Source organism: Corvus moneduloides, chromosome 17 (assembly GCF_009650955.1).
Source record: "Corvus moneduloides isolate bCorMon1 chromosome 17, bCorMon1.pri, whole genome shotgun sequence".
Classification (NCBI taxonomy): domain Eukaryota; kingdom Metazoa; phylum Chordata; class Aves; order Passeriformes; family Corvidae; genus Corvus; species Corvus moneduloides.
In genome coordinates, this window is record NC_045492.1 from 1,745,812 (window position 1) to 1,888,863 (window position 143,052).

The following is a 143,052-nucleotide window of genomic DNA, read 5'->3' on the forward strand; positions in this document are numbered from 1 at the left end:
GCAGGAGAGCTGAAGACCCCCCGGACGGCAAACACAGACCTCACACCCTTGTTCTATCAATAAAAAGTTTACTCCTAAGGCCTTGCATGTGCTTCCTCCAATCCAGGCCAAACCGCACCTGTGCATTTTCCCTGCTGTAACCTGTCCCGTGCTCTGCCCTTCTACAGCCTCAGCCACACTGCGACCCAATTTTACAGGGAATATCAGCTAGGGAGATAAGGAGTAACCAGCATTTTTTGTCTTGTACAGCAAGCTCTGCTGTCAGGGACAGCATTCGAGGCAGCCTGGCTTTCACCTTGTGTGAAGGACAATGATGTCTTTGCCTTGTGATCCTTTTTGCAGGGCCCTTTCTCCTCAGACCGAGCTGCCCCAGAAGCTCTGCACAAGCTCTGCATGAGCACTCGCTGTCGCTGTGCTGGGGGTGGACAGCGGCATCTCCATCTGGGCACTGCTCTGCCACGTGGCCTTTGGGTCTTGCCTGCCCAGAGGAGGGAGGCAGGGAAAAGGTGGAGGCCCAAGCAGGACAACCCACATCCCCGTGGGGCAGGGTAATGCAGCTGCTCAGCAGTGGTGGTCTGTGAGCGAGGGCCGGTCTGGCACGGTGGGTGGAACGGTGCCACTGCAGGGGGGTTAAACGGGCTGGAAGCTGGGATGCCAGAGCACAGCTGCCATCAAGGGCCTGTCCTTTCCCCAGGTGATGAGATAAGGAACAGCTGGGGACCTAAGGAAGGCAGCGGCTCCCGCTGTTTCCCCCATCACTCGGGCTGGGCCCGGCAGGGCTCGTTCCATCTTCTGCTGTGGGCGGCAGCCCTGGGGGGAGTCGCAGCAGCCCCAGCCCTGCCACAGCCCCAGAGCAGAGGGGCCAAGGTGCCTCTGCGGGCGCTGCTCCCCACTGGGGCTGGGCAGGGCCTCACACAGGTCCTGCTCCTGCTGAGGCTGCCTCGCCTCGTCTGTGGCTGCAGCCCAGGGTCCCTCTGGGCATGCGTGTCCTGCATTTACCTCATCGGCGTGTGTGAATATCTAAAGAGGGGGTGCCAAGAGGCTGCAGCCCAGCCCTGCTCGGTGGTGCCCAGCAATGGGACAAGCGGCAATGGGCAAAAGCCCTTAAGCCCGAAGTCCTGCCTGAACATGAGGAAGAAATTCTTTCCTGTGTGGAGACCACCTATGGGGGTGGCAGTCAGAGGTTTTGGAGTGTACAGGCCACCTGTGTCCGTTGGAGGTTGGCACCTTTGGCTAGTGCAGGGACTCCCACTAACGACAGGCTCAAAATATTTACAGGGAAAAGGACAAAAGGTCAAAAGGATGAGAGGAAAGCTAATGTCTTTGTAAACAATTTGATAGGTGAAATTATGGGTGTTACTATCTTTGAAATGGGTCTTAATGTCTTTACTAACTTTGGGCAGCAGGTTTGTTACAGAGCCCAGACAGCTTGGCTCCTGAAACGGACAAGGGTCTGCACAAGCCTGAACTTCTGAACTTTGAGATAACATAATAGGTTCAAGGGGGAAATATGTAGTAGGTGGATTGGGAATGCTGTACCTTCCTACTACCTCAGCCAATGGGGAAAGTTAGAGGGCAACATGCGGTCTGGAGTTAGGATTAAAGGAGGCTGCACCCTCCTAAGAGAGAGAGAGAAAACCTTGTGGGCGTGTGCCCTGGTGGACCCTCTCCCTTTATTTGAATAAAGCTGAAGGCCTCCTCTGTCTCTTTTTTGGACATAAACTGTTACAGATGGTTGGCTTTGTGGGCTGGTTACCTATATATCGATAATTAGTTGATGAATTGTTAAATAAAGTGCCTAATTAATGTACAATGAATTTAAATAGTTATAAGCTAATGAGTTAAGCGCACGGGTGTACAGGAAGCAATGCATGGGTATAACCATTAGAGGCAGGTACAACAGGAACCTGATGGACTTTATAGAAGGAACCTTCTAGAACCATTACCCCATGAGACGATATGAGTACCCAAGACCCTGACTGGAAAACGAGCCGACCAATGGAATGGATCCAATTAGAAATGATTGCTCAAGGATGCACCATGTTAAAAGGCAATCAGAACACCGGAAAGTGGCCAATCAGTGAGATTGAAAGCGCACCAGTCCTGGAGGTGACAGAGACTATAAAAACTGACCAAGTGCTCGGTACCAGGTTCTCTGGTGGAAACTTGTGGTCCAAGGGAGTACCCGATGTGTCACATTGTTCATTTTTCTGGCTTGTAATGTAGGGCCTGAGCTTATCTTGGGTCCTCGTTCTCAGTTGCTAATTAATAAACGAGTTAACCTGCCAAAAGGTTGCCCGCCTCGTTTATAACATAAACCTCTGGCGTTTGTGGTTTTCCTGACAACTGCAGCCTTGTCCAGGATCCTTCCACAGTCTGGGTCTGGCACATGGCAAGAGGAGCTGGAGGCGTGCCTCAACCAGTTTTTAGGTGACCAGCTCCCTTCAGCGCTGGCCAGCACCAGGCAATTGATTGGGTACCTGAGACTGTCCAGGAGGCAGATGAGAGGTGGACCAGAGGGATCCGTGAAGAGTCCACAGGATATTGACACCCAGAAGGGGCAGTAAAGTTGAGAAAGGGTGTCAGCAAATCTCACTGCTGAGTACAATTTCGGGGAGTAAAACATGGCAGGATGCCCAGGTTGGGCAACAAAGAAAAGTCTAAAAAGGGTAGTGACTATAGGGATGAGGATCCCAAAATACCTCGGAAGAGTCCTTTCAGAGAATATTGAGATGGTTTGCACATTCTCCCAGAGGTACTTAAGGACATGGACACCCAGAGGGAGCAGTAAGAGGCACCGAGAAAGGGTCTCGGCAACCCATACCCAGAGCGGGCAATATGGTGTTAGTTTGGGAAAGGATTGGTTGAAGGGGAGTGTGGAGAAATACAGTTATGATGCCCGACAGGCATCATAAACCTGATAGGCTGGAAATAAATCCCCATAGACTGGTGTTTATAGAACAGATATTTGTTTATTGCAGCGTTGGTGGTAAGGGGGATTTTTCCTCCTAACTCACCTGCCTTTGTCAAGTGCTGTGGTATATTTATACAGTAAATTTTGCTTTGATGTTGCTATGTCATTACAGCATCATGGCATACATGCCAGAACTAATTTACATAGCATGATCTCATGGTTATTAGATAATTCTTTGCACTGCGCATGCACTTCAGGGTTCTTCTGGGGTCTTTGTTGAAGGCTTCTAAAGTGTTTTTCACACTTGAACTTTTCAACTTTGTCTTCGGGGCATGCATAGTTACGGTGCTCCTTGGTCTATTCGGTCTTAACCAGCCTAAATTCTTTGTTTTGTGGCTAATTGGCTTTGACTTGCCAATTTCTCATTAGTACTACACTTATCTACTTCTAAAACTGTACACCTGGTAAGTTTGTTGGTTTTGGGTTTTTTGGGGTTTTTTTCTCTCTTTTTGTCTATTCTGGATTTAAGCAACTAGTTAACTATATACCAGGCATTACATTGTATAAAAAGTTATTCGTATCAGGTCATATGGGTATCAAAAGTTATGATTCAGGTTATATAAGCATCAGGTTATATAGGTATAGAAGTTATGATTCAGGCTACATAAGTAAAAGCTACGATTCAGGCTATATAAGTATAGAAGGCTAAGCTTCAGGTTATATTGATATTCTTCAGGTTATATTGATAAAAAATCATGATTTAAGTTATATTGATATTAGGTTACATAGATATCTTATAACCCAAGCTATATAAGCACTTTGTTACTTTGACCTAAGTTATACAGACATCAGTTAGGGCAAATAGCAGCGAGAGGCTATGTGATAAGGAAAGAACAGTGTGGACTCTGAAGTTCTCTGCCTTATCTTCAAAATCTGCAGTCTAATACAGGGCCAGCTGCAAGTCTTTTGTATTCCCGGCTTCCAGGCGAGAGACAACAGGGAGGTATTGTTCCTACACCCCCACCCCTCCCCAAGCCATTACTGAGCCAGGCTGGAGGATTTGGGTTTGTCTGCTTAAAGGTAGTGAAAAGTACTCGGGACTGAAGGGGGTTCCTCTATGGTGAGGAGTGCCAAGGCCAGGTGCCAGAGTGCAGGACCAGCAGCACGGGCTGGGGACGTGTGGGGAGGTGCGGGGCCGAGCCGTGGCTGTGGGGCAGCCGGGGCTCAGCGCCAGGCAGAGCCCAGTGCCGCCACCCCTGCGGGCAGGGGCTGCAGTGGCCCCCCGGCCCCAGGAGTTGCAGGACACCCCGGCCACCTGCCCGTCCTTGTGGCACCGTCAGCTGTGCCCGCCTGCCGAGCTGCGCCGGCACCTGGTGCTTTACAGAGCTTGTGGTGCTGGGAGAGCAGCCCAGGGGTCTGGACAGGTGTGCTAGGGGGTGTCTGGACACTGCGGCAGGACAGGGGGGGAGCGGCTCAGGTGTGCAGTGTAAGGTACAGCAACCGGCTTTGGTGTACAGTGTAAGAGACAATCCGTCACCAAAGCTCGGCCTGAAAAAAGAAGGGATTTTGTTTGGGTTGCTGGGGAGGCGGGTGATTTTGCAGATTCGGTGGCTGTGGGAGGGTGAGAGCCCACCACTGGAGAGGTGGCCAAGTAGGCCCTTGCAGGAATTGGTTAGAAAGGCACCTCAGGTATGTGGTTGTTAAGGGTGTCAGGATCTGCTATTGTACCGGGGGCTCACCACACTGGAGCCCTTGCGTTTCTGTCAGGAAAATTAATCCACAAACACCAGAGGTTTATGTCCAAAAAGGAGACAGAGGAGTCCTGTTACTTTATGCAAATAAAGGGAGAGGTCATGGGCATTTCCCATGGGGTCTCTCAAATTGTTAGAGGATGCAGCCTCCTTTTTATCCTAATTTCCCAGCCACATTTCCCTTTCTCTTTCCCCTTTGCTGAGGTACTTGAGAGGTACAGACTTCCCACATCACCTAACAGAGACCTCCTTCCAATGTATACCCCCCACCCTTTTTCTTTTCCTATGGAATTTATGGTTCTTCCCATTGCTTCTTTGATTTCTCAGTATCTAGCTTTATCTATTAGCAGACCCACAGTTTGTTTGTAAAGACAAATCTCTCTTATTCCTTTCAAGTTTCCTAGTAGATATGGGAACCTCTCTAATTTGAATTTTATGCCAAAGGGGGAGCAATTGTTCAAATGTTCTCTTCATAAGTGGGAAAGATGAGCAGGTGAATTTTATTCAACCACTATTGGTAAATGTGTGTGTATATGTGAATTGCCTGTGTTAATTTGAGTTTTGCCAGCAAATAAAAGTAACACGGGGATGCCCATGAGTCTACTGAATGTGTGAGATGGGTTTGAAAAGCACGAGTTTCTGATTATTCCTAGTTGTGATTGTGGTTTGCTAGGAGGGGATTTGATGACCAGAGTTGGGAATGTGAGTTAGTGTTGTAAGGAGTGATGGGGAGGCTCGCGCTGTTGGAATGTGGAAAACTGGATATGGAGCCACTCCACATTACTGTGAGGTGACCTGGACAACTGGTGTCTAAAAAGCGATACCCTCTTTCAGGGGAAGGAAAGAAGGGGTTGCAGCCTATTGCTGAGCTAAAGGCAGATCTTTTGATGTGGTGTATGTCTCCCTGTAACACTCTTATCCTGCCAGTTATGGTGCAGGACCTAAGAATAGGCTATTAAACCCAGGCACTCCACGGTCCCAGATCCTTGTACCATCTTGAGCTGGGTTCCCTCCTCATACTGCTAAGGGATGCCTTCTGGGGTACCCACTTACAGAACATAGTAAACAGTATTTTGCCTTTGAGTGAGAACAAGAGGGATAAGATAAACAGAATAGCCCAATCAAAATTTATAAAGAAATAACATTTATTATGCAACCGAAATACCAGTTTCAAAAGCCATGATCAAGAAAAGCAGCTCCGAGCCCAGGATCGGAGCTGGGTGAACACGCACAGATCTGACCTCTATCACACCAGACCTCCCAGGTTCACGAGTGCTGCTTCGGCTGGTTCCTTCTTATACAGTTTTTGGGCAGAGTCCGAATTAATTCTATTCTTCTCGCAATTTAGCATATTCATGATGTTTTCTTGTCCTGAAGTTGGGCCTGGGTCTGATGAATTGTCCATCCTGGGTGATGAATGGGCCATCTCTGATGATGAATGGGCCATCTCTGGTTCCTGGAACAGTTATTTTTAGTTCCCGGAATGTCCAATTCCTTATCAGCTGAGATGTAGATATCAGAAGATAGTGATCAAGCCATCGTAGTGTTAATGTCCCGGTGATAAGATCCAACCCCACCTGGGGTGGAATCCTCACCTCTTGATTACATTTGTGCTGAAAAAACTTCCTTGTTCAACTGCTCTAGTGTTGTGAAATTTTCCTCTCAGCCAGGGGGGTTTTAAACTCTGTCTCTGCATGGTTTTATTACATTTCAGTTTTATGCATAATAGCACGAATTACATACTTTATTTATAACAGGGAGAAGGGATTATTTGGGCAAGACATTAACCAAATTTACTCCATCCCAAGGAATGAGGTTATTGCAGTATGTGAAGGACTTGCTCCTATTGGAAGAATGGGAGGAGGTGGTAGGGGAAGCCACTGTGAAATTGTTCAGTTTTCTGGCTGGAGAGGAGGCTTGGAGTGTCAGAAGGGAAGGCATGGGTGATGGAGAGAAAGGTTGAATGTTTAGGGCATATTTTAACTGAAGGCTTGGGGTGTGTTAGTCCAGAGGGGGTCCAGGGAATCTTGGACGTGCCATTGCCCAGGACTGAAGGAGAGCTGTGACAATATTTAGGATTAATAGGGTATTTCAGGACCTGGATTAAGGACTTTTTATTCTGTGACTTTTTAAATCCAGATAGCCCCAATGTTGTAGTATGGACACCAGAAAGACAGCAAAACTTTAGCCAGACTCAGAAAAGGAATTAGAATTCTATGTAGATGTTAAACAGGGTTGTGCCAAAGGAGTTCTAGTACTAAAATGTTTTCAAAGCAAGGGGGTGGCCCCATTGTTTGCTCTAACGGTACCTGAGGCTCTGATGTCTGCAGAGTTGTGCGATGGTAACTGATGACAAGATTGTTAAAGTCTGGCATCAAGTTCTAAATGGATGACCAGCACTAGATTATTACAGTATGAATCCTTTAATGGAACAGGAGGATTTAGAGTTGAGAAACAGGAAAGGTTTCCTCTTGAAGCGGATCTTCAAGATGCTATAGTAAAAGGAAAGGAATTGCAAGAGGAGGGAAAGCTACAATACACATGGTCAGCACAAGCCACAGAATTGCATGCCTTAATAAAAGCCTACAACGTATATCAAGGAAGATTAGTGAATATATTTACAGATGCAAAGTATGCATATGGGGTGGTACATGCATTTGGAAAACTGGGAGATGTTTGTTAACCTGCAGGGAAAAACGGTTGCTCACAAGAGTTCAATTACTCACCTTTTGGAGGTGGTGAGCTTACCAAAAGAGGTAGAAATAATACATGTGAGGGGACATCAGGCAGGGTACTCAGAAGAGACAATAGGTAATCAACTGGCCAATGGAAATTTTCAGAAAGCAGCACTTTTGCCAGGGTCTCCTCCCTTTGCTCCCTGTGACTCAGCCATTGCCAGGGGGAGTGGCGCTGTCTTTTCCACCAGAGGAGTTGGAGATAATTAAAGGTGGTGGGGTAGAAGAAAGACGGGAGTAATTGATTTACAAAGGACAGTAAACAGAGCCAGGAGCTTTGAGCCTGCAAATGTAAAACAGCTCCATAGGGGGAGTCATTGTGCCTCTCTGATTGGCAGAGACCTTCCTCAAGATGTACTGCCTCAAGTCTTTTGTTTTAGCAGAACGAGCTATTGACGGCTGCCTGGCTGAAGTTAATAGCCAGACTACAAAGGAGATTGCAAGGCAGGGAAGTGACATTGGGCTATACATCCTTCCCGAGGATGTCGGGTGTATTTTGCTGAGATGCCCTGGGCAAGAGGGCTTGGGTATCTTCTGATATCCTCTGGTATGCCGGCTGGCAGGGTGACCAGAGGAGTTTCTAGTCACTTCAGCAACTATTTATCAGTTAACAAATGATTTCTGAATATAGGATTGTGAAGGCAGTGGATTTGGACAGGGAAACTCATTTTACAGGGGGGTCCTTCAAGTGATTATGGCTGTTTTGAGAATTCAGTGGGACCTCCATACCCCCTGGCACCCTGAGAATTCAGGTCAAGTAGAAAGGATGAATGGAGAAATAAAGAAACACCCTTTGAAGCTAGTGACAGAAACTAAAATGCCATGGGTACGACTTTTGCCATTAGCTTTGGCAAGAAGAAGAGCCCAAACTGCAAGGGGACATTCAGTTATTCCCCTTTGAATTGTCTGAGATTCTTACCCTGTTAATTTTCAATGTGGGGGGGAGGTGAAGATGTAAAACCTGTATGTGTTTTAAACCTGTATGTAGCTGGGATACTGTGTCTCGTGAAATCTCTTTGACAGGAAGCTCAGTTCTGCCTTTGGACTTTGCTGTTCATAACATCCAACCAGGACCGCAGGAACAGCAGTCAGGACAGCTGAACACAGGTGGACCCATCATACTCAGGTCAAGGTAACTAAGACAAAGTTCAAGCTGCTCTAGCCCAGCTCAAGCAGAGCATCCTGCTACATCCACCCTGTGAGTGTAGACAGTCTTTGCCTCCTGGAATGGTCATGCAGGTACCTTTTCCATCTCTGCTGTGGAAGTGTCCATGGTGTATGTAAAGAGTATGGGCAAATGTGTTCAGAAACATCAGTCTCTTATGTTTTGTCATTTACCTTAACTCACATGACTTAAAAGGTGTTAGTTCTTATATCAAAATGTTAAAACTTAGCAATATCTATGAAATAAAACACAGCATCTGGTGTAACAATGCAAAATTACACACATCCCCCAGGCAGGTGCAAAAGGGAATTGGCTCATTGCAAAAAAACCAGGCCTTTTTAAGCAATTAGGCCCTTATCAATTACATTCTTGTGAAGCACAGCAAACATAATTTTACCAACCACCATAAACCACTATGTGAACACGCAATGGTTATATAACTTGTTTTTCTATGGTTATGTAACTGTTTTCTACCTCTAATTCAGCAGAGTCATTCCCAGAGTCCTTTTCTACTTAGCCAAAGTAACAGGAGTAAGCCATGATTTTACAAGGGAACCAAGGCCCTCATTTTGTAAAGTTTTACTTATTCGCAACATCTCCCACTTTTTTGTGAAAGGGTTCGTGTACCCTAATGCCAAAACAGTCTGCACCTGTAAAGCCATTATCTTATTAAGACTATTACTGGTCATCTGCTGGACACAGGATAAGATACATGGAATACAGATCACAATCAATAAAAACGGTACTCCTGCCAGCTACTATTGCTAGGTAGGCCAAGAAGGTGTTCTCTGGGGCTGCTGCCGCTCCTACACCCTGCATCGGGATTTCAGTTCTTTGCTGTAGCTGCTTCAACATCCTTCATGTTATCTCTGGGTTCACCCACATGCTGATGGCTGGTGTCCTGTGGTGCCTCTTTGTCACTATTGAGAGTTTCTTTGGCTGGGGTATCAGGTTGTTGGGCTGGTCTTTCTGACTCGTGGTATGGTTTCACCAGACAAGCACGTAACCTCTGTGGCATGCTGACAATAGAATACATGTATACCCTCTCCCCTAGGTTAGTAAATCACCTGGGCCTTGCCACTTCACACCCAACTGTGGATCCCCACACAAAACCTGTGCATGCAAACCTTCAGAGCAGTATCGCTCTGCTGGGGGTCAAAATGGATGATCTGCTTTCAAAAATTTTAGTGTATATATTGCATTATCTAAATGTTATTGAGGGGCTATATTCCCCCTTTTTTGTTGTTAATAACATGCGCTTCTCTAAGTATGAACATGAAAGCAACACAAAAGTAAAACAATACACGGCATAAAACAATAAGCTCACACTGAGCAAAAATAGGCTCAAAATATGTAATCGTTAGCACACGAGAGAAAGGATAGTGATTTATAAAGATACATCATCAACTGCCTAAATACTTTAGCATCACACAGAGTCTGCAATTTGGAGGGAAGGAGGTCATACTTTCCATCCCAGGAAGGTTCCTGCCTTCCTTGGCAGACACCTGTCTTTTAAACCAAGACACTGTTTCAGGTCACCTCCTTGTCTGTCATGTGCCTTAATACTGCTTCCATGAGGATCTGCTCGATGATCTTCCAAGGCACAGAGAGTGAGGCTCTCTGGTCTGTAGTTCCCTGGGTCTTCCTTTCTCACCTTTTTAGAAACAGGAAAAGCCCCCAGGGACTTTGTGTGGGTTTTAAAATAGTGTTGGGAGGGGCTTGGCAATGCCATCAGCCTGTTCCCTCAGGATCCTGGGGGACCTCTCATCAGGACCCACAGACTTGTGCCCAGTCACTTCCCTCAGATGATCCTGAACTCTGGCAGTGGGAGGGACTCTGCTCTCCCAACCTCCACCTAGAAGTTCAGGGACTTGAGAGATGCCTTTATATTTTGTTTTGTTCTTATCTCAGCATGTAAAGTTTACTTTTATTTTTCCCAATCTTCTCTTCCCCAGGGGAGAAAGGAGGAAGAGGCAGGGGATGAGCAAGTGGCTGTGTGGTGTTTAGTTGCCAGCTGGCGTTAAACCACAATGGTGGAGACCCAGAATTGTGCACACAAACTGTTTGAGCAGCCCATGCCGGGGTCTCTTGGTTTGAAAGACAGGTGTCTGCCAAGGAAGGTGGGAACCTCCTTTGGAATGGAGAGTATGAAGGGGCTTTCAGGCAGAGCTACGGGAGAAGGAGCAGCAGCTCTTTGCTGGTGTGTGTGTGGGTGCCAAGGCACACAAACAGCAGCGCCGGCAGCACCAACGAGCAGCAGCAGAGCCCAGGGCCGGCCTCTCCCGGCCGCAGGCCCTTTCCCCTCGGTGCAGCTCCGCTCGCGGCCGCCAGGGGCGCTGGTGGCTCCCGGCCGGGCAGGGCGGCTGCGGGGATTCCCCCGCGCCTGCAGGGGGCGCTGTGGCGCCAGCTCAGAGACCACACAGCAATGGTGGCCGGGCTGAAGGGCAAAGATGGGCTGAGCAGGAACCTCTGAGCAGCGGCTGGAACGGCAGGGCGGGCTCACCCTGGGTAGGAAGCAAGAGGTAGCAGAAACTCCACAGCTGTAGCAGGGGGCACGGGGTGTACCGGCAGGCAGGGGGTGTGGTTTAGAGTGCAGCAAAAAAGCCCAGAGCAGCGGCAGAAAGCAGCGGAGCTGGGCAGACGCAGCCGGGCTCCTCCTCCGCAGCTGCCGCATGCAGCCAGGGAAATGCAGCCTCTGGGAAGGGTGGAGTGTCAGGGTCTTTTCCCCTGAGGCACCTGAACAGTTGGCGAGGGTCCTTTCCAGTGAGGCAGGGTGCCAATAATGGCTGCTCTCACAAGCAAAGGCTCACCCATGGCAGGAGAAACAGGGCAGGGCTGGGCTCCAGCAGCGGCAGCAGTGAATTCCCCCCCAAGCCGCAGCTCGACCGTCCTCCGAAGCCGAGGGACCAAGAGAGCGAGGAGCTGCACCCAGCTCCCTTTTCCCAGCTCAATTCTTGCGGTATCTCTGCCCCTCCAAGAGAAACCCTCAGGTAAGAGAGTAGCCAGCTGCACCCTTCCCATGGAAACTTCTTTTATCTCTCCTAAGTATTGGTCATTACTGTTTCTTAGCGAGAGATGGGACAAAATTCCATGAGAGGAAGAAACAAAAGGAAAAATCCCAAATGCCAGCACAGGGCTTACCCAAAGGGGGGTAGTGGGAGCAACCCCTTTTCCTACAGGAACTCACTGCCCTGCTTTGCTGCAGGCTCGGTCTTTGGTGGCTCCTCATCCTGGAACTTCCCACTAACAGCCACAGCCATCCCAGATGCCTTCCTTAGGGCCACAGGAGCAATGTACCCTGGTAGTGAGGATGGTGGCAACTGACCACACGGCATGGCCAGTGGATGGAGGGCAGTGTTGGTTCCTGCTCAGCTCTTGCCCACCACATTTCCAACTGTGTCTGCACTTGTAGCTCCCTCATGACAAGAAATACGGTGCTAAACTGAAGCAAGTCCCAGGGACCCCCAAGGTGGAAAGGGTCTGGTGCACATGGCTTGTAAGATGGGGCTATGGGAGCTTGGCTTGCCCATCCTGGAGACAAGGGGACTCAGGTGGCTCTGGCAGCAGCATTGTGTGTGGGTGGTTGTCAAGAGGGGACCACACTGGCCTGCATCAGTCACAGCCTGTGTGCAGTCAGCAGGTGACGTGATCTCATGGCTCTGGTTGCTGATGCATGCAGTGTAACATGTAGAGGCTTTGCTGAGGTGAGTGAGTGATGCTGTGAGGCATAGCCCCAGTGCAGTGCAGATTCACCCCAGGCTCTTGCACAGCATCACTGTGGGTAGCTTAAAGATGAACAGACCAGCATCGGGATCAGCAGCTCTGTGCTGAGGCAGATGGGGGACTGAAAGTGCCCTCCGAAACTGTCATGCTCATCCCTCAGGCCTTCACCTTCTCCTCTGTCATGAGGAAAATGATCAGCATTGCATTTGTATCTTTGCTTACTAGTGCTCTGCCTTACCTACCATTGTCCCAGGCTCATCTGTGTTCCACTGTACCCAGAGAAACCTCAGCTTCCCCCTACCCTGGTGGTTCCATCATTTGGCATCAGTCATACAGCTGTGCCACAAAAGCTGCATGGCTCAGCTCTGGGTCAGGCTGGCTGGCTCCATCAGTTTCAGTCAGTCCTTGAAGCCAGTCTGGTTCATGTAACATCATCCACTAGTCAAGCAATGCCTAAAGCAAAGCCCAGAGGCATCAGCCCACAGACAGCCCAAGCAGGCCGGGGTGCCCAAGCAGTTGGTTGTGTCAAAACACACAGCACTTCTGAAGGTCGGAAGTGAAAGGACAGCAGAATGGGGGGGACAAAGCAAAGACCCAGTTTCATCTCCCATGTGAAGAGGAGGGAACAAGACAGCAGCATTTCCCTTCAGAGACCTTTGAGAAGCTGCAGGTATTAGAAAGCAGGCCATGCAGATCCCAGCCGAATGGATAAACACAACTCTAAGAATGAGCAGGGCTGCTGGGTGCCCCTGGGGAGAGACTCCAGTTGTTACTTACCTTTATATACAACTGGGAGCTAAGGGCAGAGTGGAGGAACAGAGAACAGCAAAGAACTGTCTAAAAAAGAGTAAGAGAGATGCTGGAAGTGGTCAAACCTTGAAGATAATATCACATGGGAAGCACAAAGTGCAGCCCGGTGAAGGACTTGGGGATGCTGGTGGATGAGAAGATGGACATGTCCTGGCCTTGTGTCCTGGGCTGATCCCCCAGCGTGGGCAGCAGGAGAGGGGGGAATTCTGCCCCTCTGCCCCACTCAGGGGAGACCCCACCTGCAGAGCTGCCTCCAGCCCTGGGGTCCCAGCACAGGACAGACGTGGAGCTGTTGGAGCACATCTGCTATTCCTTTACCACCTCCCACAGGGAGCAGCCTCAGCTGGGCTGACCTGTGGCCACTGATGCACAGCCCCATCACCTGCAGCACCCATCCCACAGGGAGGTGGATGGAAGAGGACCTTCCCTCAGGGACTGGAGTTTAAATAGCATGAGGCTGGTGCAAGGGGCAACATTCATGGCTGCTCCAGCTGCCAGGTCCAGCAGGGCAGCTGTTCTCACCTACACTCTGCTGGGAGCCGTGCTCCAGCTGGCTTCCAACATTTTCCTGCAGCGCTCTGTTGGATCTGTCCCTCACACCAGCTCCTTTCCTGGACAGAGGATTCCCTGCAGGTGTAGGACATAAACAGTCAGCTGCCACTCAGGCAAGCCCTGAGTTTTTTCAGTGCCTAAACCCTTCTCTGGTGGGCGATACAAAGGAAGTAAGAGTGAGCCAAGAAGCAGGGAGACACTGACCAGCCAAATGACCATCAGGCCCTGCCTTTGGGGGCAGAACAAGTCTGACACAGTGCCCAGGACGAGCCACGATTTCCTGCACTGCTCAAAGCTTCCCTTAAAAGCAAATGCCTCCACCTCAAGTTTTTGTTCCCATATGAGGAAGCTTAGTCAAAGGACAAGAGACTCTACACAGGTCGGGCAAGGACAACCATGTTTCCTGTGTCACTATCTAGTGCTCTGTTCTCTAAACCAATCTTTCCCCTTTGTCCCAGCCCCTCAATCCCAACCAGCTGCTTTTCCACAACTTGGACTAACCAGCTCAGAAGCCTGGGCAGGCACACACACACCAGTGAACATGGGGAACACACATCACACTTGATACAGCAGAGATACTAACACAGACAAATGAGATGGGAACAGAACATTCCTACAAGACACAACTTGAATTTATGTTTATTTTATATATATATTTATATATATATATATATATATATACCTTTGTATAGATTAAACTGGGGGGGATTTTATCATATACATTTTTTTGGTATAATACATGAGAAACAGGGACAGGAACATAGCAAATATAAATCAGTACATTCCTTCAGTGAACTCCTTGACACACTGAGACTGAAAAATTGCATGCAATGGGGAGACAGAGAGAAGGGAAATCAATTTTATTAGGAAAAAAAAAGAAACAAGATAACCTAGGTACAACTGTCAACAGAGGAGCAGCACTATAGATAGCAAACCTGTATAAATTAAAAGAAAATTCCACTCTGACATCTACTATGCTTTAAAGTGCAACGAAGCCTGATTTATTTACCTACAGAATACAGGAAAGTTTCCCCCCCCCTCCCCATTCCAATCTATCCCTAAAAAAAAGAAAACAAACAAACCCAAACAAACAAACCAATAAAATAAATCTAAAGGATATACATTATCCACAGTCCTACAGAGACGCCTACATCTACTCAGTAGCACCAAGAATCTGATATGGGTGTAATTAAAATCAATTAAAACTCGGGAGCAATGGTAACATCTGTTTGCTGCTTCTGCAGACCTCCTGCCCTTTATGAGTGCCCAGGGGAGAGGCAGCTCTCCCTGTGCTGGGGTGATGGTGGCCCAGCAGGTCTGGCAGCAGCACAGCACACACAGCACAGCGAGAGCAGCGCAGGGACACGGGGACAGGGGGCTGAGGCCCTGCGCGGGGGCTGCACGGCTGGGTGGGGGTGTCACACACCTGGGCGGGCGCCTGGGGGAGCAGGACTGACCTACACAGAGGGAAAGGGTTGTGTGAGTCCAACGCGCGCCACGAGCCTCTTTGGTGACAGGGTGATGGGAAGGGGAGGGAGGGAGGGAGGAAGAGGAACGGGGTCAGCACAGCCCCCCTCTTGTGAGCCTCTGGCTGTGTTGTCTTCTGAGGCCAGGGGCCTCTGTGCCACAGTTCATCTGTCTCCACGTGCCACCTCTCAGCAGCCCTCAGAAGCCAAAGGTCTCCTGGGAAGCATAGACCATGTAGAGGAAGCCATCCTCATCCTTCTCCTGCTCGTAGATCTCTGAGATCGGAGTAGACACGCTGACCATGCTGTGCTGGTTCACCAGCAGGAAGAACGCCTGGGTGGGATTCAGCTGTAAGCGGCGCCTGTGGGGGCAAGGGCAGGAGAGGCAGGGTCAGCCCACCTGGGGTGGGTGCCCTGAAAGCCAGTTCCACCTCCCCAGCAATGCTATTCCCTTGGGGCCAGGCCTGCACAGCCAGGACCTCCTCCCACAGCTCAGGACATGGTATCCGTGAGTCCAGCTGAGCTGCTTGAGGCTCCAAGGCCTCCTGAGTCAGGAGGGCAAAGCCCCCTTCTCCAAGTGCTGCTGGCAAGGGGAAAGCAGGGGGGCCTCTTCCCTCTGAGCTGAAGACTAAAAAGAGGGGACAGGACCCCTTCATTGCTCATGAGTGTCCCTTTGAGGGAGAGACCCCAGACCTTCACAAGGTGCTAAGAATCTGCCCTCCCTTGGCCCCCCACAACAGTCTGTACCACACACAAGGACGCTATGGCTGCCACATCCCCATCCCTGCCCTCAGCAGCTGCCTCTGCCTCACTCTCACCCCACCACCCTGCAGTGAGTGGCCTGTGGGTGAGGACAGGCTCACAACATGCCAGCTGAGGCCATCCCACTCACCGGATTATTTTGACCAATTCACTCATGTTGACGTGGTCTGGGACAAGGAACTTGGTCTTGTCCAGCACTGGCAGCTGTTTCTCCCCTTTGTAGCGTTCGATGATGACCTGGGGAGAAAGTCAAGGGTAGGATTAGTTGTGTTCATAGTGCCCCACAAGCTGGTCCCAAGGTCACATATAAATCCAACTAGCAATGGGTAGAAAAGCTGAGGTAAGGCCCCACCTTGTTTCACCCTCACAGGAAACAAAACAAACAAGGACATGAGCAGTGACTACCAGGCTGGCTGCAGGTGGCTCTTCATCAGTCACCTGTGCCCGAGCCAGGCAGTGAAGAGCGTCCAAAACAATGAACTAAAGCACCAAGTGCTCTGGCTGGCTGACAAACAGTAGGCACCACTGGACTGATGTAGATTCTTGTCCTCTGGCATGCAGGAGATCTGAAGAGGAGTGAAGTATTTTAACATCACGTTCAGACTGACCAAACCCACGGGTTTTGCTGGCTTGAGCTACAGACTGAGCTCATGGTGCAGTTTCCTTCCCCTTTCCTTCCTGCTGCCATTCAGCATCCCTCTGCCTGCTCAGGAACAGCTGTGGATATTTCCAGGCAAGCGGCTTTTAGAAGTCCCAGCGAAGCCACTCAGGCATTCCTTCAGAAAGGGGGCGTTTGGATTGCACCAGTCCTGCTCCTTATGTTAACAGTCAGACACACTGACTCCAAGAAGGATCAGAAACCCAGGGCCACTCCTCCCATGTGCCAGCCCAGCTGTGCACTGAGCTTCCCAGGCACTCATGCATGGTGTCACCACGGGGACAGCCCAGCCGGTTCTCCTCTGCCAGACATCTTGCTTGGAAAAGCTCTTACCATCCCTACATTCTGAAATGGCTGAATGATGATTTCTGATCCATTTTCCTGGTATTAGAATTAACAATTTTCTTCTATGAAACTGTTTGCCAACAGCTGCAATTGCTGTTCTAAACCAGCCTGGAAAGGTACCTTTTGTATTCTGAGAAACAGGGTAGCAGGCAGTTAAAATAGGGAATATACTTTTAAGTAAAATGAAAATAAGTGAAGAATATATAGCTTAATATGTTCCCATTACAATGATGCTCTCTCACATCTTTCCAGCACCTTGTTTTCTCCACAGAGAGACTCTTGGATACTCATCAGCCCATCATCCTCTCCCACCTGAGATTAAACATTATTTTTCACTGTAAGGCAAGGAATTGCCATAATTTATTTTCCCAGGTCCTTTCCAAAAATACTCAAGAGACTGTAAAATGGCTTTTGGCAGCAGAGGGATGGAGCAGCGTGCAGAGAGGAGGATCCCCAGGAGATGGCTCTGTGGAGCCAGAAGGACCAGGGAACCTCTGGGAACACGGATTTCCCTTTCCTTTGATCCCTTGTTGACACATCAGCCTCTGGAAGCAGCAGCGATGGAACTCCAGCCAGCCTCCCCCAAAGGCAGATCAGACACCCTGGCTGGGACACTTCGGAGTCACCAGTGAGCTGGGAATGTCTGAGGAGCCCCTGAGGCCGTGGGGCTGATGTGACAGGGCTGCAGGCAGTTCCCGGAGGAGGGAGGGGTGTGAAGTGCCTTGCTGGGAGCTCTGCACCAAAACGGCCTCTGCAGAGCCCACCCTGGACAAATCTCACCCAAGGGGAACCCAACGCCTGGGCAAGCAGCATGTGAACACCAGGTATTGTCCCTTCGGCCTCTTTTGCAAGATGAGGATCTGATTAAAGAACCGTTTTCTGCAACAGACTAAACTATGCATTGGGACATCCCCCACCAACCTGTTAATGGCCCTTCATCCCTCCAAGGAGGGCACAGGGAGGACAAGATGAGCAGAACCATCCTACTGCATTTAACTTGAGTCTTACATGGACAGGTGAGTTGTTAGGGACCGAGTCCGGAGAGCTGGCCAGATAAATGACACGTACACCGATACGATTAAGCATCGTTCTCCCTTTATTGTTCAACTATGCCAACTTATATCTACTTCTGCAAAGATTCACCCCTAGTCCCTCTAGACAGCCTCTAATCAGTGGGGGAGCCGACCAGTGGATACCTTGCCAAGGACTCTCAGGGCTGCCTGCAGCCAGGTGCTTTCCAGGCCTGCCTGCAGCCAGGGGTCTGTTCAGGGGCTTTTCCTCAGCAACCCTGGGTTGTCCAATCTTTCCAGGGGTATCATATGCCCTTGTTCCATAAGGAATCCCTCTACAGTGAGTATTTTGGCTGTGGGGAGAGGAATAGTCTTGAGGAGCTGAACACTCACAGCAGCCACATACAAGGATGCTGCTGTGGCCACTGGGAAACACACGGGCAACAGTGGGCTCTTCAGCTTTTTGGATTGCACGAAGGAGCAGCTACACAGCAGCTGTTTGTGCATCCACCTTTACCTGCAGAGAGGGCCCTGCACACCTGGGCAATGCCTCATTTCTCACAAGAGCAGGACCAGAGGCCTGTGTCTCTCACTACCAGCCAGTTCCATGCCCAAAAGAAAAACCTTTAGATTAATCCAAGAATGGGATGTGATGGCTGTCCTGGCTCTTAGAGCAGCAGCTGCCTTGTGCCCTGAGCAGACACAGAGCCTCTCATGTAGAACAAGTCCAAGAGTTTCTGTTCCCAGAACACGAGCTGCTATTTGGGTAACCCAGCTGTGAGAACAGGTGGCCAATGGACAAAACGTTCTTGTCTAGCTCTGGAGGGAAAAGCATGATCAAATGCTAAAGTTACATCCCTGTGGCCACAGGGCGGGTGTACATAGCCACCTCCCATCCCATATCCTCTTCCAAGCTGCTGCCTTGAGCCAGGGGGTTCCTCAGCATGGGACACCTGCTCTTGCAGAGGGAACCCACCACAGATCTCTGCAGAAATCACATGAGTAGGCACAGGTGGGGAGGGGAAATGCTTAGGGCAGAACCTGGAGTCCTGGTCCCGCTGCAAGGGGGGCTTGGACAGTGTTTATAAACACAACCTTTGTTCTGGGGCCAGTCTGGAGAGGTGGAAAGGGAGTTTGGTAGAGAATATGGCTGGATGTGGCGGTCAACAGAGGCAAGGTCCAACCAGGAGTGAGGCTAAGAATGTATTCCCAGTAGGCACAGAGGCTCAAATGTGTATATGTAACACCTCCCTGACATCCATGGCCAGGAACAGAGACTGACACAGACACACACAGGACTCACATGAGCACAGTCTGCACCAGCCTCTGGCAGAGCAGGGTGCAGAACAGACACTGTAGCCCTCAGTCAAAAAGGTGTTGATCCCTGCTCTGGTGTTGATCCATCCAGAGTGGTGTCAGCCCTGGACACTGGATCTGTAACTCCCCAGAACAGCCCTCCCAGGAACCCAGAGAAGGTTCTCCCTTCCTCTGAGTCCACAATTTGGGTTTCCATCCACCCCTGTGCCATCATGTGGGATCTCCCACCTGCCATTGCCTCTCCATGCTCCTCTGTGGGTTCTCAGATGAACCCAACAGAGCCCCCTCTGCATGGCCCAAATGCCCCCTCAGCCCTCCCTACCAGCACAAGGGGTGGCCCTGCCTTCACCTCCCTCTAAGCCCATGGCTCACCGTGCCTGCCTGAATTTAGCACTGCAGGGCTTTGGGAAATGGTTTGCTACTGTTGCTGCCCAGCACAAGCTGTTCCCCAGCAATTTCAGGCTCTCTCAGAGTTCAGTCACCTCCAGAAAGATTCCTGAGGCTGAGAGCAGGCAGGGGCAGTGCGGGGGGGCACAGACTCCCTGTCCTCTTACAGGACAGAAGATGATTTCTAAAACATCTATTGAGGCTGTGGATGGAGGTTCCAGTGAAAAGGCTGGAAGTTCTCTGCTTGTTCTGACTGCCCAAGGAGGCACCACCCTGCAAGGAGCAGCTGGAGGTTTCTTCCCAACAGAGGTGAGTGTGAGCAGCACCTACTGCCAACACAACCATCTCACCTTCTCAGCAAGAGCTGCATGTGCCTGTGGTCAGCACTTTCTACCAGGGAAGAGCAGGCTGCTCTGGGAAATGCAGAGACAGCAAAGGAGCCCCTGGCATGAGGTGGACAGGGAACCTGGCTCATGCCTATGTCCTTATTACATGCGCCAGTGTGGCATCCTGGGATGTGACTTCCCTTCAAACACAAGCAGAGAACTCCATGCCTGAGGCAGGGTTCAGGTTACCTCCTGTGTTGTCTCTGGTGAGCTCAGACAGCCATCATGGCCCTCTCTCCATGCAGACACACATGTACATGTGGCTCAGTCCCTTCCTCAGCCTTCCCTGCAAGCACACTCATGGAAACAGGAGAGACATGCCCTTCCCTGGGCACACAGCCAGGCCATGCCCTCTGCAAATCCTCCTGGCCCCCTCTCAAAGTAAAAGGGACTCGCCCAAGGACTCTGGCTGGAAACTGGAGATGCAGGAGGGCAGCAGGTGCCGTGCAGCTTTGCCGTGGTTTCTGCCAGCAGTAAGGGTGCAACCTTGGATCTCCCTAACTCCCCTGGGCTGGGGGCTCAAACCCCTCTGCTAATTCCAAGCGCCTCTCCAGGGAAGCCAGTCCCTTGGAAAACACAGCTCCTGCCTTTCACAGATGACCAAGACCTTCCTACAGCCGATGAGCCTGCAGTGCTTGGACCTATGACAGTGCCCACACCACACTTCTCCTGCACAAGGCTCTGATCACTGCCCAGCACTGAAACCTGCAGGAGCTCTGCCCTGGGAGTGAGGAGAGACAGCACCAAAGTGGTGCTGAGGTCTAATCAGGACCATGCCTTTAGAGACACCAGTGACACAAAGATGGCTGGACCCCACAAGGCCTTCATGACCCTTCTCACCTCTTGGTTATTTTTACCCTTCCAGCAAAACTTGCATTGTGGTGTTGACCCCAACACAAAGAGCACTACAGCCATGGGAGCTCCCCCACCATGTCTCAGTAATGCTGTAAAACTCTGCCTGTGGATACACAGCTCTGGCTCCTTCTGTCCTTTCCCCAAGCAACACACATCTATGTACAGGCACTTAATTTATGCACATGTGTGTGTTTCATGTACAGCTGATTTCTAGCCTGGCCTTACTGCCAGAGCCTGAATGCACTGCAATTAGCTCTGCCACAGCTCTGGAGAAATGCAGAACCAGTCTAATGCCATTAAAGCCACGTTAAAAGCAGAGATCAATCAATGTGTTGATGACCTGGAGTACTGGTACCCAGGGTGCTGTGAGGGGCAGGCCCTGCTCTGCTGAGCTGGCAACACGTGAACACCACAGTGGTGAGAGAAGAGAAAGTGAAAGAATTCTTCTGGCTAGAAGACATTGTGCTATAACCAAAACAAGAGTGAGGCAGGAGTGGACTAAGATGGGCCAAGAGCAGTTTGAGGCATTCAGTCTTGAAGGCCAAATACTGATAGTCTGCAATTTTAAGACAAGGTTGATGTTCATCCAACATTGAGAAGGAGCTGAACTAGGAATCCTGTCTTTTTGGTCACAGATGCTATGATATTGCAAATAGTAAATCGAGCAAGCCCCAAGTACATAATTTCATAGAATCATGGAATGGTTTGGGTTGGAAGGAACCTTAAAGGTGAGCAGGACCACCTTCAACTAGACCAGGCTGCTCCAAGCCTCATCCAGCCTGGTCTTGAATGCTTCCAGGGGTGGGATGTTCCTCTAAGTTCTCCATCTTCTCAGGAAGAGAAGCAAATACTTAGGCAGGAACTCAAAAGCACACTCACAGCCAAAGAGCAACTCAGCATATTAGGTGTAACATGGGCAGGAAGAACTGCAAGTTCATGGTGTCTCACCTGTGCCTGTCAACCACAGGTGCTGGGAAAGCACAGAACAGGTATGAATGATCCTAACAGAGCCTCTGCGCTTTCAATGCAGCAAAGATCATGCCGCACGTATTTCTCTGGACAGAGAGAAATCCTTACCAGGTTACCCACAAAAAATCAAGTAGCTAGTACAGCCAAAAAAGCCATTTCAGAGTTTTCTCCTGCTGCACTAGCTTGGAAATAGATTTGAGATCATATCAGTCCCCTGCCTCTAGGGCAGCACGGAACTTTAGAGCCAGATTGTCCTTTGCATGGCAGAGAACGTGTCTGCTATTGAGCAGCTGGCACACACAAGGCACTGGAGGCTTATGGGGACCATCCTGTGTTGATTCCAGGGAGCAGAGTTTTGCAAGCTCCATGGAGGCCACCCAGGAGCACAGAGGGGTCCTGAGAACAAAGTCTAACACAGAAGAGCAAGAACAATCACTTACCGGGATTTTGTTTGGATGCTGCTCTCGGATCTGCTGAACTTCTTTACAACGATCCGCTGGAGAGAAAGAAGTAAAGACACGAAGTTAGAAACACCTGTGTGTGGTAGGGCAGGCAGAACTGAGGTACCCACCCTGCAAGCCACAGCCCTGATCCAGAGAGAGAGACATTTCCCAAGGAATGCACCTTCTGCTCACCAGGCCTTTTCTGATCATGGTCTGCCAGATGTCAGCTTCAGTGACCAACCTTTCATGGCTTCCTACTGCCCCAACCATCTCCCCCAGGCTGGAACACACCACTCTGCCTGGTAAAACCAGGCAGCACACACCTGGAAATCAGGAGAGTGAAAGGAGACCATAAAGATAACAAAACTAACCTAAATCCACCCTAAGCAAATGCAGCTCCTGGCCATGGGTGCAGGGCAGCAGCACAGCTTTCGGGGCTGAGCTCTGCAAGTTCAGGCTCTTTGTGTCTCCTGGATGTTCCCCCAAGGAGACAATTCTCCAGCTGGGGCTGGGTTTTAGCCATTTCCTTCTGCCTGTTGTGCACATCCAAGCACTATCTGGCACAGTGCCTGGTTCCACAAGAGATGCACCTTGCCAAGGAGGACTCCTTCCCTAGCACAGATCTACAGGATAGCTACAACACCTTTTGGCCTGACACAAAGTATTTCTAAGCCTGGATACAGGAAGAAAACCTTAAGCAAGGAGATGACCCACGTACAAAAAGACTTTTCTTGCAGTTGTTCTCACACTTTCTAACCCATTTTCCTCTAGAGTTTATGTTTACTGACACACACAACAGGCAGCACACAAAGCTTGTGCACTCCTCCAGTTTACAGGAGAATTCCCATACCCTTCACTGCTTTACCAGTCAGCTCTCCGCTTTCCACAACGCAAAGCAGCAGAAAGGAGAGGAAGAAGCAGTACCAGAGCCAGGTACAGCTCTGTGCATGCTCCTCCTGGGACACTACAGACCTGCACTCCTCCTGGAACTGCCATTACTCTGGGAAGTGCTTCACAGCCTACAATGGCCCATCTGAAATGCCCAGAAACTAAGTCAGGGGGTGAAGGTCAGTGACTAAGCGCTGCCTAGAAAAGTGAGACCTGAGTATTGCAGGATCTGTCACGGGATCATCCTGCCACACCCAGCATGGCACCAGCTCCAGCCCGACTCCCCTCACCAGCTTACACAGCCAGCCCCAGTTTCTCATGGCCCACTGGGATAACGGAAGGCAGGATAAGTGCATGTGTTTGAGTGTTTTCTCCCCACAAATGTTGAGAATTTCTCCTCTGAGCACTCAATAAAACCTTACAGTTTATATGTTGAATTTAGCTAGATATGACTTTGGGAAGAAACTGGAGTTTCTTTAAAGGCCACAAGACTACAAAATCACCACATCATAGAAGGTTTTGAGCACCATTTCTGCCTCCTCTAAGAGGAAAATATCACTCTGCTAGGAATTGTTAGACCTTTTATTTGGTAGGACTCCATCGGCGAGCAACACAGAGCAAGATTATGTGGATTTCATGAAAAATTCAGGCATATTTGTTTTGAGTTTTATGACTGAAGATGCAGCTCCTCTTGTTTCCTTTCCGCCCAATCCAGTGTTAAGGGATCCAGAGTCATCCTTGCGATACAGACAGTTTTCCCCTGAGATACCAACCAGCCAGGGAGTCACACAGACATCAGCACCACATGTGACACTGGTACAGAGACACCTCCCCGGGAATGCTGAAGGACACAGTGACAGCAGCACCCAGCCCACAGCACCCAGCTGAAGCAGAAGCACCTGCCCCCTCCCACAGAGCCCCGTTCCCATGTGTTCGCTGTGTCCAGGATGGAGCATCCAAAAGGCTGGAGATCCAGAGCTTGACTGGACAACACTTATCACCAAGGAAATTCCAGCAGCTTGACTGCAGCCAGCTCAGACTTCTCGGTGTTAACAGAGTCTGCAGAGCTGTGTCCTCATGTCTGGCCAGTCATCCTGGCTTCAGTGTCCACCCTAGCCTGCTTCCCTCTCCACACTATCAGATGGCCATGTGGATGAGCTTCTTAAACACCATGCACTGCCCTGCAGGGTCACAGGATTGTTTGCACAGGAAGCCCCAACAACACAGGTAACTGTGAGAAGGGTCTGAGAAAGAATTTGCTGAGGGCATGTTATCATGGCTAGTAAATGAAGATAATCTTGGAGCATCCAACTAGCCCAGGCTGCATGTGCCAAAGGGCAGCCACATGCCAGACACCCCTTCCTGCTCCCTGGAAGCATCACCAGCTACAGCACAAGGAGATGACACAAGGCGTCACCACCTCCATTTCCACAGAGGAAACAGAGGTGCCTCCTGCCCAGCACACTGAAAAAGGTGCCACACAGAGAGGAAGAGGGTCCATCATCACTCCAGCTGCACATCAGTGCCTCAGGATCCCACTCCTGGGACCACTGTCCTGTGTCTCCCAAGGGGAGCAGACAGGGTGCCCTGGACAGAGACCAGTGCTGTATTTTTCAGGTCTTGCTGACTCCATGCTCAGGTGCAATCAAGGGCATGAGACACCAGTGACAGAGCTCTCAGCTACCCTCAAGTCTGCTGGGCCACAGTGGAGGCTCCCCTGTCCCACCCTTTAAAACCTGCCACATGCCCAAGACCTGCTCCCTCTGGCCAGCAGGACCCAGGGCATTTGCAGCCTTCCTGACCCCAGGGGACTCTGTGGCAGGGGGCTGATCTGCAGGTTACCACAGGTGCTGCTTTGCTCCAGGGCTGCTGGATCCCTCCAGCAGGTCCGTGTGATTGCAACTACAAACACCTCAAGCACTGCGCTTCTTCCTCTGCCCTGGAAACGCCCATTTCAGAAACTTCATTCAGGAAGGCAGTTAGGAGCAATCCCACCTAGGGTGCTCAGGTTCCTGAATATACAGGCAGAAGTTTCCAGGACACCTGAAGCTCTGCTAAAGAGCACACTCTGTCCCATCCTAGCCTTGGAGAGTCAAGGAAGCAGGCTTGGCAATCAGGAGAAGCCGCACCAATCCCTGGAAGATTTCCATGCACACAGGAGTTCAGGCACAAGAGATCTCCAGCAAGAGATAGTGATGGTCACCCACACCCTCTTCAGCCTGGGTGAGACTGAGAGGTTGAGCCTGTGACTCATGAAAGCATCAACATCACACAGCAGGAACAGTTATAAATACCAGCCTTAATTTAGTGTCTGTATAGTCTAATGTAGGTCATAGGAATACAGAGAAAATGGTTAAAGGGCACTTCAGAGAAACCTGGCTGGAGGTGCCAGGCCAGCAACCGAGCCCCCACTCACACAGTGCTGAGGACAGGCAGGATCCCCCCCGCTCCACTCCAGCAGTGTTTGCACACTCACATTTCATACACAACAGGCCTGATCTTACAAACTTTGCTCTCCTCCTGCAGCTCTCCCAAACTACAGCTGTGCTGAAGTTGAGACTTTCCCCTTTCCTGCAGCACCTGGCTACAGTTAACCCTTAGCCAATGTGCAGAGTGAACCAGAGCTGTTTGCAGAGCCCTGTCTCCTCCTCCTCTGGTCCCTCCTCGCTGCCAGGGGAGCAGAACACCACACCTGACTGCAGCAGCTCAGGGGCTCCATGCAAGAGGGGCTGGAGGGGCTCCAACCACCTGCTGTTCCAAGGAGCTGAGCAAAGAGTGATGACCTGCATCAGAGGGAAGAGCCCGATCCCTGCTCCAGCTGTGGGCACCACATCTCTACCATGAGGGAAGCCAGACTTCTCCCCAGTGCCAGGATGTCAGAGCTCAAGATGGCAGCAAGATAAAAACCACACAATTTTATTGGTTATTCCCAGGGAAACTTCTCTGCTAGGGCCTATTGAAAGATAGGAGTATTTTTGTAGCATTGCATATGCCAGGAAATTGCCTATTTCTCCTCCAACTGCTGTTTCAACTGTTAAGTACCAACAGCAAAGCTTGCAAATTGCCCAAAACACCAGAATCTTGGCTGTTTTCTTGACTGAGGCCCTTCCCAAGCTGAGCTCCAAAAGATGCGAGCACACAGTGTATCCCATGGCAATGCAGGATGAGATCATTATGGCAGCTGAGGAGAACAGTGGAAAATTTTAAGCCACACTTTGCAAACATTAACCTTTTTTATCAGCAGTGCCCAGGAACCCTGGCCAGGGGAGCCAGGTCCCTGCTGTGCTGGGCGCTGTGCAGACACAGGATGAAAGGACAGTCCTGGATGCAAAAGAGCTTCAGCAGACAAAAGATACAGACGGTGGGACAGAAGGAAAACACATGGCAAGTCCTCCAACAGCGTTGTTGCATAAGGGGCACCATTCTTCAGGAGACGCTAGACAGGCACTGCTCAGGCACTGGTGCTGCCCCAGGGCAGCAGATGGGACTACAGGGAGAGGCTCTGCTGCCTATGACCAGCAGGAATGCTGGTAGGAAAACACCAGTAAGAACAAATACCACCTGCAAACGTCATTGGTGTGCTACCAGATAAACAGCTCCTGAGCTGAGCAAGGGCTGTGTGTGGAGAGCAAAGCAGAGACCAGAAGTGCAGCCATGAGCTACTGCCTCTCCCTGCATCCCACAGCTCTGGGGGACAGACATCTCTGGCAGCTCCAGCAGGCTGCTGGCCCTGTGGCTTCTCTCTGCCATCCACACAACACCCTGCCAGCCAGCATGGGGAGGGATCTGCCTCAGATTTGAAGCAGATGCAAAAATGAACCTGTTTCTTCAAGAAGCTGCTGTGGTCAGTCCCAGGGCAGAGTGCTACTAGAGCATGGACTTCTCTCCAAGAGATTTTCTGCAAGGAGAGGAGGAATTGGATGGTTTGAAACCAGGATATGTGTGGGATGAGCTGGCAAGTGCTGAAGACACAGGCCAGTTATGCAGGTCATTCCAGACAAACATCAATGACTATTTCTGTAATATCACACCACCCTAAGGCCAGACACCTCTAACCACCAGGAAACACCCCCATGAATGTATCATGGCTCACCCAGCACCTGACTTGACCTGTCCTTGCCCAGTGCTTCTTCTCAGGCCAGTGGTGCTGTGGGAGGAGCGAGAGGAGACTCCCACATCCAGGAAGGAAGGAGGTCATGCCCAGGGCAGGTGTCCTCAGCACCAAGAAAGGGTGCTTGTTCCAGGCTATATAGGACAGCAGCACTGCAGAGACCTGACAGTGCTTCTGATCGTCAGGTTAATTTCATTCGTCTGCAAAGCTGGGTGCTCCGGACAGGACAAGTGACTCAGGGCCAAACCTACACTGCTTTGAACCTGAAGGCTTTGAACTGATAGAAAATGTGTCTCTGCATCATGAGCCTGAAGCTTCACTGTCCCTGGAAGGTACTACCAACATAAACATGGAGCAGTGGATGCTCTGTCTCCATGACTCTCCATCCCATCACTACAGCAGTGCATACCAGATGTGCAGTGTCTGGGAGGATTTCTGAATGCCAGGCTCCTGGGGCCCTGTGACTGCAGAAGGATCTGAGCAGTCTTATTCACTTGCAAAAGTCTCCAATCTTCCTGGCTCCAGAATAGAGCTTGAAAAAGAATTTTAAAACAGAAAGAGGAAACACCTTCATTTTTCTTAGCAGTTTAAAAATGTAACAGGAATATGATTTTGAGCCTGGCTCCAGGAATGTACATTTGCATCTGGCAAATCATGATAAGGGCTCAGCTCGTGATCAAGCAGAGCCACACAACTGTGAATTCTAAATTCATGTTAAGACACTTGTCCTCTGGTTGTACAGTACCACTGGAGTGACAGGACAAGGGGGAATGGCATTAAACTGACAGAGGGCAGGGTTAGATGGAATATTGGGAAGGAATTGTTCCCTGTGAGGGTGCTGAGGCCCTGGCACAGGGTGCCCAGAGAAGCTGTGGCTGCCCCATCCCTGAAGTGTCCAAGGCCAGGTTGGACGGGGCTTGGAGCAGCCTGGGACAGTGGAAGGTGTCCCTGCCCATGGCAGGGGGTGGAATGAGATGGGCTTTAAGGCACCTTCCAAACAAAACCATTCTGGGATTCCACGTCACCCCTGCCATGGGCCATGCAGGATGAGCACAGGACCTCCATCATCCAAACAGCTTAAAGCTCACTGCACCCCCTGAGTACGAGGGGCAAACGGGCAACACCTGCGTCACATGAGGACGGCAAATGCAGCATTTACATCACAGTTCCAGATAAGGAACTGGTTTTTTGCTCAACATTTAATCAGTTTCACTATCCTTGGTAGGGAACAGCAAGTTCCCTCTGTACAAGCCCTCAGGAGGCTGCTGTGCCAGGGTTTTCTGCTGCGTGACCTTCCACCTGGACAACCTTCCCATCCATAAGCCTCCAAGACAGCAGAAACACACTCAGATTTCTCAGAACTACTCAGGACACTTCAAATTGCTCAAAGAAAGACCTGGCACTCCTGGCAGGACTGTATTTTGGTGCAGCCCACCGTGTACCTGCCTGCACCAAGAGCCTTTGCCCAGCACGGGTCACTGCTATTTGTGCAAACAGGCCTGGACATGCACAGATGCTTTGGGGACACGTGCCAGACACGAGAGTCTTGAATTCATTCCTGCATTTTTTCTCACATTCCTGCATTTTCTCTCACAGCCTCAAACCATCTTCTGAGGACAAAAGGCAGTGAACAACAGCATGACAGACCTGGTAGCATTTACACATTGCCAGTCAACCACAGAATGTCACAGGGGCAGGTGACGCACTGTGAGACCTCCCAAGTGACTCTCCTGACTGTGATCCCTGCTGGGACTGACCACAGAAGGAATATCAAAGCCAAGGGACATGACTTATCCATGGCTCACGGCTACTCGATGACAGAGGCAACAAGGGCCGACCAGCCTGACAGCCCCTGGATTCGCCAGTCTCCACCCTTCTGGCTCAAAGGAAGATCTGAAGTTTTTATAGTGAAAAAAAAATTAAGCAATGAACAAAACACACAGGTTTTATTATTCCTGGCTGCCACTCAGGACCTTGTGTTATATAAAAGAATAATAATAAAAAAATCAAAATTTGTGGTCTACATGTCAGGCTGGCATTTGTTCTGGCCTGTTCAGTTCTTCAACGCTGATAATTACCCCCATATCCAGTCAAGTCACAGAATGTCCTTGGTAATTAATCCAAGACACAGGCAGCTAAGCAGCAGCTTGGAGCAGCATCCTCCTCTCAAGGAATCCCAGCTCTCAAGGCACAACTGCCAGAGCACAGACACCCTGAGAACCAGACAAGCACCAGCGAGGGCTCACAGACCAACCTCATATCAACACCCAGATGTTTTTCCAAGCTGCCAACAAGCAAAACTGTTGTGACAAGCACAGGATGGTGTGTGAAGCAGACAGTTCAGCCACTGCTGGTCTCTCAGTGGGTACAGGCATGGCTGAGCCACCTGGATGAGTCCCCAGGGATGGACACATTTGCCATTCCCCAGAGGCAACAGGGGATTCAGCTCCACACCCACTACTGCCTTTCCTCTGAAGAAGAGTGGCTTCCCACAACTAAAGGCAGATCTCCCAGAGGATGGAACCCGGGATGGGAACACTCTGTCCCACGGAAGCTAAGGTCAAGCCTCTATGTTTGTCAGCAAGCCAGGGGCTCCAGCTGAGCCACCGGACACACGCAGGTGTGTTCCTGCCTCCGTTTCGGCCAGACACTGGGGCACAGGACCGAGGTACTCTGGGTTATCCAGCTGGTCCAGGATCCAGGCCCGTGTCCATACCATGCTGGTTATGTGCTGCATTGAAAACACAGCTGACAGCTGCTGCCAGCCCAATCCAAACCCCTGCTTCAGGAGCAGGAGTGGGACAATGCTCCCAAGGACTCGTGTTCCTTTCGGGAAGTGCAACGGTGTCGTCAGGCTGCTGCACGCTCTCACTACTGCCAGGACAGCCTGTTCCTCTGACACAGACCACAGCTTTGTTCTGGGAATTGTTTTGGACTCCTGCAACAGATCTGAACACGCCTCAGTGTCTGGGTTCAGCACATGGATGCAGAGGGTGCTGCCACATTTTATCCCCTGCACCCACATCAAGGACGTTCTGTTGCCAAGGACCAGCTCACAGAGCTCATCTTCCCACCAGGGATAGCACCTCAGATCATGGAAGGAGTCACTGCTCCATGCCCTCCACACACCTTGGATCAAACCCCTGGTGTTTCCCAGCCAGTCCCCTTCCCCAGTCCTCAACAAAGATGAAGAGAAATCAGGAAATTATGCTCAGGAGAGACCCAAGACCAATCAGATGAACAAGCCCAAGAAATTCACAGAAATATTTCAAAAATACAAGAAGGGGGAAAACAAGCATTGAGGAAAGCTGAATCTTCACTGAGGAGCAGCAGACCAAGACACAAGGCAGTGACTTGCCATGAAACTGGAGCCTGGGTGCCTTTTGTAAACAGCCATAGCCCTGACTCTGCCTTTTCGCTGCTTTTTTGGAACCGTTCCATTTCTGTAAAGTTTTGAAGCCTTAAAAATTAAGCCATTCTGAGGGTACAGAATCGCTGGTGATGTTTTCCACCAGCCCTCTCCAACTGCATTGTAAACAATCGCTTCCTGCTCCTGTTGTGTAATGATTCAAAGACAAAAACAAGTCGTATTTACTTTCTCCAACAGAGCAATTCCAGCCCTGACCCAAAGCAACTGTGGGGGCTGCCAGGCCTCCTCCTCCTCCTCCCCTCCTCCTGGCTCAGCTCTGCAGCCCAGTCAGCTGAGAGAGCAAAAGGGCAGAGGAAAGTACAGAGAAACAAGGAGCACTTGCAGTTGCCGGCACCAAACTCCCTCACCCCCTCTGTCCCTCCTGGGCTATTTTAATCCTGCTTTCTTTCAACTACTCTGAGCCTCAGATTTTGTTTTCCTTCTGGCTCACACAAAGTCTGAGCGATCCACAAAGGCAAACCAGACTCCTCTTGACCATAATAAGCTGATTCTCACGAGTTTAACAGTAGGCAGTTACTAAGGGGCCGATTTAGGACTTTACTGCTTTTAATACGTAGCTTAGGAGAACACAGCAGGGTCCCAGCAAGTATCCCAAGCTCCCAGGCTTCGGTTGGTTCTTGTTTGTGCGTGTTCCCTTGGCTCGGTCCTGTGGCAGGGGAGGGCTGGGTAAGCATTCAAGGCTGGAAGGGTTGTGCCAATAAAATACCAAATATTTACAGTTTCCAAGAGAGCAGAAAGGGGCTGGATCAGCAGTTTTCAGCAGGCAAAAGCTCCAATTTTAAAACTCACATAGGAAACACGCCCTCACCTGCGTTTGGACAGTCTCTGGCCCAATATGAGGCTTTTAATGGCAGGAAAACATCGATTTCAGCATTATACAGCCAGTAAAGCTCAACTGATACCCCTTCTCCAGGGATTTAACCTGCCAGAAACACACACCTCTCCCTGCGCCAGCGGGCAAAGGGCAAGAGAAACAGCAGTTGATGTTTCCTCTGATTCCACAATAGGGTCTAGAGATAAAACCTGGGACTCTCTACAGTCACCTCCTCACCTTTTGAGCCTCCCCACCGTGCACCATTGACAAATGGGTGGGGAAGATGTGAGCATTAACTCCTCTGGATCTCCACAACCATCACAGAGGAACAACAACCGCCCTAACGCTGACGAGATGGGGAGCGGGGAAGGCGATTTTTGGGGAGCTCTTTGTGCTCTGACAGTCAAGAGTGAAACCCGGCCACCACCCTCGTCCTGGGCATTCCAGGGCTCCTTGCGGCCGCCACCGCGCCCCAGTGACCCCGATGCCCTGGAGAAGCGGCGACACAGCGAGGATGGCCCGGGGACGTCGCTGCGCTCCGGCCGGGCGCGGTGCTGCCCCCCCGGTGCGGGGCCGGCCGGGATGACATCACCGCGTGGCGGCTGCGGCACCGCCGCCCCCGGCCCGGCGCGGGCCCCGCTGCTCCCGCGGCCGCGCCCGGCGGGGACCCGCGGCGGCCGAGCCCCGGCCCGGGCGGGGCCGCCCCGCAGGGCAGCACGGCGGGGGCGGCGCGGGGCAGATCCCCCCGTCCCTCCCTCCCTCTCTCCCTCCCGGCCGGTCCCGGCTCACCGAAGGTGCGGCGCTGCTTGAAGGGCCGGTCCGAGGGCATCGCGGCGGGACCGGGACGGCACCGGGACCGGGCGGCTCCGTCTGCGCTGGGGCTGCGGCGGAGCGGCGGTGACGTCACCCGGACACGCCCTTCGGGGGCGGGGCTCGGCCCGCCCGGGGCCCCGCCCACCCCCGCGACCCCGGAGCTCGCTCTCGGTGGGCCCGCGGTGACCCGGGTGCCATCAAAACCATCGACCCGCACACTGGCTTGGGCTGGAAGGGGCCGTGCAGCCCAGCCCGTGCCACCCCCTGCCATGGCAGGGACACCTCCCACTGTCCCAGGCTGCTCCAAGCCCCGTCCAGCCTGGCCTTGGACACTGCCAGGGATCCAGGGGCAGCCACAGCTTCTCTGGGCACCCTGTGCCAGGGCCTCAGCACCCCCACACTTTCTTCCCCATGTCCAATCGAAATCTCACCTTTTCTACTCTAAAACCATTCCCTCTTGTCCTATTACTATCTGCCCCTCTGTTTTTTATAAGGCCCAACATGAGAGAGAGCAGCTGGTGACATGAGGATGGCTGTGCCCGGTCAGTAGGAACACCATGGCAGAGCATCCCATTTCCCGATGGGACATAATGGTTTATTCAGAGATGACCCCAAACAAGCACTTTTTCCAGTCCTGTTAGAGCAGAGCACCTGAGGGCCTCACTTAAGGCAGCAGAAGTACATCTGGGCTGGGATTTCCAGAGGTGCTCAAGGGACAGAGGTGTCCATGACTCCGGCCTGCTGTGGCATCTTCTGGACATCTCAGATCAAACATCTTTCAAGTGTCTGCCAGCTTCGGGCAGCAAACGTGGCTATTGTGAGGAGGGTGGAGGAGAAGGAAGGGCTCTGTGGGGATGAAGCCACACCAGCTCAGGCCACAGATTCCAGCCAACAAACCTGGACATAAACTATCCTCACACAGATACTCAAGCATTTGCAATTCCCATGTCTACCCCAATCATCTTCTCGCTAACGAGCCTGTTGTTTTCCCTGCTGCATTCACAGCCACGGCTATGCTGAATATTTTAAAGCCCGCAGCACGACTACAAATAGGGCAGCTATTTCTGGAGCTGGGAAATGAACCAAAAACAACTGCAAACAGAGCATCAGTGTTTCACCAGGTTTAATAAATATCCCTCCTCACTGCATGCCACGACAGGAGCTGTATCATGTTGGAGCAATGTCTCATCGTTACAGTGAATTGGCACAAAACAGGAGTGAACACAAAATGTTAGAGGATTAAGTATAACCTTGGTAAAAAAAAGAAATGAAAAATGCATCTATGAAAGAACTACTCCGATGATTGTGTCACCAATTAAAAGAAAAATATGTTTAACAAGAATTGAAGAAATTCTTGTTTCCTTGTTGAGTTTACCCAAGAAAGAAAACACTTTCATGGCCAATATAATGGATTTTCCTTGACCAAGCAGTAGTTAAACAAGCACATACTGGTAAGGAAGTATAAACTCTTCAGATTCACTTTCATAATTAAGATACAAGTAGAGACATTAATCTCTGATAGAGGTCCTGTTAATCAGAGAATACCTAAGGGAAAGCAGGAATGTTGAATCAGACATGACAAGTGATGAACCTTACAGACTTCATCCTCAGGCAAAGGGGTTTATTATTGTTGCTATAAAGTGTGAACCTCTTTTTGATGAGAGGAATGTGGAAGTCTTTCCAATTTAGTGATGTGGCCCCTGTTTTTATCCATGCAGACCTCATTGCAGGACTGGGGCCATAATTCCACAGAATATTATTCAGACATGTGGAGAGAGAGAAAAGACCCCACTTCGTAGGAGCTCTGGGCCTTCTCTGCATGTTAATGTACTTACAGAAATGGGATATGGATCAAAGAAGTTTTACTTCTAATACAGCAGAGCATGATTTATACAGTTCTTCCTTCAGCCCTCAGCTTCTCGAACAATCCCGCACACATTAATGCCTCTCTTGCCTGGTCTCACTCATGTCATTGGCAAAACTCCTTAGTTAAGGAGGTGCATTTCAGATCCAACCCCCCCTGGATCAGTCAAAGATTTAAGGCACCAGCGAGCTCCTAACATGACCTGGAATCAGCAACGAGCTTCCCGCATGCCATCAGTCCTCAGGGTACCACCACTGACAATGAGCAGCACTCCGGGATCTTGTGACACCACCCAGGGAGGGAAATCTCCCTGAAGGCGATTCTGTAGTGCTGGTAAAGGAAGGTTATTTTTGTTAACAGACCTGCGTTGATGCTCAGGCTCCTGCTGGCCAGGGCAGTGTCCGAGCTCCTGCCCCTGCACCCCCTGGCTGCTTCTGCTTCTCCTGCAGCTGGTTGAGTCCCAGGGAGCTGCTGTAGCTCTGCTCACTTCAGCCCAGCCTCTCTTGGTGAGAGATCTTTGCCTTTGTGCCCTAGAGAAGTAGCTAAGACAAGATCAAACATAAATCTCGGACTGGTTTGGGTTGGAAGGGACCTTAAAACTCATTCGCATCCACTCCCTGCCATGGGCAGGGACACCTTCCACTATTCCAGGTTCCTCCAAGCCCTATGCAACCTGGCCTCAGACACTTCCAGAGATGGGGCAGCCACAGCTCCTCCGTGTCCTCTATGTGAGGGACACTGTCATCAGCCACCTTAGGCAGGGGAAGAGTTACTTGGGAGGGCACTGGAGCCAACACAAGATCCACAGAAGGTGTCTACAAGCTCAGCTTCTACAGTGTCACCTCCAGTCCTCTGCCAGAGCCTTATCTCGGCACAGAGGCAGCACAAGAGAACACATCCTTGGGCCTAAGTGCTGCTGTTCCCAGCCCAGGGCCATCCCCCAAACCCCCTTTCTTTACCTTAATCCATCAGGGTTTGTTTTCCCAGCAGCAGATGCTTCCTCAGCCTTCAGTGAGGGATCCACCAAAACCAAAACAGACTTTTCCAAGACAGCAAACCAGCCCCAGCACAGAGCAGCTCCAAGGTGCAGGTGGCACAGCCTGTTCAGGCCTCCTGTGATCCTGTCTATGAAAAAGGATGGGAACCATAATGCTCATTTTTCTGCTTTTCCTCAGTTTGGCAGTAGTTTTACCATACAAATGATCAGGCCCAGACTCACAAAGCACAGGACCAGAAACTGAGCTCCATCCATCATTTTTTGACCCTATTTATGATAACTTAGGGAAAGTGAAACCCTCCCGTAACTTACATCCAGGGAAATTACTGCCAGCTCTGTGACCCTCTCATGCTCCTGATCCAAATAAAACAGTCATGTTCCATAGTAACTAAATGGAAATTTGTTGCAGTGGGGATCCTGCAACATGCATATACCAAACCAGGAGTCCTGTGGAAAGGAAATATATACGGACAGACAGATTCTTGATAGCTGTTTCAGAGAGATGTTTATTTCTCCAGCCGCATGGCTGGAGCTCTGCTGAGGAACTGTTCCAGTCACGGGACCAAGGGTCCTTCTGCCCGCGCAGGGAACACAAACCAACCAATGGGAACGAGGCTGAGCAGGGGCAGGGAAACCCCGTGTCTGTGCCCTCAGGGCCCCTCTCCCAGGGCTCCATGGCAGGGGAGGGACCCCAACACCTCACCCGTTTTATTTTAATAAAAGGAGAATGAAAACAACTGGATAAACATAACAAGAACAGTTTCAAAACAAAACAAGCCACCCTCCTGAGTCTTTAAATGTCCAATCAGATTCTGTGGAACATCTTAGGGCTGACAGAAGGGGGACAGAACTCTCTGAGCATGCTTTGTGGGGAAACTGAGGCAGGAGAGGGTTTAACTTCTTCCCTCCCCCTTTTCATCCCCCACTCGGCATTGGAAAGGGATTTTTGGGGAAACAATTGGCAAAAGCATGGTTTTGTGAGGGAAACCATGGGTGAAAAAACGGATTGGGAATACACTGGGGGTAATAGGACATAGGGTAAAAGGGAAAGGTGGGATTAGGAAAGGGAGACTGTAGGGGGGCCTTATAATGGAGATATTGTCTAACATGACTACGATTTTTTGCATATATACTGCTTTTTACAGGAACACCATCAGGCTCAGTGACCTGCGATGCTTGTAACCCTTTTCTACCTCGTATAATTTTGAATTCCACTACCTCTCCATCTCCCAAGCTTGGGATGCATTTTTCAAGGTTATTCTTTTTAATAGCAGTTCTATGCACGAATATGTCTTGCTGGTTGTCACACCTTGTTATAAAACCATAGTTTTGCTTAACATTATACCATTTTACTATCCCTAAGACCTTAGCTACTATGATCTTTTCCTTTTTCCGAGTGGCTGCTGTTTTCTGTCTCGCTGCGTCTTTGCTCTCTCTTTCGGTCGCTCCCGTGTTGGAATTGTCGGGGCTGCTGGTGCCTGCGCGCTCTTCCCGGGGTCGCGTTTGGGGCTGCGCGGGCCGGGCCGGGCCGCGCCGCTCAGTTCTCCGTGCGTCGCCTCCTCTGGTCGCAGCTTCGCTGCCGCGCGCTGCACCCACATCTCGGCCGGGCCCCCGAGCGACGACCCCCCCGCGCCCTGCTCCAGTGCGCATCTCGGCTGGGCGCGGCTCCATTCCACTGCCACCTCCGCCAGCCGCTGCCCGCGCGCCGCCCCTCTCGGTCGGGTGTTCACGGGGCTCGCTCCACCACGCACTGCGTGGGGCCGGGCGGGCACCGCCGGGTCCCGCCGCTCCTGCCACGCCTCGCTCCACCACCGACACTGCGGCTCGCGTGGCTCCGCCCGCGCGCGGGAACTGCCTCGCTGCTGCTCGCAGAGCACTCGGTGCACGTGGCCTGGGCCACACGGTCCCTGCGCCAGGCTTCCCTTCGCCAAGACACAGCTGACATTGCTCAACAGTCTCGGTAACTAAATAATATTCACGAAAATATTCTTCCATCGGCATATATTTTGACTCCAGTATTAACTGTGTCCAAACGGTTTTCCAAAAGCCCTTGGTAAGAATTAAATCCCAAGAAACATAGAAAAAGTTCTTAAACAACCATGCCAGGAAGTGTTTCAGTTCTTTTTGAGCTTGAATCAAGCTAAAATTTACAAATCGTTGTTCAAGAATCATTTTAAGATAAATGTCCATATGCGGCTCTGAGAGCCAAGAGTCTTCCCACCGTTCCTCCATAGTTTAGATACGGAATAGCAAAGCAAAACCAAGAAGAGGAATCCAAAGTTTCCAGGGTTTACTCACACAAATCAGGGATCGGGGATCGTTCTGCTCACAATTCTTCACCATTATGTTGCAGTGGGGATCCTGCAACACGCATATATCAAACCAGGAGTCCCGTGGAAAGGAAATATATAAGGACAGACAGATTCTTGATAGCTGTTTCAGAGAGATGTTTATTTCTCCAGCCGCATGGCCGGAGCTCTGCTGAGGAACTGTTCCAGTCACGGGACCAAGGGTCCTTCTGCCCGCGCAGGGAACACAAACCAACCAATGGGAACGAGGCTGAGCAGGGGCAGGGAAACCCCGTGTCTGTGCCCTCAGGGCCCCTCTCCCAGGGCTACACGGCAGGGGAGGGACCCCAACAGAAATTGTTTTTCTTCAGCTTCCTTCACTCCTTGCCAGTTAAAAAAAAAAAAATCTGAATTAACTTTGGATGCTGGTGTAGAGGTGGCACTGCATGGCCTAAGCAAGGCTCTGCCCAGATGGATCTGACAAGCTCCTCCAGAATCCAAACCCAGCTTCTTAAGAGCCTTTCATTCAAATTCCCAAGTATATTTCATGCCAGGCTGCTTTCAATCCCTGAGAAAAAAAACCCCAAACCAACCCCCAACCCTCCAACCAACCAGCACAGAGCAGGAACTCAAGTCATTTCACTGCAAGTTTATGATCTCAACACAACAGAAAAGGGCCATGATCTTTGTTTTGCAACAGGTTATTTATTACTGCTTGTTTTAAATAAAACCAACACTCAGTACTCTCTGTCCCAAGCTCCTGTGACACAAAGCCACTGGTAGGACAGCTATCCTTAAGGAAGTGTCCAAAAGAATGCAGGAGATGCAGATTTTTCAGTGTTCAGAGAAGTAGCACTGCCACCTACTTGGGAAAGCCAAAATCCATAAGCAGGTCACCACCTCCAAGGAAACATTTCTCTGGGTTACAAACAACAACAGAAAGAGATCACTGAGGTCACATTTTTCTTCTGCCTTGCCTCACGGTTCAGTTATCCAGACTTCAGCTTGCTGGAGGTAATTGTTTTGGGAGGCAGCATTCAATTATTGGAGATCTCAAGCATTATATGAACTGCTGGGTATCAGGAGCTGCTCCAAAGGCAAAGCAGGATTCCAGACCCTATTCTCTGTTTTGATGGAATGGTTTAAACGAGACAGAATGTGAAGGGAAAACCAACACTGAGTCACAGTGGCAGCTGAGACACCCAACACACTGATGCTGCAGGGCTACAGAGCTCAAAAGGCATTTCTGACCTTCAGGGTCATGGCCACCCCCTGGAAGATCAGACAAAGTCCAAAAATTAATGTCCAGGTGTGAAAATGCACAGAAAAAGCCCTGAACACGCAGGTTACCTTGACTATTTGAGTCCCCACACACCCACCCACCCTTTGCTGGGCTCTGAAAGCCACAAGTGCCCAAGTCAACACCAACGTTTTTACCAAAATCTCCAAAGCTGCACTTTCTGGAGCACCCCCCAGCCCTGCTTTTTTTTTTTTTTTTTTTTGAAGAAAAACTCCATCAAAATAACCCCTTGAGTATTTTGGAGTAACCATGTGAGCTTTCTTTGTCCTTAATGGCATCAATAAAAAAATACTAAAGGAAGATAGCAGATCAAACTGGCTACTGAGCTGTGAGAGCGTGAGATCTCCCATGGGTGGCCTCAATGGCCTTCCTTAGCCATGAAATTCTGTCTGGAACAGAGGGAAAGTGATAGGAAAATGCTACAACACAAGGGCCAATTGTGGGTGCACTGCACATGCCCTTGGGCCAAATCCTTGTTCAGAGAAAGCAAGAGACAAACAAAAACAGTCCTAGGAAGGTTCTGGTTTTTGAAAAACTCAGTCAATCATGAGAATACTTAAGATCTTCAGAAGAAAAACACGTAAGACAAAACCAGTCACTGGTGACACTTTTTAATTTGTTATGGACAGACTTTTCTGAAGTAAAACCAACAGAGTAAGACAGAACTAGCAGACAGGCAGAGTCATATTTACAGCCATTCAAAACTAAGAGTGTAAAAGCAGAGCTCAGTGGTGAAAGAAGCACAGAAGCATACAGAGAATAGTATTTTTTTAGGTTATTATTAGAATTTTATTATCTTCTTAGCTATTAAAAGAATCTGTTGTATTTTTACTGCCCAATTCCAACTCACCAACTCCCTCTCAAAACTTGTGATACAAAAAGCGCCATTTTTTCTGTTTGAAGACAACAAAACCACCTGCTTTTATTTTTCCAAACCTTGCTGAAGACACGCAGCACAGTTAACACTAATGCTCTATTCTTTACCATTAAATAAAAAATAAAACAGTTGGGCAAAGGGAAAAAACCAGACTGAGTCAGTGTAATCATTCAGTTGGATTCTGGATGACAATCAGGAAATAGTCTTTATCTGGAGAGGAGAAAAAAAAAAAATTATTCTTTCATTCCTGGTATTTATTCACAGAAACAGTAAATTCCAACATTTTTCACATCTCTCTGATGCGCTGTGGGAACTCCAGAACCCTGACATTCATTCTCAATGAGTGAAACAGCCTCCAAGTGGCAGATAATTTATTTTATGGGTTTTACTGAGAAAAACTCTCAGCTTTAGAAGCTGCATGTTCCCAAGGCAGCCAAATTTAACCTTGTTTGTGCCAGGAAACAACTGGCACATGCCACAGTGGTGCAAGGTGGTCATTGCCCTTCTCTCACAGGCACACTGGGGGCTGCAGCTGTTTTTTCTGGAACACCACTTACTCCTCTCTTTCCATCCTTCCTGTGGAAATCTGAGGCTGCCTCAGCATGAGCCAGAGCCCGTGTTAAGATCTGCCCTGACCCATCCCTGCCTAGGGGAACTGCCATTCCCTGCTTGGCCTCTCCACCAGCCCCATCCCAGCAGGGAGCATGCAGGGACAAAGCTGAATTCCTGCCACCTGAAGGACCTACACTCATCTCGCTGCTTCCCAGTTTGGAATTCAGCAAAATACTGAGGATGTTTCCTGAAAAGAAGGCTGCTGCTGCTGCTGTATTCCATGATTTGTGATTACAGCCACAATGTGCTCTAATACTTTTCCCAGAATTGGAAAATCAGGACTGTCTTTGTTTTATCACTCAGTCCACAGTTCTGAATGGAAATTGCTCTCAGAACATATTTCTTTCCAAATCCTGAGGTTTTATACTGAAAAACAAAGCATGAGAGGGTGCAGCACACTCTCCAGCATTATCTAATATTTTCTACTTTGATTAACACAAAATGAGGGAAGGGATTTGCCACATTCAAACTTGACAAAGGAAACTTAGGTCAATGATAAAGCTTTCAACTCTCCAGGAAGCAGAACAGTTTCTTGGAAAGAAGGGATTATCCAACGTGAACACAAGCAGCAGGCACTCCTTCCAGGCTGACAGTGTCAGTCTCAAGAGAAAACAATCCTGCTGGATTCCCAGATTCCTGCTTTCACCCTGCTCTCTCCTACCTGGAGCAACCATGATTTCATTCTTCTTGGAGCGGATCCGCAGGAATGTGAGGTCGTTCTGGGGATCGATGTCCCGCACGGTGCTCCTGGCCTTCATGATGAAGCTGTGCATGAGGCCGGCGTACTGAATGGTGGTGGAGTTGTCTATGGTGCTCTTGATGGGAATACCTGCAGGAGAGGGACAGCAAGGCTCAGTGACAAACCTCCAGGACCAACCCTGCACTGGGCATCACCAGGTCCAACCTCGGTTGTCACTGCCCCAGGGGTTAGGAGTGTTCTCTCTGAAGGCAAGAGGAAAACATGAAGAAAAACAAGATATGAAAAAGCTGAGATGTGGGACCACAGCTATTTACCTCTAGTAGCATCAGTGCTTTACTTTTGCATTTTTAGTGTTGGAAATAGAAATAAATTAAACAAAAACAATTATTTGTAGAGGAGAGAGGGAATAGCAACGTTGCAGTTTTTTCTCCTGACTGGGGACATCTTTTCCTTTCAGAAAGGCTCCCCTACACCAGTTAAATGATACTGAGGTAGGCCAGGTTGGGATCAGTGACTATGGAGGACATCAGCTGCTGCGTCACACAGTTCCAAGGCTGAGGCTCCAACATTCAGCCCTAAGAGGTGGTGCAGTCCTGGGAGGTCCCTGGTTCAGTGACAACCAGCCAGGAGGGCAGACACGCTGATCAGCCAGAGCTTTCCCTCCCTTACACTTCAGCCACCCATTAGATGTGTTTTCCCATCAAAAGCCAGTCAAACCCCAGCTCATGTGCCAGAACACAGCAGCCAAGTACCAAATCCTGCAGGGCAGAACCAGGTGTGTGTGCCAGTAACTGCAGCTGCAGCACAGAGAACACAACCCACTCAACCATCGTGGAAAAGCAGTGAGCAGGAGCCAAACTGCATGATCTGATCCTCAGTATATTCACATGTAGCTACTGTCATCTTTTCTAAGGATTATTTGTAGGAAACATTCAATTTTAATTGACAATCACACAATTTTAACATTTTGGGCTGTTCACAGTGTATTCAGAGTGCTCTGAAGAAGTTGCTCTGTTGGACCCTTCAGAGACTCCAAAAAGAGACAACTTGCTGATGAATTCCATGAGGCCACAAGCACTAGGCAGTGCTAAAGAACTCAAGTCTGCTAGGCCAGCAGCATTCTGGACAGGCCCAGCAGCAAGATTTACACCTCATGAGCGCCTCAGTGCTCCTGATTAAAGTTTTCACAGACCCAGTTTCAAACACTGGCGTAACTCAAGTATTTTGATGCTTTTGCAAATTATTTTATTTCCTAAAATAATAAAGTGAGCTTGCAGAAATGGGAAACCAATTTTCTCTTGTAGCCTGACTACTATCTGCCTCCTTGGGCTCCAGGAAAACCTCTCCCAAAGCCAGACTCTAAGCTAAGTGCAAGTGGTACAAGCAGCAGCCCTCAAAGTATGTGACTGGAGTAAGTGATAGGTCAGAAAAGTGAGGCTGACACAGCACCTTCCGAATTAACCACGATGATTCCCTGCACTCCCTTCTGGCTCTGGATTCGCTTCAGTGTTTCCTCCACCTCAGCCTGCAAGAGAAAGCACAAATCAATACAGGGTTACAGCTGCTCTTTGCCTCCCCCCAAAGCTTTGGGATAACGTGGCTGAAAACAAAACAAAGCTGCACAGGGATATCAAACACTGCCTACACTGGTTTATGCAGCCAATTGTCCGTACTTTGGTGCCACCTTTTCTGCAAGAGCTTTCCAGTTATCTTCCATCTGCCTTTCTTCTTCATTCATTTGTGATTATCATCCTGGAACTCCCCTCTCTCCTCCTCCCCAAGCCTCCTGCTGAAGGCTTGCAGCTGGAAGCTGCAGTCAGACTGCTACAATTTAGGTGTCAAACAAAAATAATCTTTGAAAAATTACATGGAATTTATGAAGAATGTAGGGAAAGGATACATTGTGGGTGCAAGATGACCTTCCCTTTTACCAAATGAATGCCAAAAGCAATTACAAATATGATAAGTGAGGGGAAAAACAATGAATGAACACTATTTGTTTATAATTCTGATTCGTGCTGAGATGGCCACAAGGCTGTAACCACTGCCAATAATTTACAACTTAAAAAAGGAAAAATGCAAATGCAAGCCAAGGCAATAGTCCTTCCTCTTCTCTATAAAAACCATCAAAGGAGGTTTCAGTACCTTCTGCACAACCTTCCTGCTACAAGACACCCATCATATGGGATCTGTAGCAGGGGAAAACCTTCACACCTGAGCTGATTTCCATAGCTGGGTGAGTATTTGGCATTTTTTATTCCCATTAAAAGAGGAACAAGCAGCATCATTCAGATCCTGCAAGGCAGAGTCCCACAGATGTGGTTTAGGAAGGGAGACAGGAATCCCCTGAACCAGGACAGGTGAGACCTACAAGGAGCATTTGGCCAAGGCTGTGTTCCCTGGGCGCCTTGAACAACCCTCTCCACTTCCTCCCACAGCAAACGGGCACAAAGACACCACAAGCCCTGTTCCCTGGGAAGAGACCTTGTCACACAACACAACACAACACAACACAACACAACACCAGCTCAGCCCCAGTACCACCAGCACTTTCCTCAGGGTGCTGTTGGTAACACGACCTGTGGCTCAGAAGAAATGGGACCCCCTGAGCTGGTCTTTATGAAGCAGAAGTTTTTCTGTGTGATCCAGCACAGAAAAATTCAAGTATTTTCAACAAAACTCTGGATTATTTCTGAATGCTGGACTATTCTCAAATGGAAGACAAGGGAAGTGAAACAAAGAACAAACTACAGGGTGTACAAATGCTGAGAAAATATAGTGGCAAAACGTTAAATCTGTTGAGAAATTAGGATATGACTTCCTGCCTTCTTACTAGCACTGTTTAAGTCCTGATTAAATACTTTCCTTCACAGGACCTTAACAAACCTTTTCAGATGCAAAGCAGCATCCATAAAGGATACCAGTTTTCAATTTCCTCTAACACCTTTAGCTGATCTAACTCACAGGTGGGTGATCTGCTCTGACAGTTCACTGCTGCTGACATGGGAAGGTCCTGTTTCTCCTATTCCCACTCTGAGGCTTGTCCAGCACTTCCACAAGCCAGTGCAGCTCACCAGACCAACAAAAATAGTACTGAGAAAAAAATTACATATTTAATTCATGGAACAAACAAACCCCATTTTAATGAAGGGCTGAATAACGACAAGAGATAGCACACAGAGAAGGAGAGATGCACTCTAGGAAAGGAGAATAAACACTCCCTCATCACCATTTTGCTGCTAAACACCTTTTGCTATATGTACAACAGCAGCCTTTATCTTCCTGCTTCCATCTGGAATACCTGAACTCCTAGGTTTGCCTAAAAAGTACATCTTATTAGGCAATTTCAATTTTCCCTCTGCAACTTCGGTCAGCATTTATTTCTTTACAAATGTTGACATACATTTTGATCCCCAAATTTCATCAACATGCAATAGCCAGCAACGCACCTGAGCAGGGAGAAACCTCCAATACAATCACAATAGAACGAACACAGCCCGGGTTATTAAACAGCCAAACCCAGTCTCTTTTCCCTGACTGCTTCCAGCTTTAGGGTTGTGCCCTGGCAGCCGTAGGAAATGCAGGTTTCGCTGTAAGCGTTTCCCCGGCACAAGGCTGGGCTGGATCGGGTGATGGTTCGGCCTCTCCCCACAGTGACTCAGGGCCGGGCAGGGCCAGGGAAGCCCCTGGGAGGCAGCGCCGGGACCCCCGGGCCGGGCCCGCCCTGCACAAACAGGACCCCGCCCGGGGCCTGACACAGAACCCGACACAGAACCCGACGCGAACCGAACCGGGCCGGGCCGGGCCGGGCCAGGGCTCCCAGACCCCGCAGAGCCCCCGCAGCCCGCAGCGGGGTCTCGCCTTTACCCGGGCCCCGCCCGCAGGGCAGCGCCTGAGCCTGAGGGGAGCCGGGACCGGCACCGGGACCGCCCCGCCCTGCACCGGCCGCAGGAGCCCCCGAGGGCCGGGGGGGGCACAGAGACCCCGAGGGCGGCACAGGGGCCCCGCCCGGACTCCGGACAAACCTCACCCACCATGATCGAGCCGCCGCCTCCGCCCCGTCTCGGCCCCGGCGCTGCCCCGGAAGCGCTTCGAGCTCGGGGCGGGACCGCGCCGGGAACACCTCCCTGAGTCCCTCGGAGCCCCCACGAATCTCCGCCAGCCTCCCGGGGCTGCGGCGGATCGGGATCCGGCTTTAGGGACATCAGCCATGTGTGGGGAGTTTTCTCCCCCCAAATTGCCGTGTCCCCTCAGCTGCTGCCGGAGCCCCCCTGGGACACGGGCAGAGCCACTCCAAGGCATGGTGCACCCTAAAACCCTGGGACCTCCCTGCCACAGCCCCAGGGATCCGTGTCCTGAGGGTAAAGGTGTCTGCCGCCCTGCCCTTGAGAAAGGATCCTTGAGGAAGGATCAGCTTCCTTGGGGGAAGGACTGGGGATGACCCACAGTCTGATGGCAAAACAACGCCACTGAAGAACTGCATCGCGCATAACCTCAGCTCTGTTCTACACACACAACAGCAGCATCTGGGACTTTCCCCATCCTCAGGCTCTGCTAGAAGTGAAACAAACGATCCCAGAATGGTTTGGGTGGGAAGGGACCTTAAAGCTCATCTCATGCCACCCCCTGCCATGGGCAGGGACACTTGCCACTGTCCCAGGGTGCTCCAAGCCCCATCCAGCCTGGCCTTGGGCACTGCCAGGGATCCAGGGGCAGCCACAGCTGCTCTGAGCACCCTGTGCCAGGGCCTCAGCACCCTCACAGGGGAGAATTTCTTCCCCATATCCAATCTAAACCTACTTCCTATCAGTTTGAATGCTCCATCTTTCAGGACCACAACTCCAGCATCAGCAAACAGACACTGGGCTCCCACTGAGCTCCCACAGCACTCACAGTGAGGTGGTAGTTGGGTGAAATGTAAAACATGTCCTCACAATGTGTTTTTAGATTTTTTTCCCCCTCTGAAAGCCAGGATTTGACACAGCAGGTAAGCTCGCTGGCCCTTCCAGTATGTCTTGTTTTCTCCTTAGAGAAAACAAGATTCCTGCACTGAGCCCTGTCATCTGTGCACTGCTCAGCTGACAGGCTGAGAATGAACATGGGAACAGGCATTGCCAGAGCTCAGGAAAAAATCCTTCTTTAGGATCCAAGAGATATGGCTATTTCCTCTTCTAGTGGCTATTTGCAACTCTGCAACCTAATTCAGTTAAATTCTAATCTCTCTTACCAGTCCAGCAGCAAGTTTCACAGCTTGGCTACAAGACCTCATTTTGCCATGGATTGATTTAACTTCCAGTCCCAGCTGTGATGGTGAGATTTGGGCAATAGTAAAGCTGTGGTTGATAATTTGGGCAATAGTAAGCAGCGCACAGCTGCCATCAGACACCCAAACCAAACATGGGTTTGTTTAAACAACCATTCCCATTTTGCCATGAACAAAACCAACACCCCTGCCCAGAGCTGGTGCTGACATTAGCACCATCATCATCAAAGCAAACAGAAAAGAAAATGCTGCAACTGAGACGTACATTTATCATACATATTGTATTGTACATATTGTGATTACTTTTTGCCTTTTTAAAATAAACTTCAGATGTATGTGAAATACCCCTGTAGCTGTACTCACATAAAGCTGCCCAAAGCGGTGTCAAATTCTGGGTTTACACAATTTATTAGGATGCTCTTAAGTGGTTCCATTCAAAGCTTGGAGGAAGCAACTCCACACCAAAAAGGCAGTCATTATTGCCTGAAAATTATCCTTGGGATTTGCTGCCACTGATAAAATTGTGTTAACCGAGCCTGTGGGGAACACCTGGGAAAGTCAGCAGAGGGAGAACCCAGTGGGAAGGTCTGCAGCAGGGAATGTCACCCTCAGGGAAGGATGACGACTTTAGGGACCATTTGACCGAACTGAACATGACCAGGTCCCTGACACAGAATCACAAAATTAACAAGGTTGGAAAAGACTTTGAAGGTCATCAAGTCTGACCTAAGACCTGACGGGACATCCCGTGAGCACTGAGGGAGCTGGAATGTCACTGCAAAGCCCATCTCAATTATCTGGGAAAGCTTGTAGCCATCAGGAGAGGTTCTGATGACAGGAGGAATCTAAATGCCACCTCCCCCTTCAAGGAGGATCAGGGACACTACAAGGCTGGTTGGCCTCACTGGAGCTTTCCCCCCTCCTTGGTGGCATTCTGTCAATCCTACCCACTTGCAGTGTCATTCCTCATTGCAGATATCCCTACAGCAGTGCCACAACAAGGTGTTACAGCTGTGGCTCCTGCAGAACCTCCCTCCAGCCTGTCTCCCTTCGGCCTCAGCAGCCTCACAGCCCTCACTGGCTCCACAGGGCACTATCCACAAGCACTAAAAATCCAGGAATTGTGTCCGAAATCTGCTGTTCAATATCCAATGCAATCAACAAGGGTGGATGAGGTCTTGGGAAAGAACTATTCCTGAAGGATCCTAGTGGAAGGACAAGTCCAGGCAGCCTGACCCTCGCCCCCAGGAGCACACAGACAATTCATTTCCACCTGGATATTCTGTCACACATAAGGAATAAGGACCAGACCACCAGCTCTTTAAGTAGTTTTATAAAAGTATTTGACTTACTGAGATACTGTTACAGTTACCTGAGTATTTGAAATTACAATGCAAGGAAATATCGACAATGAATTTCAGTACAGTATTTTACAATCCAGTGCTGCTGATCCCAGTTTCTACACGAGTTCACTAGAGCACATATACACAAACAGTGATTCTTGGAGAAAATTAAAAGACACCACAAAAAAGGGGGCTGGAGATACCAATATAACAGAGTTGAGATTACAAATCCAGTGCAGCATGTAATAAAATTAAAACAACAACAAAAAAAAAAAAAAAAAAAAAAACAAAACACCCCCAAACATTTTTTTTACTGTTCTCAGAATAATAAAAAAAAAAGGTGTTTTTTTTTTTAAACACAAGCAACTGGATTAAAAAAACCCCAAACTTCCATTCTAGATCAGATAAAGACATGATGTATTTATTGTGCATGTCATTAGTATATGAACAGTACCTGAGCTACTTGTAAAAATAAGGCTTTGTTAATTCTCAGCATTTAATTTTCTCACTTCATTCTCATGAGGGAAAATTCTAAATAAAATTTCTTTTAATACTTGGTAATTAGGATCAATTGAAAGTTGCATATGAATGTACATTTGTGACATACTATGAATTTATGCAGCTCAGGTTGCTAAAACAGTTGAAGCAGTGGGAGACAAACTCATTAATCTCTGCTGAAAATCCAATCCACAAAAACCTGTTATCTGGGATAGCAGCTGCTCTGGGCTCATCCCTGTATTGCTTCACCAGATCCCCAGAAAGAACTGAAAAGTGCACCAGTGGCTTGTATGAATTCCTTTTAATTTCTACACAACATGCTGTAAAAATTTAACAGATTTGTTCGTATGCCAAATGCCTAAGGAATCTGAACCTGTGCCTTCAGAAATATTGTCAGTGTAACATGGTAAAGTTGCTTTAAACTTTTTATATTTGGCCAAATCCAATATGTCACTGATTATTTTTCCGTCTCAATGAGCTCTTTATTTGCAATATTTTTAAATCATATCTGGTGCTTGGGATATCCAGCCCCCTTTCTCCCATCCTGGTACAGCAGAAAAGACATATAAACATGCCATTTAAATTAAAGAAACAATGGAATAAGTGGAATCCTGGACATCAAAAATATATACAAGCAGGTATGTTTTTCCTGAACTAAACATTTCAACCATAAAAATATTCAACAGCCAAACCCTATAGAACTAGGGCTAAGGCTATTTCAATTATAGCTATTCTTTATTTTAAAAATATAGGGCTGACAGCCTTTTGGGTGATATTTATACATGAACAACAGTTCTAGGTTCCCTACACGAATCGTAAAGCAATATGCAGAACATAGACTATTTTTCATAGCTTAATCTTGCATTATCTTGCTTAATTTAATCTCTCTTGTAAATATGTTAGATAACTACATTTCAATGTAAGAATTAATATAAACAGAAAATATATATAAGGCTTTTTTCTGTTTTCCTCATGAGCTGTATACTGTGATAGATCCAAATGTTGTGGAAGTTGGCAATTCTCCTCCCAGTCACACCTGAAGGTGAATTCTCACCATCAATGAAACTTTAAACAAGGGGCATTTCTGTATCATCAGCACCTCTCCCCGGGCCTTCCTTCGATTAAGCCTGACAAGTCCCACCCTCCTGCCTTCCCCAAAGCTTTTATCACTGAGACCTGACACACTTGTGAACTCAGTTAAAACCTGTAGTGTCTTGGTTCTTTCTCAGGCCTCAATCAGATTTTCCCTCTTGTGGTTTAGATGGATGAGGCAGCAGGAAAGAAATACTCTTTTCCAGACTGAACGTTCAGTTTTACACTTTCCCACTGTCCTGTTTCAGCTCTGTCATGTCAAAGAGTCTTAAATGCAGCTCCTGCCCCAGTGCTCTGAGCTGCAGGTTTGCTTTAATGTGTGCTACATGTTATTTCAAGTGTCACGTCTCTCACTGTGGCTACAGCTCATTTCACTGGTGTCTGCCTTCCTCCCTTCAGGGGAAGGGAAAGGGCTGACCAGACCCAAAAAGTGCATTCAGTCTAAAGGAGCAGTAAAATGCAAAATGTTCTTGTAAACCAGAAAAGAATTAACAGATTCTAAAAGGAAATAAAAGATGTTAATCCAACAGGAACTCGCTACAAAAGTTACAGGCTGTAAGTAGCTTAGGGTGAATTAGCTTAGAAACCTCCCCAAAACTTTAGTTTCAAACTTTATAGAACTATTTACTGATGCTCCGGCTTTCCGAAAACCTGAAATCCATGTCTGAACTTTCTAATCCTCTTGGCCTCAGCCAGTCTCACACATCAGTTCAGCCGCAGAAATGATGAGCAGGATCATTTTCTGAATCCAGTTGTTTTGTGTCTCTTCCTGAGAGCCCAACGAACTCTTCGGAGCAAACTGACTGCAACATGTAGGAAAAACACTGAGGGTAATGTCCATTAATGCTGCTGACAAACATCAGCCTGCAAACAGGAACCTCAATGGAATCAGTGCAATCCCAGCTGGGCTTGTCTTTTGCAAAACAAGTGAAGTACCACAGTGTTAATATCGATTTCAAAGTTAAAATGTGTTACACAGCAAAAGCTCAGAATCCTTAAGAGGGCACAAAGCAGTGCTCCAACAACTTTGGGCAGGTGCCTGTTTTGCTGACAGGAGCAGGATTGGGATAAACCAAAGCGAAGCTATGCCCTGGATTTGTGCCACAGTTTGACATCCCCTTAACAGCAGCTTGAGTCCAGCTGGCACATGAGCAGACTCCAGGCAGGGAAAAACAGTCTGGCCACACTTGAGTTAGAAAAAGACGCTTAAGGAATGGAGCTGCTCACGGCACAGAGGTGGATCCAAGCTGGCTCTGACACTGCTGTGAAGAGGCTCAGGATGCTGCTGCAGCATTGCAGCTACCAATGAACTTCCCAGTGCATCAGTAGCAAAAATGCTACTAAAAAGGAAAGACAAAACTATTGTTAAAAATCTGTCAGTCATTAAGGACACATTCTAATTAATGAATGGTAAAACAAAGCAGAGCCCAAAGCTGTATTAAACCTCTACTTCGGTCATTAGTCACTCGTAGCCATATCTGATTCCGCATTTGATTTCTGAAAGTGCTCAGCAGAATTCCAGAGTTAATGTGGATAACCTCAGGATAACATCCATTTATTTACACATTAGTACTGTTAAATAAATCCAAGTCATTTCTACTTTACAATGAAGTGTGCAACAAGCAGAAGAAGTGAAGAACATACATCGTGTTGAGTTCACATTCTTCAAGGTGCAAATTTCAGCTACTCTTGCCCAAATCCTTCTGTTTCTTCAATTGCAAATAACAGCTTTTCCTTCAACTGCTCATAATTCTTATATGGTGGAAGGTCTAAGCGATTGAAACTGAAAAATAAAAAAAGTTAAGTACTGGTGAAGAATTCAAAAGTAACAAAAAATCCATTATGAATAGAGGTGATTGGAATTTTTGCTGTGGAGATGGATACAGGTATTTATACCCTGAGAAACGCTGACTACTGATATAAATGTATGTATTTCTGAGGGCAGAGGTTAGGATTCAAGTGCTCATACAATGATAGTTTTGGCTAACTTTTCCTTGCAGGAAAACCAACCTCTAGCTGGTTAATTAGAGTCATCATTCAGATTGGAAATTTTCAATTTGTGTGGTTTTACCTACCACTATCACCCGAAGAAATGAGTAAAGTGACCTTTTCTCTGGGAAGTGTGTGACTGTGGCTATTTCACTGAGGTGTGCAGTCGTAACAACGGATAGTCCCAACCTTGCTAGACAGTACTGTTAATTACTTTAATTGTTCTGTAACATAATACACAAATCCATGGAATGCACAATGAAACCTACTCCAAGCCACATGAGCTTTTCAGAAGTTCAGCTATTATTCAATGAAATAGTTCATTGGTGTAATTTGTGTTTGCTTTCACAGAGTCTCAACTATTTCAGCATATTACCCATTTACTAAAATGTCAAAGCAGACTGTGCTCAGCAAAACCAGAGCAATAGCAATATTCTGGTTTGTTATGTACTCACCAGGTATGACTTCTGGGTAACCAGTTTTCCTTTCCAACTTTTTCGATACAAAATTTTTGGGGTCCATTGCTCCCTGTAACAAATTCCAATAGACAAGGCATAGGTCCAGCTACCTTTGTATCACTATAGCACACACCTGAAGCATGCAAGGCTTAAAGAAAGCAGGATTACCATTATTTGCACAGAGAAGGGACATTTGTCTCACTGTACAGCTCTGCCTGGATCAAAGTACGCACGTGGAGAAATGCACCATGAAGCAATTTTAAAGCGCAATAAATAGGTGTAAACATTCCTTCCCTTTTTCCATCATAGCTCAAGTATATGCAGGGCTTACCAAACAGCATTCAGTGTAAGAGTCATTAAAAATGCCATAAATATATAATTTGGTTCTTTTAAAAAGTATCTCCTGCATTAGAAGGGTTATTAATACATACCCATGAGGTCAGCAAATCCTCCCACTGGCAATCTGCATGTTCCAGTCACAAACTGCAAGAGTCTCATTCTCTTCTCATTATCTATTTCTTTCACAAACTGAAAAACAGTAATTGAAATAAACATTTAGGGATAGAGTCAATCTTCAGATTTTCACATGATCACCAACCACAGATGAACAGTAACGTGGCTGTTAGGAACATCTGGATTAGCAGTAACAGTTTCTATCTGCACTCTGCAGGTGTGCTCAGTGTTCTGACTACTGTTCACTGAGCTGTAGCTGTGCTCTGCAACTTCTGCTGGTCTGAGAATAAAGCAAAGTCTGCAAACCTGCCAGAACCACATGATCTGCCTGCTGGTCCTGGTGTAGTGCCTGTAGATGGTGTGTCTCTGCCAGTCATTCAGGTCAATTTCTTGCATTCCACAGAGAAGCACCTTTGGGGCAGAAAAAGGGAAATAAGCAGAGGAGTACAAATTTCCACTTTCCTTCTGTGATTTCCCACACAGCAAAAGAGAACAACTGGACCCTCACTTAGCAGCACCTGCAATAACTGTGCACTTGGTTTTAATTTTAAACTTCATCCAGAACTTCTATAAACAAAGACTGGTGATGGCTCATGAAGTGTATTTGGAGAGGCCACAAATCAGAGAGCATCTCTGTTGTGAAAAATGGAGTAATTGCTTGCAATTTTAGGAATAAATTCTTCCCTCTGAGGGTGGGGAGGCTTGAGTACAGGTTGCCTAGAGAAGCTGTGGCTGCCCCATGCCTGGAAGTGTCCAAGGCCAGCTTAAAGGGGGGTTGGAGCAACCTGGGATAGTGGAAGGTGTCCCTGCACATGGAAGGGGGCTGGAACAAGATTATTTAAGATCCCAACCCAAACCATTCTGGGATTCTATGTAGACATTCGAACCAGAACAGTTTATCTTTGCCATACAATTCTTCACTAGGGATAGGATGTTTTGTTTTGATGGTTCTACTTTTCAAACCAAACAGATGCTTCAGAAGTTGTAATTTTGAGAGATCAAACTGAGAACTTGGCCCAATCTATGTGCACCATCCACTGCATATCTGGTTTTATCTCCCATTCTGTCAAGTTACTCATTCTTTGAACGCAGGCGAATCAAAGAATCACGAAAACAAAGTAAGAAATTTCTCCTGACAGAATCTTGGCCTCTAGAAACATCTAAGTTGGCTGCAAAGAGGAAAGTTAAGGAAAACACATTAATCTAATACTATTCCATGAAGTTTCCCACATATTCCCTATAAAACAGAGTTGTCAGCCTAAGTGAGTTCTGCTCTTCAGATGTACTGACTGGAGTTTAAGTATTTTATGTGTAATGGCCTGGATCCAGCAACAGCCAAGCAATCCTTTACCTCCAGTTCCTTTGCATCAAAATACTGCAAATACTGTTGTGGCAGAATTTCATTGAAGCCTTCAAAGAAAGCCTGTGTCTGCTCCTCAACACCTCGGGACAGTCTCCATTCTGCTACTAGCCTGGAAAAGAAGACACACCAAGACATTTTAAAGGGCTTATGCTAACCCAAGTCCACATCTTTGCCTATTTTGAGATGAACTGTAAGCCAATTTAAAAAAACATGGAAAGTCTGGAAAGTTCTGGGGATAGAGCTCTATATAATTTTATCAGCAGCCTTTACTCTGTGCAAATGATTTCATTTTTTCTCTAAATTAAACCCTAAGTGTTCAACCATTCTGCTACAGAAGTGTTTTGGACTCAAAGAGGAGGCAGCATCTCTCCACTGATTACATTAATGAGAGCACAGCAGTCCCAAGGTATTTGAAGATTTTGTCTGATATTCTCCCCAGAAATCTCAGTTGTTATCCATGACAAGGTAAAAAACAAGTCAAGCTGTACTGGTGAAGAGCAGCAGGACTGCCAGCTTACCAAGCAGTGACTATGTCCATTTGGAAAGTTCCATATTTGTTTCTGTTAATCATGAAACTTTGCTCTGTGGCAGAAAATCCACTCTCCATTAATAAAAGGGTGAAAAGCAGGCAGGAGACCCGGAGAACCTGAACCCAGGGAGAAGCAGATATTATGCTGAATTCAAGCCTAACCTGTCAGGAGCACTGGAGTCTAAAGGAGAGGTGGCTATTTCTCATTTCAGTCCTAGAAACTTTGGGGACTTAAAGCAGGACTTGGAGTAAGACAAAAGAATCTGAATGAAACTGGAATCCGAGCTCTCCCTGGGTTCCTAGGAACTAAAGAAGAATGATTTCCTGCAGATCCTTCCTCCTGCCAAATGCCAGTATGTTTCTTGTGCAAACACCACCTTTTTTGTGAATTGCTGAAACGTCTGCAGATTTCTCATGCGATGAAAATAGAGCCCACTCCCGACTCCCTCCCCCTGCCCACGGAAAAAACCTTCACAGAACACATCCTAACAAAGAGGAAAATGATTCAGTTTAGTTTGTGCCTGCAATGTGTGATGACATTTTTTTGTTTTTGCAAGCACATCCTCCAAGCTTTTATGTTGACATTCACACCTTAAATCGGAGCTGCTGTACTGCTGTACACTGAGGAAGGAGGGGCTATTTCAGGACAAAGCAGGTCACTGTTCATATTTTTATTCCTTAATCGCTCTTAGGCTCCTTCACTCTTAATCTACTGCTTTAAAACATTTTGGTGCTGCAAATATGATCCTTCCTTTATGACAATACAACGTATGACATCATTCATACCACTGTTACAACTACAAGACCAGTTCAGATAAAACTAATAGCAATTCTAAGTATCTTTGAAAAATAAGAATCTTCACAAAAGCATCCAAAAATGTTCTCCAAAAAAATCCAACAAAAACCAACCCCTCAAAACTCCAAATGAACCAGAAATGGCTGGCTAGAACATCAGCAGGCTATGAAACAATATAATAATAAACACATGTAACATTTCATGAAATACCTGACATTCACAATTCTTGTCATGGTGTTCTGCTAAACTGAGATAACATTAGAAAAAAGTGGACTTTCTTCTAACCATGATCTTTAGGAAAAGTGCATTTTAGAAACTTATTTCTATCAATATTCCTCTTTCAAATATGAGATCCAAACACTTGCCACTTGTTGCCAGCATCAGCAATTATTCAGCAATGCTTTAGATGACACAGTCTTTTGTTGCTAGAACTCAAGAAAGAAAATGACCAAGTATTTTAAGGTCTTCACTTATTCTTCTCACCTGATGTAGTCTTCTTTATTTTCTTCTGTGACCAGAATGTTGCTACCATTTGGCTTCAAATCATGGCTTTTGATTTCACCTAGTATTTCTTTATCAACAGAAAAAAACATTTCCAAGCCACATTCTTCAATATCATTCTCTCTGGAAGGAAAAAATAGTTTTAAATAACTGTGTTGAGAACTTGCACACAGTAGAGGACATGAATATAAAGAACCTTAAGGCAGAAGGTTTGGAGCTAAATGGTCAAGATAAGGAAATGCTCCTTACACAATAATTACAGCCTTGCAAGAAGTCCTGGAGTTTATATGTTGATTTATGCTTTTGCAAAGTGAAGAACTGCCTGAATATACAGAGGTTTTCATGACCATTTTCCTCCACAATGAAGTGCAAAATCAAGGCATTTATCCTGGCCCAGAACACAGAAATGCCACTCTTGGAAACATGGCTGTGGTTTATCAAGCCCCATGATGCAACTGCACTTCTGAACTTCATCTTTCTGAAATACATGGTATTGCATGAAACCTTGGGTGAGGAGGGAAGGCTTCAGATGAAGGGCTGATTTTATTTCATCATCCACCCCTTTTAAAAAGAAAGCTACATGCTCCAGCTCAGTTTGAGCACAGAGGTTTGGCAGATGACCTCTAAAAGTCCCCTTCCAAGCTCAGTCAACCTGTGACATCTTCAAAATTGTGGGAATGAGACGAAGAGCTCCATGATACGAGTGCCAAGGAATGCTTCCTGCAAAGTTGTAAGATTTGGTTTTTCTGCAAGGAACAAATTTATGTCTGTCCTGACAGACATGGCTCTTCTCCCCTGGAAATATGCAGTCCTTTCCTCAGGGGTACCTCCAGCAGCACTACAGACAAGCAGGCTCAGCTACCCTGAAGTTTGGGTCTGGACTGGGAGGACTCTGCAGCCCTTGGAGGTCCAAAGGCTTTTGTCCAATTCTCACATCCTTAAGTATTTTTTCAAAGGGGCAAAGCCTTTCCTGGACTACAGCCTAGAAGATTTCTATCACTGCAGAAATTGCTTTGAATTAAAATGAAGGCACATTAGCAGCACATCCATGGGGTGCAGAACATTCTACTCTGAAAACCAAATAAAATTCCTATCTCAATTCTTAAGCATCTCATATGCTGCTTTCTCTGCTCCTCATATTTATAAATATTTAGCAATATTTAAGATAAACCTTCCAAGAATCACCACTACAGGAGATGAAAATCCTGGCTTTTATATTTAGTTTCGCGTTTCAAAAACCAATCTATTCTCACACCTTCTATGGAGCTTTCAAAACACGTTTAAAACTAGTCTGTCTTAGTGTGATTCTTAAGTAAAATGTTTTGTCTCTAGTCACAAGAAAGACTAATTTTTCTGTGAAATTGTTTTTACTATAACTGAAGAAAAAAAATTTACTCAATTTGTCTTTCTTTCTTTTTCTTCTAATGTATTTCTTACCTCCTGGCATCCTCCTATGGCAAAATCAGTATAGAATTACAATCAAAGGGGTTTTAAAGATGACTTCTTAAAATATCTGTAATACATAATTCCAAAATAACTGTGGTTTAGAAATTCCACATCCTTTTTACTTGCTCATGTCTGGTGGGGAATTTGCAAAGGAGTGGAAGAGGAGGACTCCACAAGAGCATGGACACAGAGGTGCCCGACCACGGAGATGTGGAAGGCTGCAGGTAGGAATGATCTGGAATCATTAAGCTTGGAGCAAAAATATCAGGACAGCTAGAATTTCTTTAAAGCATTAAATCTTCAATACTAACCTTGAAGTCAAATTGCAAGTGTGACTAACAGAAGAATTATGTGGTAGTAAATAATAAACTACATTTGTTAACTTTGTGTTATTGTAGCACTACACATTTTGTTTTCTAAACCAGGTACTAGAGAAACATTAAATGGATTTTTGCTGATTTCTTTTAATCAGTTATCTGAGAAGTCTCAGTCAAATTTACTCAAGCCATTTTATTTGTAACCATGTTCAAGACTGCCACGTCTGTATGTCTAACTAGAATTAATAAAGCCAACAAAAACATGAACACAAGATACTGCATGAAATATTCAGTGAACTAGAAAAGCTCTGCATTAAAAATCATTCTTTGTGTATCTTAAGTCACAGTAAAAATTCCATACTGCTCTGCAATGTTAGATTATACTTTTCAGTGGGGTTGTTAGATTTACACCTACTTCCTGGCAGAAGTGGAAACCAAAACCATTGTATTGCTATTTTAAGAACAAAATGAAGTCAAACTCACTTTACCCAGATGAGAGAGTTGTAAAACTCTGGGTCAACAGATTCTAAATCCTTGAGTCCTACTGCCTTGTTTAGGATACGTTTATAGAATGGCAGAGAGAAACCAGTGTCAATGAACTTCCCATGGAACAAAGCCTGAGGAGCACAAAAACAGAGAAAATAATGCAGATGATGATTCAGGACTTAAGATGACAATATTCTGTTCTCTGTGCCCATGAAATCTGACAGCCAAAGAATTCAACCAACCTGAGTATCATGACTACCAATATGCTGAATTAGTTAATTCCAACAGGAGTTACAGCCAAACACCTGATAGTTTCAACTCAAAAGTGGATTTTTAATTATCCATCTGATGGCACAATATTTATTTATTTATAGGAAAATTACAGGGCAGGCCCTCTTCCTGCTTTAGGACTTACCATGGCAATGAACCTCCCGATGAATCTGAAGTATTTCAGGTGGTCGGGGTTGATGTAAGAGGCTGGGTTTATCTGTAAGCAGTAGTTATCTTTCCCTGCATATTCAAACAGGCAATACATGGGGTTCAAGACTTCGTGTGACAATAGAAAGAACCACTCCCTGAAATCACACAAACAATAAAAACACATTTCAAAATAAATCACAGCAGAAATGACTGCAGCTAACTCATGTTGACTCAGGCCCTTGTTGGCACAGTCTGCCTCCTTCCCCAGAGAGCAGCTGGCCCACACTGACACCAGAGGGAAACCAGAGCAAATTACAAATTAAAATGCAAAGCTGCAATGATACACAACTGTCAGTGGTTTGGATAAAACCCACTCTTATCTAAATGAGCACATTACAAGTCTACCACTGATCTAAACATCTGGGGTTGGGGAATGCCAATTAACATATGCACTTCTCAGTTACATTCCAGTCAAGATTTTGGATTTAAATGTAGATTTCTGTTCATTTTTTCAATAAACTCTACTTTGAGATTAACGGTTGGGTCAAAAGCTCACTTTAGATGAGTAAACTGCATCTCTTTAATCGTGGAGATGATTAAAGTCATTTCTAATGCAAACTGAAAATCACTTTATACAGTTTTAAGAGAAGCAAACATCTTGCAGAACTGCCTTCCTCAGATGTTCCAAGATAAGGAATAAACTTCACTCCTATTGTGAAAGCACTGCAGTTTAAGTATCTGCTTTGGGGAAGCCTTCACATCACTTAGAGAACAAGTTATTATCTGCCATTTCAATGTAGTTTACCTTGCCACACCTCCATAATCTAAACCTTCTTCACCAGGGAAAATAACCCATAAACGTCTCCGGAGATCCTGAGGGCTGAAGCTCATTATCTTAGTGAAAGAAAAACAATCAATTCTTTTTAAGAAAACAGCTATAAGCACTGGCTAGAATTATTACTATTTTCTAACAAGAACTAGAGCTTTTAATAATTTGGAAAAATTTTAACCAGGGTCTACAGAGCTTAACATTTTAACCTTAGGTCTACAGAGATTAACAAGAATTTCACTACTAATAATGCAAATAGAATTAATAATTTTTGTTTTTAAAAAAATTAATTACTCATTTCAAGACAACCAGACTAAGATCAACTTAATATATTTTCGTACATAGTCCACACTAGAGTACAACACACTGTGAGGAAAAATGCACTAACAAACATCAGCACAACTTGAAAACATCCTGAGAATGGGGTGCTGCTCTGCCCCGGCACGCTCCTCAAAATTAACTCACATTTTAAATCACCCTGAGGAAAAACTTAAAAAAAACTAACTAAAAAAAAAAAAAAAAAAAAAAAAAAAAAAAAAAAATCACCTTCGCCAGATAAATCAGTGCCAGAACTTCATATTTTAACATGATCTTCTAAGTGTGAACGCAGCCTGACTATTAAACTAGTATTTTTTGTTAGCCTGACTTAAAGTAACATTAGCAAGCTATCAAAGGCTCAAAAATGACATGTGACAAGAAATTTAATAACTCCAATTTTCATGCCCATTACTCTCATGTTTTAATACAATACCTGCTGAAACGAGTCCTCAAATAATGTTTTCCTGCTCACTGTGATCTTTATGTGCTGTGGCATTGCCAGTTGCTGAAAGGAAATTTTTTAGAGGTGAAGGGTACAATCACTTAAAGTTTCCACTACTGAGTTTGGACCGGTATTTGTTGTATATATTATAAGGTACAGTTGAATTTCGTTAATTTATATAAAACAAACCCAGTAATCAAGGTATCTGAATTGGAATTTAATCCAAGAACAGACTGCTTCCAACATTACTATCTACAGTGGCATGCACACATCTCCAGATGCTGCTCAGAACAGGTTAAATATTGCACTCCTACAAGATACTGGAAAACATGAAGATCAGTAACATATTCTACCTGAGAAAGGGTTTCTACCCCAGAATTTATGAGACACATGAAGTACCTCTCCTATGAAAAAAGGCTGAAAGAACTGGGATTGTTCAGTCTGGAGAAGCTTCAGGGTGACATAATTATGGTTGGAAGGGACCAACAAGAAAGGTGAAGAGAGGCTACTGAGAATGGCCTGGAGCAACAGGACAAAGGGAAGGGCTTCCCACTGCCAGAAGGCAGGGGTAGATGGGATATTGGGAAGAAATTGTTCCCTGGGAGGGTGGGCAGGCCCTGGCACAGGGTGCCCAGAGAAGCTGTGGCTGCCCCTGGATCCCTGGCAGTGTCCAAGGCCAGGCTGGACAGGGCTTGGAGCAGCCTGGGACAGTGGAAGGTGTCCCTGGCCATGGCAGGGGGTTGGAATGAGATGATCTTTAAGGTCCCTTCCAACTCAAACCATTCTGTGCTTCTATTAATTTAATAAAAAATTAAAACATTCAGGCTATACTGCACAAAATTCCAAGTGAAAAATGAGGCTCTCCACTATTTTCAAAGGATAATTCAGTGACTCTTGAAAACTGGAACATTTAAACCTAAGACTTTTTCCTAAACACGAATTTACTTCATCTCTTGATATAAAGAGCTTAGAGGACCAAGACTGACACACTGGAATTTGGTATTATGTTAGAGCACCCTAACATGCACCACAGTATATCCTTCAGTGCTTAGACATGTCTGTTGTGTGGCAAATGCCCTGCATTTTCTGCCAGAAGTGGGTATTTATACAGAAAGTAGATCGTGTATTAGCTCTAAAAATACTGCCTCCATATATTCCTGTATGAACAGCAGCAAGAAAATGCTATTCAGAAACCCACCACTTCAAGAAAAGTAGGTAAATCGATGTCTTCCTTTATTCTAAAACATTTTAAAGCTATAAGTTACATTGCTTTAAAGCTTACCTGAGATGATACAATTCAATACAATACAATGTATTTCCTCCTTCCTAATTTACCTCACCTTTAACCTTAAAGTAGTTTGATTCCCTTTATTGGAAGGCACTGAAGAAGGCATTGAAACCATCTAAGCAAAACCAAAAATGCAAGCAAATATTGCCAAGAAATGAATCCGTACCTGACACCAGAATCTGAAATAATGGACCTTGGCCTTGAAATCACGCACATAAGCTATCTGGGGTCCATTGTCTCTGCAACCAAAACGAGGAAAAGAATGAATTTCCAAGTGTTTTTGTAACTGAAGTAAAAGTCTGCGAATGTTTTAGTTATACAGCTGTATGGTTTAGCTGGCTATCTAGTCACATTTTTTGATTTTGGAGTGTAATTTCTTGTTTTTAAACTAAAAGAAAAAAATCTTCCTTTGTAAACTGTGGAATGCTTATCAGTACATTTAAAACACTACCTGATCATTAACTGTAAAAAAAGATTCTAACAATAAGGATGTGATGACATTCAGTTAACTTGGGAGGTAAATTCTGGTTTTGACTTCATTCTGGTTCCTAAGAAAATCAAAAAAAGAAAGGGTTGGGTCTCTTAAAAAAGAGAGACTAGTAACTCTCAGGAAGGGATCTGGTCATCAACAGGACAGATGCAGCTTCTCCATTACTCTCAAATATCATTCACTACGTGGCAAGAAGGATTCTGCAGTGTTCGGAACTCTGCCTTCTTCAGGGACTTAGCAGTGAATGAAAAATCCCAGGTAATTAAGCAGCATTGCTCTATGTAAAACTTTCTGCCTAATAACGTAGTAAGAGGAAAAAAAAAAAGGTTTCGAAAATGATGTGTGCTAAACTTGACTTTTGAAAACTTAGTAAAATGTTAAGAACACTTACAGAGCTGACTTGCCCGTGCGGGGATCTATGTATGTAGTGGTTCTTCTATTGTGATCCACAAAGTAGGGAATTCCATCCACAGTAAATCGCATTTCCCAGCCCTCTGGCAAGGGCTTCTCATTTAACTGACTATGGATACAATAAAATACATGGTAACTGATCAACTTAATCTATTAAGTCAATCGAGTAATACCTGAGACATTAAGCATTTCGGAACATCTAGAAAATCTACGGATTGAGAAAGTTTCCATTTGGATTTATTTTGGCTTTTCCCCTGCTCCTAAATTTGCAGTCAGCTCTCCATTAGACCAAAATGACTGGTTAAGTAAACATTAGCTCATTTGCTTGCACTACCTTAAATAAAAGAAAAAAAAAAAAAAACCCTTCAGGGAAAAATGTAAGCAAGGTTTATTGTTTCCTTCACAAACAACAGAATTTTATCTTCTAACTATAAAGCTTTTACTCATAAACTGACATAATTTTAACAGGTAGCTTTTGGTACCTCATGTATAATCACAGCAGCCAAAAACATTTCAGAATGACAAAAATAAAAGAAAATGCAAATACTGATCATGTATAATTTTTTGACAACTCCAAACTCAGTTTTGCTATACACAAAAGTACATCTCAGTATATTTGGAAGACCTGAGCAGTATCACTGTGACGTGCTCCCCAGTGACTTCCCTCCATAAACATCCTGTCCTGACTGTGCAGCCCAAACATGCTGTTGTTGGGCTGCTCCAAGAGTAACTGTTCTGCACAGCTGGCTGCTGCAGAGGTGAGTGGCTACAGCTGTTAGCCCTCTCACACAGCCTTGGCTGTCCCCCTTCCCCTCCTTCTCCACGGAGGACAGGTGAAGTTGCTTCACCAAACAGAGATTTTCAGCTCAAACAGCAGCTGGGACTGAACACCCTTCACCCTCAACTTCCTGCCTCCATTCCTTACCTCAAAGACTCACAGTGACACAGAACTCCAGTGTTTCTAGTAGTGCCTCAAGCTCTCTGTCTCCTTTGTTCCTCCTTTTTTTAAAAGGTGTGAGGAAAAGATGCTGCAGTTTTTTGGGTCTGTCTTCTTTCTGTCTCCTGCCTATCCCTGGAACTGTCCCCAAGGCCAGGTTGGATGGGGCTTGGAGCAATCAGGCATAGTGGAAGGTGTCCCTGCCCATGGCAGGAGGGTGGAACGAGATGGGCTTTAAGGTCCCTTCCAACCCAAACCATTCTGTGATTCTGTGACTGTCTAGGAAACAACCAAAGTCTTATTCAAGACTCTCTGCACTATCCCATCATCATACAAAAGAAATCTCTCCTTCCTCCAATGATACAGGTGTTTAAACAAATGTCATTGATTACTTATGAAAAGCAGAAGCTGTCCTGGGGATTGAGCTTATTGCTTACTGTTGACCAAGGCTTTCCTGGTAACTGTAGTATAACAAAGTAATACTGTGACAGTTTCCTTTTTGGCTAATATCTCTTAATTTTTTATGAGCTCTCTGATGTTTGCATAGCACAATCCATGTGTCACCTGTGCACAGCAGTTCCTGGCTCACTCTGCTCTCACTGCTTGGCTACATTTCTGTTTCATTTACATTTTCATCATACATGAAGCTGCAACTGATTTCTTACCCCTGACTCCTGGGGTCTTCCCACTGAGTGATTCGTGTGTTGTGATTGACAAAATACACTCTGCCATTGCTGTCAGTTCTCTTTTCTGAAAAGATGTAAAAGGAGAAAAAATTCAATTCCCCCTTTAATGTATTGCTGAGACTACATCAAATAAATAATACCAATCACCAGACCCTGCCACAGCCTCTCCTGTCCTCAGGTTTCTCTGTACCTCCTCTGACCCAACATATTTTAATAATAATTAAATAATAATAACAATCAAATAATCATTGACATTATTCCTTACTATGTCATTTATTTTTCAATTGTAGGAAAAATTAATTGAAAAAGGGAAAACTGTGAGCTGTTTTGTCCATAGGAAATTTCAACTGTGTCAAATATTGTGATGTGCCTGACAAGCAACACAGAAAGCAAACACAGAGGAGGGAACAGATGTACACAGAAGTATACAGAAGGTACCAGGGGGCTTCATGTTCAAATTATAGCAGGGAATAAAAAATGGTCAATGCAGTTTCCAAGAAAACCAATTTATATTTTCTCTCAGATGAACCATGGGCATACACCAACCTAACACAGCTTATAAGAAATGCCCTGGCTTGCTCTTCTGTACCATTCTGCAGCTCTTCATAACAATTTTACTCAGTGTTGCAAGAGAAATTACAAAAATGGGCCAAAATCTGACTACCACAAGTCAAAAGGTTCAGTTTCCAAGAGAAGTCTGTAAATAGGCATTTGCCTAAGAGCCTGACAGCAGAATTCCACACAATGTGGAGACTCAGTTTGCCATTTCCCGGACAATGCCAGCCTAAAGACTTTTCTTTGAAATGCTATATATGTAATGTACTAAGCACAAGTGTGGGGAACAACAGCTTTATGGCATGAAGTTGCATCAATACCATGATACAAAAAATCCAATAGTTCTGTTTGAAAAGCAGATGAGCCCAAATACCGAGGTCCAACTCTGCCAAGTAATTACTTGCTCCAAATTCCACAATTCTGAGAGCTTCACCTACGTATCATAAAACTTGAATTTTTGTATCTGCTTGATAGTCACACCAGAAAGCAGTTTTACAGTTCTATATTTTTATTACACCCCGACAAAATTTGTATTAATTGTAAATTCTCAACCCTGTAAAGTACAAGAACAAATTTACTCCAGGGGGAGGGCCAAGTCAAAAAGTGCTTAGTTGTCACTATAAAAAACATTTTCAGACCAACAAAACTGTTCAAGAGTTGTCTTGGAGAGAGAATTTGGCAGTTTGATTTAGAGAGGATTTGGAGGCTGATTTAGCAGGAACAGGATGGTAGGGGGGAATGAAAAACTCTCAAAAGGATGAGAGTGTTAAAGCAGCTATTACACTTGTTACCAGTGAACCAGAACACTTTATAGTTTCTAAACCACTTTGAAATGGAATATCCTAGTCAGGATTCTGTTTTAATAGCACATTTGATTAGATCTAATTTTAAAATATTTTTAATCCAGATTTTAATTTTTAAAAACTAGCCTAGAACAGCTGACAAATAATTTGGCAGAAGTATGCTTTAATGTTTAATTACACTGCATTACAAAACACATTCAAGTTAGTCCTACCCCATCCATGTGGCAGAGGGCCAAGAGGATCAAACTCTTTGTTCTGTGTGGATGAAAAATCCTGGTTCTGCAAGTTACACAAACAAATGAGGCATTAATGACTAGTCATTTGCTATCCAGATGTTCAACCATAGCCATCCCAGATTACTGAAGTAAATGCAGTTTTGTTAATGTTACACATAAGCAAAGATGCCAACTATTTCTTTTTCTTCACAGAGAAGGCCTGTTTTACTGACCTTGGCATGCTTAATTAACTACAGTGCCAAGAAATAATTACTCTTTGTTTAGTGCCCCTGCCTACGCAGGAGGAAATTAGTACAGTAGCACCCAAAACAATCAGAAAGCAAACCACTTCATTCCTGCACTCAGTACAGTTCTCCCTACCACCTCTTACGGGCTCCATTTTATTCTCACACATAAACCAAATCAGAACTCACATCATTCTTGATGAGCATGAGTATCATGAGCTGGAGTGATTGAATGTCAGCTATTCATCACAGGCAGACAATGGATTTAAAATGCTGGAAGGATTATTTTCAATTTCCCTGCTCTAACATTCCCTGCACACAATTCATTTTACCCAGAGCAGAAATGGGTAAAAGCCTGTGAGCTTGCCTACCTCCCAGGTGTTTGGCCAGGGTAACACAAGATACAATACAAATAAACCAGCTTATTACTAAGCTGTAGTTTGTTTTGAACCAAAGGCTTTATCAATATTGTACATAAATTTTATCCAAGATATACTGAGGTGACAGATAAACCCCATGTGCTGCCTGCAAGGACATGAACTAATGTTACAATGAGCCCTCCCTGCCGTGCTACACACAAAGATATATCATAGAACATAACAGAGTCTGGTGCCTTCATAGGGAAAGGTCACACACAAGCATGCCCAAACCCCAAAACCACCTCAATCCTCAGAGTCACCCATGTATTCCTTACCCCATAGATAAACCTCTGGTTGAACTGCTGCATGGCTCCTTGGAGCTGGCTGCGCTGGAGCTGCCACTGCTCGTAATTGCGGACGGACTCCAGCGTTGGTCTCTGCCACGTCGTCGTTCTGGTGAAGTGGTCAACGTAATAAATCCTCCCCATGTTGTCAACTCGGCGCTCCCAGCTTGGGGAAAAAAGACAAGTCACAGTTATAGCAGGCAATTTAAGGGCTCAGAGGTGCTTGGAAGCCAGTGTGGTGGAAGGGAACAGAAAGCATGGGCTCATCAGCAGTTTCTTCTCCTTGCACCCTTTGGTAAAATTATGCAAGAGCTAGAATTGTTTTAGGAGAATCACTTTTTTTTGTTGCATGCTATACAAAGTCAGACTCATTCAATTTACTGTATTTTTAGGGTTTTTTGAAATAGTTTTCAACTAAACCAGTGTCCATACTGTGCTGGCATCACTGCAGTTATCTCACCCAGCCGGTACCATAAATCTGCTGGTTTCTCCTAAAACTCATCAACCCCCCTGACATTTCAAGCTATTCAATGCAAGACTTCCTCACACTGATTTGGCAGAAAAGGAAGGTTTGGGCATTGGGTTTGGTGTTTTATTTTGGTTTGATTTTCTTTTGGTTTTTTTTTTTAAATTTTCAGTTCATATCTGATCAGTACTACTCATAAAACTTGAAAGAAAACATTCCTATTCTAAGTAAGCTTAAGCAATACACAAGTTGATCTGTTCAAAGAGTTCAAAATAACTTGAAACACGACAGGTGGGCTCCATTTAGGAGACTGTCTGCCAGTTTTTGTTCTTTTAATACAAAGTTCTCTTTACTATCCCATATTTTCACTTTGTAATTCTTTCTTGTGTGTCAACTATTTAAAGATGAAAAAGTGCAACAGAACAACTCTTGTATTTTTCTTATATTGTTAAAAAATAAGAAACATAGAAAAACTGTGAACTAACATCACTGGCTGTTCTGACGCCAAGAGCTGGAGAAGTTTAATAACCAAAGCTGGTTTCTTTGTGCATAGTAAATTGGCAGCTGGGAACCCTGAGACAAGATCAAAGGCCTGTGAACAGTAACCTTGGGATAAGAAGTAACCAAGAGCATTCCTGCTCAAGCTGATAGTTACCTCACTCCCAAAATACTTTTCTGTGGTTTTGGTTCTCTTACTCTTGAGGGTGTCTACTGTCTTTAACTGACAGTCAGTAAAGATGCAGTTGCTTAATCTTTGACAGTAAATTGAGATTTGGTTGTTTTTGACATTCAACTCTTTTCCATATGTAATCCTCAGAGACAACCTGGAGCAACTATTTGCACTGGGTTCACATTTCTATTTACAAATATCCTTTCCAGCTTTAGCAAACTGTCAGGCAATTAATTCCTGAAAAACCCAGACACCTGAGATGATCATATGGCTGATCCTGGCTCACCTTGGAGGAAGAGGCTCTGGCCGATCCCACGTTGTTCTTTTTTCAACATGATCCACATAGTACACTCGACCATGCTGGTCTACTCTTTGCTCCCAACTGAAAATAGATCAAAGAGTTTAATCTTCCTCCAGATCAAACTAATCCAAGCATGCATCTACAGCATAAAGATGAGAAACATTTGTTTTCATAAAATGTTTATTTCTAAACAAAATGCTTAAAACTAACCCTTGGCTCATGAGATGCACCAGAACGGTGTGCAACACACAGTGGTACCATTCCTCTAACAGTGATTCTATGTCAACTAAAATTTAAAAAAACATTGTACATGACCACCTTTCTGGGAAACTGAAGCTCAAATTCATGCTTATGTGTAACAACTTTAGCAAAATTTTGTACTCAATATCAAGCGTATCAATAACCTGTTGAACAGAACCAACTACAGATCATAATCCCCTTTTAGAGTATTTAGAGCATTAAATTAATACATGCACGTTTTTCAGTGATCAAGTCTATGCAGAGGTCACCATAAGGGCATTGCTCACATTTTCTGCCTATGCAGCATTTGGGATAATGACTTACCCCTGTATTTGCATTAAATGTAACATCACACAGGGAAAAAAAGATGCTATTTGCTATTTCTGTTGAAATCAAAATGATAAAGCAACAACTGATGTTTTCAAGACCACTTTTTTATTTCCATTATCCTGTGAGGTAATTCAGACCTCTCCTACCTTTTGGTTCAACTACCTGCAATTTAAGGCAGCTATTTCATCAATTACACCACTCACATTGGGAAGTTTTTGTTTTCCCTCATTTAGAGAGTCCAGAAACTTTTTCACTGTTGTTTTTTTAAAGTTGAGAGCTTTGAAGCAACAGGCCAGCTATCTCACAAATTCTACGTGTACCCAAAGCACAGCAGCATGTCCCTGCTACTCCCAGGAGCTGCAGTATGAAATCCAAATCTTCAAGACACGCTGCAGATTACGAACTGCAACAGCAGCTTTTCTTCTTCTTATCTGTACCAATATTTTCCTACCTGATTTTATTCTAATTTGAAGACAACAGGTTGTCACACTATTTTAAACCTGTGTTTCACTGACATGGGAATATATGATAAGTATCAAAAGTAGTTCTTTCCTTGAATGCTTGAAGACTGATCATGCAAAACAGTTATAAAACTCTCCAAATTCGTATTGGGGGATTTTTGTCAGGCAGCAAAGGGCAGATGTTATCAATGGTTTGTTACACCTACTGTAAGTAAAATAAAGTAAAACCAGAAAAGTCAGCACACACAGGGAGAAAGAAGTCATTAAACCCATACCCAGGTGGAAGAGGACCTTGACTGGCTGTAGTCAGGGCCTGAGGTGGAGGATTTACTGGCTGGACTTGTCTCGACACTGGAGGAGTGGTGAGTGCAGGAGTGGCAGGAGCTGTGGTTGCGGCTGTTGCCCCCTCAGGGCTCTGCTCTGAAGGTGTATTTGAGGCTGTACCTGCCAGTGATCCTGCACTGGCCCCATCGCTTTCTGTGGACATGGATGAAGGACCATTTGCATTTGCTATGATGTCAGAGAGAGAAGAGAAAAAGCCTTGAACTGACATTTATCACCAATCTATTGTAGAAGTTATACATTACAAAAGCAAACCTGCAAGAACTGCTGTTTCCACAGCCACGTTTTGCTCTCATACAGAAACTAAACAGCAATTCTGTCTCACTGTAAAAATGCTTTAATCCAAGGACTGCCATCAACAGCACAATTTGGTATTTCTGATAAATATTTACCTTGTCTGCATTCTGTAAACATTAAACGATGATAAAAAACTACTTCCTTGTACTAATGAATTAATTCTTTTCCATTTATTATTTGGAATAATAGTTTAAGTGATGATAAGCATAAAATTTTCAAGAGAAGATTTGATATTGCATGGAAAGTAACAATCACAATGGGAGGGGAACACAGACATTCTTTAAATGTTTTCAGTTTTATCTTAATGTCATTTGGTGGGTGGGGTTAGAAATTGAACACAAGTCAAATCTTATTAACTAACTGCACTGGATTAATCTTTTAAAGTAATTTCTGTATTGCAGGGCCCATCCAGACCCAGTATTTATCAATTGTAATAATGAGACTACCGAAACATTGCACTGTATGGGGGTAAAGGAATTACTCAAAAAACATCAAGTAACTTTTCAAAATTAGTGGCCTTCAAGTAGTTTTTAAATAACTAGATAAAAAAAATCTATCCATTTCAGCAGAGAAGAATGGTAAATGTTTTAAGTGCTGCAACTTCACAGAATCTAACTGGAATTGTAGAAACCAGTAACTCGTATCTCAGAACTCAATACTATCAACTTGAGACACTTCTGTGAGTCCTTCAATGGATTTCATGTCACCCTCAGTGGGTGCCTTAGTGCAGCAGCAGCAGCATTCACTTGTGTTCTCCTGGTCCCAGCTCCACTCTCTGTAGCACCATCACTGACTGCCACCACCTCTGAGCAGACATGGAAACAAGAAATTTCCAGTAACAGGAACAATGACTAAACAACACGTGCTGAATGCAAGCTAAAAAACACTCCTTCAGAAATGACCTGCCAAAGAGTTTACCATCAAAAAGTGCAGTTAAACATCAGGAGCAGAAACAGTTATGTTCACTCAAGGAGTGCCCACCCCACGGACGTACCGGCTACCGATGGGGGTCTGCGGGGAGTGGGGGGCGGGGGCCTGGCAGGCCTGGGAGGTCTGGCAGGTTTGCAGTTTCCATTTGTGAGTAATGGAGAGTCACTGCCATTAACGGTCTTGTTTTCACTGGAAGCAGCATCCTCACAGCTTTCAAGGCCATTTGAGTTAGTCCTTTTGCAGGAAAAAACACAGAGAACTGTTCTAGTAGCGCATGGGTGACATGAAACTTTGCAAATCACAGAATCATGGAAGAGTTTGGGTTGGGACAAGCCTTAAAGCTCATCTCGTTCCAGCCCCCTTCCACTAGACCAGGTTGCTCCAAGCCCCATCCAGACTGGCCTGGGACACTTTCAGGGGGGTTGAAAATACACATGAAAGACACTAGAATGTTACAGTTACAACTAGGTGAGATTCTTAACACTCACAATAATTCCAAGCATCTTTACATCTGTAAAAACATACTCAGAGTTTATCTCCTGAGGTACTTGAAACCTCAACTGATGGAAAGGTGGTGAAATAGATGTATGTAACATCTGTCACCAAAATCTCCTCTTTCATTTCCCAATTCAATACCCTTGCCCTTAGGTCCAGGCTCTGGATTTTGCTGCTCAGCTATTTCTGCCCATGAGTCCCACTTGTCTCTAATGAGATGAGAAGCTGACTAAGGCCTGAGAACAGCCTGTATGCCTTTACTCCACAGGGCTGCCATATGCTCAGAACACACAAAATGATACAAGTTTTAGAAATTTTACTTATGCATGTTGCAGTATCCCACAGTGGTAGGGAGAAGAGAGATCCAGCAGGCAGGAATTGTGCAGCAAGATCGATTTCTTTAATTATTTTACAAACTCTTTTATAGACTTTTTTCTTCATAGTCTAATTGGTCAAAGGATCAGCCACCCCTTGGGGGTGATTGGCTAAAATCCTAAAACATCCATTGTCAAAATATTTTCCTACTGTACTATAAACAAAGCTTTGCAAGGTCACAGGTGTTCATAGCTTATAGAATTCTGCTAACATCTTCCATGAGAGAGAAAAATATCTCATGGGACTGGAAAGAAGCAAGAAAAATTCTTGCTAGCAGCATATTTGTATCCACAAATGCATACATAGATTTTCCCTGTAAACTCAATTCTGGAACAGGCTGAAGAATTTAGGACGAAGTTTTGACCAATAGCTATGAATATAAACTGCTCAACCTTACTAGACTTAAGAAACTACATAGCAGTACTGACCCATGCTGTGCTGTTCACTTACACCTAGCACAGTATTATTCTGATATATTTGTAGCTCCTTAAGCAAAGTTAGAGGTGTCTACATCTTTATTCTAAAGCATTTTGTTTTCAGAATATGTTGGGCAAAATAAAAAGGTTGTCAACTAAAATTCTAGTGGATTTACAGGTCAAGCACATAAGCCATCAGAAACAAAAGGTTACAGTTTCAATCCAGTACCTCTAAAATGACATTCCTTTAAATGTACAGAAACCCAGTAGGTAAGGCTAAGTAAATCATAAGTCATAAAGGCCCAAGTACAAACATGTTCACTTAACCTCAATATCATTGTCAAACACACGTTTGCTCTCTACCAGGTATGGTGCATGTAATTCTGAAAGTGGATCCAAATCATTAGTGACCTCAAGTCTGTAGGAGATTTAGCCCCAGTTTTTCAGCCGTTCCCCCTTGTTCTTTCACTACACACCCTTGTAGAAAGTCACTTTCCTGACCATTTACATGATCCTCACAATGACAACCAAAAGCCACCTGGCTGATAACAAAACTAAATCATTACTATTGTTGTTGTTATTATCCTAATACACACCCAGGTATTCTGAATATCCAGGGATCTAAACATTCTTTCAAACACAAAAAGGAAGCAGAACAAAAACAAACTTTCATGGGAAGACTTCAGACAACACAGCCAAGAATACGAACTATTAAAAAAAAGTGAAATTTAGCTTGGCTACTCCAGATGTCATGCAGAGTGTTGTGCCCTGTACAGATCCCTAAAATACTCTTAGTACTAGGAACTAATTAAAGTAACATGGTGCTGAGCACACTCTTATCCTACCAGGCAGCAAGGTTCATAATCCGGTATCAGCCTTAACGCACTGTAAGAGCCAGACAGCTTTTGGGATCTTCTTAACAAAGCTAAACATAATTCTGATACCTCCATGCTACAAAGCCAACCAGTGTAAAAATAACCAGTGCCATTGGTTTGGGGTTTTTTAACTATAAATTTTACTTTGGGTAATCACTGGGAGAAGGATGAGGAACACAAAGGGAAAAAACGAAAAGATCAATCAGGTTTGGAGGCAAAACTGAGGCCAGACAATGGAGCTGAGCAACAGTTCAGTATTTTTGTTTAGGGCATGCTCAGATCTCGACAGATACTGCTGCAGGGCATATTCATAAATTTTTCATTGTCTTCTTTCCAAAACACACAATTCCTCTTTCAAAACTGTGAATACTAAAAGGCAGAATAAAAAAAAACAGAAGAGGAAAAAAGTCTTACCGTGTATCACTCTTTACTCTGGAGCTTTCACTCTGTGTAGGACCTTAAATACCAGGAAGAAAAAGACAACAGAATTAAAAGCAACACTCTGAATCATTTCCAAGTAAAACAGCAGCCTTTAATGCTCACACTTCTTTCAAGTGTGGAGGTGAGACACTATGTGCTGCTTATCTACTGTGTTTCAAAGCTGTACATGTTTTGTATGTCTCTATTTGTGTGTGTAAATACAATTTTTTTTCAACCACTGCCACTGTAATACTTCCACCTTACGGAAGATACAACAGGATCTCATTTGACTGTACGCATATTCCCAAACCCACACACACAGAGTTTAGTAACACTGTCTTTCTAGCAGTATAAAGCAGTGTTCATTCTTTTATGTGGAGCTGGCTTTTCATATTCTCTCCCCTTCACTGATGACAGGCAGAGCAGAAAAGGCAAAAACTTCACTAAAATCTCCACTCTGGTTGGCTGGGGGCTTTGTTTTCTGCGGCTCTCTAGCCCAGACCCTTCCCCTTCTCAGTAAATTATTTAACATAAAGGCATTGAAGCAGGTACAAAATATGGCTGCACTCCAAAAGCATTACAGCAGCTCAGCCTAGATTTGGAGATGTTTTGCAACTACTTATTCAGCCGGCTTGGAAATATTTGCCTTTTGTGCCAGCATTTGCAAACCCTGGATATGCAGCACAGAACTGCTCATTTATGTACATAGCACCAATACTTTATTTCCATAGAGTTAAACAAATGTCATTAATAAAGAAATCAGTTCTCAGTTCTGATGGGAACTGTGGACAGATCTAGGCAAAGACAAGGATGTAGTCACAGAAAGGCTTAGGATAATGTGCTGTTAGTGGACTGTGCACGGAAGGAATTTAATCCCAGCACGAGAAATCTTAACTTAAAAGCAACTCTGTGAACAATGTGTTTGTCTGAAGTGCCTTTAGTCTGCAAAATGTGCTAGACTACTTTAACATTTAAATCCTTCCTTACGTGCTCCAGTCCCCTGATTATCTGGGAACCTTCTGCTGAACTTGGGGCTTGCTATGTCGAGCCCAACCCTGTAAACAGTACTCAATTCCACTACCTGCATGACTTTTCCCACCTTTTTCTCAGTAGGTGAACTTTGGGAAATTGAAGAAAGCACAGATGAAAATCAAGTATTGCATAAGAGGTAAACTTGGTACTTTCACTTGATATTTCTATCCCTACACCTCAGCCCTGCTCTGTAAGTCCCCCAAAATCCCAGCACTTGGCTTTTACTTACAAATAAAATTCTATACAATCAGTCTGTGCAATTGATCCTCTTAATAAAATGGAAAGGAAATGGACTAAAAGCTCTAAGAAATAATGGTTACAGAATTTGTGTATTGATTAAATTTTTCTGTGATACTTACATGAAATTTCAAAGCAACTTCTTCTAGGACTTTAAAAAACCCAGAAGCCTAGAACTTGCCAGTTAAGTGCCCAGCTGGTCACTACACCAGACACTCTCTCATGCTGCTTTGTAGAAAAGTAACTCTTATCTAGTTCTACTTCTCAAAGTACAATATGTCAGAAATGCTCCACTGCCTGTCCTGCTCCAAGGGAATTAAAATCACTTTTTTATTTCAGTGTAATTAGATATTTTACATGTATTCAAGTTTTCAGTTTAAAAAACTGTACACACAACTACACAGAAAGTGGATCCCTCTCTGCAGCTCTCCACAGGGAACTAAACCTATGAATACATTTATTTAAATGAGCTATTTTAAGAAAAATTAATATAAACCCATGTCTCCTAGTAAGCAGAATACTTATTACTAGGATGATGATGCGATCAAACCAACTTTATATTTTTTTCTGTTTATGATGTTATTAAAATTCAGAGACGCTAGAGGCTTTCATTAATGTTTGGGCTCTCCAGGTAAAAGTTTGCAAAGTCCAGGAAATAAAGATGCTGATCTGGTTTTTGTTACAATAAGGCTGAAGGTCTGCCCTGTGAACTATGACTCCACCTCAAATAAAAATGCACGAGACTTCTGATCTCTATCAACAGAAAGTTACAGAAACTGCTGTTATTGGAATTATTTAAATTGTGTTAAAGCTTCCCCAAAAAAGGCTTTGCATAGCAGATACATCTAGATTTGGACTGAAAGTTACTTCTTGTACTTGAGGCTTCCCCATTGGTCAGGAGCTCGGGGTCGACCTGCATCCCATCCAGACAGACCGACAGATCTCCCACCACTTCTGCTGGCTCCCTGTCACCGACGAGGTGCAACGTCACCACTACCTGCTCCACTGGAAAAGAACACAGAACAAAGGGAGCTTATCTTACTACATGAGAAAAAAGGGCCTTTTATTCAAGAAGCCAATTGCAGATCTCAGTGATCAAGGGGGGAAAAAAACCCCAAACACCCCCCAGAACTACAGCTCTGCCTCTCCATTATTTTTTTGTGTGGTAAAAACTGAGCGTTTTCATGTATCATTAGAAAGTTATTGTTTCTACAAAAAGGGCAAAAACTGGTCCATAATCTTGCTGCTGCCTAGAAAGGGTTATCATTACAGCAGAGATTGAGTCTCATATTTCTGCAGCAATTAATGCACCTGCCCTCAATATAGAGTTAGGAAGTGTAATTCACTTTATTCTTGATTAAGAGCAGATATAATTTCTGTCTTCGACTAAAAAGCTTCACATTTACCTAATGACATCCAGATTCACATTCAGATTGGGAACATTTTCCATCATATCCCCAGACCAATGGTATATTCAGGGTTTTCAGTGAAACAGAACTGTAAATAAACATTCTTGCTGAAAAGGTTTGAAACAAACCCCAGTGAGCTCCAATAGGTGCCTGGTGTCAGACAGCAAATGCACTGACCCAAGAGGATTTTCACCCAGCTTCAGCAGGACAGGCACTGCCAGGAGAGCAGCTCTCACTGCTGCCAGCATTCTCCATCTGCAACACCCGTGTGGGACAGCTGGGAAGCCAACACTTCTTTAAAGGACACAACAAAAGCAGGACAGCACAGAGCCCTGTGCTGCAGTCCCATGGGTGCTGTAATGGGTCTGTAGAACTCTGTATTTCTCCTTCAAGCTTCCCAGGATGCACATATTGCCCAAAGCCTAACTAGTTCTAAGATGAATGAAATAATACAATATATCCCTGTGGAACTACTTAGAACAAAAATAACTACATATTTCCTGTCTAGCACCAGAATCCCAACCATAGTTTTATTTTTTAAGCTATGTAAAAGGAAACTCTTCTCTTTAATTAGCCTTTCACTCCCTCTTGCACACACTAGCAAAGGAAAAAACATCTTGTTTTCAGGAACACTAAGGCAGCCTGTGTATAACCAAAAAAGATTACTCTGAAAAAGTAGGAGGAAGCTCATAAAAGCGACCTGTAGCACCAAAAGGAACCCTTAAGGGCCATTTCCAGAGGTGCACACAGCATTCATGTTCACTAACAGACAGTTCCTGAGGAACTCCATGGCATTCTGAGGTGCCCTCCATCTCAGACTTACATTTCATACTGTTGGATTTCAAAGTCTCATGAATATCCAGAGCAGCACTTCCCAGAAGGACATCAGACTTCAATGTTTGATGGCTCCAGACTCGGAAGTTTAATTTACTTACAGGAGTGACAATTCTGAAAAGAAAAAATTGAGCACTGTAAGGGCATTTGTTGGTGGGGAAGGGGATGAACTGAACCATCTGCTTCCACTGTCACTTTAAGTTATTTAAAAACAAAGAAATAATGGTGGTAACATCAAACCATTTCCAATTATCACATTCTCATGTCATCTATATATGTCATGTCAATCAACACTGCTGCAAGACTCTTCATAGACAGAGTACATTCTTTATTATTACTATTTTAAGGAAAATATAGAAAAACTACCAGCAACTCCATAGTAATACACAGTAAGTTCCATAACAGCAACTTCAAAGTAATTTTTAATACTGACATTCTTTTTCTAGAAGGAACATTCTAACATTTCTATAGTTTTAAACTATTTTCATTTTGAGAAACAGGTACAAATGACTGCTTGTTTTCTCAGTGGAAAATTTCAGCTGTATACGGTTGATAAGTCCAGACTTTCACAGTCAGCAATCCCTTCAGAAGATCCACCTAACAAACTCTCTCCAAGGAAAGGAACCCCAAGAGGGTCCACCCTCATTTGCAGAAGCCATTACATCTTTCCTTTTCATCCTGAACCTGAATATAGGCAGCTGTGCCAAAATATTTCCTAAAAACCAATTCACTTCACTAAGCTCCATGTAGCTTTAGTGTAACCTTCAATGAAGTTGATATACATGGGGTGTCTCTGCTTAGCTCTTACTCAACAGAGGCAAAAATGGCCCATGTATTATTGTGTGGACTAGCACAGCACAAACCACAAACATTCCCAGTAAAAAAAGAAAGAGAAAAAGACAAGCTTTAAAAGGTAAAAGAAAATTCTGCTCTTCTAGACTTTTATGCATATAAAGTGCAAGATTTCCTTTTTCTTAATATATCTCAGTGCAAACTGAGGTAGTAAATAGTAGTAACTAAAACTTCATAATAACCTAAATTACAATAGAAGTACAGATTCAAAAAAGGTTTTCATCAGGCAATGTTCCAGGTGCTTCAAGAAGAATAATCTACAATTTAAGTACAAGCAAACCAGAGAATCACTGAATGGTTTGCATTGAAGGGACCTTAAAGCCCATCTCATTCCACCCCACTTTCCACTATCCCAGGTTGCTGCAAGCCCCATCCAGCCTGGCCTCGGACACTTCCAGGGATGGGACAGCCACAGCTTCTCTGGGCACCCTGTGCCAGGGCCTCCCCACCCTCACAGGGAATAATTTCTTCCTAATATTCCATGTGACATGCCTTTCTGAAAAGTCCCTGTCCAGTGTGCAAGACTGACCTTTATCCCAGAGTTCCATGTGACATTAAGAGAAAACTAAATTTTATAGAACTTGTGTATCTTTTTTATTCATGCTTTACACTTCCTATCATTTCACAGCAGAAATACTGGGCCAAGCAAACATCAACAGCTGTATTCATCTTGAATCTGATGTTAGTTTCGTACTAACAAGTTGCACAAATCAACTGGGCATTTTGGATTTGTGCCTGAATTTAGAGGTGCACAAGACAGAGCCAACTATCTGTGTTATGGCATGGTACACCACAGTGGGACACAAAGAACAGCTATACTTTTCAGCCACAGAATTTCTGAAAACTATAACTTTAAATATGACAACAAAAATGTGCATGGGACCATCAGTTTTAATATTAAATTACCTTACTGTCCTTACTACTCACAGAATTAGAGCTCCTTTGATATGCCACACACAATACAAAATATAAGCACAAGCAGTGTAATAGTTTGTAAATACTTATTTTGGACTGTACTATAATTACTCCAGAAATTACACAAATCTTACCATCTCATGCAACATTCCACTCCTTGCTTAAAATAAAAACACAACCTTCAAGCCCACTGTCAATTGCATTAATTTAGCTCAAATAAATTGGAAATTAAAACCAAACCTACACTGTAAGATGCTGTTTCCACTTTGGACTATTTGTATTGTTGCATTTTTCTGTCTTCTTTGACTGTCCATCTACTGAGACTTCCACATAAGGGCTAGGTCCAAACCATTTATTCTTTTCTTTTAGTTTTGCCGAAATAACTGTTAAGAAAGAAAAAAACCAGTAATTTACTCAGGAAGATGTCAATTGCAAAGTTGTGTGCTTCAGTATCCAAGTATCGGGTCATTGATGCCTGACAATAACACTCAAGAAAAGAACCACATTAGATGAATAAAAACCATCTTGCATTCCAGCTCATTTATACAATGCCATAACTCACACAAATACCTAAAACAAGCAACAATACTTTTGCAACATCAGACACTCTAATTAATCTTAACCAGTGCAAGATCCACAGAAGTGCTTAGATGCTGAAAGCAGAAAATATCCCCTACAACCTTCTCCTGTCTATCGCCAGCCAAGAGAATTCCTAGAGTTTATTACATTGCTTGTTAAAAAGCTCAAAGCATGATCTGCCTCTCAAGGCACCATGGAAAATTGCCACAACTTCTCAGGAACAGAACATCACTGAGAAAATTAATTTTGTGTAAAGTTTGCTGTAGCTAAGCAAGCTTACAGAAAAGCTGAATCCAAACCCTGAGTTCCAGTAACTACCTCCTGTTCCAGCAACAACAAATCTCTACAGGAGCTGCGGCTCAATTTTGGTGGGGAGAGGGTGTGCTGGGTGTTGACTGGGGGATTTTTTGGTGTTTGGGTTTTTTTTTTAGCATTCAGCATTACTGACTGCAGCATTCCCATGTTTCCAAACAGCACTGTTTTGCTGCCTCCTTTAAGATGTGTGTCTACCGTGATGTTTGAATCCCGGCTGTTCTTGGATTCACTGGTGAGACTGAACCCACAAAACAGTACTGAAGACAAAGATATTATCATTCCCAGTTGACCCCTGAATTCACTGTTCTAAGAAAGAACAACTTGCTCTTCTGGGTGTTTGTCACCCACCACAGCCTCACTACATCCTTAAAAAAGAGATGACTAATTCAGGCCCATCTGGCTAATCTCCCCAGATTCCCTTTATAGTCTATGCTCCTTCAGAGATTTAGAGAAGTAGCTTAGTATAAACTGCTCTGAACTGCTCCCAAGGAAAACTCCTTTTCTGTGTATTACAGACATCTCACAGAAATTAACTCATTAATTTTCACAAACATCTCTCCATCCTTCCCCTCCTGTCTCCAGGACTTCTATGCTATAGCACCTCATACCTCAACATCTCTCATTATCTCAACGACCTGCTTTGGAACAGCAGAAATCAGCAGATTTGTACCTACATTCAAGGTTTGTTCTTACCCAGACACCCTAAAATTTCATTTAAAACTAATGAGGGCAGCAGAATGGGGCACTGAGGGTAGGGCAGGTGGAAAGTAACACCAGCAACAGTTTGCTGCAGATCATGGCTGAACATCTACAGAAATTCAGATCTGAAATTCAAATATCTCAGTAGTCTCACTTCTAAACACTGAGGCATTTATTCAGCTTCACTGTCTTTGTGTGAGTCCCAGGGATAGCCTTAGACAGCAATCACCACTTCAATCCTTGGCTCTGCTCTCCATCCCTATGTGGAGGAGGTACTTCTGTGAAACCCTCTTCCAATTTCTCTCCCATATCAACCTGTAGGAACAAGATTTCTCTACAGCCTCACAGCCTACTGAGGAAACACAAGCTTGTGACGTCAGAGGGATAGCTACAGCCTGTGTAACTTAGTGAGATCCAACCTCCCTCCTAGCCTAAAGCTTTCCCATCTACTTTTCACAGTTCTTTTCATCTCCTCAATATGCCTTTTCTGAAACTTCTGCATATGCCCCCAGGTCTTCACACTGCAGGTGCAAAATTTACTCTTGATGCTTCTAAACAGAGACCTGCACGCACCCCCAGCTCTCCCATTCAGTTTTGATGCCTCAGTTAAATTTTCAGAGAGCAAAAGCGAGAAAATTAAGTTTCAACAGCTGCTCTGTTGGTGAGGCACTACAAAAAGCAAAGCCTGTTATATAAATCCATTTCAAAACAATCCAGAGGTGTTCAATTACAGTGATAGTCTCACCAACACTTTTATTAAATTTTTTATCCCTTTTTTTATCCATTGCAATGGTGGCCATAAAAACATGTAACAAGGGAGAAGCAGTAAGTCAAATTTAACAAACAGCAGTGTCAGGAAAAAGTGTTAGATTTGATATTATGCCAAGTTTCAGTAAGTGCAAGCAGTATCATAATGCACTATTACATTTCCAGAAGGACTGCCTGTACAACTTACTTAACAGCACCCAAAAAGGATTATTCCTTCCTTTTTTTTCTTACACAAAAATGTATCATTTCAAAATGCATTTTAGATAAAATGAAGATTAAAACAGTTGCCAAGTGACTATGGCCTAACATCAATTTTGACCTCTCTTGGGCTTTCTACAATGCAAAACTTCCTGAAATGCAACATAGTAAACTCTGTTTAATTGCAGAAAAACACTGTCACATTTCTAACCAGAAAAGACAGATAATTTCAGAAGGCTCACCAGTGATCTGAAGCTGTGATTTCATGGACAACCCACTGGCTGGTCCTGATCTGGACCCACTGCCAGCCATAATATTGGCTGGATCTTGAATCTGCATGAAGAGAGAATGCAAACATTTCAATACTCAGAAGCTCCAAAATTCACCTGGTTTTTGACATCTGGACACATTATAGTGCAAACAGACCCACCACACTTGTTTTCTATCTAGTTCCTTTCCATTCCCCCAAAAGTACCGAAAATCCTTTACAAAGGGCTGTCTCTATCACACGACCTGTAACTATTCAGGTTCTAGGAAAGAGGTGTTTTGATTTTGTCCCTTCAATACGCCAATTAATTAGTGAATGATGTCCTAATTCCAAAATTTGCTGTACCTCTTATGTCTAAAACACCTGCTTGTCTCGTGTCTTAAATTCTGGATAAGTTTATCTTCCTGTGTCAAGTACTACTTGGTTTTAAAAAATAAACACCACAATCCACAAGCATAGCAAAAAGACTGAAAATAAATTATTAAATTAAAAAGTGAATTTCGAATTTAGAGAAACCTGCTTTTGTATCTTTTTTGTTTTTACCTGGTCAGATCAAATCTACAGACAAGGGCTGTAACTCTACAAAGCACTTAATTAGAAAAGGAAATATATCACTTTTGAAAGAGAGCAAGACAACTTCCAGTTACTGCACAACTTTTCTTCTTGGCACATCCCAACCCTCACATCAAGCATGGTCTGATCCTCCCAGCCCAAAGCAGCAGAGGTTCTTACTTGCAGTATTTGGTTTTGGGGGGCAGGCAAAGTGGACAATGTGCATCAGAGAGCTTCCAGAGAAATTAAATGGTGTACTATTATATTATATACAGACATCCCTCTGGAAATACCCAGATACCCCTGTCACCTATTCATTTTTAGAACACATTTCACCTCAGCATCTCTCACCAACTGAACTACACTGCAAAATGAACAGCCTGTTGGATACAACTTCCAGACCACTCCCTGCATCCCTGTCATGCCACGTTCCCTCCTTTGTGTCACTTCCACACCATCTTCCCTGCTCAGAACCTACTGCAAACCATTCATGAACCTCTCTGGGTGACCCCTCTCTCGTGAGGCTCAGCTGCTGTGGCCAAGGAGATGCTCATCAGCACTGAGCCCACACTGCTGATCTGCTTTGGGCAGCCACCAAACGAGATCCCAACACAGAGCAAACATCACGTGCCAGCTCTCAAGCACTTTTCTGCACACAACATTACTTCCAACAAGGAAAGTATTAGCTTAGGCTGCCGCTATCTGTATCATGAGTCAAAAGACTCAATTTATGAATTTACAGCTGATAACACCACAAGCAGTTTATCTAACCCCAAATGTGTTCAGCCACACCAAGCAAACCAGGATTTGTACAAGGGGACCAGGTCCCAATATGGCAACTTTCTTTTTGGAGGCTGTGATTTGAAGCAAAAGTCTGTGACAGTGACTGTGGAAACTGGTAATTCCACAGGTATTTGAAAGTGGTGAAATGGGAAGTTCTTGCATCCTGCAGCTTGCCAGTGTTCCCTATTGCAAAATGTGACACCACCAAAAAAGGTACTAATGACTTGCTCAAATAGTTTTTGGTGTTATTAGTAGAGTTCAGTGCTGTTTCTAAATTACAGTGTGAATAACACAAATTTATATCACATTAGAGTGAAAAAGATTTTAATGTATTTAAAAAGTAGCCTAAATTTAAATAATTTAGAGGGCAATTCTTAATTCTGATCCTGTGACTGGTTGTACCAAACTCCCTGGGTATTCTTTACACTATATGAAAGCAATCAGATTACATCTAGACCAACACAGACACATTGGGTAGTCTAAAGCAGTTTGGATTTACAGAGGAGCTGCCAGTTCCCACCTGGAGAAATAACACTACACAGAATACACCTGGGATCCCTGAAGGGCATCACTCTCAACTGAACTCCCACACTAAGCATTTACACCATATGACACTCATTCAGAAGCACATGTTAAAGCCAACTTTCATTTCTAACCCTGCAAATGCACTCACTGAAATTATTTTAGTAACATTTGATCATTTTCATTGAGAATATGCAGAGAAAAAATCTAGCAGCTTAACCACATCTGAAATGAGTGTCCTGCAAACACCCGCTGAGTTAACACATGTGGATGTGTAAATGTGTATGTTGGGAGACACAGCCTTCACCAACAACCAGCTTAAGGAAAATTCCAGGAACATACTGCCTGCCAAAACTTCTAAGAAAAAAAACTATACTACACATTGTTTAGTTCCCTCAGCTGCCAGAAAGTTTCTAATTATTTTTGAACAATAGAACTGAAAAGCCTTATTTTATTGTACTCTTGCTAAAACCTAGAGGCTGTTCACTTATGGCAAGCACCATTAATTAACCAGGAAAAGCAGAGTACCAGAGAAAGAAGCAGGAAGCAACAATTTACCTCTGCCCTGCACTTCAACAGCCCTACCTCTCTTTCCATGTTTTCCAATACCTTGACTCCAGTGCCTCTTCTATTCCCCTTAAATGCCCGCTGAGAAAAGACTCCACAAACGGAACCCTCGCTGGTTCCACGTCAAGCTTCCAGCAAGGAATAATCATGGAAAACACACTGCAGCTTTTCTCTCAGCTGGGTACTAATTTAGGTCCCTTCCCTACCATGCATGTATATACTTTATCTGGATTTTTCACAACTCATAGAAATTTAACCAACTTCTCTACCTCCATCTCCATCAGTTTTTAGCCAGAATGGATCAGTAATTAACAAAGTCTGTAGTGCAACACACAGGAAAATGGGAAGAGAGCAGGTGGAATTATATGCACCTCATTTTGTTAGGAAACAAAGCTAAAATATATTGATTAGCCAAAGAAGAATCCGTGGTGATTAATGAAGTAGACTTAGAAGCAAAAGAGAGTGCAAAAGGCGGTAACACTGTCAGTCACACATATGCAGCTGATTTCTATATTTAAACTTAATTTTTAACATTTTACTCCTTTTTATTTATGTCAGGCCTCTCCATACTTGTATTTGGACCATCACCCACCATACCACAGAGGCTTCACCCTCTTGGCCTGCGTGACCGCAGCGCATGTCTCACAATCATGGATCACCTGGGAGATGCTGTCCATGGTTAGATCCACCCCTTGGTCTCGTGCCCACTTATAGGTGGCATCTCTGCCCTGATGGCCTGAGGCATCATGGACCCATCGAGCTAGGAACAACTCTCCCTTGTGTTTCCAGTCCAAGTCTACCTGTGACACTTCTATCCCCAACACAAAGTAGTTAAATTCAAGCAAAAATGTAATTAGCACGCGTTTTTCACTTTCCTTCGTGGGTTGGGGCCTCACGTTGGGCACCACTAAATTTGTGCCGGTTTGGCCAAATTTAGAAATATATCCTCTGAGAGAAGGTAGGTTACAACCACCCTTCCCCCACCAGGTTCAGGAAAAAAGAAACTTTTTTCTCAAAGGAAAGTGAAAGAGATAAAAACTGTTTATTTAACAAACACATGGGAAAAGGATAATAATGCTGAATAATAAAACCTCTCGCTCTGCTGAGAGAAACCTGGGAAAATTTCAGAGTCCATCCGTAGATCTCTCTCTCCCCCTCCTTGGAGCTGGGACCAAGGCCTTGGTGGAAATTCCTCCTGATATATTCTGATGTTGAAACAGTCCAGCAGAGAAAAAAGGGGAAAAAACCAAAGTACCAGGAAACAGAAGTTCAACTCTCCGTCTCTCTCCGGAGAAAGAAAAAGGAGCTGAAAAAACTGGCCGAAAGGCAAGCAGGGTGCTTTCCCCACTCTTGCTCTGCTGCCGCAGCTGAACACAGAGCCATTTCTATCTCTGTGTCCCTGAAAACAAGAAAATAAACTGCTTAGAAAGTTCCCTCTTGTCTCTCTGCCTCTCAGGCTGTTTAAAGGCATAGAAAGGCACAGAATTAATTTCTGGGCATGGGGCAGCGATAGGGGATACACATCACAAAGTCACCCCAAGATATTAATATACCAAACAGATTTTGTTTGTGTGTAAAAAACCATTCTATTAAAAGCTGCAGATGATTTCAAACTCAAAACCAGCCTAGGGCTACTTGTAAGCCTAATCACAAAATAAAAAAACATACACTCCTTAATTGTTGTTAAAGTACTTCCATCTAGTTTTATTATAATAGAAATGATACTTAGGAATGTGAAAAGCCAATGTCTTTATAAATTTAATGTAATGCTACAAGCACTTTCATGAGTTGAAACTCTCATTCCAAACCTGAGAATGCATGTTCAGGTTTTTTACTGCAGTAGAAAATTAAACACATCTTCATGGATATTTAGGGATTTGGTGTGGTTTGGGTTGGGTTTTGAGGATTTTTTGCTTGGTTGGTGTTCTGTTTTGTTTTTCTGGTTTTGTTTTGTTTTAAATTATAGTAAACTCCTATTGCCATTATTCTCCCAGATGCTGCTAACTCACTTCCAAGAAACCTGTCAGAATCTGAAATTTAGGAACATTAGCTGAAAGGTTTGAGAGCTGTGACAGAATGACTGGGGCAGTGTAATGGATGTTCAGAGCATGATCAGGTAAGTATGATTTTCTCAGAAATGAACAAGATGAATTTTGTGGCATATAAAAAGATAGAATACAGAAAGAGTATCTTCTTGCCATTAAAAAGGAACCATTCAAATGGCTGTCTGATTTTCTTTGGTGGCTGCATACCTACTCCAAGGGAGGTTTGTTTCTGTAACATCCTACCATAATATGTAAATTATTAGATAAATTATACTCAGCTTCATAATTGCATGCACCATTGTTGGTACTCAGGCAGGTTTGAACAAATACTGCTTAAAATAAATCTGCCTCACAGCAGGAAACTCGGACCACACATCCTTTTGGTCCTGTTCTCTGAATCCCACCTGCAGTGCTTTCCCAGCAACTTCCCCTTTGGCCTGACCCAGTGCTGCTGGGGCACTTTCATCCAAGACAACAAATTTCCACCACAGTTTACAGTGTGAGGGGTGTGAAGGAAGGAGGAGAGTGCAGCCCAAATGCTACGCTGGGAAAAAGGAAGGCAGCAAAGGAGGATCCTCAGTTATTTTTCTAAGAAATCATGAGAAAGCTGCTTTTCTCCTCACCCTCTTTAGTGCTTCATGGTTAAAGCAAAGGGAAGAGCTGGGGAAGAGCTTCTCATCCCACAAAATCAGGGAGCATAAACAGAAGAAAATGCTATAAACATACTGAGCGACATTCAGTGTCACACCAATTTAACTTGGGTGACTTTAATCAGCACTGGAATTCATCTGGTAAAGAACCAACTTACTGAAGAAGGTAATTTTGTTTCATGTTTATTTCAAAGAACAGAAGACACCTAGGTGAGAATGAAACCCTGTGACTGTGTATTACACACGCATAGCTTTGGAAATATGTTGGCACATGCTCTTTATAATTTAAAAAATACTGAAATAATTGCGCATTGTTGGCTGCTCTAAGTCTTATGTTTAGTAATTAATTTTAAGAATAGGCTAAGCTGCTCTTTGCAGGTGATCCTATTCAAAGTGCATTTGCAATTCCAATAATGGAGAAAAAAACCTGCATAATAAAAAAAATTCTTTTAACATACCTAGTAATTTTAACAATGGTTTTGAGAACTTCACTATGTAACAGGAATACAGACTTTTGGAAAAAGCATAAAATATACAAAGTTTTGTTTAAAAAACTGCATGTAAAATGTAACATGTACCTTTTATCAACAGGTATGTGATAAATACATGCACTTCTTTTGTATGTGAGAAATTATAGAAATGCTTCCTTCTCCTTCCCCCAAAACACTGAGGCCTCTCTTTAACTGAAGGCATGCATATTGTGGAAAAGGTTTTTCTCTTTAATGTTAGCTATAACTACACAGTGAGCCCAGGCAGACACAGGCAGTTTGGCAACTTACTTGCTTAGCAAATTTGCAGTTACTTTAACTGTTCAAGTCTCATCTTTCAAGTAAAATGTGGTTTGACAAAGCTGGTTTTAGTGGTTTACACTTTTTTTTTCCCTAAAATAAGTTTTAAGGACGTGGTCAGGTTTGCTGAAACAAGTCGAAAGACAGAAAGGAAGAAACTGCTGAGTAATCAACCAGGGAGAAAAGAATAGACACAGATTATAAGAGTGTTGAGTACACGTTGGAAAGGGAAGCAATTATGAGGTTTGCATCAAGGGATATTTATATAAGGAACGGATCAGAGAGGTTAAACAGAGAATGCAGCTTGGCTCCCTTTGGCCATTACTTTGTGAGCAGCACTACATCCATTCACCACGAAGGCTGGAAAATCCGAGCAGTCTGTGCCAGAATACAACTACTGGAATTTAAAATGCCTGAATTGTTTTTTGAACAAATGTGAAATACATGCTGGATCTGAAAACAGGCTGTGGGTTGGATTACTGAGCTGTGTGGTCCTGTCTCCCCTGCCATTAGAGCCAGCACAGGCACAGTCCCCTGCAGCCTCCACGCTCAGGTTATCCAGGTACACAGCCAACATCCAGGCAGCTGCTCTGAGAGCAACGAAAGAGATCCTGACTGAAAGATAAGACTGGAGCCAATTCAAAACACAGGCTAAAAATGTATTTGTGGGGAATACAATTTAATCGGTTTGGGAAGCAAACCAAGTGGTATGACCTTCAGAGGCTGCAAAGAGGGACAAGCAAGACATATAAACCACAAAACAAATGAGAAGAGGTACCCAGCTTCTGGCCTGGCCCTATAGTAGACTTTCTAATGATATATCCTTGACGCTGAAGTAGAAGTTTCATCTACTGTCCTAAAACTGCATATTTTACTTTTTTTCATATCTGATCCATGTATACAAAATATATGATCTACTGTACTCCTGGCTCAACACAGGAATCACTTTCTTGTTACATCTCCTTACAGATGATCATTTTTGTACCCTTTCCAAGCACAGTGGTACATCAGAGTCAGAAGTCACATCTCTAAATCAACAGGTCTAATTCTACAAGTGAGATTATCTGAATCTATTCTCTAGACCCACCATTCTGAACTTTTCTGTTGAATCTTTTATTGCTATGAGCAAACATACCTTGTAGAGAACGTAATGCAGATGCTAAATTGAGATGAACCAAGTAGGGATGAAAACGTGCATGTATAAATCAGCTAAACAAGAGTTAAAATGGCTTTGATTGATAACAAAGAGCACTTCTTGCAGGAATAAAACTGAGGAGTGTTTGTGTCAAGGCCAGGATGCCTTCACTCTGATAGGACTCCAGCACAGATGCCTAACCAGCAAAACAGCCTGTGCTTCAGAGAGGAGAGTGCCAACAGGGTTATATCACATCACATATGTCATTCCATTTCCTGTCAGCGCAACAGGAAAACATACTGTAGCTTTAAAGACATGGATATTCCAAATAAGGAAAAAACCAAGCAGCATCAGCCTTCACCGAAGATTTATGGAAGCTGAAGTAAGCCAGACTCTGAAGCAAAGGACTAGCAAAAAACAACTCTTGACCCCTAGAGGATATAAAATATCCATCTACGAAGTAGTTTGTTGTCACCAACAGGAACCCGAAGCACAATAAACAATGACAGATCTCATTAGTTCCATCCTCCACGGAGCACAAGAGAGACACTGGCTATCCCACCTCAACACAGGGACATGTCCTGGTGTCTGCGAGTACACAAGCGAGAGGACAAGTTAATGAAATGTGTGACAGGGTACAAGGAATGTGAGATTTTAAAGATAAATATACCACATTCTCTGTGATAAAGAGTGAGACTCTACCCTCTGAAGTCTCATACTGAGTTTTGTTTCACTGTTTCCTACGACCTCAATGCAACATGAATGATAATGACTGTGATACTATAATGATATCCTACAATGGCATCAAAAAATGACTGTCACAAACAAATTTTAAATTACAGCAGCAAAGACTAAGAAATTACATACTATCAGCCTTAAATACCTTTTCTAGAAACAATTATTTATGCAACAGTAATCCTCAGTGCTGATTCCTTGTTGTTCCTAAACACCTCCCACTTCAAGAGAGAACTGAGCATAGGAAACTCCTCCGAATCTGAAGTTTCTGCGTTGGAAATGCTGAAAAACCTTCACCCTGCCGACCAAAGCAAAGACATTGCCCAATGAAAGGCAGAATAACTCTGGAAACGTTCTAGCCAGATACCCAGTGAAACTCACTTTAACTTCTCCCTGAATACTTGGGATCACCAAGTAGTGCTCCTTGTGCAAATGGCACAGGTTAGAAAAACTGGTCTATCAACTTCAGCCTGAGGAGAAAAATGCTTCCAACACTGCTTGCAGTCTGAACTAAACTGTCTTCAGGCCTTCCAAACAGGAGACTTACAACAAAATTATAGAGAATTCAGTCATTAGCATTTCTCTGCAACGAGAAGCCTGCTTGTTAAACCTGCACCTCAGCAGAAACTGCTTTTTCTTTTTTCCACATACATGTAACGTTTGATTCTGAATAAAATAATAGGGAAAAGACACGTAAAGAAATAGAACTGCAATATAAAAAATTCAAAGAAAAACAAATGTAATTTGACAGTTTTTCACACTTTCAACAGTACATCAGAAATTTCCCAACCACAAGCTGTTCTAAGACTAAAACAGAGGCAGGCAGGACAAAGTGATAAAACTGGCATTGCCACCAACTCAGGAAACTTCCCAATGGATTTCCTTCCTAACTAGGAGGATGTTAGCTATTACTAACTTTTAAGAAATGCTCAAAGAGGGGAAAAAAAGAAAACTGTACACGATCATATGCCTTTTGCTTCATTTCCAAAAGCCTGGCAAGAGCAGCCACTGCAGAGAGCTGCACAGGATAATTAAAACCATTTGTGAAAACAAAGAGATGGTCTATTTTTATTTCAGCCATTTCCTTCTCATGGTACAATCATTTCAAAGAGGACAACAATTCATATATGCAAACCACTAAGCTAAAACTGGTTCACTGCTGTAATCTTCGAAATAGAGCAATATAAAAAAGTGGCTGGTTCTTAAACACCACCATTGGAAAACATCTATGAAACTTGGCATGCATGGTAACCCCCGGTACAGAGAATTAAACTAGTATTAAGATGACAGGAAAAGGCAGTGAAACGGGAATAGTTGTAACTACAACAACCTTAAACAGATTTTTAAATTACTGGATTTACCTGTATTAACTGGACATTAACTGGATTAACTCCTGCATTCTACAAACCACTGCTTTTAGAAATTAATTTTGACCTTTAAAATTCTTTGCAAAAAATCTTTGGTAATCACATAGTTTCAACAAAATACTGCACTGACTCAGAACTATGTTTCATTCTAATGCTTCTGTGATGAGGTTTCAGGAAAATTTCCCAGTGGGAGTTTACGACCAGAAGAAAGTTACAAGCTGGGAAGTGGAAGGTAAGCAGTTACCTTGCTGCCTGCAAAGCAAGACAAATTGCTTTTCACTCAAGAAACCAGATATTCAAGACTGTTCCTTTACAGCCGAGAGTTCCCAGGTGTTACCATGGGCTGGCAACACTCAAAGTAAAAGCTCATTTATAGGGGTCTGTGTTTTTTTATCTACTTCATGATGGGCAAAACTCTTTCCTAGGTCCCCTTTTCTGGAAGCTACTTGCAGGTCAAGAGTTTTAATTCACTGTTGGCTGCCTTTTTTCAATGGAGACCCCTAAAAGTGAGAGCACACAAAAGTTCTACTTATCAAACACATCTGGTTGAGAAGGCAGTGAGCACCTGGCAGCCAGCCATGGCTAACCCACCCCACTGCTCTGCTGTGACCATCATATTTCTTACAGAATGGTTTAAAGCAAGTTTAGCTTTCAAAACACAAACTCACAATCTGAAACCCACCAGGTAACAATACAGAGCAGAGAGTTTATGCCCTTAAAAGGTGAAACTCCTAGAATTGGGAATGATTTGATTATATAGTGAACCAACTTCTCAGAATGAGCAATTATCTTCTATAGGGAAATACCCTTTTAGCATCTCCAAAGTTCCTCTGACCTTAAATATTCCTGTTACTAAGACTGTTAGACTGTTAATACAGATCTCTAACAAAAAAAAGCATCAAGTTCTAGCAATCAGAACACTCACATCTTGTAGAAATTAATTACAGCTTCCCCTCTTAATTCTTCCACTTCCTTGCACTGTGAACCATGTCCTATATGGACCTTTGAGGAAACAGTGGTTAAAGAAATATTCTGTGCTGTAACTTCAAGAATATCCTTCCTGAGAGAGGAAGACGACAGACTGAAGCAATGTAATTGACAGCATGTATTTCCCTAACAGGCAATTAAACATTTTATATTTCATTTTCAAAAAACAACAATTGCTATGTTTCCAGGTTTTTATAAAGTAAGTACCTAGAAAGTATAAACAGCATTTTTTCAGTGGTAACCTTGGAAGATAATTTTCTCCAGGGAAAAGCACACAGTGTGGCCAGACACTTCCAAGCAGTCACTGTTAAACTGCTCTGATATTAACCTGACCAGGTATCTGAAAACATTTCGTGCTTTCTATAAACTGCAGCTGCTTGATAAACGCAACGTCCTACAGCACGCAGCCTCGGTTCACCCCAGTAACATCCCACCTGGACTGTAGGAATACAAGCAACACATGTTTTGTAATTCGGAGATCAGGTTTCCCAACACAACTCACATTTTATCAGAAAGGACAACTTTGAGCCCAAAGAAGCACTGAAGAGAAGTAGCACAAGGTAGTTAACAAAACAATTACCCAAAGCAATAATGTTTTATTCCATCTGCCCTATAAAAGCTTAGTTAGCCCTTTAGCCATGTTTAGCTTCAGTTGGCTCAAAGGTAGAGAGGCTCCTACAAAGCAAAAATCCCAATCTTGAGCATCTCAGTCAAATATTCAAGGTGGTGTTAGCAACAGGTTATTTTAGACCTTACCATGATAGTATGCAAAGGAATCTTCTGAACAAGTTTACCCAAAGTCCCTTCCTGCCTGTTGCTATGGGAAGGGGAAGGAAAGAATTTATCTGGAGGCCTCTGCTTATCACTGCTTCAGCTGCATGACACAGTAGTGAGAAGAGATAGTCACATAAATCCAAAAGCTATAAGCTACTTATTCAAGTTATTCAATTAATTTTTAATTAGGGCAATGAAATAATGTGATCACCCAGAGCAAAAATACCAAATCAAAATTTTACATTATTTCCCCCCCTTTTAGGCAATTTTCTTACTTATAGTCTATTAACTGATGACTGCCTGGAAGAAATAATTCAAATCATCTTCCTTTTAGCCCTCTTTTTGCAGTTTTAACAGTTTTCCTGCAGTGCAAGAAGTTCGTAGAAGTAGCCAGGAAAAACACAAATTAACACTTATGTATTTAAAACAAAGGCATTCATGGATTAAAAATATAAAACACATGACAAATCTTGAGAAGATGAAAATACACCAGAAAAAAACCCCAAAATATTGCCTGTTATGAAGTGCCCAGAAAATTAAGGACAAGGAGACAAAATACACAGAATTTGCACTGACTTTGAAGTCAGGGTACATAATCTTGTGACAATTTTCACTGAGGATGAGAAAAGCGTGCTTGGTTTAACTCTCAAGACATTTCTGAAGACAGTCGAAACAAGTGCCAAGCTCCATTTATATCTTTACCTCTCACACCCTTTCCGTGTATTTCTGCTCTTCCCTATGCTGTGCATTTAAGCAAAACACGATCTAAGAATGATCTGAAAATCACATAAATGAAAATGTGTTACTGGAAGAGCACATGAGGATATCTTAAAACACGAACACACTTCTAGGAATTGCTTTTAATTTTTTTTTTTTTTTTTTAATTGGAAACAAACCATAATTTGGACTGGAAAGGGCCTCTGGGGGTCATCCTGTCCAACACCCTCCAAAACATTTTGGAATATCAATGTTAAACCAAGCTGTTCAATGTCTTGTAAAAATGTTTACTCAACTAGGAGCAAAATACAAGTTATAATAAAGGCATCTTAGTAGATATTCATGTTTCAAGATACAATGACAACAAAGTGAGTGGCTCTGAGGCTTTACACAAATATATCCTATTTTACTAGGGCATAAATGTGCACAGTGCCTTCCATCCTTACATCTCCCTGCCACACTGCTGATGAAACCTAACAAGAAAACTAAAACATATGTAATATGAAATTACAAAAAGATGCATTCCTTAGAAATTTTATTCCTCTTGATATTGGCAATAATATGGTAAGAGATTGCTCATAGTCAAGATTGCTTACTTCTGTCCAACAACTTCATACCATAAATCAAACAGCTTCACTAAAACCACTGGAAAAATCTAACAGTTAAAACAAACAAACCAAACATTGTATATAGCAAGATTTATTTTGTTACATTATTTAATTCTTAGAAGTGCAATCATTTTTTCAGTGTATGTTTGTACATTCATTTCAGATGGCTTTCAACTGAAAGACTGAGAAGAGTTTCCAAGCTAACTCCTTTGGAAGCATTCTCCTGCTCAGTTTTTTACCTACTTCTTTAACACCTTAGGACGTGTTTCCCTGTGCCTTTTATTAATAACAGTTCATATAAATGCTTCCCTTATTCTCAGTTTCGGTGGATTTTTTTGTTTGTATCTTATTGTTATAAACATATAATATTGGCTTCTTGCAAAGTATTAAGGTAGATATTATATAATGTTAGAAATGCTTTTTTGCTGTGTAGATGTAGTTTTCTCTCTTTTTAGCAAGAATGTTAGCAAGTGTGAGCAAGTAAGAGAACCTCCAAGCGAACAGAGGATGAGTCCCGAGAAGCTGCCAATCAACACCTTGTCCAGAGAACAAAAGGGCCCAAAGGCTGCTCCGCCCGGAGAACGGGCGGCCAGGAGGGTCCGAGAGCCGCTATCACCGCTCTGCCCGGGGGGCAAAGAGGCCCAAAGCTGCAATCAGCCCTGACTGTCCGGAGAATTAAGAGATCCACCCTACCATCGACTCTTACCTAGCGGGCCCAACCCCAAGAATCAAAAGAAATAAAACCACAAGGCAGAAGAATACGCATGCTCTAAAAAGGCGGAACCAAGCAGTGGCCATGCAGAACAGTTCCTGGAAAAGTTTTAATATGAATAGAGAACAGACAGTAAAAATGGTATAAAAAAGACTCACCTCGAGCATCAGGTGTGCTCTTGGCAGAGCGCCAAGGCATCCGGCTGTTACCCCTTTGCTTTATTTTATGTGTCTCTTATTGTCTTTATATTAAACCCTTTAAATTCTCACAGGAGAGTGAACCTCGTTTTTCACATTCTTGAAGACTTTCACTTCTTCTTTGTTTTCAAAACTTGCTCATATTGTACACATTGTACACATATTGTACAGAGAAAATTAAAATAAACCAATAAAAGCTGCATTTAAAAATAAGACTATTACCCTTCAGCTGGTACCAGCTAATTGCACTGTCATATGGCTTCTAAGCTTCACTGAGGGAATTACTTGACAAATCAGATTCCTATTTTCTTACAGACCCATTTTCATCTCCTGTACTGGAATCTTCCTAAAAACTCTGTGCCACACCTTTCAGAATTACTGCAGTCAACCCGTCTCTTTTTTGTTACAGCACCTTTTATGACAGCACAGCCTTTTCCAGCGCAGTCAGTCTCTGAACTCCCCCTGTATGGATTTGCTGTGCCCACACCCACAAGCAGGGCAGTGCAACAGGAGTGGGGCCACGAAGGAAGGTCTGCAGACCCAAAATCTACATGGGATACGTTCTCGGAATTTTAAGTTTGGAACAGCCCTATGGGATCCCACAGTCCCACACCAGCAGGACCACAGCTTCCAGTTTAATTTCATCCAAAAGCAACTCAGCTTCCTTGATCCAAGCTCATTTCACAAGTCAAATCAAGTGCAGTCTGTGAGAACATTCAGTGGATTAATTTCCAAAGTGCCCTCCTTGTCCAAATTAAAACAATTAAACCACTAATGAAGATTGTTTCCTTTCCTGTTCTCTCTGCTATGCATTCTGGCCCTAAGGAAAACCTCCACAAGTCTCTCTCACATCCACTGACTCAAGTTCACTCTTTTTGCATTACTTGTGTTCTCCTGCTTTAATTTCCTGCATATGGACATGAGGATTTTCATGTGTAACCTTGCTTGGCCACTTTGTTTCAAGACTGCCACCTTTCACTCAATTTCAACAGTTTCAGAGGATATTATTTTTCAGAACATTTTCCTTTTAAAATTACAAAAAGGAAATCCCTAAGTTTCTCACTCTCCATCAGTGGGACAGGTGTGCTTTTTCCCTTTTTCTGTGCAAAAACAAGGCTAGAAAATTGTTTCTACAAAACTACTAGAAAGTTTTAACTGCTGTGCTCTGGTCTAAGTAAAAATCGGAGTATTTTTAGTCAAATAGATTGAGGTTACATTTAGAGTATATGTCTATTTAACACAAATGATGAATGCTGTAGGTAAAAAAAAAAAGTCTGTCATAAAGCACAATGTGTTTTTGTCATCAAACAGGGTAACAGATTGTCTCCCTGAGGCCTACGTGATGAGCCAGACCACAGAACCGCTTGTTTTGTGTGGAAGGAGGAGCAGTAACTGAGTACCACTACCTGTGTAAGCACAAATGGTTTTCCTTCACAAGGAGGATAAACTTCCAGAAGTATTAAGCATCTAGAGAGATGCTGAAAAACTGAAGTTTCTTTTCTCATTCATTCTATGCATTAGAGAAAATCAGTGAAGCCTGCTCTGTGCCACATTAAAGTGAGAAGTCCAACTCCTGTGAGTGACTCTCCACATTCCTGGTACTGAAAAAAGCAAATGACACTTCTTTCTTTGAAGGAGCAAGAAGGATGACCCAAGAAACTACAGGCTGACCAGTGTCATCACAACCCCAGGGAGGTCAGGGAGCAAATGCTCGTAGGAGCCATTTCCAAACAAAATGGGGACAAGAAAAGTGATTTGTATTAGTCAGCATGGATTTATAAAGGGGAAATATTGTCTGACTGACCTGACAGCTTTCTTTGAGAAGACGACTTGGTAGGTGGGACAACACCATGTCCTACAACATCATCACACACAAGCGGATGAAGCAGGGGCCAGGCAGGACTAGGGGGGGTAGACTGCAAGCCTGCGTGAAGGGCAAGGTTCCTGGGGCTGGGATCAGAAGTGCACTGCCCAGTTGGAGTCCAGGAATTAATGCTGCAGCCCAGTGGTACAAACTTGACCAGCACTGTTTAACTTCTCCATTTATGACCTGGTCAACAGGACCCAGCTCACCCTCAGCAAATATGGTGATGGAACAAAAATTCCACACGGGGAAGTGCAAAGTTCTGTACCTGGGGAGGAATAAACCCATGCACCAGTAAAAGCTGCGGGGCAGCTGGACAGAAAACAACTCTGCAGAAAACACTGGTGCTGTTGTACATGAACTAGCAACATTTCCTCACAATAACAACAAAATAAAGGGTTGGCAGCATCCTGGATTAGGAAAAAGCATCACTAGCAGGATGAGGAAGGTGATCCTTCTCTTTCACTCTAATTCTAGGCTCCCCAAATCAAGAGTGACACAGATGTAACTGATGTGACACCAGCAAACGGCTATAGAGATAAGAAAGGGATTGGGAAGAGGCTGAGAAATCTGGGATTGTTAAACCTGGAAAAGAGAATGATCAGGAGGATATTATCAGTGTGTAGAAATACCTGAAGGGTTAAAAGGCTGAAGGCAGACTCTCCCTAGCAGTACTCAGAGATGGGACAATAGCCAGTGGGCACAAATTAAAATACAGGAAATTCAACTTAAGAACAGGGGATGGAGTTATTTATTTTCCTGTGAGGTGGTTGAACAGCAGAGAAATTGTCAAGAGAGGTTAAATCACCACTCTCAGAGTCATTCCAAACCTGACTAAACACGTTACTGACTGCTCTAACTGGCCTTGCTCTAAGCAGATGAATTTGGATCAGGCCATGTCCAGAACTCTCCTCTAACCTCAAGTATTCTGTGATTCTTCGAGTTTCCTAAAACAACCTCAATAATTCCTGTTGCACCTGTCCTGCTCTTCTTGTTCTCTTTGGGTCTCTGTCTTGTAGCAGATTCCTCCTCTAAAGAGACATATATCAAACTGGTCATATAGGTTACTTTTTTTCCAGAGGATCCCGTTCAGTGCATGGTTATCAATACAGCTTAAGTTTTACTAGTTTGAATGGAAAGGCACAGATTGCCTAAATCAGCATTGCACTTTCTTCAGGTTCAGTAATGTTCATCTTGAACATCACCTACTTTCATTTCTACAGCTTTTCCTAAGTCCTATACTAACATTCAACGCACAAGTGTACACCAGGAATTCCTTCTCACTTTTAAAAACCTACTTCCACTTCCCTTATTGCTGCTGTGTATTATAAGGAGCAAATCAATACAGCTTGAGTAAATCTCCTACATGTCCAGCACTATACAGACCCAAGAGTTAGCCAGCTCCAATTAATGACAATCAGGTAACATGAAACTGAAAAACATGCAGAAGTCAACTGGATCAACTGTCCCAACATAAAGATGCTACTGGACAGTTAATAAGCACACTGGTTTCTTGGTTTATTTTCATTTTCTTTTGTCCTAATAAGAAACCTCATAAAACATTCACATATCACTGCCTTGGAACCTGTGGTATCCCACCATTATATAAACAACACCAGAGATGAGAAAGTCATTAAATATCATGGCTGATACTCTGTTTATTCAAAAAGAGATCATAATTTGTTGATAATTTAATATATTTTTTTCATTTAAACTTATATGGTTATTGTTTACCCAAGAAAATCTGGACAGTTACCTGGATGTTGCTCTGTATCTCTGCCATGCTTTTTTAAAACCACTGTCCTGGTACTTTCAATCAAACTAATTACCCTCTTTTACATGAAAAATATCCCATGTGTGACAAATTTAGGCTGGAGTGTCACTAAAGATGCTGATCCTCTACCAGTTTCTAAAAGCTTCTCCTAGGTGTCTATATAAATTAATCCAAATCTCTGTGGGAAAGATTGGCATTGAACTTTCACTTACGATACTAAAACCAAACAAAAATTATGCTGACAAAAATCCCCACAATGTCTATACAGGTAACTTGATTTTGGAGGTATAATATAGTTGTATACCATAACATAGCTGCCTTTCCCATCAATGTGCTTTTCTACCACTTTAGCCTGATGACTTTCACATATCTACTGACTTTCCCTCATTTCCCAGTGCCTACATTTATCTCTCCTATCTCATTAATACAGACATACCCACACAGCATCACAGCTTACATTACTGCCTTATGTTATTTTCCAATTAAAAAGGTGGAAATAGTCAACTTTCATGAGCAAATTTCAGAAACTGCAGAACTTAATTTGATGCTTATGGGGAGAGATAAAAGACTTATCACTAGATATGTTAAGAGAACCACTTGAACTATAACTAATTTGACAGGTTATTTTGTGACTTGTCATTGGAAGAAAATCCATGGTTTTTGTATTACAGCTATTTTTAAATGTACTTCAAAGGCATTACTTTTGAAGCGTGTTCTGCTTATTGACGGGGGCAATTTAAAGGACACAGACACCAATGGAAAGAATGGTCCTATTTGACTGTGAATATTAAGGTAACACAAAAGTATAATGATACATTCAATAAAACTACATGCTTGGCTTTAGCAACAAGCAAAAGTAAGCAGAGTAATGCCCCTAATAACTGCTATATGAGAGAGAGGATAGTGATTGAGAAAGATACATCACCAATTGCCTGAATACTTTACCATCATCCAGATCCACAGTCACTGGGGAGCCCCGTTTGCAGCAAGGACCTGGAGAACCCTTCCTGGCAATTGGGGAAATCCTACACGGTGTGTCCACCCGTAGCTGAGGTCTACAAATTCACCCCGAAAGTGGGTCCAGCTTTTATAGGCCCAAATCAGCAAGTCCAAGTGACCTGATTACATTTTTAGCGCAGAAACAGCTGGAACTGATGGCACACGTCCTGACCAGCAGGGGCCAGGGCTTGGCCAGAGCCCAGGCCTCAGCTGGAAGGGTTTTCCCCTAAAATACCCTACAAACAAGCCTCTATTCATGTCAGTTGGGAAAGTTTCTTGAAATGATACATTTCTTGCAGATAACTACACAAGGTTATACAGAGCTAGCATAAGCATCTGTGTCATTTATTTTTAGCTAAATAATACTGATGGTGTTGGTCACATAATGCCCAGGGTTCATCTTGTAAGTCAGCTCTGGCTGAGGCCTGCTGCTCTGGCCTAAGCACATCAAAGTGTCAACAAGAAACACTTTCTCTACTGTAAAATAGCACAGTAAAACAAAATATGAGGCCACCACCTTCTGTTTCACCACCTACCTTGCAGCTTCGGAACAAGTCCCTTCAGAAGTAGTTACACATTCAGTTATTAACAGAGGACAGCATTTACAGAGGATTTCATAATCTCTGGCCATTAGTTTTACTTCCTATTTACAGCTCAGTGCTTGCTTCACATTATTTCCCCATTCCTTTCTCAGAGCTACATTTTATTATCAATGGTTCGTACACACGCTTAGACAAACCTGCAAAAAGCTTTTAACTCTGGGGAATGAAAAAAACCAGAAAGCCTGACCATTAAATTACCCAATTACCTGCAGTCATTACTAAGAATGACAACTTCAGCTGCCGTTACTGTTGTCATACATGTTTTTGTATGTTTGTAAAATTGTGCAGTTGTAATGTTTTTAAAAGTAGCTTTTGGAAAGACCTACCAGCAAAATGTAAACCCTGATCATCTCACCTGGAAGCCTCAAATGGAGCAGGTACAATTTCCAAAAGTACAATGCTGGTGTCTACATGAACCTAAACATGATTTTTCAGGATGTTCTGTGCAGGACTGACCAGCACACAATGCACCTTGTTTTAAGTGTCCAACAGCAGCGGTGCAGGTTTAATGAGTACAAAACTGCCTCCCTCTGTGAGTATAGCAATGAAGAGAGCCCCAGATATACCTTCACTCCTTTGCCCCCAAGAACACAGAGAAAAAGGCCTGTGGAGCTTTCAGGAGATACTGCCTATAAAAACTTGCTGAACAGATTGTCACTGTAGGTACCTGAGCAATAAACGAAACTGGAACAGACTGCACAGCTCTGCAATTCAGCCTGGCAAGGCTCATCAAAGAAATGATGAATCATTCCCTACTACCAGTGACAACCACACATCTGAAATGTGCTGATGACTTGAAATCTCTCAAAAAAGAAAGCTCTTTGTCACTTGCTGCTTGTACCTGCTTTAGCAAAGTAGATGGTGTAAGACAGTTCCTCTTGATTGACTCAGCTGTGGGAACAAGAACTGCTGTAGACAACGCACTGAAATTCTGACAGGTAACTCGTTACCACGGTATGACTACACTTACATTGCTAAGAAAAATAAGCTGCTTCTCTCAATATTCTTAAACAGTAGAATCAAAGAAACTAGAAGCAGAAAGCCAGTACTTGCAACAAAATGAAGGAATATTCCTGTGTGCAAAATTCAATGTCAGCTGAAAATAAAGCTTGCATTTTTCCGAGCTAAATTATTTATTACTACAGTAAATCCAAAAGATGTAATGGAAATTACAGTTTCAGGGGAGGGAAGAAGTATTGAGATTATTTAAGTCAACCCTGAGGTATCTGAAAGTCTGCCACGGGTCACCGTCTTTTCCAAAACAGCAAACTGCTGCAAGCAAAACCGTGAGTTCCAGAGAAGTCGTCTTCATGTTTCCTAATTTCAGTGGCAGTCCATTACCTGCTTCCTAGGAATTTTTTACAAGTGACCAGATGGCAACATGAAAGTATAGCCATGGGTGGACAACACAACCATCCCAACCTTGCAAAATCTGACTGCTTGCTACATTCCAGCTCATGCCTCTCTGTAAAATAAAACAGAAACTGGAGGACAAAGGTGGCCTAGAACTGTACCACTATTTCAATATTCTCAACACTTCTATTAAACTTGGTTCTTCTGGGGCTGCTCTAAAATTCCTTTGACCTTTATCAAAACATAAAGCAGATGTCAGAAATCTCAATTCTTAAGAAATCTTAATTCTTCCAACTAAAGTAGTAAGTAAAATCCTCAAACAAAAGTTTCAGTCTTTACATCCTAGATCTTCTGTGTGAAAAACTGACAATTGAACACTAAATAAAAAAAACCAAGATCATCTGCTAACAACAAACATTGACTGCATCCTTCGATTTCAAGGAACTCACCTTACTGCTGGGATACAACTGGAAGCCCACAGGTCTGTGAAGAAGCTTAGGACTAGCTCCTAAACCAAAACTTGCAAGTGAACTGGAGGTAACTGCATCACCCACACGTGTCAGCAGGGCAGCAGCTGCAGCTATCGAGCAGTGCAGCTGGGGAGTTCTCCTCCTGCAGCTGGATACTGCCCAAGGAGTGGGCCCCCCTTCCCTTTGACACTCCCCTGTCTCACAGTCCTTCCCTACCTTTGTGTCAATTCTAATCATAAACTGACATTCACTGATCTGTTTAACCCAGGAAATCTTCAGGAAAAAAAGCCTAGGGCCCCTGATAACTGTGAAACTGTGTATTTAAAAAAAAAAAAAAAAAACAGCACACTTTGCATGCCCTGGCAAAATATTCTATTCAGGGAGAGTAATTAATTGTGAACACACTACACCATATATCCACCCCTTCATGGCTTCCCTGGCCATGCATCATGTGGAAAATCAAAAAGGAACCGATATACTGGAGCAAAAGTACAGGCCCATAGGGTTATAATGCTGTGCAATGACCACCTTAATCAGCAAAACATCTTTACAGATACAAACCCTGAGTCTGAACCATGTGAGGAGTTCTGACAGTTTTCTTCTAAATTCTGTTCAGACACTTTAGCTTGCAATACATTAGAACATTACTGTGTGTGATTAGAAGTCATGAAGGCAGAAATACAGAACATGAAGTATAGAGTTTACTATTTTTAAAACAGGAAGTGAAATTCCAAAAAGCAAAGAAATCCCAGCTATGACACAGGCTTTCTCAGAATAGATCTCATCCCTATTATTACTGTCTGTAAGTCCCCTCCTCTCTCACCTCCCACATCAGCCACGCTTAACTATGAATTTCATTTTCTTGGTGTCTTCTCCACTCAAACACAGAGTTTATTGAGCAGCTCCCAGCCTCAAAATGAACAGGCATTAGTCTGAAAATATTTTCACCTCTAATATCCCCCTCAGGACAGTATTATTTTGTTCACATTGCAGATGTGAAAGCAAGATATTGCTTAAATGTTATTTTTTGCTTTAGTGACTCAAGCTCCCACTAGTGCCTTAAGTCTTGTAGTTCTGAGAGCCTGATGATGAGTGGAAAAGAAGGGAAAGGAGAAAATTATATGCCATGCCACACCTCACAGGGCTATGTTTAAAACATGGAGAATATCAAATAAACCACCAGCAATGTCAACAGGTCTCCACACAGAGCAAATCCACCTGCCCAAACTAGATTTCAGAACAGGAGTTAAATACCCTGATTCAATGGGTGCACAGAAGAACAATGAGAACACCGCTGCCTCATGATAGCTTATTCATTGACCTGAACTAGATTTGGTTCAGGCAAATGTTTAATAAATGCAGCTTTGCTCTGGAAATTGGTCTTTTTAATATTCACCAAATGCCTCACTGGTATAAGGCAAAAAAAGATATTCTAAAATCTTACTGGTACGCTCAATTTAACATGCACAAAGTGGAACACGCCAATTACCTGCGGGATTACTGCCTGTGGATCCTAGGTTCTATTCTGTATCTTTAGGTGATGAGCACTTAAATGGAATTAGAAATGTTACACATGGTGAGTATCCACCTGGAAACACAGGTGACAACTGCTTAGTTTGGACAGCTATGGAAACTTCTTTCATGTGGAGTGAGGCAATAAAAGTGTCCTCCTCCAGCATTTCCCTCCTCTTTCCTGTTAGCATTATACACATTATTCCCCTTCAAAAAGCTGGAATAAAACTGCTCTGAAGACAACACATGCGCTGGGTCAATCACAGACATTTAAGAACCAAAGCAGCTTTGTGATCTTTGAACTGGTGTCTTTAATGTTCCTTCCAACTCAAACCATGCTATGATCCTGATACAAAAAGCAAATCACTGCCACAAGTCTCACTTTTTATCTTCTAAGCTCACGAATTTTCTTTTCTCTCATTTCCTTTATAAAGTGCTCTTCACATGCCCAGGAAGTCTTAACCGAATAGATAGGAAAGGGTGTTGAGGTAAAATCTGGTGAAAATATGCAGCTCGCCACTTTCACAGAACTTAGCAAGCCTGGTTAAAGATTAGGCTAAATACGTTATGAACATTTTTATGTATTAGTCACCCCACTTCTTATCTAGTCTCTGAAATTATATACTTACAACAGTAGGAAATACACATGTACATATACAAGGAACACACACTTTTAGAGACAAGCCTTATTAAGAGAAATTAATCAGAGTGATCCACAGATCAGTTAATTCAGACTCTGACTAGCCAAAGTAAAAAAAAAACTTTAAAGATGAGGAATCCTTATACAGAACAAGCTCACTCCATCTAGCTGCTCTGCACATACATGAAAAGGGCAGCACTGACAGAGCAAAAACCTCAAAGAGTCAGAAAAATAGAAGTATTCAGAGCAACAAGTCTTAATCGATTCAAGTGTTTATGAAGCCAGCAGTGATTAAATAATGAATAAAATAAAATAAAATAAAATAAAAATCTGGGTATCTGAGCACTCTAACTGTTAAGCAAGAGTAGTGATTATTAATACGTAATTAAAAGTCAGCTAGCACTGGGGACTGGGGAGGCACTAAGGATGGATACTAACCAAAAGCACGTTAAAAATTAACACAATCCACTCTTCCATGTCTCAGTCCACCTCTTCAGCTTGCTCAGCACTGAGCTTTCCTTCAATTTTTCCACTGAATGAGGTAAAGCTAAAAAGGGTAGTAAGTTATGAATGACTTGCCCGGGCAAAAGTTCCACCCCAATCACGTGAAACTGAAGGGATCAAAGAGCCTATTTTATTTTTCAGTAAATGAATATGCTTCCAGTCACAAATTTTATACTCCTGATGGATATTTCACTGCAAATGGCTATTCATTTGATGAATTAATGAATAAATCAGAAGCAGATTACAGAACTGTCTTACCATGTCTTTTTCTATTTCAAGATCACCTTAACCTTTTACCCGATCTTTCTTTTCCTTAGTAATAAACTTCAAAAAGATTACTAGGTACCCAGCTAATACTTGGAAAGAAAAAATATGTGTGAAGGCTACCCTTGAAAGAAAAATAGACCTATAAAGAATAGAAAACTAAGAGCACGAAGATTTTATAGAGGCTGATAGTAACACACTCCTCTTGAAAGCTCCAGCTTCCGTATCATGGGCTAACAAATCCAGAACCTGAGATCTGCACACTTCAGGTAAAGGTAAGTCACCTAACTTTCACTTCCTGATTAGAAACAAGGTTCCACACAATCAAATTTGAACAATCCCCCTGAAGAGAATAGGCCTTTTCTTGCTGAGCAACACCACCATTTGAGTGTGAGCTTCAGAATCAATGATGTAAACGCAAACATGACAGGAGTTCTGTGCCTGACTGAAACAATAGGCCTCTCCCAGCAGCAGAGCTGAGAAAAGTTCGGGCAGGTGGGTGGAAGGAAGAAATTATCAGTTCCTAAACAGGAGGAGTGTAATAAAACTTTAAAAAAAAAAAAAAAGAACAGCAAAAAAGAACTTGCTGCCAAGTTTGAAAAATTATTTGAATAACCAGCACAACAAGATCTGGTATCGCGTTTCCTCAGAGGGGAGAAAAAAACCTGCTGTGCTTTGGTATAGTAAAAGCAGAAATTCCAAGCATAACTTGAGAGCTGGTCATATGAAACAGGGCCTTGGCTTCTTCAAAACACTCTTTCCCAGTTTGCTGCAATACTTTCATTTCTATTAAGTGTAATTTGCAATTCTTATGAAGAAAAATATCAATCCTTCAGCTCCAGCAACTCTGCACCACAGTAAAACCTGAGTGTCAGTCACTTACAGAAAATGACCAAGTCTCTATTGCTTTATTCTTCAGAGGGGAAAGATGAAGAACAACTACCTTTCTCTCACCAAAATGTGCACACAATTAGCTCAGCTAACAGTCCAACCACGCCCAAGAAGGAATGCCTAAACTCTTTAAAAACACTCAAGTTATGAGACAGTAAAAGTAAATATCTAGAATACTCCCAAGCTAGACTATAATCATAGCTTGTCTACTTCCTCTTCTGAGGTGAGCACTCACTTCAAAATGCTTCTGCAGCTGGGCAAAGTACAGTTACAGCAAGGAACTGTGGCCAGCAGTCCTCTGGGTTATGCACACACCTTCACTTTCCTCAGTTGTGAGGGCACAAAGTAGTTCCTGCAATTACATGTAAGTACAGCAGAATGACAAAAACTAGAACATTACATGAACATAACTGGACACCCAAAAAGAAAAGCTTAAAAATAAACTCCCAGAAGCTTCACCATTACCATGTGCAAGGGGTTTTTCTTCTGCTCTCACCCTGCAGACTCTTTTCCTTGCTTTTTAAGAAGAAATTAAATTGGTTTTGCTGCATGAAAAGTACTTCACTATGGCTGAATACATTTACCACTTTGTTTAAACAGCTTAAACTCACAAAAGATGTTTATTTAGATGCTATCATTGACTGATATTGATAATGCTGCTGAGAAGCATCTTATCTCTTGCACACATTGTAAAATAGAAAATGACTTTGTAAATCTCTTATGAAACATTTTTCAAGCAGTCTATGACAAGCTCTCTTAGAAAAAATGATTAATTTAAACTCCTCAAGACACACACCATGCTACTTTACTGCCTTTCTTCTTATTACCTTATTTATTCTGTAGTTTTCCCTGAACCATTGTGCAACTTAGAAACAAAGAAATAAGGTAACTCATGTTTCAGGTCTGCTTCACAACAGAAGAAGCAGAACTTTAAGAAGGGAGAGAAAATTGAGGGAAGAAAAAGTGGTGATGCTGCTTAACTAATAAATTCATATAAATAATCTTCTCTCAATCTCTCTTAAGCCCCAAAATAACTTTAATCTGTAAGAAGCTTTCAAAGTTAGCACTCAGAAGTCTCAGTTATTTTCCACTCCAAAATTATCTTTCACATCTACTGTATAAGTTCTTGTTTTAAAAAACAAGAAAACTCACTTTGGGCCTGAATGCTAATGTTATTCCAAAGATCACTTAGAGGTGAATGCATTCAGTGCAGTGATTAAATGTCAGCTAAATCACAACTAAGAAAGCACACTAGACACAGTTCAGATTTAAACAGCTGTAGTGAACAGCAATATAACTGTGATTCAATTAGAACTACTCTGGGCTTTCACTTCAAGAATACAGAAAAGAATTTATTGTTTTTTCAAACAATACGTTTTTAAGCATTAAAATCCTCAGAACCAAAGACAGCCTGTGGTTCATGTTTCATTCTGAAATGCCTGTGCCTTTTCTCAGGTAAATACAAGCAATTGCTGGATCTACTGTCACTCTCTCAGCACAGAATGCCTTCTTTCAAATACCAGCCCAGATGTCTCTCCATTTCTCTTTGAAAAGGTTGACTGGCAGGGTAGCAGAGACCAAGCAAACCAATGACAAATTCACAAAAATAAGCAGCAATACACTGGGAAAAGACAGTCTAAAATACCCTGGTTCCTGACTTCTTCAATTCTAACTACGCTGGGGATATTTCCTGAAGCATCAAGGGTAAAGGATGCCACAACACAGATACCCCAAATGCTACACATGCCCTTTTCTCTGCATCACGCACAGATCAGAAGATCTTCTGCCAATTTAACATCAGCAATTACAGCTATTAAAACAAGCTGAATTCTCGAGTATCAGAGCAAATTAGAGAAACCTATCCTCGAACGCCTTTGTCTGCTTTTATCTCGACAGTACTGGCACACAAGGTCAAAGACAACCTGCATGGGAGCGGAAGAGTTAACAGCCAGAACTTGTCCGTGTTTCCAAAATAGAGCGGTGGCACCAGCGTTGCCATTCTTCTGTGTTTACAGAAGAGGGAACACAGTTCGGGATAAACCTAGCTGTAGTCACTCTTCATCGCTAGGAAACATCCTACAAGGTCCGGCTGTACGCGGCCGAGACAAAGGCACCGAACCCTCTATACCTGGAATGAGCCCCGGGACAGGAGGGACACACACGGGGGAGGAAGGCTGTGCTGGAAGGGCTGCGGAAAGCACAGCCCTGACGGGAGCGAGCCCCCGAGAGGGCGAAGGTTTAAGGGCAGATCCTGGCGACCAGGAGCCGAGAGAGGCTGGCGGGATCCGGCCGGGGAGGGACGCGACACTGCTGGGGACGGCAGGGGAAGGGACTCGGAACTGGAGGCACCGGGGAGCGCGCAGGTGCCCCCGGGCAGCCGCGGAGGGGCAGCGGGGCCGGGCAGCGCGGGGGTCCCGGGACCGCCGCCCGCGCCCCGGGGAAGGAGCGGCGCTGCCCCGCTCCCGGAGCTGCCCCGCGGGGCCCCAGGGGGCACAGCGGCGGGTCCGCCCTCAGCGTGCCCCTCCCGGAGAGAGCGGCCCCTCCGGATCCGGGCCCGACCGCGGGATTCCCACGCCCCCCGTGTCTCCCTGCCGCCCGCAGGGTCCGGTCCCCAGCGCTACCCCCGTGCCCCCCCCTTCGCCCCCCGGCCCCGCTCCGCTCACCGGCCGCGACTCCCCCGTCCCTCAGGTCCAAAATGGCAGCGCGGCCCGCCCGGCCTCCGGCAGCGACTTGGCAAAGTCGGGTGCGACGTGCGCAGGCGCCGAGTGCCCCCGGCTGCGGCGCAAGGACTACAGCTGCCGGCGTGCCCCGCGCCAGGCACTGCGCATCCCTTGGGCGCGTCACGGGGGCGCCCGGGCGGGACCGTGAGGGGCCGTGCGATCCACGTTAAGTCCTGCTTGCGCACAGCCTACGGAGCCGGGCTGGGAGAGCTGGGGCTGTTCACCTGGAGAAGAGAAGGCTCCAGGGACACCTCAGAGCCATTTCCAGTGCCTAAAGGGGCTCCAGGAGAGCTGGAGAAGGACTTTGAACAATGGCCTGTAGTGACAGGACAAGGGGCAATGGCTTCCTACTGCCAGAGGGCAGGGCTAGATGGGATATTGGGAAGGAATTCTTCCCTGGGAGGGTGGGGAGGCCCTGGCACAGGGTGCCCAGAGAAGCTGTGGCTGCCCCATCCCTAAAGTGTCCAAGGCCAGGTTGGATGGGGCTTGCAGCAACCCGAGATAGTGGAAGGTGTCCCTGCCCGTGGTAGGGGTGGCACTGGATGATCTTTAAGGTCCCTTCCAGCCCAAATCATTCCATGAATCTGTGATTCTGTAAACAGTATATATGTATGTGTGTGTGTGTACGTATACGCACACTACAGTAAAAATCTTCGATCATCGAAGCACCCCTGAGGGCTCGGCTGGTACAAGAACACCTTGAGGAGCCCACGGCCGTCCCTGGCCCCACGCTACTGCAGTGACATCAGTAACAGGAAATCTCTGGGAGCACAAAGGGACGTCCTGGGTAAGATCAGTCTGTAACAGTCAAGCAGCTGGGACATCACTGCTGTCACTGTGGGCTTTGGGACGCACAATAAAGGTTTTGTGATTTTGAAGTATCTGCTGCAGGTACTTAGGCCACTGATATTATTTAGCCTTTACATAAAACTTTTCTTGTTTTAAGCGTATTTTTTCTTAACCTGAATGTACTACTGTATAAGTAAATGCATAGAAATTACAATATACCTTCTCTTTTGACAGTGAGGAACAAGAGAGTCCACACTCTGAAATCAGAGGAAAGACTCCCCAATTTTCAGAGAGTAGGAGAATATCCTCAATAATTCTTCAGGAAAATTACATACGTTGCAAGTGCAAAGTTTAGCATTTTCTTACAGCTGGTAGGGATGTGAAAATCCATCTTGCCTTCCACGCATAAACTCCAACAAGATCTCACAGCCACAATTAAGCGATATCTATTGATAATGCCTAAGCAAGAGAAGAGCTCCAACTGTTTGCTCCGTTTCCCCGACAGACCAACATGCATGTTTTGATGCCAATCAGCCATCTGTGGTTCCGACTGACCAAGGTACACGTGCACATCACTTCAGGCACAGAAATCACTTTAATTCCAGCACAGAACAATGCATGCTGCTCAGCCAGAGGCTGAGTATGGAAAAGTCAGGAGTGTGCAGCTTTGTCAGAGAGATGGGAATCCCTGGGAAGCAAGTTTGGAGCCAAGTTTACAGCCCAGTATAAGGACAAACAAATTGATCAGCTGAAATAAGGTCTGGAGGGTTTTTTGTTTTCTCTAAACCTTTTCTATGCACCTTTAAATCTTTATGTTCCTTTAGTGATATTTGACCACATATACATACATTTACAGTTCCATAGTTAATGGTATATTCAAAGTAATAATGATAAAAATGAGTTCTACAAGCCTTGCTTATCGGAGATTTCTGTCTCATGCATCACCTTCATAAACAGTTGTCTCTTGTCCAGTTCCGGTCCTGGCCAGTGAACCTCTGGTGGCCTGCAGCTGGAGTTCCACATCTGCACAGCTGGATGTGGGAGGAGAAGGACTTTGCAGTGGATTTGTTGTCTCCCAGCTGGCACATAACACTGTTTGGTTTTGCAGATCACCTGTGGTTTGATTCCCAGCGGTAGGAACATTGCACTTTACCCTTCTCCCCAGCTGCCTGGATTAATGCTACCTTTAGCAGACTTGAGTGTTTGCAGGAAGAAGCCGGATGCTGCCCAAGGACACATCCCTGTAGCTCCTTGGAATCCAGCAGATGTGCATATACCCATCCCTAGGTCAGTGTGGCCATTTGCAATCTCTTTTTGTCTTACCGGTTTTTGGTAGGTAAAGGTTGCTAAAGCAGATGTGAATAACACTCAATGTCTCTTTCTAAGAACATCACATCACTTGTCCTCTGTGTTACTGTTTTTTCCCTTCTTTTTCCAACTGGCATTTCGGACAAAGTGCTTGTTTTTCAACCTCAGCAGCCCTAATCTCTTTGTTTTTCAGCTTCTGATGCCTCCAGTCAAGTTCCACTGGTTCCATATGCTCTGTAAAATTCATGAGAAAAAGAATGTATTCCAAGTGCACAGAGTACTGATCAGTTTGTGCTTGCCAGGACAAGAGGAATGCAGAGCAATCCCCACATTCACGCTCTTTCAGATGTCATTTTCCCTGGTAAAAATCATGGCCTGTCAGTGAACTGGAAAAACAAATAAATAATTAACACAGAATACGTGGCAAGCAAAGATTAATGTAATTGAGTGGCAGAAAAACTGTGTGTCCAAGATTTTACCTTTGGGGAAAGGAGGAGAATGCTTGATTATCGTCTTTTTTCCCTGTGCTTTTTCTAACTACAAGATACTCAAGCAGGATGGAATTTTCTTGCTATTCCCTGTCATAACTTTCTTTTGACGAGTACAAACCCCAACAGATAGGAAAGTTTCCCACTATAGTGCAGGATGATCTTGTACAAAGATTTTTCAGGAAAACCGAATGCTTTGTAGCTCTCCGGATTTGCTAGGTTTGATATGGTGGAGCTGTGCTTCTGGAGATAATTTCTGACAGATAATATTTAAAAATTTTTGTAATATTTTTCCTTTATTTCTCAGTCCAATCCAGACTGGTCTGTGGGACAGAGATTGGTGTTTGTGGCAAAATATGTGTAGCATTTATTCTTGATTGGGCTACGATAAGTAATAATATTCACATCCCTAATGAAATCTTATCCTGTTGTAACAGCCAGAACTGTCAGACAGTGAGTGCTGTTGGTGCTGGGAGCTGACTGGGAAGCCACTGAGGATTAGGGTCCGTGTGGCAGAGTGGTGCAAATGATTTTCATGTTGAATCTTTAGTGTGGTAATAAAAAAATCCTGCAAGATCATTAAAATACTGGGATTCTGTTTGATTTTTGAGCAGAAGTCTGCAAGTGGAGATTGCTGTCTGATACCTCTGGGCCCTGGGCTCCCTCAGCTAAAGGGCTGGGACAAGACTGTGTAACAGAAGCACTGAACACTTATTATTCTGCTATCCCTAGAGTATGGGATCCCCTCTCTTGAAACAGACCCTGCCTTCATTCCCTCCCTTTATCCACTCTCAACCAACTCCATTGACCTCATACATGACACACCTCTTTCTAATACTACATAATTTCCTAAAGGTTGCACAGCAAGTCTCTTATCAGACTTGGAAGCAAGGCTGGGTTTCTTAGCTCCTTGACAAGTGTTTAATGATTTTTTAGTATTTTTTTTTTTAGTGAAGCACACAAAAATCCTGACAGAGTCACTTAAATACAAAATAATTCAGATAGGAAGGAACCTCTGGAGGCCTCTAGGTCCACCCCATGCTTGAACCAGAACCAAGTTAGATAATGCTGGATAGGTAAGAGGTAAATACCTTCAAGGTTGGAGATCCCACAGCCCCTCTGTGCCCTGATCAAGTGTTTGATGACCCACATAGTCCATTTTATTTCCTTATATATATTTGGAATTTCACTTACAGAAGCTTTTCCTTTTTACCCCTCATCCTGTGGCTGTGCAGCTCTGCAAAGAGTACAGCTCGTCCTCTTCACACCTTCCCATCAGGCAGTTGCAGGCAGCAGTAAGGTGCCCCTTCACGTTCTCCAGGCTGAACAGATCCAGCTCTCTCAGCAGCTCCTCCTGTGTCCTGTGCTCCATCCCTGATAACTTGGTGGCCTCCTCTGGACCCTGGTACATCAGTACCTGTATAGGACAGGCACCAGGGAGCTCAGAGTGGTCCCAGCACTCACAGATGGGTTTTTATCACTGCAGAGTAAAGGATGAGGTTCCTCACCCCGCTGGCTGCACTCTTAGTGACACAGCCCTGAATGTTCTTTTTAGTCACAGAACACTCGGTTGGGGTCCAACTCAACGTATCAGGATGGCAGCACCTGTTCCACCAAATTGCTTTCGAGGCAGCACCCCACGTCCTGCTGGATTTGGGTTACTCCCTTGTTACAATCCAGTTTAAACCCAGAAAAGCAAAGCAAGCTAAGTCTCTGTGCATAAACTGGAAAGAATTTAGAAGGTTCAAAATATTCCCAGAAACGAGATTAAAACCAAAACGAGATTAGATGTTGTTGCCAAAAAATTGATGTATTTTATTTAATAGTAAAAGAGGCAAAGAGAAGGAAAGAGAAAAGAAAGAAAGCAGTGTGTGTGGGGGTGGGGGGACAGGGAGCGGTGACAGGGGTTGGGTGGAAGCACATCACCCATCCGAGGGCCCCAGTGATGTCTCGTTGCTCCCCTCCATCTGCCCTGCTGGTGCTGAGGGTCCCCCGCCGCCGCCGTGGCCGCCACAGCCGCAGAGCCCAGAAGGCCGTGGGTCAATGCCCGCCGGGGCCGGCCGGGAACGCCCGCGTGTCTGCCTTGCAGGGGCCGGCTCGGCGCTGTCCCTGGCAGCACTGAGGGGCTGCTGCATCGTCTCTGGTGCTCTGTGCAGGGTCTGGGACCCCTTGGAGGGGCCGCTGTGACGGGCCGGGTCACCCCTTCTGCTGGGTCTGAGCTTCCCCCCTCGGTGAGGGCCCCTCAGCTGGGCCCCTCTGCACAGTGGAGGACGGGCGCTCACTGCGCCTCTGACCAGAGGCTTTTCCAAGATACCCAAAGCCTCTCCTCCCCCGCCCTTCGGTGCGAGGGTCTGGGCGAGCCTGGCAGCTGATAGCCCTGGGGCTGTGGTCTCCACCTTGGAGGTGTTAAGCCTGTGCTTTGTGAATGTCCCCAGCCCTGAGCTGTTACTTCATCAGTGAGCGGTGTAAGGCCTCACTCAGGGCCCCATTCCGGGTGCGGTAGTCTTGTCTGCAGCTTTTGTAACACAGTTTTTAAAGTCCTTCATGAAAATGTTTAAGTCATAGACTAAAATATTTCAGTCTCTGACATCCCTCCCAGACCCAGAACTATCTTTGATCACCTACATTTGTCTTTGCTGAGTTTCCCAAGGGTTTTGTCCACCTTCCTGCAGGACCTCAGTCCCTATCACAATATAACTCGACAATATGAAGCTGATCCTGGTACCGGGGAGACCACAGTGACCATCTTTCCATGGAGGCAGTTTTGGTAGTGTGGATGTTTATCTGTTTTGGGATAGACACAGCCCCGAGCAAATATCACACAATGACTATGGAATAGTCATCGGGTGTCATCAGCACCCATTAGCACCTAAGCAATTGTCAGTCTTTAACTGTGGCTTAATGCTGCTGTCTGACTTAAGGCTGTGTAAAGTTGGTGATTTATAAATGCACGAGTACTTTGTTTTCACATAATTTCTCTTTAGTGGTGTTAAAACACTTTGTAAGTACTATAAAGTCAATCTTCTTATTCTTCTGGAGCATTTTGTTCATTGGGTAATTATTCCAGGTAGTGCTTTATATTTTAAAATCTGACTACTTGTCTTGAAATTGTCATCCCTAGAAGGAGAAATTTTGTTGAGCTGCCTTGTAAGGAGAGTCTGAAATCATTTCACTCATGAAGATAATGGTGTAGTGTCAGAGTGTATCTATTTCTAATTGACTTTAAAATCAGAATTGATTCATTTGATTTAGGATTTAGAAAAATACCAGTAGGAAAAAATAGATTACTTCCTGTTATTTGCAGAGAGAATTAATGAACCCTTCAGGCTGGCAAGAAACTATTATTATTCCCAAGTAATCTAATTAAAGGATATAACAAAGGCATGCGGCTATTTAATTAGGTGTTTTATTACTCAACTGCTCTACAGTGCGTAATCAGAGAAGTGGGAGGGAGTGATTAGGTGTCTTGAGAACGGAAATGACACAACCAAGATATGTAGATGTTTTAAAGGATGGAGAAGCTACTGGGAAAATTGTGTCTCTCTTCCCCACGCAAAAGGCTGAAGATTATTTTTCCCTGGGAGTGAAGAACATTGTCATGAACAGCACATGTAAATGTGCTGGGGGGGTTTTCAGAAGCAGACATGAGATGTTGGCAGTGGAAAAGGTAAAACACACCAGGCAGTGCTTAACTGATGGCTCTGTCCAGCTCTTGTGTCCACACAGGCCTTGCAAGCAGGATCAGCTGGGCCCATGGTGAGGCACCACAGCAGGTCTGCAGGGTGTCCACAGGCACCACTTGGATCCCAGTTAGAGCTTTGCCCTCTGGATGATATATTGACGACTCAGGATGGGAGCAGATGCTCAGTGTCAGTGTGAGTTGGATGCCTGCTTCTGCCAGGCTCTTTGAGAAGAGGTTTTGACATGCAGATGTTAATAGAGACAGAACTTTTTGTTTAGACCCAGGTTTATTCCCATTCCACCCTGATCACCTCCCTCATTTATACAGTTGTGAATTATCTACATCTGAAAGGTTGACTGATCCCCTGAGTGGTTTGCCTCCTTGCAAATTTCTCTGGTATAAATCAGCTTGTGTTTCAGAGCAAAACAGGTGCTGATAAAAAGCCATGTAATGTCAAAACTAATACGGAGGGAGGAGGTATGATTTAAATACTTGGAGCTTGATCCAAAGCCAAATAAAGCTAATGAACTGGTTTCCATTAATAACTCTTTAATAGTCTTTATCAGCTTTAGGGGTCTGTACCTTCCTTAACTTATGTAGCACCTCGTAACAGGATACCTGAATGTCCTTCACTAAAAATTAAAACCCCACACAAGCTATCGATTCTGAAGAGTGAGAGGTGGAGTTGTGTATTTCACTATGTCCCTCTGTCCCTTAGAGCTGCAGCATTACACTTGTGAACTCTGAACAAAGCCTCTTGTCTTGGACTGAAAATCCAGGTTTAGAAGATCCCTGGCTGAGCAGAAATCTTGCTCATTCACTCGATTTCTTTTATCCAGCCTTTCTTAGGCTCACTGTGCAGTGGGTAACTGGGCACTGAATTGCAACCTGAGGGTGAGTAACAGCAGGGGCAGGAAGGTTGCTGTACCAGTCCCATCACGTGCCATTAACATACCAGGTGCAGTGCTCATGATTTCCCAGGCTGGATTAAGGGAGAATTTACTCGGTTAAACTTGCTCTGCGAGGCCCAGGGTTTGGTCCTCAGTTGATGTTCTGCGCATGCTTGCTATGACTGGAGAGGGAGGAGAAGATGATGCACTTGACTTACCACCAACCCAGAGCCTGGGGCTCTCAGGGACTGAACCAGCCTCTTGTGTAACAGGCTGGCCTCATGGACAAATGTTCCCATAAGGAACAAAATGTTCTAGTTTTCCTCTCATTGAGGGTATAAGAAAAATAAGAGGCAAGAGGTAATAAAATTAGTCCAAGCTTCCCTTCACACGAGTTCATTTGTTATCTTCTGGGTCTTGTTTCAGCTTCTGCCTGCACTGGGTGTACAAACAGCATTTTCATGAGTAAATAATTTCTAGTGTTCTTGAAACAAAAACACAGCCATCTTTTAACCCTTGAACTAACTGCGCTCCTCCCAAAAGGCACCCGCTCGATCATCCCCAGCTCTGGAATGTTGTTGGTCCTTGTTCCCAGAGAAGCCAAACAAAGGCTCTCTCTGCCCCCTGTTGGGCAGTTCGTGGTGGGAAGGGATGGTACCATTAGAGCATCAGCACCTGGCACAGTGTAGAAGCCTTTACTGAGGACAGAGTAGGAGAAAATCAGCTGCAGTAAAACTGGAATGTGTTAAAATTAATGTCACTGGGGCAAATGGTATAATCCTCATAATGGAAATGCTTGCTACAGTAATATAAACATTTCTGTGGATGGAGACAGTATTAACTGAACTGGATCCCAGCCATTCTGTACTGCTGGCTGGGGCCCTCACAAGTGTGAGACAACAGAACAAAGCACTTTGCTTAGAAGACACCCATGATGGCATCACTGGTGTCCTCATTAGGCACTCTGTGACATTTACCATGGTGTGATCAAACTGGACCATCAAACACTCCATGTGTCCCTCTGCACAGAAAGGCTGTGCTGGCTGGAACAGCAGTTATACACCTCTGTGGTGATCTCTTTACCCATTGCTTTTCCTATCCCGTGTCTTCCTCCCCACACTTTCCCTTGCCCTAGCTCTGGACACTCCCTCGGGTTCTCCCTATCGGTTCCTGTATCCCAACTCCGCCCATGCATCGCCCCTGCGATCTGACAAAACCCCCCTGCACCTGCCTCATGAGGTCTCTCTGCCTCTGGGGATTTCTGGGACAGGATGTAAGATTAAAGATCCTCTAAAGCCCTCGTGGAGGACCCTTCTTGCCTCCTTCGCCGTCACTGTGTTGTAGAGCTGATAGCGGGCCTGAGCAAAACTGCGGAGCTGTCCGAAAAGGACTACAGGAGGACAGAATGGAAGCCCTGCCCTAAGAAGCCCCTGCAGCAGGGAAAGCTGCAGCTTGCTAAACTAAACCTAGCATTACAACACACCTCTTCCATCTGCATCATTCACCATGGGGATTCTTCTTCACACCTCACTAAACCACTATGCAGAGTAGAACAACACTGGTTTCCTAACCAGGGTCTCCTGAAGGCCACCACCACAATATTGTAGTGCCTAAAAGGCAGAACTGAATTTGTGTTTGCAAATGTGCATCTGAGTTTGTGGAAGGGTGAAATAATTGCAGTTTGCATGGCAAGGGCAACCTGAGGTACAGAATATGACAGTAAGTGGTTTTTTTTCTCAGTGGGTACCACTTTGAGACATGTAGGGAGTGCTTTGTCAGAGTATTTGGCATCGTGCTGCATTTACTAAGGTCAGTGATGTATTCTGGACTTTGGTCCCTGCAGCCTGGCAGAACACCAATCAAAAAATAGGAAAGAGCAGAGGACGCTTGTCATGGACATCTAGAAAATGGGTATGAAATTAAGGATCACTGCAAAGCCTGTCCTAAGGGCTGAGGCAGCACCAAAGGGGATGATGTGCTGTGGGTGGATAGAACTCTGTTCTCCGTGCTCACAGAGCACTGCATTATTTGTCAGACCATCCTTGCCACTCTTTGGTGCCCATCTTCCACCTGCTGTGACAAATGAAGTCCTGTGAGCAACAGCCTCATTTTCTGTGTGTTTCTAATTCTAACTCATACAGATCCTCCCAGTGTCCTGTCAAGTGAAAATCTTGTTGAACAAATCATTCTTTTTATAATAAAAAAATCAGATTGCAGAAAATCCTTCTCATAATGTTTATAACATATAAATCATCCCAATCAAGCCACTAACTGGCTTTGTATGGGGCACTTGTGTCAATATCATCTGCATTACAGAGGCTCAGACTGATGTTTTCCTCCTGGTCTTGACATCTACAGCACTTCCTAGCCACGCCAGTAAACCCAGTTGGTTTTTTAAATACATTTCTGAAGAAATGTCATATTCTTAATTTTTAAGCAGTGGGGCTTTTCTCCCTGAGTTCCACAGCTTTTCAGTGACTGCGAAATACGTAAATTTACATCCCAGAACTTCCCTACTTGAACTCCTACAGGAAATGAAACAGTCACGTGATATATAACATAAAAAACATCCTGTTACTGTGTCACGGACTCTTTTGGGTAATAGGGTTTAGCACTCCTCTTTTTCCTGTTCCTTCTTCTTTTTCACTACATCCTATTCTCTCCCTTTCATGACTGTCTTGTGCCACCTGGTGTCCCAAATTCACCAGTGACAGCAACAATGAATGGACCAGGGTGTATAGGAGCAGTCAAGGCATGAAATACTTACATGAAAATGTAGTAAAACACTGTGTGCTGAGATGTATTAATCTTTTAAATCAGAGGGTCAAGATGAACCATGCAGCTAGAGTGGCTTCTCCTTAAGCATTCCTTATGCACCCAGAAACCACTGAGAATGTTTTTTCACTGGAGCACCTTCACACCAAGTGGAGCTGATCTGTCCTCATTTAATAAAACAAGTGATTGTGAAGGTAAGAGAAAGAATATGTGAATGCCAAAGGAGAGCAGGACCCAACACCACTGTTGGCAAAACGATCCTTTGCTGTAGAAGTTTTTCCACTGCCTGTAATGCATCCGGTGGGATCTGTGGAGCTGGCAGGGCCCCAGATCCCCTGCTCACACTGTAGAGCACATACCTCACTAGTCACAGCTACCTGTGCAGCCAGGCAGGCACAGAGCTCCAGCAGCATCCTTAAAACATAGACTACCTTGGACTGCCCAATACTATTGATGTGTTTTTCTAACATACCCAGAAAATACTTGCAAACATTTCTCTGTTCCAGATACTTCCATGCTTGTACTGAAGCTGCAAAACTAACAGTGCTCTGAGCCACAAAGGAGACAAGAGGAGACTGTGCTGATGAGCAAGAGCCAGGAGAAATAACTCCTGCTGTGCTGTTGGCTCTACAACAAACTTTAATACTCTGGAATTACTGACTTCTACCCACAGAGCTGCTCACAGGTACCTTGGGGAAAGCTTTAAAGCAGAAGAGTTGCTCTAAATCCCTTTTGTCCTGCTAACTTGACAACACTCCCTCTCCCCCCAAATATTTTTGACCTTTATGAACTTAGAAAAGTAATGTAAATGTAACAAAGAAATTACTCAGGAATCCAGGTTTGTGCAAGAGAAGAAGTCATGCAACTGTGATTATTCTTCAGCTGGGGTTTCACCATGTGTTCAAAGAAAATAGTCCAGTGCAGGATGGTAAGCTCTCCCGTCAGTCTGTGGCAGGATAGACATCATCCCTTGCACGTCAAAGAGCAGTGCTAAAAATGCCCATTTATTTTCAGTGCCCAAACAAAAGACTTGGAGAGTTGATCTGGTAGAAAAAGTCATCGAAGTAAACAGGTTTCCTTCCAGTAGCCATGGAAGAGTGCAGAAGAGTCCAGCATTCATAATTTTTCTAGAATTTATAATTTTTTCCCAAATCCTCTGCCCTATATCTACAAATTCCCAAATTTTCCACACAGTCAGATCTGTGCCTTCAGCACCAGACATCCACAGTGTCCCACACAGGCTGCAAACAAAGGCCCACCATGTCTCATTCATCACTTTCTCCAGGCTTTCTCCAAGTGAAGCCAAGGGCAAATGGGAGCACAAAACATGGAGAAGGACAAGAGTTCCCACAAACCATTGCATCCCTTTAACTGAGGTATGGGCAGGGCAGGAGGAGGAGTGATCCACTGTGCTCTCATTAGAACCATCCCCATTTTTCTGCTGGATACTGCCTGAACAAGTAGAAGCTGTTCAGTGGAAAGAGGCTTTTGGGGAGCACCAAAGAAAAACAAGACAGGCAAAGATAACCCACAGTTCTGTGGGAATAAACCAGGAGCCTCTCACTGAAGACACCCCTGGCTGCTTCCCCTGTAGACAGCAATTTGGATTTTATTTTCTCTTTCAGATCCAGAGCTAGAACAAGACAGAGAAAAACCCCAGCAGAAATGGTGCTGAAAACCACAGGCCCAGAGAAGACTCTCTCAGGAAGAGCACAGTGACACCACCCCACCCATCCCCACACAGTAGGGTCAGCTCCATGCAGGATGACCCCACGCCGCATTTATCCAGAGCAGTACTGTATTCATTGGGCACAGCCTGGTTCTTTGGTAGCGGGGAAATGCCACAGAAGTGGCTTCTGTGAGAAGCTGCTGGAAGCTTCCACCATGTCTGACAGAGCCAATCCCTGATGGCTCTGAAAATGGACATGCCGCTGGCCCAATTAGCGCCTCTGTGATGACAATTTAAGAAGAAAATCAAAACAGCCCAAGGGCAGTTTTTTCCAGGGGTGGCAAAGAGCCGCTGCTGCCGTGGCCATCCTGGTGCAGCGTGCGGTGATGCACCGCAGCAGCCACCATCTCGGTGCGGCCCATGGCGAGCCTTGCCTGCCTGGCCACCCCTAGCCAGCTGCTCCGCGGGCAGAAGGACAGGGGTGGCAGTGGCTTCTCCTTCCTGGCACCCTGCAGAAGGAGAGGCATTAAATAGCGCCAGCGCCGTGGTGGTCACCACTGCCCACGGAGTGGCAGCAGGGCTGCCTGGCTGGCAGCGGAAGCAGGGTGAACGATTTCCTGATGCAGAACCTACATGAGATCAACCTCTCGGCGCTGTGGGGTGCTGCAAGAATCTTTGAATTGGTGGAATTTGTTGGCAATGGTACCTACGGGCAGCAGCTTTTCTTCTAAATAGAGAAGAGGAGGAAGGGAGGAGATATGAGGGAGAACAACGTGGTGGCACCAAGGGCAGTGGAAAAAGAGGGGAGGAGGTGCTCCAGGTGCCAGAGCCGAGATTCCTCCACAGGCTGTGGTGAGGACCATGGTGAAGCAGGTTGTCCCCCTGCAGTCCATGGGGATCCACGGGGGGTGCAGAGATCCACTCGGAGCCTGTGGGAGAAGTGCTCACAGCAGAGTGAGTGGATACCAGAGAAAGCTGTGATCCAGTGGGAGACCCGAATGGAAAGAGAGGGCCCTGCTTCCAAACTAGAGCAGATTATCCTTAGAGGACTGCACCCCGTGGACAAGTGACCCATGTCGCAGCAGTTTTAGGAAGATTGTTTGCCTGTGGGAGGGACTCACGTTGCAGCAGTTTTGGCAGGACTGCTGCTCATGAGAGTGGACCCATGCTGGAGAAGTTAATGGAGAATTTTCTCCCATGGGAGGCACCCCACAGCATAGCAGAGGAAAGACTTCCCTCCCTGAGCAGACAGAAGAAGATCTCGAGTGCTAAACTGACCAAACCCCCCACGCCCTGTCTCCCTGTGCTGTTGGTGGGAAGGAGGGAGGGGCTGGGGGGAAAAAGGTGTTTTAAAGGCTTATTTTACTTCTCATTATCCTCCTCTGACTCTGTTAACCATAAATTTACTTTATACCCTTAAATTTGAACCTGTTTTGCCCTTAGAGTGTTTTCTCCCAGTCCTCATCTCAACTCATGAGCCCTTAGTTAACTTTTTTCCCTCTATTCTGCCCAGCTGAGAGCAAGAAAGGGTGAGTGAATGGCTTTTGTGGGTGCCTGGCGTTTGGCCAGTGTCAAATCACGACAAGTATCCAGCCTGCCAAGGCTTTATCCCTTCCCTGAGCACCTTCCTTACCTTTGGTGAACAGTGTGGTGGCCCTGAAGAAGCTGTTTTTCAGCTGTTTCCAGTGAGCTTCCTGCCTGAAGTGCCAGGCTGAGCAGGGAGGGCAGTGCTCCAGCTGTCTGAGGACTAGGACAGGCTGGGTCATGTCCCTCTGTGTGGTGGGGGAGCACCAGAACAGGCACCCCACCTGTTGATTATGGGAGGGCTAGACTCTACCAGAATCCCCAAAAGCTGCTGTAGGTCCTGCTCTGGGACAGGGAGGGCACCCACAGCCTGGCAGGTTCTGTGTCCTCCTAAGCACATCTGTAAGTCCCAACACAGCTGAATTCACAGTTGAAGTATCTGTTTTGTAGGTACAAACTCACGAAATAAAATAGCAGGAGCCCAAGTCTTAGCAAATGGCACAGGAACCTCTCCAAAACAAAAACTTCCCCAGGGGATGGATAAGGCTCTGTGCCACACTTGCCACCTACCTTCCGCTGTGACTTCTTTCAAGCAGTTTCTTATACCTGAAAGGTAAATCTTGGAAGTGATGCATACCCTGACACCTGACACTGGGGCAAGGCAGGGACCAGCCGCAGGCAGCACCCCGAGTCCCAGCCGGCTTCCCAGGCTCTGCCAGCTCCCAGCACGGAGCATCCTGCACCCCAAACACCCTCCGGTCCTGCCCTGCACCTCGGCTCTGCTGTCCAGTCCCACATGGGCGGGGTACCAGCTCCAGCCCCCTGCAAGCTGGGACTGCCTAGAGGACAGGAGCAATTCCTCTGTCACCCTCCCATGTCTGCCAGGACACCAGGCATCCGTCAGGAAGGGGATGCAGCCGGCTGGCTGAGCTGGGACCTTGTGCACTAGGAGGGGACAGCTCGGTGTTTGTCCGTGTGCCCTGTGCTGGGGAGGACACCTTGCCCAAACAGGGGAACCTGAGTACTCTGCTTACATCGTTTTCCTACCGGGTCTTTTGTCAGAACACCAGCGTGAGGGAGTTCATTAAACCGATTCGCTGTGGCAGAAAAAAAATCCCCAGATAATGAGAAAAGCTGGAGCCAACCCAGGCAACCTGCAGTGCTCTCTCCCGAGCTGAGGCAGCGGCAGAGGCAGCTCTGAAGGGCGACAGTTAAGACTGGCCCGTGTCTTCAGGCAAAAAAAGGCACAAGACCCCGGGGACAACCCTATGTCCGGCATCCGTACCCCCGCCCCGGCAACCGCAGCCCTGCCCCGGGCAGCATCGCATCCCGCCGGGACTCTGTGCCAGCCCCCAGCGCTCCCCACACCGACGCTGCAGCCACCTCCAGGCACCGGCACCCACAGGGCCCAAAGCCCCCGCCCCCTGCCCAGCACAGCCTGCGCTGCCCCCTCCCCTCCAGGCGTCACCCGAGCGGGGCACAGGGGCCAGTGGCCGCTGCCAGCAGCAGGAATCCGAGCAGGGCGAAGATCCCCTCGCTTGGCTTTTGTCTCTTGGACAATCCGGGCACAGAGCAATGCAAAGCAGGGGGGGAAGCAAAGCCCGGAGCCTTTGGAGGCTCCAAGCCTTAAACATCAGCTCCTGCAGCTGCAAAAGCTGCTCCCCAGGTCCTGGCTGCAGCAATTCCCAAGGCTGTCACGGCCTTCAGAGCATACCCGGGGATTTCGCATCCCTGTGGCCTGATGCCGGCTCTCGGCCCAGGAGTCCCGGTGACTCCAGCAGGAAGGGGGGCAGGTTTCCTGCCTGCTTTGGTGGCATTGCTGCAGGGGCCGCTCCTGTCAGAGCCCCCTCTCTGCTGGTGACAGCTTTGCTCTTGGGGGCACTGCTCTGCAGCAGCCCAGAAGCACGAGCAATGCCCAGTGCCGGGAGTGGTGTCAGTGGGAACCCCCCGTGCACAGGGACCCCCAGCCTCGGGGCGGCCGTGCCAGCACCCCCAGGGACCTCCAGCCCTGGGAACCCGGAGCAAGTGGAAACCACAACTCTGCAAATGCTGCCTGTCCCCAAAGGAATTGCAAAGAGAGCTGGGGTGTGACAAACAAGGACAATTTATTTATAGAAAAGCAGAAAAAACAATGAACTACAGAATGTATTTCCAATACAAGAATCGTTGTAACAACAACAATCTATAAAAAGTATTTACATATAAAGGACCTATCTATTTAGTAACCTATTTTGTTAGGTTACTAAAAACAGTAACCTAACAAACGTATTTACAGAATAAAGCACCTATATAAAAAGACCAAACTTACAAATGTATTTACAATATAGGGGCTCTACAGAACAACTGGAATCTAACACACATATTTACAGAAGAACCCAACAATTTCAAAAACATATATGCAGACAGGTCAGTGTCTGTCTTCCCTATCAGTCCTGGAAGAGAAAGAAACAGCACGGCCACTCCAGCCCTGCCCTGAGAGCTGTTCCCTGTGTCCCCAGGCTGGCACACGCTGGCAGAGTGGGACTCTGCTGCCAGCATTGAGCCCAACGGGGGCTGGGAGCCGGGCCCCAGCCGCTGGGATGGGGCTGGCGTGGCCCAAAGCAAGCGCAGGGCAGGCTGGGGGTGCTGCTTGTGCCGCCAGAATCCAGGGCCCCCCTGGGGCACCTTGTCCCTGAGCGGGGCACCCAGCCCAGCCCTGGCCTGGCAGCAGGGCACCCACTCTGCCTGTGGGCAGGGCATGGGGAGCACCTGCCTGTCCTGCTGCTGGGGTCGGTCTTCATCCCAAAACCATATCTTCATTTTCCTTTTCCGCTTCCATATCCACCTCTATCTCTTCTTCCTCCAAATCCACCTCCATCTCTTTCACATACTATCCAAAATCCACCTCCATCTTCTGCACATAATCTTCCGAATCAACCTCCATCATCTCCTCTCCATCCATCTTCATATCCACTTCCATCTCTTCTATGGTCTCTCTGGCAGCCTGCATGAGGGAGCACAACCTCACAGTGGGGTGGGTCCCTGTTCCACACCATCCCCACAGGGCTCCAGCCCACCCTGGCAGTCAGGGAGTGCCCACCTCCCTGGAATGGCACTGTACCTTCACTGGGACAGGAGTGTACATCCTGCTGGGATTGGTGCTGAGATCCAGGCAGCAGGAAAAATTCAGGACTAATGCCAATAGCCAGCAGCAGCTGAGGACAGTCTGGTGTGACCAGGGTGAAGGGCGGTCTCCGAGCAGACTGAAGGCTCTGCTGGCTACAGGGGAATGGTTGTGTTGTGCTTGAATAGATGAATCTGGGAGCTGTGATGTGGCAGGAGTTCCAGGGCCACTCTGCATTGGAGGCTGCTATCACAGAATGATCAAATCCTTGAATGATGTGGCTTGGATGAGTTCCTAAAGATCATCTCAATCCAATCTGAGCAACCTTCCTCTTGAGCGAGATGCTCAGGGCCCCATTCAGCCTGGCCTTCAACCAGGTTCCCATGGATGGGGCATTCATAGCATCTCTGCACAGCCTGTGCCAGGGCCTAACCACCCTCATTGGAAAAAACATCTTCCTCAGACCAAAGCCAAATTGAGCTTCTCCAGTTTCCAGCCATGCCCCCTTCTCCTCTCGCCACAGGCCCTGCTGAACACTCTGTCCCCATCTTTCCCCAGGGCGCCTCCCAGTCCTGCTCGGCCGCAGTGAGGCCTCCCCGGGGCCTTCTCTCCTCCCGGCTGAGCAACCCCAGCTATCTCAGCCTTTCCTCAGAGCAGAGGGGCTCCAGCCCTCGCAGCATCTCCGGGGCCTCCTCTGCACTCCCTGCAGCAGCTCCAGGTGCTTCCTGTGCTCAGGACCCCAGAGCTGGGGACAGGGATGAGCCCTGGAGGGGCTGCAGCTTCACGGGCAACAGCAGGGAATTTTGTGTTATCCCCGGGGAGGAGCTAAACGCACTCTGGTGCAGAGGGATAAAATCAAAGGAATGAAGCCTGCACTGGACACTTTTTGATTTACAGAACTCCTTGGTATGGTATCAGGAGTGCCAGTGCACCTGCAGCACTCTTGAGTATTATACAGAAATCCTGCCATTTCCACATGTACTGATTGTCTGTGCAGGTGTCTTACTGGGATTTCTGTCTTTCTGTGGTCTGTTCATTGTAGGACAGTCACTGAAGATCCGTTGCTGCTCACCTAACAAATAATTACCCTGTTTTACAGGGTGGACTGAGAACTGGGGTCTCAGGATAAATTCTGCATTGAGAAGTATTTCAAACTTTGCAAAACAATTAAATGAGAATTTCTGTGTAATTATGAGGAAATCCTCACTCTTATGTATTTCATGTATTAAAAGAGATGGATATATCAGTGTGGCTGAAAAGTTCATCCCAGTTCATGACTGAGGCTTATGAAAAACATATTGCAGATGTTAGAACAGAAGAAAATGTGTGTGTGACCTACAGGCAAGGCCGAAGCGGGGCTGTGCCTCCTGCGTGTGTGGCAGGCATTGGCTGTGCCCAGGGGCCAGCAGCCCTGCCCAGCACCTGGCAGAGGACTGCGGCCTGGAGAGGGGAACTTGGCTGCAGCCAAGTCCAAGGTCCAGGCTGATAGAGCTGCTCATGCCTTGGCCCCAGCTCTGCCTTGCACCTCACCAGTTGTATCCTGCCCAGTACCCTGGGCCCTGCTGCAGTGAGGGGTCTGGGTGCCCCAGGGTAACACCTCACACTGAGCAACTGTCGGATCCTCTCGGGAAAGTGAGACAGGGAGTGCTGCCTGCTCAGTGCCCACATGGCCAGGCCGGGCATCAGGAATCAGGGCTGTTCCTGGCACTGCTCTGGGACCTGCTGCAGCTTCATGTGGCTCTGGGTTACAGAATCCCATAACGGGTGAGGCTGGAAGGGACCACAGTGTGGCTTCTGGTCCCACGTCCTGGGTCAAACAGAGTCATCCCAGAGCACCGATCTGGAGTATCTCCAGTGAAGGAGACTCCACAGCCTCTCTGGGCAACCTGTTCCAGTGAGTGGTCACTTGCAAGATAAAGCTCTTCCTCATGTTCAGGTGGAACTTCCTGTGCATCACTTTCTGCCCGTTGCCTCTTATCCCATTGCTGGGCCCCACGGAGCAGAGCCTGGTCCATGCTCTGAGCCCTCCCTGCAGATAGTTATACACCGGCTCCTGTGCTGGCACCGGTAGCGGTGGGTGCAGCGGGCGCCAGAGCCTGCTCGGGCACGGGGCTGAAGCTGCGGCAGAAGCGGTAGTGGGGGGCAGGTTCTGGGGACAGGGCAGGTTCTGGGGACAGCCCAGCCCCGGGGACTCCATGCTCGCTGCCCGCAGAAAAGGCGGGCACGCGGCCGGCCCGGCCCGGAGGAAGCGCCGGCCAGGCCCAGCGCCTGAGCGCAGCCCGACCCCGCCTCACGCTGGCGGTGCCGCCTCTACTTAAAGCGCGCCCGGCGCCGTTTCCACCTCCTCCTGTCCGCTGGCCCCGCAGCACCACCATGTCGGACCGGCTGCCCTACAAAGTGGGTGAGTGCGAGCTCTGGGCCGGCCCCGCGGGGCTCGGCGCCTCCCCCGGGCTGCGGCGAGTGCGGTGCCGGGAGCGCGGCCTCGGCGGCCGCGGCGCCGCGCTGGACGCGGCCGCGGGGGAAGGACGGCGGGTCCTGTCCACGGAGGAGCCGGGCCTGAGCCCCCGTGCGCCGGGGAAGCTGCCGCGGGGGACGGGGGCTCGGGGATGTTGCACCGCTGGGTTCCCACTCGCGGTTGTGCCGCTCTCCCGGCCCGGCCCGCCTGCCGCGTCCCTCCCCCGCCGCTCAGAGCCCTTGGCGCGAACAGGCTTCGCTCCGAAGGTGAAAGTATTTCCCATCCTGGGACCTTCGACTCATGTGCCCTGAAGGTTTTGGCGGGTATTTCTGTAGACCTGAAATTTCACAAAGAACCCCAGTTTTTATAAAGAGTTGGGTGTTCCTGGGAGGCTCCTTTCAAAGAAGCGAACATTAGTCTTTAAGGCTCAGATTCATAAATAATTTACCCTGGAGGCTCTGAACCTAAAATACTGTAGGATATTTTTAAAGCAGCCCTGGTAAAGGCTACCAGGCCCTTAAGAGGGGTAAGATTAAACCTCCTCCTCTTGATGTATTTGTTTCCATGGTCCTTTCCTTGCCTGTTTTCAGGCAGTTTTCAGTCCCGGTGGTGTACAGACTGTGCTCCAGTCAGCTCTAGCATGTGCAATAGCATCAGTGGCCCCAGGCTTCAGTCTGCAGCAAAATGCAATTAGCGTGTCTGTATTAAACCTGGCAGTCTAACTCCGAGTCCTGGTGTTCCTTAATGCTTTAAACAGTCTGTGTTCACGAGGTAGGTGACAAAAAAGCATCTGACTGTGGCCTAAATGGAATGGTGAACTTCTGAAATCTCTCAAAGAGCAAACCGAGTAAGAGGGACACTGTGTTGGCTGGTGCTGTAGAGTTGATGCATCTGGGCATTACCTGCTTGACCCTAGTGGTTTTAAGGCTGGAGTTGGACATCCATGGTGAGTGCAGTGAGCCTGTCAGAAGCCTCTCTTGCTCATTTTTTGCTGGACTTTTCTGCTATAGATCCTTTTTACAAAGGTAGAAGCAGACGGGCAACTAAGGTAATTATGGTCACTTAAAATAATTTGTGTGTATCCAAGGACCTGCAGCTTTGCTGTGAGGAGGGGGAGCTGAGCTAGGCACTCAGCTCCTGGTGCACTCTTAGGGAGCATTCTGTGTGTAGGAAGCCACTGCCCTACAGCCAACCCCTCCCCACATGCAGGTCAATACTGTGGAAGTCAGTCCCTGTAGGAAGTGTTGGATGCTCGGGCAGTGTCTGTAAGAAGAGCTTAAGGCTGTGGCTTACTGAATTAATGAGCTTCAGGATATCTGTGCACTAGATCACAGTTGATTTATACCTTCTTGCAGTAGCATGCTTTTTGCAGAGGGGCTTGTAGGTTTGGTCTAAACTCATTTGAAAGCCTGTGAGGGAGGCTATTAAACCAGGGAGTAACTGGTTTAATAGGATCTATTTCCTGCAGCTCTGACTCCCAGCTGTTGCTGGGTGTTCAGTTCAGCTGTTGCAGCCAGTGCCTACCCACAAGTGTGTGAACAGATACCAAGGTCTCAGCTATTCAAACTCTGACACCTGTCCTGCTTCTCTTGCAGCTGACATCAGCCTTGCAGACTGGGGTCGCAAGGCCATTGAGATTGCGGAGAATGAGATGCCAGGGCTGATGAAGATGAGGGAGATGTACTCTGCATCCAAGCCCCTGAAAGGTGCCCGCATTGCTGGCTGCCTCCATATGACTGTGCAGACAGCAGTGCTCATAGAGACCCTCATCGTGCTGGGGGCTGAGGTAACGTGGCTCTGAGTTTCTCTCTCAGCTCTTGGGTAACTCTCTGCCAGGTCACTGCTCCTGCTTATGTAACACCGTACGGAATCCTGGCAAATGTCTGTACTCTTTGGAAGAGGCTGCAATCTCCACGTGGATGGATTATGTCTTCTCTCCTTGAGCAAGAAACTTGTTGCCTGCCCTGAGCAGTTCTGGGGTGTGTGTGTTCCCTGTGGACAAGCTGCAGCTTTGAGTGCCTGTTGTGCCCTATGTGCAGTGCCCTGGGCAGTGCCCACAGCTGCTCCCACATAGCCGGGCTGTGCTTGGACTTGCAATGCTGTGGCTGCTCGTGCTGCAGCTCTAGGGACTGCCTCCAGCACAGATTAGCCTGTATTAAGAACCCCACAATGCCCTGGTAAAGTCAGCAAAATCTAATGAAGCTTTCTGAGGGCTGTGCTGGCTTTTGAGCTGTGCAGGAAAACAACAGGGATGCAGTGTGGCTCAGGGACCAAGGGCTGGCCAGTTACTCTCATCCATATTAAAGTCTGAGATACTTAGAAGCCAGTTACTGCCTTGTGTCCCATGCCTGACTGGCTGAATGAAGTCCATACATCACAGCTGAGTGTTCAGGGCATGAGGAGAGCCAGGTATCTGAGCACAATCTGCATTGCTTGTGTGCAGAGCAGGGAGCTGGCTGGATTGTTAAGTATGTATATGATCTGAAGTTCCTTCTTCCTGCAGTTTAGCTGCCTGAATTCAGGCTGCCCAGAGGTGCCCTATATGGGAGCTCTCTCTGGGAACAGTTAAGAACTGAGCAGTGTCATGCTGATTGAAAGACACTGGGAGAAGGGGAAGTTTTCCTCTGTAGCAGTGAAGGCATTTCCTCAAAAAGAGGAGGAGGTAGGTGTGGACAGTGTGCCAGCTCAGCCTGGGCAAGGTACATGCTGCTGTGCAGGCGCTCCCCAGCCTGTTCAGAGCTGTCCTGTGGCTGCAAATGGTGCAGTGCTGAAGGAGAGCTTTGATGTGGAGGTCCAGTCCTGGCTTTGTTCCAGCCACTCTATGTGGAACTCTTGTCCGTCCACAGGATTTACAAGAAACCAGTAGCCATTGAAATTTGGGAAGCTCCTTGCTGCTCCTGTTGGTTGCTGTATCCCAGTATGGCTGGCTTAGGAGGCAGCTGTGTGATTATTTAACATTGCCAAGCTGCTTTAAGCTGAGCACAACCCCATCTGAGTCATTCAGGGAGGTACCTGCAGAGACTTGGTTCCTCTAAGAATGTTGTGGTTGTAGCTTTGAAGGCGTGTGCTGCTGTGTTAACTCCTTGTCTGATGCCTGTGGATTAGTTGAGGCTTTAATTTGAGTTTTGATTCAGCCCTGGTTCATCTGTTCTGTCAGAACTTTGGTGCCAAGGAGGGAGGAATGAAACCGATGAAATCATATCCCATGTAATGAGAATGTAGCTCACTGCAGCACAGCAACGTTAGTGTCCCTTTTTTGGCTGGGATAACAAGGATAGAGTAAATGCTCTGTGCTTCAGAGTGTAAGTTCTAAATTTGTAACAAAAACCAATCGTTCCCATAACCAGTGATGTAAATACTAGGGTCTGAGCCCATCAGGTGTGCCAGTTAATCTAGGTTCTATGTCACTATGACAAATCTGTATCAAGTCTGAAGTGTAAACAATATATAGGTATTCTGTGTACTTTGAATGTCATGACACCTTTTGATGTCATCTGTACTGGTATGGGAGAAACTTGAAAAAACCCAGGTGAGGAGGTACAGCTTTAGGTTATGGATTCTGTTTTCCTGTGCTCCTTCCAGGTGTGTTTTCATGACAAGTGTTGGTTGTGTAGGCTGCTTCCAACTGCAGCCCTTACTTCAAAACGTCACTTATTGATCAAGTGAGATGAGTATCTGAAAGCAGGCTGGATGGTTGTGCCTTGTTGCCCTCTCTCCTCAAGCTCTTTAACCAGTGAATATGCAAATAGCTGCCAGTCAGCCCTGTGGGGAGCAGAGGGTATGTGGCTGTGATGTGGTGCTGTGAGCTGCAGTAGGTGTGCACATCCTTTTCAGTGCAACTCAGCAACATGCTGTTGCTTTTCTAGGTGCCTGAACCTAGTTATGAAATCTGAGGAAAACACTTAGCTCAGCTGGAAAAGCTTCCATGACTGGAGCACAGAGTGGGAGGTGGGTGAGCATAATCTTAGAGAATGCCTGGATTGAGTGTAATGTTTCAGCTGCATTTCTGACTCTTGTGAGTGCCAGCAGGTGTGTTGCTGCATGTCCATACCTTCAGTAGACACTTGCTATGGGGCTGTTCTGAAAATCTGACCTTTATTTGACCAAAACTTCCCAAACCCATGCTGTTGAGCACCCCTGAAGATCTGGAGTATGCTCTGGCTGTCGGGGAGAAGTGCTTGTGAGATGGCTGAATATATGGCACAGCTAAAGCTCGTTCACCTTCTCTCCATGTGACATTATTTTCCCTTAGTCAGACACCCAGTTTTCAACTTATCTTTGCAGAGCTACTGAAAAAGGCAGGAATCTGCACTCATTTCTTTCTGCTCTTGTTCCCTTTTTAACTCCCGTGTTTGGTAGAGAGTGTCTGATATCTCAGAACTTTGTTCAGCAAACAAAACTTGTTTTCCAGGTACAATGGTCAAGCTGCAACATTTTCTCCACGCAGGACCACGCTGCAGCTGCTATTGCAAAAGCTGGTATCCCTGGTAAGTTTTCCATGTTCTGGTTTGGCTCTGAGTTGGGCTGTACTGCCTGTTCCTGCTAAATCAAACTGTGTACACATTAAGCTCTTCTGAACAAGCTTGAGGATGGAAACAGCCCATCAGAAGCAGTGATTGTTACAAACCAGGACATTTGATTCAGACTGTATTGCATCAGCCTGTGCACAGGTCTCCCAGCAAAGGCTGCTGTTGGGCTCTGTGTTACCCAGCTCATCAGCGCTGGGTGATTAAATGGAGTGGTGTATAGGTGTGTGTAGCTGGAGGTGTTTGGTGCTTTCCAGCAAGCTCTGTGCTAAATAGGGGTTGGGAAAGGCAAGGGAACTGCCATGTGCCCTGTCACAGTGGCAGGATCAATACCCAAGATATTTTTAGGCTAGAACTAGCCCAGCTGTGTTCCTGCCTGATATCCCTTAAGTGCTGTATCAGGATTGCTGCTGTCTCGTTACTGTCACCTTCCAACAAGCAGCAATTCCTCACAGATCAGTAGAAATACCTGAAACTGTCTGCTGTGTAACTCAGCTTAAGGAAATGCAATCCTCAGTGCTGGAAACTGCATTACCTGAGCCCAGCTGGTGGCAGATGCTAAATCTGATTTCTGGCAGCCTGGTTCTTTGCTTTGGGAGGGGTCTCTCATTTCTATTACAATTAACTATTGCCACAAGTCTTTCCTCATCTGTGGCACATTCTAAGGCAGCGATGTGATCCCTTCATCAGCTCCTTTGGCACTACCAGCTTCAGGCATTGCCTCTGGCGTGGGATGTCAAAGAGCCATGTGCGATTCTTTAGATGTTGTCTTCCTCACTGCTTTCAACACCCAAAACTCAGCTGAAGAGCTGTTTACAGGTTGAGTGTTTGTCAAAGTGTTTGACCTTTGTCCTTGGTATCCTCATTTTTGGAACTTGCTCTCTTTGTTAATATTGTACTTCTCATACTAAATTTATGAGATCTCAGAGGAATGCTGGTCCTTTGGCTTCAATATGAGATCCTGACACACTTTCCTTTAGAATAGGTAATTGCATGATTGGCTCTTCATGGCTCAAGGTTAGTTTTCTGTATAAACAGTGAAAACATGACAATTTAGCCAAATGCTGGAGTGTGTAAATAATGTGCCCACTATGTGTTTGAGTGGCTGAGTACCTCTGAGGATTGAGTATATCATGAAGACAGTACAGATGCCTGGAAAGACACAAATCCTGGTGACTGCAACATGCCAGTGGTGGCAGCCTGTTGCTGGGGCTGTACTGACATAGAAATACACCCTAGTTAGAGCAGTTAAGGCACCTCAGCTTGGATTTTAGTGCTGGGCTAGAGATTAGAATTTAAACTCAGAGTTGCTGAAGAGTTTATATTCTGCTGCTTAGCTCATGCTGAAGTCTGGTCCCTCTTTTCTGCTGTGCTAGAAAATGCTGTAGTTGTGTTTTCATTTGTCTGTATCAATATGTCTAGTGGCTGTTTCTAATGAGTGGGGTGTTGCGGATGTGAGTCTGCTTTAGTTTGCTTTGTCTTCTCCTTTTTAACATGGAAGAAGAATGAGAGCAATGAAGTCTCAACATTTTGACCATGTTTGTGTCTTGGAACAGTGATTATTCTGAGGTCTGTTTTTCAGTGCAAATGTCTTTGCTTGCCTGCAGGCACAGATAATCATCTGTCTGTCAGCTGCTACTGGGAGCTGCTGATGAAATCTTCCTTTGGCTGCTTCACTACATGCTGAGTAAGAAACTGGCTAATGGTGTGCGTTTGTTCCCATGCAGTGTTTGCCTGGAAAGGGGAGACAGATGAGGAATACTTGTGGTGCATCGAGCAGACCCTGTACTTCAAGGATGGGCAGCCCCTCAACATGATTCTGGATGATGGTGGAGATCTTACCAACCTAGTTCATACCAAATACCCACAGCTGCTGAAAGGTGACTCATGTTTTATTTTCACAGGCACAGTTCTGCTTAGGGGACTATTTGGGGGGATGTTTTCTGCAGGAATTCCCTGCTGGTGTAAAAAGGGTGGGGGATGAGGGACAGGCATGTGCAAACAGGCTGTGAGAATTCCTTACAGTTCAAGACCAGAATCTGTTACCTGGAGGAGCCGTTTCCACCTCTGCTCTGTAGCCCATAAGCTGCAGTGTCCTGTCATGGCCATCCTTTACTGTGCCCATTACCTGAGAATGACCACTGGTTCTGCTGTCATGCCAAAAGCTTCCTGGAAGTGGGCTGTGTTCTAGAACTGCTCAGTGTCTGCTTGCAGTTAACGATTTTCCATTAATGCGTTTCTTACCCATCTTCTTAGTGCAGTTCTGAATGAAGTCATGACCACCTGTAGCCTTCCTTGGAAAAGGAACAGTTTTCTACCTTAAATACTCATTCTGTTTGTCAGTGAAGATGCTGATGGAGTGAGGGTTGGCACTCTTGCTTTGATTTGCCTTCAGTGCAAGTTAGTAAAACTGATCAGTGTGGTGTTGCTAGCCTGTGTTTATGTAAAAGATTTATGTGAAGGGAATTTGGCATGACCAGGCTGATCTGTGCCTGGTGAGTATGACAGACTCTTCTTAGCCCTGCCAGTGTCCATCAGCTCTGCTGCATCAAGATGTGGGTGCCCAGGGTTGTTAAAGGGCACGTTTAGTTTGGGATGTGAAGGAAATTGGAAGGTAATACAGTGGGGTGTGGTGGCGCTTTCATAGAGGTGCGGTAGCTGTAGAAGCCTGCTGGATCAGCTCTCCTCTGACTCGTGCTCTGCTTTAGTAGGAAGATAGGAGGAAAAAATCTGAAGGTGGCAGGTGGTGAGTGGGGCTGTGTGAGGGGAGTCTGGGGCTCTGCTCCTCATCCATGTGTTGCTGCAGGTAGGAGCACCAGGAAGAGGGAAACGCTCTGTGACAGGCTTCACTTTGTCCTTCGTCCTCAGCCTGATGTCACTCATAATCCAACACTCAACATCTTTGTGTTATTTAAACTGTAATGAAAGGTTTTCATTGGTCTTTGCTCAGCCTCTCTTCCATCAAAGGTCTTGTGCTTCCTGGGTTGCCTCTGTGTGATGTTCATGACCTCTTGCTTTTCCCATGTTTGATGCCAAGAAATACCTCAATTGGTCATCCCTCTTTGTCTTCCTTGTGTTTTCAGAGGCCAAAGAAAGTATTTTCCATGTTCATTCTCTGTTTTCCAGGGTTGTTTCCCTGCCGTGCACACCTTGGTTAGTGTCCTTGTTCCCAGGGTCTTTGAGCTGAGCCCCTTTCACTTCCAGCCCTCCTGTTGTCCTTATTTCTCCTCTCCAGCCCTTTCCACCCTCTTGCTTGTCTTGTGCTCCTGGTGTGGGAGGGACTGGCATAATACAGTGCAGTAGGACAATGGCTCTTGCACTGTCTCGTGTCTTGGCATCCATCTGTAGTCTGCCTCTGAAAAACATCCCTACTGCCTGGATCTGCTTCCTAAATTCATAGGAATGGCTCTTCCTCTGGAGTTTTAAAGAGTCCAGGGAGGATGCAATACCTGTCAACTTTTCCCTTCCCAAAATGTGTGGCTGTCTGCACTGGCTGTAGTTGAAAACCTCCTTGCAGCAGTTCAGTAAATTAAGACCAATCTCTGCAGAGGGGAGCAAACTTGATTTGTTTTACTTTCCAGTCCCTTGCTCCTTGGAAACAGCAAAACTTCCAGAATGGACCCACAGAGTAGAGTCTTGATCTCATTTATCTGAGCTTTGTGCTTAGCCCTTTGCTTATATGAAGCAGTGTAGTATCCAGTTTTGGTATCTTACAGCTAACAGAGGCTAATATATCCTAAGGGCTTGTGGGGGTATCTGACCTCTGTGGAGGTGGAACAAGAGTGACATTGGCAGAGCATGCACAGTGTGGATTGTGAGCACAGGAGACATTTTGGCATGAGGCAGCTGAAAGTGCCAAATTCAATTTGACAATTAAGGGCTGGAATAAGTTTTCTGGGCTAATTTTAGAGGGAATTGTCTTCCATGCTTCAGCTGCTTCTAAATTAAATAGTTCAGTCCTAGTGTGCAGCTAACAGTTGAAAGTAGGATTCCTTCAATTAGGAGATGGGTTAAATATGTGTGTGGAACTGTTCAGTAAGCTTCCCCTCTCCTGAAGTATGCCTGCAGTTAGAGGGCAGAATGGCCTTTGTACTGTTGGCTTATTCTATTAAGCCAAATGCCCTTAATACCAAGATAAATAAAAGTAGGAAGGGGGAAAATGAGAACTGACCAAAGGGGAAAGGCATCTGTGCAAGGGAGCTCTCTGGCATCCGTGCCAAAGACCTGTGTGGAGAAGATTGGCTTGTGATTTCATTCATCAGATTTGCTCATTGCTCAGGTCAGAAATATGGGGGAGCAAAGCAGGTCTGAGAGTTTAGCAGGGCTGTCTCAGTTTAATTCAACCTTGTCCTTGCTGCAGGCCCTTCTCTGCTCCCCAGTCACTCAGGCATTGACCATGAGTGGTGTAGGCAGCACTTGGGGCAGCTGCAGAGTGGTTTAGACCAGCTGTAGATGGCACCTGGAGCAGTGTTTGGGTGCCTCCAGGGAGGGGAAGTTGTTGGCATACAGGATGTGAGGTCTGCTTAGTGCCGTGGAAGGATAATCTGTTAACCTCAGGACTGTCATCTTTAGAGCCTTTGAAGGATGAGGACTGTCTCCTGCTTGACAGATACACCAGAAGAGAGAGAGGGCAGGTTTGAACTGGACGTTCCTGCTGCAACCTCCAAAAGCTTTCCTTCACAAGGGGATGACTATCCTTGATCCAGGCAGTTGCTCTGGAAACTGATGCTTTTTGGAGACTGTCTACAGATCCTCCGTTTCGCTGTGTATGAGGCTGCACTGTGAACTTTAAACTGTCCTCTCCCCTCCTAGCAAGCCCTAAATATGCCAAAGCCTCAATGCATTCCCTCAGCAGGTGACCATCAGGGGAGTGGGGCTACGGAGGACTCTGTGGTGAGACACAAGTGATGGGGATCAGTCAGCCTAATCATAGAATCACAGAATGGTTTGCTTTGGGAGGGACCTTTTAAAGGCCATCTAGTCCAACCTGCCTGCAATGGGCAGGACACCTTCAACTCGGGTTGCTCAGAGCCCCTTGAATGTTCCCAGGAATGGGACATGCAGCACTTGTCAGGGCAGCCTATGCCACCCTCATTGTAAAAAAAAAAAAAAAAAAAGCTGCCTTATAGCTAGTCTGAATCACCCTCTTTCAGTTTAAAACCATCCCCCCTTGTCCTGTTGCAACAGGCCATGCTAAAAACAATGTGTCCCCATCTTATAAGCCCCCTTCAAGTACAGAAAGGCTGCAGTGAGCTCTCTCTGGAGCCCTCTGTTCTCCAGGTTAATCAAGTTCTTCTAATGCTGTTGGTCCAATTTCCTTTATGTGCCACAGAGTGGTCTGGGGAGCAACAGAAGGGTGTCATGGCTCAGTCTCAGGCTTTACCTGGGCTTGGACTAGCTCACACTGGGTTTTTTGAGCAGTGAGGACAGGTTTGGACTGGACTTGGCATCTGTGGGTGAGCAGTGCCCTGAGAGCCAGGAGGGCCCACCGTGTCCTGGGGGCACTGGGCGCAGTGTTGCTGGCCAGGCCAGGGAGTGGATTGTTCTGCTCTGCTCTGGGCTGGGGCAGCTTCACCTTGCATATTGTGTGTGGTTTTGGTCACTGCAATATAAGAACGATATTAAACTGTTAGAGAGTGTCCAAAGGAGATCATGAGGATCATGAAGGGCCTTGAGGGGACGCCATATGAGGAGTGGCTTGAGGGCACTTGGTCTGTTCAGCTGGAGGAGACTGAGGGGAGAGCTCATTGAGTTACAACTTCCTCGTGAGGGGAAGAGAAGGGGAAGACACTGATCTCTGCTCTGTGACCAGTGACAGGACTCAGGGAACAGCTGGAGCTGTGCCAGGGGAGGGTCAGGCTGGGTATCGGGAAAGAAAGGTTCTTCCCCTAGAGGGTGCTGGGCACTGCCCAGGCTCCCCAGGGAATGGGCACGGCCCCGAGGCTGCCAGAGCTCCAGGAGCGTTTGGACAGCGCTGCCAGGGATGCCCAGGGTGGGGCTGTTGGGGTGTCTGTGCAGGGCCAGGAGCTGGACTGGGTGATCCCTGTGGGTCCCTCCCGGCTCAGGACGCTCTGTGGGTCTGTGGGGGCCGGGCTGAGGGGCTGCCCCGGGGTGTCAGCAGAGGGCGCTGCGGCGCCGCGGAGCGCGGCCGGGGGCGGTGCCGCCGCTTGTGCCGGAGCTGCTCCGGCCCCGGGCACCGATCCTGGCACCGATCCTGGCACCGATCCTGTCCCGCCGGGCAAACCAACCCCGAGGGGCTGCGGCAAAGCACCTGCCTACCTTCCCCCAGGAGCTGGGCTGCTACAGCCTGCTAGGGAGTCCGGGCGTACAGCACCAGAGGGTGCAGAGGTGTGTGGCTCTGAAGCGCATCCTCTGGTGTTTCTGCAGTTGTTTGAGGGTTTTTATCTCTTCCTTGCTCTCTGCCAAGGGTTTGCTTAACTTAAGCCTCTAGGAGTTGCTCCCAGCACCTGGACATCCTGGTTTGCACAGCATTGACTCCAGCTAAGGTGAATCCTTTTACTCTCCCCACAGGAATTAGAGGTATTTCAGAAGAGACAACCACTGGGGTTCACAACCTGTACAAGATGAAGGCCAACGGGACCCTGAAAGTTCCAGCTATCAATGTGAATGACTCTGTCACCAAGGTAATACAGAACGAGCCCTTCTGCATTTTTCTGCTCTCTGACCAGCTTGGTGTTGGGATGTTGTCATGCCCGTGAAAGTACTCCTTCTCTTGCTGAGCTTCTCCTGATCTGGGTTGGAACAGAGATTTCCACCATAGCCTTAAAGTGAGCCCTTGATGTCTCTAATGGGACATGCCATTGTAAATACCCTGCTGTCAGGACCTCGAGAGCTTTTTGTATGTAAGAATGTACATTCTTCTGCTATTTAATAATAAAGGTGAAAACACCTTTGGAGGTCATGGCTGCGGAGGCACAGTCAGTACCTGTGGCAAGGAGCCTGTCCTCATTCTGAGCAGCTTAAAGCCCCCCAGTACGTGTCAGGTAGCAGCTGGAAAAGCGATCGTGACTTGCATGAGCTTGTGCTGGTTAGGGTTGTTTGGTCAGCCTGTGGTTGATCTCTGTGAGCAGCAGTTGCAAAGGAGAGGGCAGGAGGGAGATATTTATCCCTTGCTTAGCTTTGGTACTGCTGCCGAGATAAACCTTGGTGAATTGAGGATGAAGTGAAATGATGCTTAAAGGGTGCTCGTGCTTTTTGGCTGCAGATGAATTATAGTGGGAATTAAAGGTATACTAAAGGTTTATGTATCTTGATGTTTTTTAAATCTAATTACTGAATCTATTTCAAGTTCCCATGCAAACATAATCCTGGTGGGTTGGCAGTTCTCCTGTTTGGCCTGCCTGTTCTGCAGTTTGCTGTCTCCTTTTTGCTCACTAAGATGCACCTGACTTACTTACTTACTTACCTTGCTTCATAGGTAGTGGGCTGGAATCCAGTTCATGTTGGAAGAAGTTTATTCCTTTACATCCTTTTCACCCAGATTTGTGCCTCTTGCATAATAATTATTAATACTGTTTAGTAGATTTGGAAGTTCAGATGTTTCTAACAAAGCCTCTTGAAGGGATTTGGGATCCTAGTGCCAAACAAGTGCTTGTTTTCAAGTACTGTTTGGTATTTATACAGTACAAGATTTGCACTAACCACAGTTAGAGATCTCTGGGAAAATGTGCAACTGAGCTGACAAATTCTGCTCTCCTAGTCTGATATTTCCACTTGGTGCCAGGTTCCTGTGCTGACATTTGGAGAGAGGAGGCAGGTACAGCAGCCAGTTCTGTTCTTCCCTTCTGCCACTTGAGTGTATTTTGGGTGGGACAGATGTCTGCATCCAGCACTCTGCTCTCTTGCCTGCATGGGAATACACAGACACCTGGAAGGCTTTGATTGCAGTTGGGGGATTTGGTGATGGGGAATCAAATCTGATGATGCTGCTTTCCTCCATGCTGCAAGGAAAATCTGCAGGACTAGGAAAGAAGGATACCAACTGGCACTAGCTTTAGAATTTGAAGGATTGGTAACACAATTTTCTGAAATATTAATGGCAGATATGCCTCTGATAATGTTTATAGGCACTGAGTCAGAACTTCTGGATCTGAGGTATAATTTGTTACACTTTGGCCAATTTCTGCCATGGGCAATTTATCCCATTTCTATTCATACTTAAAAGAACTGCAGGTGTTGTGGGTGTACCTTCCACTAGACCAGGTTGCTGCTTCTGGGAATTTAATCTTATGATTACCAGTAGCAGACAGCGCTGTGTTAAGTAAAAGCAAGAAGAATTGCTGCCCTAAGGCTGTAGAAAGCTAGCACAGGCTTTGAGACCAGAATTTTGCTGTGAACAGTGAATTCTTCTCCTTGGAGAGCGCAGCAGAACATTAGTAGCGAGCCAGACTTTAAAAAAATTCTTGGGCTCTGTAACTCCCCAAATAATCAAATCTGTTTGTCCTTCTTCCTGGTCAAAACAAAAGGTCCAAGGAGAAGAAGGCATATTAGAAAAACCAGTACAGCAAGGTGTGTTTCTGAGTTTAGGAAGGTGTTCAAGGACTGAAGTAATATTTAATGTCTGACTTAGCTGGGCAGTTTTGATTTGAGAATCTGGCTGTTAATGTCATGTGATAATGTTACAGTAGGAGGATGTTGTGTGATGGGGCATTAGGAGATGAAAGCCAGGGGTTCCTGGTTGCAGTGACCACTATTGTGAGTGGCTGCTTGCTGGATTTTTCCAAATCTGAGCAATAGTGAGGTCTTGACAGTGTTAGGGTAGCTCTTCATGGAGGAAGAAATTCCCATGGGGGAATTTTGATCTTCTGGGTCTGCTGGAACCAGTTTCTCCTGATTGATGTGGGCAGCTTGCTACTCTGCAGGCTGGACATGTCTTGCAAAGATAAGATGATGTGCTGCTGGTGTGTTTTGCCTTCCTGTGGCACTTGGTTCAGTTATTATCTGATAACCAGCAGCAGGGAACTCATGAACATCTAGTTTAGAAACTCAGACCTGCATTGGTGTGAAAGGCACTTGATAAATTTAGGTTACTGCTAACAAGTTTTTAACAAGTCCAACCCCTGGTCAGTAGACACAATGAAATTTATGAAATGCTTCTCACCACGTTGAAGCCTGTGTCTGATATAACTCCCTAGACTAAAACTGGATAAATAGAAACCTCAAACCAAGTTCTCTAATTCCTGTCCCTCATGGTGATTAAAGTATTTAGGCGACTCTCGTAGTACTTGCACATAAGTCCATCTTCTTTCTCTAAGGAAATTTCACTTGAGTGGCTTTCCTCTATTCTGAAACTGCTCCCTTTCCTTCCTCAGAGCAAGTTTGATAACCTTTATGGCTGCAGAGAGTCCCTCATCGATGGCATCAAGCGTGCCACAGATGTCATGATTGCTGGGAAGGTGGCAGTGGTGGCAGGATATGGGGACGTGGGCAAGGGCTGCGCCCAGGCCCTGCGGAGCTTTGGAGCCAGAGTCATCATCACCGAAATCGATCCCATCAACGCGCTCCAGGCAGCCATGGAAGGTGGGAGCTGAAGCAGAGCAGGAATTCAGGCATCTGACAGGGTCTCTGCACATGCAGTGTAGAGCAATAAATGAGATCTGGCCAAGAAAGGTTCAGTGGGTTTCAGCCCTGTGCCTGCTGAGGTACAGTTGAATCCAGTTTAACTGTAGGAATCCCTTCCTTGCAGTAAGGGAAGGAGTTGGTTACTAGAGGCTTTGAAGATGTATTTGGAGTCAAGGATTCAGAGACCAACCATAGTGTGGGGTAAGGCTGAGGGAGTGTCCTCAAGTTGTGCAGTTCTAACCTCCAGCATGGGATAAGACTTCACTGGAATTAAAACAGTAAAAAATGCCAGGCCTTATGTTTGGTAGGTTTTTTTTGGAGAACCAATGCCATGCTCTCTCTTTTTCCAGCTGAGCTCAGGGCATGCTCTGGAGCTGTGCTCCTTCTCTTCTGTGGGTGCCTCGTGTAACTGTGCTTCTTGGTACCAGTTTATTCCATTTCTGTTCATACCTGACAAGAATTGCAGGTGTGGTGGGGGCACTTTTGCAAATTCAACCCCCTGAATCCAGTCTGAGTCCTGTGCCAGACTATACCTCTGGACATTGAATGCATAGATCCGCAGATTTGGAAAGGATGAGGGATGAATGGGTTTTGTGCCTTGTTGGTGTTCAGCAAGACCAGTATCCCACTACCTTGCATCATCCCTAGGCCAGGTGTCAGCAAAAACATTTGACTCATTCTCTCTCGGTACTTTTCTACTTCTAGTATTGTGTCCCACTTGTTAATAAATGTTGGTGGTTGTGTAGAAAAGTAACCTTTTCTCTTTTTAGGGTACGAAGTTACAACCATGGAGGAGGCCTGCAAAGAGGGCAACATCTTTGTCACCACCACTGGCTGCACTGACATTGTGCAGGGCAGGTATGGCTTTAGTGAAAAAGCAGCCAGTTGCTTTAGTGAAAGCATACCTGTACAGCCAGGTTTCTTTTTTTAAATACAACCATAACCTGTCAGCAGTACGGTGAGGGTTAGCACACAGTGATCTCTGGATGTCAGAATTTAGCATGAATTTAGTGAGAAATTAAGCCTTTGGTCTTTTCAGTTTTGTTGGATGTTGCCAGATTGCAGTTGTTCCTGGCTTATGGAATGTAATGATGGAGAAACAAAAGCTGCAGAGGGATAAATTGACTTTTGGAGAATGAGGGCTTCAGGGCTGAATTCTGTGTTAGGCCAAACAAATGTGAACAGAAGAGGAGGCAGGTAAAGGTTGAAAGTGATCGCATCTGTGGATGCATATAGCAGCTGAAACCAGCCTGTTCTCAACGAGCTGCCCTGCAGTGTTTGGTTACTGCTGCTTAGATCTCAGTTTATAGCCCCAGCTGCACACAAACTCCTTCCTTTCTTTGCCATTGACTGTACATGTTGTAATAGAAGATCAGATTAGGTGGGAGGAGATCAGGCCATTAATGTCTAGAGATGTAAATCTGCTGGGAACTTCAAAGTCATGAAGAAAATGATTTCTTCTGTGTAAGGAGGAGAATAACTGCAGGTATTTGTTTTGACCAATTGAACAAAATTTTATTACTTTCTATATTGGGGAAAGTACTTTCTCTCCAGTAAGCTCTTATATCCTTGGGAAATGTCCTTCCCTGGAAGCTTGGAAGTCTTTTCCAGTAGACTTCTCATGCCTGGAGGGGTTACCAGCCCCTCACACCTTGTGAGAGTTAGTGCAGTTACTGAGCTGGGCACTTGTCAGGGCTGTGGATTGGAGCATCTGCTGAGGGAGAAAACTCTGTGGATTAACTTTTGGTACAACTTTTTTTTCTTTTGCAGGCACTTTGAGCAGATGAAGGATGATGCCATAGTGTGTAATATTGGCCATTTTGATGTGGAAGTTGATGCCAAGTGGCTGAATGACAATGCAGTGGAGGCAGTGAATGTCAAACCTCAGGTGAGGCAGCCTTTGCACAGGCTCTCCTGCTGGAAAAAAGCAGTAGCTACTCAATGTCCATTTCTAGAAAGGAGATTTTCTCTTCAGGTTCTTTGGTGTTTCTAGCTTTGTTGGAAGCCACTGTTGCTCTGGTCAGAATGCAGATTCTGCTTACCTGGAACAAGTTGCACATGATATTCTTGGGTTGGCATCAAAGCAGTTGTTTCCAGCCAGTGCCCAAGTCCCTCAGGGTGACCTCTGGTGCCTGGTATGGATACATTTTTCTCCATGTGTTCCCTCTTCCTTGAGAGGTAGGAGCTTACCCTTAGTACTGGTTGTGTAGACAATTAATTGCATCAAGTCCATTCCTTATGGGAAGTCAGCTTTGATGTTTGGGGCATGGGCAAGAGGGTATGCAAGTGTGCTTGCTTTGATAGCCCTGAGCTGAAAACAGTGCCAGATTTCAGCTGCAGAAAGCAAGTTAGATGAGGAATATGGAGCAGACCATTAGAGACTCCGTAAAACTTAAGAGCAGAGCCCATAGATTGCCTGGTGCCTGGTCTGAATTTCCTCTTGTGAAGCTGTTTGCTCATGTACTGCTCAGCAGCAGAACAGTTGTGGTCCTGAGGGAATGTCAATGGAAAGTCTTTTGGGATTCTGCCAAGGTTTGAAAAAATTCACACCTCTTTGTTTTCAAAGTGTGGTGTGTTGTTTTAGTCTACTCTGAGATTGAAACCTCAGGAAAGCCTATCTGGAGCTCTGCCAAACTTGGGTTTCTCTTCCATACTTGGTGGCTTCATTTTAGAAACCTGTGTGGGCAGACCAGGCAGGATGTTTTATCCTTGCTCAGATTGCATGTCCACCATGCATTTGCTTTAAGCTGTGCCTGTAGCTACACAAGGAAAATCAGAATCTGAAAACTGCAGCTTTTCAACTGTCTTAAAGCAGAGGAACAAAACTGAACTAGATCAAAACGGTTTTGTGGCACCAGCATTGAAGGAGAACATCACATAAATCAAACCAGACTTTACCTGACTTGGTGTGGCACTTCTGGCTATCTTTGAAGAGGGAGTGTTCTTGCTGATAGCAGGATTCTGGGACAGGTTTTGTACTTTTTAAT

At 45.4% G+C, this 143,052-nt stretch overlaps 4 protein-coding genes and 2 long non-coding RNA genes across 10 annotated transcripts in view; 2 read left to right on the forward strand and 4 right to left on the reverse strand.

Moving 5' to 3' along the window:
- Positions 1-14,495: 14,495 nt before the first annotated feature.
- Positions 14,496-32,394, reverse strand: MAP1LC3A (microtubule associated protein 1 light chain 3 alpha). Its single transcript, XM_032127477.1, has 4 exons — positions 32,281-32,394; positions 22,246-22,301; positions 16,009-16,115; positions 14,496-15,478 (listed from the first exon to the last, which is right to left on the reverse strand). Exons 1-4 carry the CDS (start codon positions 32,318-32,320, stop codon positions 15,316-15,318), a joined length of 366 nt encoding a protein of 121 aa, XP_031983368.1. The 5' UTR covers positions 32,321-32,394; the 3' UTR covers positions 14,496-15,315.
- Positions 32,395-39,348: 6,954 nt separating this feature from the next.
- On the reverse strand, positions 39,349-45,162 carry DYNLRB1 (dynein light chain roadblock-type 1). The gene is made up of 4 exons (XM_032127476.1): positions 44,977-45,162; positions 42,392-42,467; positions 40,904-41,071; positions 39,349-39,840 (listed from the first exon to the last, which is right to left on the reverse strand). Exons 1-4 carry the CDS (start codon positions 45,145-45,147, stop codon positions 39,797-39,799), a joined length of 459 nt encoding a protein of 152 aa, XP_031983367.1. The 5' UTR covers positions 45,148-45,162; the 3' UTR covers positions 39,349-39,796.
- A 2,358-nt stretch (positions 45,163-47,520) lies between these two features.
- Positions 47,521-107,316, reverse strand: ITCH (itchy E3 ubiquitin protein ligase). Of its 5 annotated transcripts, none has more exons than XM_032127467.1 (25): positions 107,218-107,310; positions 104,790-104,906; positions 80,517-80,607; positions 77,960-78,098; positions 75,938-76,062; positions 74,573-74,710; positions 72,431-72,473; positions 69,920-70,089; positions 68,562-68,796; positions 67,241-67,336; positions 65,810-65,984; positions 64,868-64,934; positions 63,277-63,361; positions 61,655-61,783; positions 60,940-61,012; positions 59,477-59,548; positions 58,702-58,790; positions 57,892-58,051; positions 57,474-57,607; positions 55,210-55,350; positions 53,390-53,510; positions 52,345-52,449; positions 52,017-52,113; positions 51,583-51,655; positions 47,521-50,921 (listed from the first exon to the last, which is right to left on the reverse strand). In XM_032127467.1, exons 3-25 carry the CDS (start codon positions 80,584-80,586, stop codon positions 50,822-50,824), a joined length of 2,637 nt encoding a protein of 878 aa, XP_031983358.1. In that variant the 5' UTR covers positions 80,587-80,607; positions 104,790-104,906; positions 107,218-107,310; the 3' UTR covers positions 47,521-50,821. The 5 variants fall into 5 exon arrangements, with proteins under 5 accessions (XP_031983358.1, XP_031983354.1, XP_031983356.1 ...); XM_032127463.1 differs by lacking the exons at positions 104,790-104,906; positions 107,218-107,310 and adding an exon at positions 100,723-100,838 and having other exon boundaries at positions 47,521-49,941; positions 50,783-50,921; XM_032127465.1 differs by lacking the exon at positions 104,790-104,906 and having other exon boundaries at positions 107,218-107,316.
- Positions 107,317-107,834: 518 nt separating this feature from the next.
- On the forward strand, positions 107,835-109,798 carry LOC116452774. The gene is made up of 2 exons (XR_004243598.1): positions 107,835-109,350; positions 109,565-109,798. It is a non-coding gene; the product is annotated as an uncharacterized LOC116452774 (long non-coding RNA).
- Positions 109,799-120,008: 10,210 nt separating this feature from the next.
- The window catches only part of LOC116452773, a 24,553-nt gene continuing 1,509 nt past the window's right edge, over positions 120,009-143,052 (reverse strand). The window contains exons 2-3 of the long non-coding RNA XR_004243597.1: positions 126,496-126,501; positions 120,009-120,373 (exon numbers count right to left, since the gene is read on the reverse strand). This is a non-coding gene — a long non-coding RNA (uncharacterized LOC116452773). The remainder of the gene's footprint in view (positions 120,374-126,495; positions 126,502-143,052) is intronic.
- AHCY (adenosylhomocysteinase) overlaps positions 125,797-143,052 on the forward strand; it is a 24,612-nt gene continuing 7,356 nt past the window's right edge. Inside the window, exons 1-8 of the mRNA XM_032127469.1 lie at positions 125,797-125,903; positions 127,553-127,743; positions 130,369-130,444; positions 132,211-132,363; positions 137,015-137,127; positions 139,816-140,023; positions 140,836-140,923; positions 141,836-141,953. Coding sequence (XP_031983360.1) covers positions 125,876-125,903; positions 127,553-127,743; positions 130,369-130,444; positions 132,211-132,363; positions 137,015-137,127; positions 139,816-140,023; positions 140,836-140,923; positions 141,836-141,953 — 975 coding nt within the window. The 5' untranslated portion in view covers positions 125,797-125,875. The remainder of the gene's footprint in view (positions 125,904-127,552; positions 127,744-130,368; positions 130,445-132,210; positions 132,364-137,014; positions 137,128-139,815; positions 140,024-140,835; positions 140,924-141,835; positions 141,954-143,052) is intronic.

Bases quoted from the DNA above. Each gene is read 5' to 3' on its own strand.
- MAP1LC3A (XM_032127477.1), bottom strand. From the start codon at position 32,320: ATGCCCTCGGACCGGCCCTTCAAGCAGCGCCGCACCTTCG. The intron at 22,302-32,280 runs GTGAGCCGGGAC...CTTTCTCTCCAG, and splicing joins CAAGCAGCGCCGCACCTTCG to CGGATCGTTGTAAAGAAGTT. The intron at 15,479-16,008 runs GTGAGTGGGATG...TTGCCCCCACAG, and splicing joins GAATTGGTCAAAATAATCCG to GCGCCGCTTACAGCTGAATC.
- DYNLRB1 (XM_032127476.1), bottom strand. From the start codon at position 45,147: ATGTCCCTAAAGCCGGATCCCGATCCGCCGCAGCCCCGGGAGGCTGGC. The intron at 42,468-44,976 runs GTGGGTGAGGTT...TTTCTCTTGCAG, and splicing joins GAGGCGGCGGCTCGATCATG to GCTGAGGTGGAGGAAACACT. The intron at 41,072-42,391 runs GTGCTGTGTCAG...CCTCTCCTGCAG, and splicing joins CATCGTGGTTAATTCGGAAG to GTATTCCCATCAAGAGCACC.
- ITCH (XM_032127465.1), bottom strand. From the start codon at position 80,586: ATGGCTGGCAGTGGGTCCAGATCAGGACCAGCCAGTGGGTTGTCCATG. The intron at 68,797-69,919 runs GTACGTCCGTGG...CTGACATCATAG, and splicing joins CAGACCCCCATCGGTAGCCG to CAAATGCAAATGGTCCTTCA. The intron at 65,985-67,240 runs GTGAGCCAGGAT...TTTTTCCCCAAG, and splicing joins CCAGAGCCTCTTCCTCCAAG to CTGGGAGCGCCGAGTTGACA.